A 101,586-nucleotide genomic window follows, 5' to 3' on the forward strand; every position below is an offset into this window, starting at 1 on the left:
TATACCTGTGAATAACGCTCTTTGATGGACTTGGCTCTCTAATCCCGTGGGTCTCCACCAGTTTAGTCTAAGAACCCACATTTTTCCTTGGTCATCAAGTCATGATCCAAGTTCTTAAAATGAAGCAAGATGCATTATGGGAAATAGCGCCACACAGGGCAGTTCTAACCGGCTGTGTACAATGCGTCTCCTCCTAGTTATGGACTTCTGACAACACGGCAGACGAAGGTGACGGCGGTGAAGCCGGTGACAACTGACCGTGCATGTGAGGGTGTCTCCAGACCGAAATGAAAAAGAATAAACCTTTTTACACATCTCCATTCCTTATTGCTCTGCATTAAATTGTTCTAGCAATGAGAACCCATCATTACTGAAGAGCTATATATGGAAATTCAGATCGTATAGTCTTTTCACACTGCAGCTTTTGGGAGGGGGTAAATAAAATTTAAATTAAAAAGTAAACAAAAAAAAAAACACTCCATTTGTTGGTTTGTGTTTTGTCATGGCCTTCGTGTGTGCAGTCTGCCATAGGAAAGTATTAATAGCTTCACTTTGTGTTTAACGTCAAACTTCCGGTTTAAACTGGAAAACAAATTAGCAGTGCTTGGGTGTCTTGATAATTATTTAAGTAAAATTCTAAGAATTACAACCAGAAATCACGTAGCATAGCAATCGGGGGTGCTGTTTTTAAAATGGCTTGATGTTTTTCTACTGACCCCTTGCATCATTATGGTTTCCGCATTTATGAGGCTATTTGATAGTTACAGCTATTTAAGAACCTTAGTGGCCAACACCCCCCTCCCCTCCCCCTCCCCCCCAAGTGAGCAATGTTTCCTTCATTCCCTGAAATCACACTCTTGTTCCATTTACCAGTGTGTTTCTCTAGTGTGTCAGACTTAAGGTGGGACTCTGTAAAAGACCAAAAATAATTTTTAAATGACTACAGGTTAGTGTTGTCATTTTCCCACAGCACCTGAACGGGAATTGGTTCAATACACACAAAGTTAAGTGTTTTGATTTTAGTACTTTTCCATGCGGGTTCGTGCACATGTTAGAAGGTGCTTGGTTAGTTCGGTGATTGTCATTAGAGATTTGGACCACTATTGTGTTTTTGCTAATCATGATTGTAGTCCCCAAAAGCTTTGTGAAAATGTTCAATGCCCTATGTAACAGCTATGTACCATGAATAAAAAACAACATTTTGTAAACCAAAATGTGGATGTGTCAGTCATGTCCTGGGCTTTGCCTTTAAAGCATGTTAGTGACAAAAACAGTGACAGGCATTTTTGTGTGTTCTCTCGTTCCTGGTTTGACATCTGAGCTAAGATTTTAAACTGACAAACATCACATGAGAAGAAAAGACATATGTGGTGTGTTCCCCCCCCCCCCCCCCAACACCTGATCTCTCTGAAATGGAGAAAAATGCACCTGCGGCTTGTGCCTTTTATCACTCGTGCTGACTGTCAAGGAGTTTTGTTCTCTCACAACCAATCACATTGTAGATGAGGTGGATCAAGGCACCTAGAGGAGGCAGGACCAACCAATCAACCTCTTCTACAATCTGATCTTTCTGAACCAATCATTTTTCTTTCTGCCCTCAATACATTTTTGTGTAAGTAAAACTCCCACAAGCTTTCCTTTGGTGCAAGCCTGAAATGATATGAAAACAAGGATAATGGATGGGTGTATTACTAGAAAGTTTAAGTTGCTAATTCAATTAGACTAAAACGAATCTCTGATGCAAGTCAGGTAGGTACCAGCGATATGGGCTTTTGCTTTGGATTTGTCTGTTTTTGTGCCTGGGAAGGGTGTGACTGACCTGCTTTGTGATTTCAAAACTCTCCATTAGAATTTAAGGGTTGCACAATGAGTGTTTGAATATTTGCTAAGATGTAAAGTGAATGTTGACCAAATTGTACCTGTGAGTAAATCTTCGATGGGTGTGGCTCACTAATCCAGTGGTTAACTGCTTTATCCTCAGAACCCACAGGGTAAGCCTCCTTTGAGCTTCACACTAACTTTCCCAAAAGTGGGATAGGCGGTGCAGGTGGACTCATCAGAGAACAAACCGTTTCTCATCGTCCCCCAGCCCAAGGTTTACACTGCTGGCACCATTGAAACCAATGTCTTGCATTAACATGAGTGACCAAAGGTTTGACTATAGCAGCCTGACCATGAATGTTGACCCTGTGGAGCTCTTGATGGACAGTTTTGGTAGAAACAGGAGAGTTGAGTGAGTTGAAAAGCTGTTTTTTTTTTTTTAAATACAATCTGGGTTAGTACCCAGAAATCCTCTTGTGTCCATGTGTGGTATGCCGACTTCACCCTGGATATCACCAGCCTTACAAGCTGCCGATTACATCTGTTCCAAACATAAGTAACAAACACCGATATTTTTGCAGAACCTTTGCAGTCAATTCTGTATGTTTTTTCCTTCATATCTGCAGTGGACCATAACTTTGTTCTATTTAAAGGAAACAATGAATGACAGCTATCCTGAATGTCTCAGCAATATATTTTGAAAAGTGTTTTTATTTTATACAGACTCCAGATCCCCGCAACCCTGCATAGGACAAGTGGGTTTGGAAGATGGATGCTTGGAGTTTGTCTGAAACAAAGTAATTCAAACATTCAGTGAACAATGTCACATTGTCTCTCCACGTATTGCACGTCTTGTGTTTAGCAGCCGGAGAACCGAAAGGAGCTGATGGGCCAAGATACTAAACTCTGAGGTTTTCGGATCTGATGCAGGAGGACGGTCCAGATTGTTTGCGAGCCAGTGGCAGCTGCAGCCGGTTTGAGGTCGTCCACCACGTTTCGGTACAAAGTTGGCGAGAGTCCAAAGCCAACCTTTTTTCATAAGTCCATGACCCTGAACGGCCTTGTGAGGGGCACCTATGCCAGCGTATGGCAGGCGGCAGGCGATACTGATTGAGTCATCCCAGCACGATGCTCCCGGTGTGACTGGTTTTTAAGTTTCCACTGAAGTACTTTTTTCCCCCATAAATGTCGGCAGGCTGGTTTTAGCTAAAGGACGCATGCAGCCCAGCAGTCGTTCACACCTCAGTATGATCTCATCCTTCATTTGATTCATTGGGCAGATTCTCTTGAAGGATTTGACAAAAAAAAAATTGTAACCTTTCTAGAAGGACTCAATGAGCATTACATCTATATGGCGCCCAAAGCACCACTTCAACCACCACCAGTGTAACACCCACCTGGATGATGGGATGGTAGCCTTTCTGCACCAGAACTCTCACCACACAGTAGCTAAGGTGAAGGGGCAGGAGAGAATTCACCAGTTAGATATAGGGGATGAGTAGGAGGCCAGATATGAAAGAGCCACAGTGGGTAGTTACAGGACATCAGGGTATCAGCCCTGCTCTTTCAGAAGATGCCCAAGGATCTTTGGTGACCTCAGAGAGCATCTAAAGCTCTCAGCGTCACTATAGCTGCACTGGGTTCCCCACTGACCACAGCACAGGCTGCGGTTCTGTGGCCCAGCAGAAACTTGACTTTCTCACTTGGTCTCCCATCCAAGTATTGGCCAGGGCCAAACCTGCTTAGCTTCAGATGGGTTACTGAATCTGACCAGCAGAAGCAGAAGCTGTCTGATTTTCACTACAGAAAATGCCCTTGACTCTGCTTCCATTTCACGTTCTATCACACTTCATGCACAAATATGCTGCCTTCTAAGATCCCGGCAAATTGTCTCCTCACTCCTGCTGCTCCTGGAGCCATGGATCTAGAAGATCAATTCTGAAAGGCCCATTCTTGATCCTCCTTCAGACAAACTCTTCCAACAGCACAGAGCACATCATTGTATCATTAGATCATATGCCCATTTCTTATCTCTGCTATTGAAATAATTGTTCACTTCACATTCACATCTTTTCTTTGTTTGACTAAATTAATTGGTTTGACCCTGTACTGGATCATGGAAGATTCATGTCTAATGTAAGTGTTTAATCTTCATTTGTCAGTCACAAAAACGGTTTTCATATTATGTTTTAAATATTGAAACCTATTTCCTGATAACCCTTATTAAACAGTATGTCGATTTGGGTGAATGGCTGCCCCATTAGTAGGTATCAGGCTTAGATACAGATAGATACAAAGTTGCCACAAGACAGTTGTCACACAATTTGGTTGTTATATATGATGCACATGTTGATAAGTGTTTAAAAAGTTCAGCAGTGCATGTCAGTGCAAGGACTGATGCAATAAATACAACATGTACAATGAGTTATTCAAAACCCTGAGGCATCGCTTGTTAAGAGCTGGAACGACACATGTTAAAAGCCAGAAAATCAGAATCGGCTTCATTGGCCAAATATTCTCAGACGCGTGGAATTTGACCCTGGCTGTTAATGGCTCTCCAGTGTATTCATATGGCATATATACTTGACACAAATACACAGTTAAGACAGGACAATGATATATGCAGTCCAGCTGATATATACAGTTACCGCTCACTGAATACTGAAATTTCCCCATTGATGAGGAGGCATTTCCTCACGTCTGCTGTGGTTATATGATCTGGGACCAACCCTTTGCCCTGAAGGCCTGCAGACTCTTTCAGGAGCTGTTCCTATGTAGCAGGACGCGCCCATGAAGATGGCCAGCCCACTGTGGGGATTCTGACGTGCCGATGCCCTACGTTAGCACGGGTCCTGCTACTTCAAAATGGAAAATTTTGTCTGAAGTCTAATTTTTGAGACTCACATTTCCCACATTGAGTTATATCAAGCATTTAGTTTTTAAGCACAATTTTATATAATAAAATTTATTAAATTTCCTATCACTATGGAAATAGCCTTAGACAGGCTCCAGAACCTAGGACGATCTCACCTGTCTGTTATGACAGTCTGGAAAGGAAACTTTGGATGTACTTGATTATCCTTTTGTATCTGATCACTTTGAAAGTGCTAAGGACAGACATGACAAGCAGGTAAAACGTTAGAAACAATTACGACTCAAGAAATGAGGCGTCTATGAATATCCGGCTTGAAAATGAAAGAAATAATCTCCTGTTTCGTTATACACATGCAATCACACTTTATTGACAGCAAAACCTCAGTTAAAATATTAGACTTAAAGTGGGCCTAACCAGGACAACAGCTGAAAACTCGAAGAATCTGCGGGTCTTTCCGATGGCCCTGGGCCTATAATTATAATACACCACTGTGAATAATCAGAGAAAACGGGTAAAAACATGCTTAAGTTAAACATAAATAAGTAATACAATAAACGTAACCCCCCCCCCCAATTCAGACCATTTCAAATGCAAATTAATACAGATTTGGTGGACACGTGTTAGCTGTCTGTAGTCAGTTTCTGGCAGACAAGATAATGCCAACTGACTATTGCGAAATGTTGCCACACTAAAGCCGAGGAACCCAACGTGAAAGTTTATTACATGAATTCATTTGGTTGGTCGATCGATCGACCGACTGAGAAGGCAAAAAATAAATACAAAATGTAACTTATTTGTCCTTTCCGAGTGGTGTCAGAAACTACACCGCCTGCTTTGCTCTCTAAACAGGGGTCCAAAGCAAAATGCGAGGTGGGGGTATTCCTTATATTTGGAAAGCGGCACATTCATTTTCCATATGAACATACACCTCCCAGAAATCCATTTCTCCCAGTAATAATTATTAGTAACCGATACATGATGACTGATAGACCAACACGATAACTGATACATATTAATGCACCGTTGGCGTTACTTTGTTTCAAAGCAGCGCTACACAAGTGACCAGCGCGTGCGTTACGGTGAATTTCGGGGCGGAGGCGGCCCTCTTTTCTCTCGGGGATGTGTTTCCGGGTGCGGGACACCGCGTCTGGAAGCAGCGGAGCGTCGGCCTGGCGGGTCTTCTTTCGGTGTGGGGGGGTGACAGCTTTATATTACGGGGGGAGACTTTGCAGTCGGGGAGGGCCGCTCTTAATAGTACGGAAGGCCGATTTTGGATACGGTGGGAAGGCGCTGGCTCCATCCTAGCTGTCCGGCTAGCGCCATATCCGCTTTAGCTTAGCCGCCGACCGGGCTAGGCAGCCGCTCGCCCGTGTCTGCAGGCGGCACGACCCACGCTGCTGTAGCGCGGAGGGAGCCGGTCCATTGCCATGGGAGCCTCCGCAGCCACTTTCCTGCTGGTATACCTGTTTCTGTCTCCTGCAGACTGCGCGATAAAAGCCTCGGCGGCGGAAGAGGAGCGGAGCGAAGCGGGGCTCGGTAAGTATCCGGCCGGCGCGATAAAAGCCTCGGCGGCGGAAGCGGGGCTCGGTGAGTTATCGGGCCGACGCGTTCGACAGTCGCTCCACGAAAATACTCCTCTGCTTTGAGCGCCGGAGCACGGCGTATTAACCAGCGACACATGAATCATTATTAGATAATGAAGTAAGAGACCCTCGGTTAGCTGCGCAGATTGTCCAATATTTACGGTTCATAAGTCGCTATCGGGAATGGAATTAGTTCTACTTATGTTATCCGACGTTTTTGAATGGAAATGAAAATTTGGCTTGAAAATTTCAATCAAATCTGACTTTATATCGCACCCCTATGCCGTAGGGGTGTGTTAGATGTTTTGAATTTCGTTCTTCTTTCATTTCAGTCTTGTTTTTGTCCGGATATAACTTTTTAGTATGATATGAATCATGAAAAATGAAACCGGTCCCCCTCGGCGCTGCACTGTAATGTGGAGAATATGACGCTCCCTTTCATTGACACCTCGGCTTCTGCGGAATACACCCAATATTCGTATTCAAACTGGAAGAATTAAGACGCTGTAATGATTTCACTGATAGATTGCTCTGTTTGCGGTGTCTTATGTTTGGGCTGGTGGTAAGGCTGCATTGTTTATATTGTAAACAGCATTAGTGATTATTTATCTCATGCTTTACGATTTGTGTTTTTTAATATATTTTGGATAGTGAAAGTGCTCTGGGTTGGTTTCAGGTTTGATTGCTGCGGTTCTGTGGCTTTCTTCTATTCGTGTGAATCGGTGGCCCTGAATTGGCCTTACTGGTGTGTGTGTGTGTGTGTGTGATGTCTGGACTGTCTTTGCTTCCATGTGATGCCCTTTTATACACTTCCAATGTCCTGTTATTCCTTTTGGCTGTGGATTGTGGGTTTATGTTATGGATTTCCTGAAAACTTGAAAGTTTGTCAAGGTTTATTTGAGTACCTAGCTTAAGGGTTTTCTGTGGGCTTCTATAATAAAACTACAGGTTAAATTGACCACTATTTTTGGTTGAACCGCTGAAATCTTGACTGTAATTTCAGTGCAGTATTCAGGCAAAAGGAGTAAGAAGTATTTAAATGTGACATTTCTTAAAAGAAAAGTAAGTTGAACCAGTTGGGTTTTGAACCTGTTTTTAAAATTTCTTCCAGTCAATGCACATACCTGCCGGTACGAACTATTACCCACTGCTGTGCTTAGTGTCATCGCTCTGCAGATGCGTAAGATTCCAGACAGTGCAGCTGAGCAGTGACAGTGCAGCTGAGCAGTGACAGTGCAGCTGAGCAGTGACAGTGCAGCTGAGCAGTGACAGTGCAGCTGAGCAGTGACAGAGCAGCTCTGTGTTTTTGTCTTCTAAATGTGATTTTAAAGTCAATTTTTAATGCATCCCTATGCCTCTGTAAAGCACTTTGAATTGCTTGCATCATTGTGCTCACTTGATGATACTTGCCTTGACCTCTGACCTCGGCAGACGGCCTCCATGACATGCTGGCGGACTTCGAGGTGCTGCCGGTGTCCAGCCTGCGGCAGCACTCCATCAGAAGGAGGGATGTCACTGTCGATTCCCAGGTGGAGCGCCTCTTCAGCTTCACGGCTCTCAATAGGTGAATTCCGTCTGCCAGGCAACGTCAGCCTCTTCCAGCTTTTCGTAGTTAATGATTCAACCATCCAGTGTGTCTTTTGACACCCTGCAGTAAACAGAACTTTACACACTTCGGATAGTTGTGATGCTTTTCTCCTTCTGTAATTGCAGAGGATTGCTGTTGATATTAACCAGTTGCATTATGTACGTTGAGTAGCTGCTGTTTTTGTTCACTTGCTAACCAGGGGTGTCGTAAAGGGAGGGGGGGGTGGACAAATCCGAGGTCGCTTGAATGACCGAGACTCTAAAAATTTTGGAATGCAGTTGTATTGGTCTGGGTTGGGGGCCCAATATAATGTGCTATCATTGGACTCAAAATCTCCAGTGCCCCCCCCCCCCCCTGGGTGGTATCCATCCCTAATATCAGCCCCCGCTCTCATTTTTGAAGATTTGTTTGGAATAAATAGATTAAAATCTTTTGCGTGAATTTGTGAAAATGAACACTTCCAAATTAAAGCACAAAATCACACTGGCCTGGGTACTGAGCGTATTTCTCCACTGACCGGTGTGTTAAAGGGTGTTACCCTGCTTCACAAAGCACGAACGTGTTGGGGATGAAACTGCATGTAAGCCAACAGCTAAACCAATGGTGTCTTCATTTTGCTGCAGTTAAAGTTCCCTCTTGTTTTATTTTTTCCTTTCTCAAAGGTATTTTAAGCTTTACTTGACGAGCAACAGAAACCTATTTGCTAAAGACTTCAAAGTGGAGTTTCTAGATGGCAGTGGCCAGGGGAAGAGGTACGATGTTCAGATGCAGAACTACTTCAGCGGACATGTCGTGGGTGAGGATCCGCAGCGTGATGGAAATGTCGGTGAAGTTTGCCTGGCACTTTTTCCGTCGTCATGGTAACAGTGTCTCCGCCTCCTTCGAAGGGGAGGAGCATTCTCGTGTGCAGGCACACATAGACGGCAGCGAATTCTCGGCCCACATTCTGACCGACGAAGCAGAGTACAACGTCGAGGTAATGCCATTGTTAGCATCCTTGAGTGCCGTGTGTCTAGTAGCAATTTGGGGAATGTGTAAGATCTAGTGTTATAGTTTTGTTTTTATAATTTAGTGCGTTTTATATTTTCAATCCAGTTTACTTTTCAGTGTGGTTGTATTCCATTTTATACATTTTTAAGTTATACTTAAATTTAGTTTATATATATATACACTGCATGTGTGTCTATATATAAGTATGTGTGTGCTTATGTGTATATATAGTATGTATGTATGTGTGTGTGTATGTGTATATATAGTATGTGTGTGTATGTGTATTTTCTAGCTTCAGTTAGTAATTTTATTCCTAGGGATAGACTGACAGTTGAGCTACTTTATGGGTCTGATCTTTAGATAATCCTACGAGTACACAGTTTGCGTTCAGTACTAATGGGCAAAACGTGTCCCAGGTTATTAATGATATTTAAACATAAATCATTACTTTAAATAGCAGTATTAGTTGTAGTTTTTTTAAATTCTATGTTTGTCTCTTATTTGATTTTAGTTTACGAAGATGCTTTCTTTTAGTTTTTGTAACGATGATAACCCTAGTAAGATCGCAATTAGCAATTGCAATGCATTCTCCATTTACTTGATCTCCGAATTGCGTGTTTTTGATCTTTGTGGTGACGTTAACTTTGAGCCTAGAGTAAAGTAAATATTAGGAATAATCTATTTAAAAATGACAGTTCCATTATGCCAATAAGTTAGTTTTTAACCAAGGCCTGAGAGATCTTTAATGAAATCTTAAAAAATCCATTAAAAAGCCTTCGTGACTGGGTCTCTTACCTCAGCCCCTGTGGAGGTTCACGGAAAAGCCCGATGATGACCGGCTGCTCGTGTATCGCTCTGAGGACATCCGCAATATCAGCCGCATCGCCTCACCCAAGGTGTGCGGCTACGTCCAGGCCGAGGCCAAGGAGCTCATTCCGGAGGGCGCTCAGAACATGGGAGAAGAGGAGGTGGAAGGCCTGGAGCACGGTGAGGAGGGTGGCGCCGTGCTGGCGAAACGGCGGCTTAAAAGCTAACGCGTATCCAAGCTAACAAAATACAGCAGCTAAAGGAAAAGAGAAGCAGGGAGCTGGGTGGCAGGGTGGCCATCTTGGTGTAAACAGGAAGCAGGGAGCTGGAGAGTAGGGTGGCCATCTTGGTGTAAACATGAAGCAGGGAGCTGGATGGCAGGGTGGCCATCTTGGTGTAAGCAGGCAGCTGGATAGTAGGGTGGCCATCTTAGTGTAAACAGGAAGCAGGTGACTCCTGTTCTGACTGAGCCACATGTGCTGCTGCGCAGGGCACCTCCACCGGGAGAAGAGGCAGGCTCACAGCCACAAGAAAAATACCTGTCCCCTGCTACTGGTGGCCGACTATCGCTTCTTTACCTACATGGGCCGCAAAGAGGAGAGCACTACCCTGAACTACCTGGTGAGAGATGGGGCTCTGGAAGCGCGGTACTGGGGTAAAAACAAGGTTCTTCCTGTTCCTGGGCTAACCGTGCTCTTCCAGGCACAAACACTCAGGCAGAACTGGGGTTCAGGGGTTTTTTTTATCACTCAATAATTTATGAGAGATTCCATCTGACAAATGGATTGTTTGACCCATCATGATTTTCACTGCCTCTTTTGTGTTTATTTAATTTATTTTTTTGCCCCCTTCAGATTGAACTGATCGATCGCGTGGACGACATCTACAGAAACACTTCCTGGGATGATGAATTTAAGGGATACGGTGTGCAAATCCAGCAGGTGGCTCCACATTTAACATTAAATGTAGTTTTTCTAAAGCTTCGTTTACCTTTTGGTGGTGTATCGTAAACCTGCGTTTTTCTTGCGCTATCGCTTAGATAATCATCAATAAGGAGCCCACCAAAGTTAACAATGAAGTGCACTATAACATGGAAGGGAGTCCGGACAAGACCAAAGACGTGTGGGACGTCAAGAAGCTGCTGGAGGTGAGCAGGTTCATGATCATTAACGAGAAGTAAAACGATAAGAAGATATTTTCGTAAATTGAAATAAGGCACAAAAATAAAATGGTACAACTAAACGAAAATGTCGCTTTCAAAACTAACAGGAATAAAATGAAAACCAACGTCAAATACTTCCTGTTACTGTTTTTTTAAAAACCATTTAGCTAAAGTAATTATTTATCTTTAATTACCATTAATAATAGCTGGGACATGTCCATTTTGAGGACGTGCAAAATGTGCTCTGTGTGGTCGTGTAGGACTCTAAAGATCAGACACATTGTTTTCAGTGTGTCCAAGGCATACAATTACTAAAACATGAACTAAAATGCATATAAACTAAATATACATGTCTTTAAAATAGAATCAAATGAAACCCACACTGCAGTTTAACTTTAAAATGAACTTAATTTCAAATGAAAATTTGAAATTATTAAATGACTAGTATTTGTATATTTATATTTTTATGTATTTTATACGCATTTAAAGGTCGAAAAAGAGTTTGTGCTGCAAACATTTCCAAAAATTTAAAAATTCTAAAACAGAATTCGGGTGTAAAGATTATTGGATCCATACTTTGTTTCAGCCCAGCCTGACTGACAAAGGGTGGATCTCAGTGCCCCCCCCCCCGGGAAGGGGGTCAGTAGCTATACAGATTCCATGGTCGCCATGGACACGCAAACTCGTTTACTTGATGATAATCTCTCTTTGTCCCCAGCAATTCAGCTTGGACATTGCGGAGAATGCCTCGACTGTGTGCCTCGCTCACCTCTTCACCTACCAGGACTTCGACGAGGGGACGCTGGGCTTGGCGTATGTGGCCCCCTCCAGGTCAATGGACGGATCCTCGCACTCCAAAGCTCCAGGCCTGGGCGGCCTCTGCTCAGGGGGTGTGTACTTTGCAAAAGTCTTGCGCAGCCAAAGAACACGATGTCTGATTGGTTGGTGTAAAACTATGCTCTTAAGCTTGTCAAAATATGTTAGCTTAACCATTTCAAAACCTCTGCTAAAATGACTCCATTACTTCCAGCAAACATATAATACATCCGTGTGTTTTTTGACTCGATCACTAGCACATCTCATATAGCTAATCAATATCACATAGATTTTTTTAGTTAATTTAAGTTAATTGAGCTGGTGGTGAAATTTAATAAATACGTGGATTGGCCTGGGCATCCAATTTAGACACCAGTAAGTTTTTGGAGAACAGAAGAAATTTTTACTAGTTTTTATTATATTACTTTTAATGTGCATGTGTTCTAATGCTTGTGTTTTTGTTTTGAGAAAATGTGCATTTACTATCCAGATAAATAGCTTTAAACATTTCTTTTGACTATCTAAGATTTTTGCACAGTACTGTGATTGGCCATTTTCTTGTAACCGTTCCAGTTAGTGGTGTATCGAAAGGCTTACCCACGGAATAGATTTTAGCCTCTGTGACCACCTGACTTTGTCATGTGACCTCCTGCCATTTTACTTCCTGCTCTAATGATCAGACTGCATGGACAGGAAGTAGCCACAGTCTGAGTATGTGAGACATGTTAGTCATTGTCGTTCGGTTGGACGTTTTCGTTTCAGCATACACTCCTCCTGGAACTAAGAAGCGGACTTACTTAAACACCGGCTTAACCAGCACTAAGAATTACGGGAAAACTATCCTTACGAAGGTAGCTTTAATATACCTTAACATTATTAAATATTTTGACATTTTAAAAAGGACAGTGCGCTGAAGTAACTGAACAGAACTCAACAAACTGACAAAACGTTGAATAGTGAGACGTTTTCCAACAGGAGGCCGACTTGGTCACCACTCATGAGCTGGGCCACAATTTCGGAGCCGAGCATGACCCCGATAACATCGCTCACTGTGCCCCCAGCGACGACAACGGGGGCAAGTATGTCATGTATCCCATAGCAGTGAGCGGGGATCATGTCAACAACAAGGTACCAGTCTATTCGCTTGCCGGAATCTCAGAGGCTCCTTTTGGGGTCTTTGTATTGGGGCTTGTGGCTCTGAATCAAGAGTTTTTTATAGGTAGGTTACTAAGTAACAGAAAGGAATGTTGTGTCAGGCTGAGGTGATGTAGGCTTCCGTTACCCGCCCCAACCTTTATAATCCCCCCGCCCCCCCCCCCCCAGCGCTTTTCCAACTGCAGCAAGATCTCCATCGGGAAAACTCTGAAGCTGAAGGCCCCCGTTTGCTTCCGCGAGAGGAACAGCAAGGTCTGCGGGAACTCGCGGGTGGAGGAGGGAGAGGACTGCGACCCCGGGCTGCTTCACCTGCAGCACGACCCCTGCTGCACCAGCGAATGCAAGTTCAGGCCCCGGGTCCAGTGCAGGTACTGGGAAGGCCGTTTTAACACCCCTTTTTGGGGCCCTAAGCAAAATGTGACTAACCTAGTTATCAGTGGTCATCTCCCTTCACATTCTGATGGGCTGATCAGATGGGGGGGGCACAGGGGGCTGCTTAGTTCACATTGTTTACCCTGAGCCAGTCCTGATCTCAGCATATCGCCTTATTCTAAAGCACGGAAACTTCTCTTCTTGTGAATCCAGTGACCGGAACAGCCCCTGTTGCAGAAACTGCACCTTCGAGAAAGCAGGCAAAGTCTGCCAGGAGTCCATCAGTGCCACCTGTAAGGGGGAATCCAAGTGTACAGGTAGGTGCAGCGGCTGGGCCATTGTGAGGACTGGAGCAGGCCGGGCTGGTCCAAGAGACACCACAAGAAATGTATGAGAACCTTAGTCCTGTTAAAACCGTCCTTCCTAGCCCGGTCCCAGGAAATCCCCATGCTGTCCACATCTTTGCTCCATCCCAGCTTCCAACACGCCTGTATAAGATACTCGATGTCTGTGATTGGTCGATTTGCTATTGATTGTTTGGTTCAGGTGCTGGGACCTGGGAGAGAGCAAACATGTGGACTGTTTGGGGGGAGAGGGTTTAAGGACAAGGACAAAAAAGACGTAACAAAATGACTTTACAGGGCTGCGGTATTTAAGGATAAGCGGATACAGAAAATGGATGGGCGACAGTGTTTTGGCCAGAGATTTGGGTCGATACCACTCGTCGACTTAGTCACTCACCTCTTCCCCCATATGCTGTTGGCGCGTCTCCCAGGTAACAGCAGTCTGTGCCCACCTCCTGTCAACGCCCGCGACGACACCATCTGCGTGGACAGTGGCACATGCCGTGGAGGAGAATGCATCCCGTTCTGTGTGGCCAGCGAGAACCTCCTGCCCTGCGCCTGCAATGGTTAGTGTCACCTGGGCATCACTGCGGAAACGAGACTGCTTCCAGTGCTTTCGTTTTTGTTTTGTGTTTTGTGTTTTGTTTTGTGTTTTGTTTTGTTTTGTTTCGTTTCGTTTCGGCTTTGCAGGTTTAGATGCTGGGCCTGTGATTGGAAGGTCACCGATTGAAATCCCAGGGTCTACACAGCCCCTTACTGCCAGTTGCTCCATGGATTGGCTGACCCTAATTTCTCAGTGGCTTTGGACAAATGCGTCCGCTAAATTAATGTATCTTGATCTATTTTTATAGAGACGAACAACTCATGTAAGGTGTGCTGTCGGGACAAGGACGGCATCTGCGCCCCTTTCGAGAAGAACGGGAAATATCTGTACCTGCGGAAGGGCAAACCTTGCACCGTGGGCTTCTGTGATGAAGGCGTGAGTATCTGCGCTTCATCTCTCGGGCTGGGCTGGGATGGGCTGGGCTGGGGGGGGGGATGGGGGTGGGAGGGGGAGATCCCTGTTCACGTGGCTGCTCTTTGCTGTCACTGCAGGGGAAGTGCATGAAGCAGGTCCAGGATGTCATCGAACGTCTATGGGACTTCATCGACAAGCTGGACATCAACACTTTCGGTGAGCAGCATCACTGCAGAATATCCACTAGTTCATTAAGTACTAGAAGATTGTTTTATATACAGAATATATAGGAAACTTTCTATAGATGATTTTCATGTAGTATTATCACTTCTTACAACTTAAAAACAGCATAATAAGCTGTCTGCACGTTATCGCATTTTGTAGTTGCGATCAGACCTACTGCACAGGTGCAGCCTACAGTCGTGCTGCATGACGACGTGTCAGTCGATGATTGGCCGCATATACAACGGTGGTCCCATAAGATTATAACGGAGCTGAAAAATTCCCATCACCTTGCGACATCTTAGCCGTCGTGAGGTTATAGTGCAGCATGATACTCGCGCATTTGCAGTGATGCTGGTCTGAACAGACCCACTGCACTGCCAGTCGTATGACAGTATAGCACATACAGCACACTATACATGATGAAGATGATAACCATGTTTGTGTATGTACTACATGCAATTTTATCGTTATTTAGGCTACACTATATGGCCTATGTGTGTAGTAGGCTGTACCATCTAGGTTTGTGTAACTACAATCACTAAATGTTGCCCATTGATTTTTTTAGTCCAGTGGTGTGTTTTACTGGAGCCGTTTAGCTTAAGCGCTGTGCATCACAGCTCCCCCGGTCTCCCGCAGGGAAATTCCTGGCGGACAACATCGTGGGCTCGGTTGTGGTGTTCTCCCTCATCTTCTGGATCCCCCTTAGCATCCTAGTCCACTGCGTGGTAGGTGGTCCACAGGGCGCCTGCTCGTGTGTCCATGACAGGGTTGGGGTGGGGGGGGGGGGTGTTATGGGGGCCACATCTGACTGTCATGTGATCTATGTTTCAGGACAAAAGCCTTGACAAGGAGTACGAGGAGAACAACAAGTCGCTCTTCTACCCCAGCGTGAGTATCGTCTCTTTGCCCCCGCTTGCTTAAATCCCCCCTCCTTCATTGTGGTGGGGGGGGGGTCCAGATTGCTCTTCTGTGGACTTAGTGATACCTCTGAGTAGCTCAGATGGGGCGGGGAGGTGGGTTATGATTTTAAGTGCAGCTTAAGGCTCAGAAATGATGACCTGTCCATTACTGTCTACTTTGGCCTCCACGGAGCTGCAGCAGATCCTGGAGGTGTGTAGTAGAACTCTGTCGACAGGTGAGTCGGCCGTGTAGCATCCAGTGTGTAACGCAGCGTGTCGATGGATCGTGGGAGTGCACCGTGGTGAGCTTGTGTGCCTGCTTGTCACGGCCGCTTCTGATTGGCTGTCGTTCACCACCTGCCCGCCCCTCCCCCGCATCTTTACAGAACCCAGAGATGCTGAGCAGCCTGGAGTCGGCCTCCGTACGCATCCTGAAGCCGCCGCCTCCCGTGATCGCCACGTCCCGCCTCCAGCCCGCCCACCAGGCCTCGGCCCCAAGCGCACTGGCCCCAAGCTCGAGCTCGGCCCCGGGCCCCGGCCCTGCCCAGGCCGCCGTCGGGCCACGGCTGGAGCCGCCGCGAATGGCCACCATCCAGGAGGACCCCAGCAGCGACTCGCACCTGGACGAGGACATGCTGGAGGAGGACTTCCAACCCAGCGGGCCCACAAAGTCCTACGAGGACCTGACGGAACAGCAGCCGGCCCCGTCGCGCAGTGACAAGGCTCAGGTGTTCAGGCTCAAGAGGCAGCAGCGTGTCGACAGCAAGGAAACCGAGTGCTGAGCCCCCAGTCCCAGCATTGGGGGTGGGGCAGGGAAAGGGGTGTGGTCAGAAGATGGGTGGGGCTTAGAGGGGCAGGGCGGGACCTGCAAACATGGCAGAATTAAACACCAGTGAGGGTAACTGCCAACCACATTTCATGTGATAATGATTAGTTAATTAGTTAATCTTGTTTTTTTTTTTCCTAAGGAAATGTGTTGTGATGCCAAGGACACAGTCAGGGCCCTAACCCTAAGGTGCCTTTACTCTTCCAGCTGCCGCTTGTCTTGAGTGCGCTCGCATGGTCACCGTGGCAACGTGCCAGTTTTGGCGCTGGTTCCGCAAGGCGGCTTCTGCGGATCGCCCTTCGGTGGAGCCGCTGACAGCCGTGTTCAGGCTTTTAGAGACGCGTTTGGCCTCTTTGTTTATCTTTGCTCTCTAGCCCATGTTCTTAATGTTTCTCTCTCTTTTTTTTTCTGGACAAGTCGGTAGGTTAACGAGTTAGTAGTTACTTGTTTAGAAGATCAGGACTGGAGAGTGAGACCCCGTTTTCCTGAATTATGTTCTATTACATCCCCCACCCCTCCCCCCCGTCAGAAGTCATTTTTAGAATAGTTGCCTAAATGCTCGTGATTCAGTTGTGGTTCCTATCATCCTGTGAACGCTTTTTCGCCTGGTTTTTCCCCCAGTGCGCGTGTGTCTGTTACTGGGCCAAGGTAGCGGGTTGAGCGTTGTATTTGGTGTCATCGACGCAGGTCACACTCTCGTGCTCGTGACATGGTCTGTCGCCAGACAGGAGGTCTGTGCTTTGGTCCCTCATGAAGATGACAGCGGTGACCCGGCTCTGCATTAATGTGGGTCTGGGGGAAGGGTGGAGGATTTCTGCGTGACGTCAGGCCCCCACAGAGAAGCCTTCCACTGCCACTGGAACGAGCCGCTTTTGAAACTGGTTTGAACTGGGATATCTACTAGAATTAGTGGTTTATATAATCTGTGAGGTATTGCTGGAGAAGTGTTACTGCAAGAACATGTGTATGTCTGTCTATCATACTGGCAGTAATCTGCACAATTAAATGAAAAGGAACTTTTTTTGGTAGTCTGATGCTGATAATGACAACAAAATGACAAATTAGCTCGTGTTTAATTTCTCAGTAGCAGCATTTTCTCTGCGTTAATCTTTCCAGCAAAAATTGAATCCATTTTTGGTTTGCCAAGCTACTTTTGTGGTAATGTGAATAACTTATTTATTTAGCCAGACTGCCTTTGTGTAATAATGTCACTGTCTTCCTGTGTTCCCTTTACTACTGTTAATGCTAACGCCGTCTCGCTGGCAGTCTGCAGTAAGTGCCACCTGTCACTCGCTGTCACCTGTGACTCTGTTAATCGTGGCCTTTGTAGAAATGTCTTTAATGGAAACACACGTTTTATCCAGCTGTTCTGGACAATCCTTAATGACTTCGGTCGACTTTCATCAGGATGTCTAGCACTAGAAGTGGGGAAGCCGTGGTTGGGGGCGCTCTGCAGGACAGTGGCTCGAGCAGGACGCCCTCCTGATTCCTGAGTTTGGTGTGTTTGCCTGCGTCCAGCAGAGGCACCACGGTCACAAAGCACTTCAGGGTCTTTCATGTGACTCCTTACCTGTATGGCGCTGTATTGTATTCAAGAAAAGAGCCTCGAGATAAAATGTTTGTATTCAGTCTTTGTCTATTTTCAGTTTTTCACTCGAGTGGCTTTCTTAGTGTTCGCTTTTTGTACTTTTTTAAAAATATACTCCCCTTTCTTCCCATTGCTTCTAGCCTTTTATTCCCCCTGTTTTCTGTGTTGTACATCCTGCTGCATTTTATGGCTGTTTCACTTCTCATTTTAACTCTTTACTGTGTAGCGCATTGCATATGAGAAATGCATGTAAAATAAAAGGTATTCGGACGATACAGAAATATTCTGAAGCTACAGACCACAAGCACTATTACAAGCCTTTATTTATAAAAAAAAAAAAAAAAACCAGTATGTTTAGCAGGGCGGCAATGGACAGCACTGTCGTCTCACACATCTGGGACCAGGGTTCAAATCCCTGGCAGGCTCCAGTGTGTGGAGATTGCATGTTTTCCCCATGTGGTCCAGTTTCTCCTCCCCCACAGTCCAAAAACGTGTGTGGCCCCGTCCACATCCACCACATCTGCCCATAGCCTCTGGAACAGGCTCCAGCGCTAACCAAGACAAGCAGTTACAGAGGACAATGTGGTGGGTGGATTGTGTTCACAGCAGGATGTATTCAGCAATCATTTCAAAACACTGCTGTTTCACAGAATCATTGGCTGGCATTACTCAGGAGGCTGGTTTCTGGGCTGTCAGTGTCCACATCTCCCCAGTAAGGAAGAATCATGGGTAGGTATGCAGTCCGCTTTTCCAGGAGAGGCCAGAGGTGCTCGGCTACAAACTGGTTTCCTTTGGTGGAGAGGTGCAGCCCATCAGAGAGGTAGGAGGAGAAGTCCTGGGGGGGGCAGCACAGGGCTCACAGTAGCTCTATGAAGCAAACGGAGTGCCAGGTGGTGACTGTCAGTCCTGAAGGGGCTTACCTGTCCATCCTTCTGCATGAGCGTCCAGAGGTCCAGCACCTCGGCCCCACTTTGCCAGCCAGCCTGGACACAGGCTTGGGCATACTGCCCGACCACAGAGTTATGCCGGTTCAGGGGAAAGCCTGCAGAGAGATCAGCACAGAGAGATCAGCACAGAGATGGAAGCCCTAAACAACACAACCTTTTTATATGGAGACAAAGGGCCTCGCTCTTATTGTAAAACGAGCGTGAGAGCAGCAAGACGTATAATAACAACGCACAACCCCATGTTTTCCTATGAACCATTAGGGAGGCCAATGCTGGGCTTGAACCCATGACCTTCTGATCACACGCACAGAGACTTAGCCCAGTAAGCCACACAAGCCAGTACTGATACTCCACAGCTCGGTCTCCTAGTTTAGCTGAAACGGCAGCGGTGCATAACTAATGGTGAGGAAGGACTCAGAGATCCCAGGGAGGGAGGGGCTTAGAGGCAGATAGACACAGTAGGAAGGCATGCAGACTAAGGGCGTTTTTCCACCGCACCAGGTACCGTACTTTCGGTACTTTCGGTACTTCCATGAAGTGCCGAAAGTTTGGTACTTCTTTCATGTCGGTTTTCCACTGGCGTAAAAAATGGTACCGGCGCCAAATGACATCATCAGTGACCGCCCCTGACTGACAGCCCAAAATTAAAACTAACAGTTGAGGCTGTTTTTTACGGCAGTGGAAAACCGACAGGAAAAAAGTACCAAACTTTCAGCACTTTATGGAAGTACCGAAAGTACGGTACCTGGTGCGGTGGAAAAACGCCCCTAAAAGATGGGGGAGGAGGGCCAGACTCTATACAAAAGAAGACCTTTTGGGGAGGGGGTGGGACACACACACGGAGGGAGAGGGGGGGGGGTGGGGGACACGGACACTGAGGGAGAGGGGGGGGGGTGGGGGACACGGACACTGAGGGAGAGGGGGGGGTGGGGGACACGGACACTGAGGGAGAGGGGGGGTGGGACACTTTTGACACCCTTCTTAATAGGTTAAGCAGTTACAGAAAATGGATGCTTTTGGACTGAGGGGGGGATAAACCAATGATGCCACAATGACACAGGGAGAACATGCAAATTCCACACACAGAATGCTGATGGGAGCTGGAGCCCAGGTTCTGGAGATGACAGTGCTGACCAGTTATCTGTACTGGCTTGTGTGGCTTACTGGGCTAAGTGTCTGTGCTGGTGATCAGATGGTCATGGGTTCAAACCCAGTGTTGGCTTGCCTGTGGGTTTATAGGAAAAGATGGGGTTGCTTATTATTATAAGTCTTGCTGCTCTCACACTTGTTTAATAATAAGATGGGGGCCCTAACTGTGGCAGTCTGCTTTTTCCTAACTATATATTCTGAGGGGGGATCATCTGTCTTGACCTCCATATGTTTTTGGGGTGGTGGTTGTGCATGATGTCATGGGGGGGGGGGGGGGAAGAAGCTTGAACCCTAGTGCTGGGAGCATGAGGCAACAATGCTAACCACTACCCTACCAAGCCACCCCCAACCCTTTTTTGTTTTTAAAGATAAGCCTGGATGTCCTTTCCTCACCATTCGTTATGCACCGGTGCCATTTCAGGTAAACTATGAGAACGAGTTGTTGAGTATCTGTACTGGCTTGTGTGGATTAGTGGGATAAGTGTCTGTGCTTGTGATCAGAAGGTCAGAGGTTCAAGCCCACCCTTGGCCTGCCTGTCCTTTATTTTGATTTTGCCTGGATGTCCTTTCCTCACCATTAGTTATGCACCGGTGCCGTTTCAGCTAAATTAGGAGACCGAGTTGTTGCAAGTCTGTACTAGTTTGTGTGGCTTAGTGGGCTAAGTGTCTGTGCTTGTGATCAAGAGGTCATGGGTTCAAGCCCAGCCTTGGCTGGCCTTTGGGTTTAGAGGAAAAGATGGGGTTATGGGTTGTGTGTTACTATTATAATTTAAATTATATTTAATATTTCAATTGAGGCCCTTTCCTAATTGGCAGGGGAGGGAGGCTTGAACCCTGGTCCAGGAAGTGTGAAGCAACATTGCTAACCACTACCCTACCAAGCCACCCCCACCTTTCATTGCCTGGATGTTCCTTCCTCACCATTCGTTATGCACCATTGCCGATTCATGTAAACTAGGAGAGCAAGTTGGTGAGTATCTGTACTGGCTTGTGTGGCTTACTGGGCTAAGTGTCTGTGCTTGTGCTTGGAAGGTAATAGGTTCAAGCCCAGCCTTGGCCTGCCTGTCCTTTATTTTGATTTCGCCTGGATGTCCTTTCCTCACCATTAGTTATGCACCGGTGCCATTTAAGGTAAACTAGGAGACCGAGTTGTTAAGTATCTGTACTGGCTTGTGTGGATTAGTAGGATAAGTGTCTGTGCTTGTGATCAGAAAGTCAGGGGTTCAAGCCCAGCCTTGGTCTGGCTGTCCTTTATTTTGATTTCGCCTGGATGTCCTTTCCTCACCATTAGTTATGCACCGGTGCCGTTTCAGCTAAAGTAGGAGACCGAGTTGTTGCAAGTCTGTACTAGCTTGTGTGGCTTAGTGGGCTAAGTGTCTGTGCTTGTGATCAGAAGGTCATGGGTTCAAGCCCACCCTTGGCCTGCCTGTCTTATATTTTGATTTCGCCTGGATGTCCTTTCCTCACCATTAGTTATGCACCGGTGCCGTTTAAGGTAAACTAGGAGACCGAGTTGTTAAGTATCTGTACTGGCTTGTGTGGATTAGTAGGATAAGTGTCTGTGCTTGTGATCAGAAAGTCAGGGGTTCAAGGCCAGCCTTGGTCTGGCTGTCCTTTATTTTGATTTCGCCTGGACGTCCTTTCCTCGCCATTAGTTATGCACCGGGGCCGTTTAACGTAAACTAGGAGACCGAGTTGTTGAGTATGTGTACTGCCTTGTGTGGATTAGTGGGATAAGTGTCTGTGCCTGTGATTGGAAGGTCAGGGGTTCAAGCCCAGCCTTGGTCTGGCTGTCCTTTATTTTGATTTCGCCTGGATGTCCTTTCCTCACCATTTCCTCAGACCATTTCCTCACCTTTCCTCAGACAGAGTGTCTGTGCTTGTGCTCGGAAGGTAATGGGTTCAACCGAGTTGTTGAGAGTCTGTACTAGTTTGTGTGGCTTAGTGGGCTAAGTGTTTGTGCTTGTGATCAGAAGGTCATAGGTTCAAGCCCATGGGTCCTCTATTTTGATTTCGCCTGGATGTCCTTTCCTCACCATTAGTTATACACCGGTGTCATTTCAGCTAAAGTAGGAGACTGAGTTGTGGAATATCTGTACTGGCTTGTGTGGCTTACTGGGCTAAGTGTCTGTGCTTGTGCTTGTGCTTGGAAAGTAGTGGGTTCAAGCCCAGCCTTGGCCTGCCTGTCCTTTATTTTGATTTCGCCTCGATGTCCTTTCCTCACCATTAGTTATGCACCGGTGCCGTTTCAGATAAACTAGGAGACCAAGTTGTTGAGCATCTGTACTGGCTTGTGTGGCTTAGTGGGCTAAGTGTCTGTGCTTGTGATCAGAAGGTCATGGGTTCAAGCCCAGCCCAGCCCAGCCCAGCCTTGGCCTCGCTGTCCTTTAATTTGATTTTGCCTGGATGTTCCTTCCTCACCGTTAGTTATGCACCGGTGCCATTTCAGCTAAAGTAGGAGACCGAGTTGCTGAGTATCTGTACTGGCTTGTGTGGCTTAGTGGGCTAAGTGTCTGTGCTTGTGATCGGAAGTTCATGGGTTCAAGCCCAGCCTTGGCCTGTCTGTTGTGAAACTGAATTTTATAACAATGAAAGTTCTTATCACATGATGTCTAACTGGATTTTTTAAGCCTAAAGTAGGAAAGCATGAGTGTCTTGGTGGTGCAGTGGTGCAGTGGTAGCACTCTGACCTCACACCTCGGGGACCAGGGTTCAAGCCTTGGCCAGGGTGCTGTGTGGAGGTTGCATGTTCTTCCCAAGTCAGTGTGGGGTCCCCCCCCATGAAAAACATGCCCAAGTGTGTGTGTGTCTATCCCCCCCCCTCTCCCAATGTGTGTGTGTGTGTGTGTGTGTGTGTGAGAGAGAGTGAGAGGGGGTGTGTGAGAGAGAGAGGGGTGGGGGTGTGTGTGTGAGAGAGAGAGAGTGTGAGGGGTGGGGGTGTGAGAGGGGTGGAGGTGTGTGAGGGTGTGTGTGTGTGAGAGAGAGGGGTGGAGGTGTGTGTGTGTGAGAGAGAGGGGTGGAGGTGGGTGAGGGTGTGTGTGAAAGAGAAGGGTGAGAGAGAGGTAAAGTCTGTCCACCCCAAAAGAAAACCTTTTAGCTCTCTCACTCACCCCACCCCACCCCACCCCACCCCACCTCTCTCTCTCACCCCCCCCCACCCCTCTCTCTCTCTCTCACCCCCCCCACCCCTCTCTCTCTCTCTCTCACTCTCTCACTCACACCCCCCCACCCCTCTCTCTCACTCACTCACTCACTCCCACCCCTCTCTCTCACTCACTCACTCACTCCCACCCCTCTCTCTCACTCACTCACTCACTCCCACTCACTCTCCCACACCTACCTCCCTCTCTCTTGGAAGGGGTGGGACACACACACACACACTCTGGGAGGGAGGGGTGGGACACACACACACACTCTGGGAGGGAGGGGTGGGACACACATACATTGGGAGAGGGGGGCAGACACACACACACTTGGGCATGTTTTTCAGACTGTGGGGGGACCCCACACTGACTTGGGAAGAACATGCAAACTCCACACAGCACCCTGGCCAAGGCTTGAACCCTGGTCCCCGAGGTGTGAAGTCAGAGTGCTACCACTGCACCACTGCACCACCAAGACACTTCCTACTTTAGGCTTAAAAATCCAGTTAGACATCATGTGATAAGAACTTTCATTGTCATAAAATTCAGATTCACTACAGGCAGACCAAGGCTGGGCTTGAACCCATGACCTTCTGGTCACAAGCACAAACACTTAGCCCACTAAGCCACACAAGACAGCACAGACGCTCAACAACTTGGTCTCCTACTTTAGCTGAAACGGCACCAGTGCATAACTAATGCTGAAGAAAGGACATCCAGGCAAAATCAAAATAAAGGACAGGCAGACCAAGGCTGGGCTTGAACCCATGAACTTCCGATCACAAGCACAGACACTTAGCCCACTAAGCCACACAAGCCAGTACAGATACTTAACAACTCGGTCTCCTACTTTAGCTGAAATGGCTAAGTTATGAAAAAGAAAAAATCAATTCACCGAGTCTTGAAATATAAAACTGAAAAATAGGATCGGTCGGGTTCATTTCACTACATGTTGTACTTGTTATAACTATGTATGTGACGAATAAAGAATCTTGAAATCACAACGAACAAGTCGCTCAATGAGAATGAATGACGCAACCGACTGGCTAAGCTGCTTCTAGCGCCGAGGTGGTTAAAATGGTACGGTCCACACTAGGGGTGTCTGAAATCGTTATCCATAAAATTTTCCTACAAGTTGAGGTTATCTTTCTTTTAAAAAAAACAAAAAAAAAACAAAAGAAAAATGTTAAGACCCCCCCCCCCCCAAACTGCTATTTTTGTCTATTTGGGGGGGGGGTCTTGATCGGGGGGTACTGGGGGGTACAGTACCCCCCGATCAAGACCCCCCCCAAATAGACAAAAATAATTCGAACCATGATTTCACGAGTGATGATTTTGACGAGAGAGATTGCTGCTTCCTCTAAACCTCCCGCAATCGCGCAGCTCATTTCGCTCTGCCCTGCCTACTGAGAAACTGGCTCATTTGCATACTAACAGTGATTGGATGTTTAGCTGGGGGGAGGGCGAGTGGGGGATCTCGGCCGAGTGCTGCGTGAGCCCAAGAGTGTCCAGCTGCAGACTAGAGCTTAGATCGGGCCCAAAAAATTAAACCCGACCCTACCCGAGCCCGTGCACCTTGTGTCCGAGCCCGACCCGGTCCGACACATTAACTGTAATTATGAGCCCGAGCCCGATTTAAACCCGACTATTTTTTAATACGTGAGCCGTTGTAACAGACGTTCTCAACTACAATTCTAAGTTGTTTGAACTACAGAAATTAGTTTAGATTTATCTTAATGAAAAATGCAACAAGGACGAAGCATGTAAACTGCATTGTTTGTTTATTCAGAATGGATTTTTGAGACACGTTTAGAAGAAAAGCACGTTTTCACTTATCCAGTTCGCTTGCTGCTGGAACCAGTTTGTGTGCTCGGCATCGAACTTTAAGTAAAGGGTTAAGAAAAAGGTTAAATCCTTCCGTAAGCAGCCAACGAGGTATGTGTTAATTAAGTTTTAGTTAAGTTTGTTGTATTTAGCCATGTAAATGTAAATGCTAACTGAGGTTCGTGTTAACTGTATATGAATTCTCTAAGCTGTCTTTATTGTTATTTATGTTTATATTTCATTTGAATTTCAATGTTTGTTAGCTAATATTGTAAGTAAATGTGCTTGATTTTGTGTTTCCGTATCTGTATTTAGTTCTCACGTCTGCCATGATGGTGATAATAACGAAGCCACTGTCTTTCGAATAAACCGTCGGCTCAGTTAAATGCAAAGGACTCTTGTGCTCGTGTCTTACGGGAGGGAGCTACATTTATAATTATGGCATAGCTCTCCACCCAATTAGGCTAATTAAGTAATGATTTAAAAAAAAAAAACCACACACAAATGCTTGATCATGGCCCCGCCCGGCCCGGCCCGAAGATAGTGGCAGGAAATATCGGCCCGACCCGGCCCACGGGTCGGGTCGGGTCAGGTCGGGTCTGGGCTCGGGCTCGGGCAGAGAATCTAAACTCTACTGCAGACGCCTGCAGAGTGGAGCTCCACCGGAAATACGTCACCTCCACAGGAAATACGTGTTTTAAGGGGCGTAAAGTGGAGCTCCACAGGAAACACGTGACATGGAATTATTTTTACAGGCCTGTGTTGACCAGCGGGGCCTCCGGGTTAATGCTGTCTGTTATGAGAAAGATTAAATTACTGGCACATGAGTGTGTTGATTGATTTTTTTTTTTATTTAATTCTGTTTGTTGTTGCTGTCTAAATAAATTTAGCAGTTGATTGAATATAATTGTTACATGTTGATCATCATTTATACAACACATACAGGGCTGCATATAACTGGTACGCAAGTACGCATTCACCTTTAAAAGCGATACGTGCGGCAATCGATTGCTGTGACAGTGTAAATGCGTACGTATTTTATGTGCATTTGCGCTGATATGACAAGAAAATACCGTGCATTTCAACCTATATACCGCAAATGAAGTACGAATTAGCATATACAGGTTAAAATGCACAATAATTTCTTGTCATATCAGCGCAAATGCACATAAAATACGTACGCATTCGCGCTGTTCCAGCAATCGTATATAGTATATGTTTATAACAGTTAAGGCAAGACCAATATATATATTAGTAATGTGTATGGAAAGTAACATAATAGCAATTGCGTATGTATGGCATGTTTATAACTGCTCATCTTATGACCAATATATATATTCCACAAACTAGATCAGACCAGATATATATATATATATATATATATGTGTGTATATATATATATATATATATATAATAATTTCTCTAGCGTATAAATGAACAAAAACATACTTTTTGAGAATTTTACAACTGAAATTCCGCTGTAACACACAGTTTGGTCACGTGTTTCCTGTGGAGCTCCACTTTACGCCCCTTAAAATCACGTATTTCCTGTGGAGGTGACGTATTTCCGGTGGAGCTCCACTCTACAGGCGTCTGCAGCTGGACCCTTCTCCGTGAGCCGGCGCACAAACAGAACGCGGAGGGAAAGAGCGAACAAGAAGTGAAACTTATCATCTCGTTTGTGCCTTTTTCAGTGGATTTTTCAGCTACTGTAGTAAATCTTGTCCATATTCAGTTTGTGGGTAATTATTATTTTCTTCCTCAACTTCTAAAAGTTTGATTTAAGGGGGCAGGACATTTGCTTAAGGGGGTGTTGCCGTCTCTTGCCCAGCGTAGAGCCGGCCCCGACATACATGTTGGCTAACAAAAGGCATATGTGCACCAACTAACAGCAGAGATTTACCAGTATACAATAAAAACCACCGTCGTCTCTCGATACAAACCTTTAATTATATTCTCCAACATTGAAAACACAAAGATCGCTCACAAAATCACAAAAAACCTGCGGGGTGTACTGTAGTTCGTTTTTACAAAAAGCTAACCAGTGTCAGAATTAAATTCACGAGTCATTTCGCTCTGACACAGCTCTGACAAGTATCATACACGCGGTTATAGGACGGGACGATATGGCAAACATTTATATCACGATATATTTCTTAATTTTGGTCGATACGATATAATTCCGATATCGATATGGACAATATTAAAAAGCCTCAGGAAAAAACTGCCGAGGACACACACAATGGATGTCTGCAAACTGAATTTTCAAAGTCTATAATACCTCCAGGCTCCTCCTATTAAAATTATATAATTTTTTTTAAAATAAAAACAGTACAAAAAAAAATAAGGTTCACTTTTTATTTGTATTTAGCCTTTACAAACAGGAAATGTGAAATAAACTATCAAATAAATAAAACTCTCAGACTCAGCTTATTAACAATAATATATTTCCATTTAAACTAAGACAGGCTGATTATTCATATACTGTATATTATATGATACAGTATATATGTATATCGAAATATCGGAAATGTGTTTAAAAATCGTATCACCGTTATTGAAAAAAATTATATCGCGATATATATTGATATCGAATTATTGTCCAGCCCTACGCGGTTACTATGGTTTCTTTACAAAGTTTAAAATGCTTTGTTGCTTTTGCCTTTAACAGTCTGCTTGAAAACAAATGCTTCAATATTATTTATGCTGTCTAAAAAAGTTTTACCTGGATCGCGTTTCACAGCTGCGTTGTTCAGCAAATTACCATGCGAATGCGATTTGAATACACGCTGTTTAGCACTTGTGATACATTTTTAAAAGCCGCCGAATCGTCACGGGGATCGAGATAACCGATGTTAAGTGGCGATTTTGGCCCTCTTTTGTGCTCGAGATATTAGGGTTCGGCGACATAAAAGAATCGACATAACCGATGAGAAAATGCTAAGACAAAGAGGGAATTTGCCGGTTCCCTCTATACATTTGGTATATTCAAATGTATATCGAAATATCGGAAATGTGTTTAAAAATCGTATCACCGTTATTGAATAAAATTCTATCGCGATATATATTGATATCGAATTATTGTCCAGCCCTACTTATAACTTAAATAATAACACACAACCCTTAAGCCCATCTTTTCCTCTAAACCCACAGACAAGGCAAGGTAAGACTTGAACTAGGGATGCAAATTATCGAGTAATTCATTAATCAATAGTTGTTTCATCTTATCGATCGATGATCGATTAATTGCTAAGCGGCAATTTTTCTGAGAAGCTGAATTTCCCTCTGAATAGGTTCCATCTACTGCAGGGGGTATTCAACTAAAATTTAAAGAGGTCCAGTTAGAGAAAAATTCTTGAAGCAAAGGTCCGGAAGATTATAATGTCTAACTATTTAATAGTGTGATATATATTTAAGTAGCCTATTAGTTGCATCAACATTCTATGTAATCAGTACCTGACTGTCAAATAAAATTAATTCAGTACAATTCAAAATCGTTTTGACATTTATTGTCACGTGACATAGAACTTATGTCAGCTGGCTGGAGTGAGATTTTCAATTCGAGATGTCTGCACACATGTAACAGCTTCTTACCTTGTAAATAGTCTGCTTTTGTATTTAACCATGTAAATACACTTTTGACGTAATTTTAGGTTTTATAATGGAATAATATAGATTTGCCGTAAGATTTCCAGCATGAGTCTGAAAGCCTGAGTGTCATGCCAGATGCTTGACATTTGGCAACCCTGAAAACGTACATTTTTTGTTTCACATGAGTTTATTTATATAACAGATAACATTACTTTATACATATGTTAAAATGCAGAAACTTCAACGAACATGAAATCAACAATAAACTAGCTACGTCTATTTATCCAACGTGTTATATAATACATATTGTATTTGAAAACTTTTCAGCTTTACAATTTCAGGAGAGCGCAGCCACTCTGTTAGGAACATTACGCTTTTAGTTTGCGGGTGTTAGCTTCGCTGCTGCTAATAACATGAAAGGCACATTAGCGCAGACAAAGGGCTGCATACGCCGAACTATACGTCTTGCTTGGCGGTCAAAGGCGTTTTTACGTTCATTGGCGGTTCTACTGCTAAACCACTACCGAAAAAACTACAAACGCTGCGCCGGTTAAAATAAAAAACCGTCAGGTTTTAAATAATAACTAAATGTTTTGGCTGTCTGTCCGGGTCCGTATGGGACAGTTTCTGGGTCCGGACCCGGACCGCGGTCCGCCTGTTAGTGACCGCTGATCTACTGTATACGTAACATAGAATGCTATCTTCTATATGATATGAAGAAAAAATGCAAATCATATTCCTTAATCAAAGGTTTATTCTGAGCTCACTTGAAGTGGCTCCATACTGCACTCCGTTTTGCCCTCTTCATCCTGTGTACCGTTTCTCTTTTATCTGTTGTTTGCTTGTGTTCCCGCGTGTGCGTCAAGTACGTCTGACGTCAAGTGCGCCCCACGAGGACTGGCAAGGAATTATGGGTTCAAAATACAATTAATTGCAATTAATTAATTTTAATCGAGTAATTTCTTATCGACAATTAATTGATAATCGATTAATTGCTTACATCCCTAGCTTGAACCCATGACCCTCTGATCACAAGCACAGACAATTAGCCCACTAAGCCATACAAGCCAGTACAGACACACAACAACTCGGTCTCCTACTTAGCTGAAACGGCACCGGTGCATAACTAACGGTGAGGAAAGCAGGGGTAGAATTACTTTGTTCGGGGGGCACAGCAATGTTTGCCTTTTATACCCTCAAATATAGGAGGGCACTAAGGCATTTTCCCGTAGGTTCGGAGGGCACCAAGGCAATCAAGAATTACTGGCCAGGGCACTGAGGCAAAAAGGTATATAGCCGGACGCATGAAATATTTAGCAGTCTGACATTTTCAAGGGCAATAAATGCATTAGCACCCTGTGAAATAGTGTTAGACTAGCTATTGAAAAAAAGATGCTGTTGCCTTCATTCACCTACTCAGTAATGACGAAATGTTTTATGAAAAAAAAACAGAACCAGCTATTGTCAGTGATAAAAACTTTAATTTAATGAACATTATTGACACTAACATGACTAACAGAACTTCAAAATAATGCATGAGTGACCATATTCAAGCCAACTAACTAACACTCGCCAACTGTCCCGAGCCACTCAAACACTCTCGCGAGCCACTTGCTAACTGTCCCGCCCAGTGCCGCGAGCCACTACGAACTGTCCCGTGACAGCAGCTGCAGGACAGTACAGTTTATGCTCTAACTCCTTCTCCGTTTTCACTTCAATTCAATGCACATCTGGTATCAATTATTTCAATCTTCTATGAATTATTACAGTCTATTATAAATTATTACAACGTCAAGTAATGACAGATAATTTCCATAACAATAGATGCGGTATGATTGGGAAAGACATGCATAACCAGTGAAATTACCTAAAAAATTTGGTTATTTTCAGGGTCTTAGAAGCAGCGGCCGTCATCTCAGCCTGCTTTCTTTTTTCACCCGATCTTTGGTAGGCATATTAATTGGAACTTTGTGGCCTTATAACAGGTCCTTAACATGTATTTGTCGATGTAAATCGATGATTGTTCACGTGCCAAAAATACCACCAATACAGCCTCACTTTCAAAAGAACTTCTAAACCTTCTCACCCTCCCTATTCTATGATCATGTTGCTATTAGTTTCGGAGGGAGGTAAGCATCGGCTAGAATAGCCGCTCTGAATAATTTAACCATGGAGGCGTGGCTAACGTAAAATTATGGGATGCGCTTATCAACCCAGATATCATGGACATGGCGACAGAGAAGTAAAAAACGGAAGAACTTGTTCTTGATTTCATAAGTTTATTGACTTTATTATGATCTAAACATACACAATAGGGCACAAAGGCAACTGAGGAAGAGGGCACTGCAAGTATCTGCCGGCAAGAACTTGTAAATATTCAGGGCAGCACGGCAAATTGCTAAGGCACGGCGGCTTTTGCCGTAGATGCCGTCGATAAATTCGATCCCTGGGAAAGGACATCCACGCAAAATCAAATAAAGGACAGCCAGGCCAAGGCTGGGCTGGGCTTGAACCCATGACCTTCTGATCACAAGCACAGACACTCAGCCCACTAAGCCACACAAGCCAGTACAGACACTCAACAACTCGGTCTCCTAGTTTACCTGAAACGGCATCGGTGCATAACTAATGACGAGGGAAGGACATCCAGGCGAAATCAAAATAAAGGACAGGGGTGGCTTGGTAGGGTAGTGGTTAGCAGCATTGCCTCACACTCCCAGGACCAGGGTTCAAGCCTTCCCATCATGCACAACCACATGTGGAGGCCAAGACATATGACCTCAGTCCCCCCCAAATATACAGTTAGGATATTATTATTAAGCTTATTATTATTATTATTAAACAAGTGTGAGAGCAGCAAGACTTATAACAATACACAACCCCATCTTTTCCTATAAACCAACAGGCAGGCCACAGCTGGGCTTGAACCCATGACCTTCTGATCACAAGGACAGACACTTAGCCCAGTAAACCACACAAGCCAGTACAGATACTTAACAACTTGGTCTCCTAGTTTGCCTGAAACGGCACTGTTGCATAAATAATGGTGAGGAAAGAACATCCAGGTTTATCTTTAAAAATAAATAAATAAAATAAAATAATAAAAATAAAAAAAAAGGGGTGAGGGTGAGGCTTGGTAGGGTAATGGTTAGCAACATTGCCTCACACTCCCAGGACCAGGGTTCAAGCCTCACCCCCCGCCCATGCATGTCTCCATTTCTCCAAATGCCAACATCACTGTTCTCAATACAGAAGGGAAAAATTCTCTACCAAGCAAGACAAGTTGTTTCTCTACCAAGCAAGACAAAAACCCTTATATAACAGGCCTTTGTCATCTATTGATGCTTTTTCTAAGAAATTTCACTAAACAAGGACAAAAGGCTTTACTGTTGTTGCTTTGCGTTCAAGTAGGTGTAGCCATCAGGCAGTGAGACTTCTATGCTCTTTGTCAGTAGAGCCAAAGGGGCCTGTCATGGCCTACTCATACCAGCAGACAGGGGGCGCTCTGGGCCCTTGCTCTCACACCAGCAGATAGGGGGTGCCCCAGACCCCTCCACTCACCTTTGAAGAGACACTCCTTCTCCCAGGCAGGCTCGTGAAGAGGTGGAGGGGTGATCAATATAACCTTGTCTGCAGATATCTCCACTGAGGACAGGTGTTTCACAATGTCTTTCAGGTTCTCTACATACTCCTGCATTGGGACGTGCTGCTGTGGATTTTTGTCTGAGAACAGGGGACCAGTGTGATCAAATCAAGGAGTCAAAACCACAACGATCTGATAATATCCTAATTTCAGGCAGCACAATACTCAGATCTGTCATACAAGTCATTTATCATTCAACTGACAAGAAGTAGTAATCAGTCAAGAAAAAAAATCTACAGCAGTGTATAAAAGGGAATTGTTCATCCTACCGGCACAAAAATCTCGAGAACTCTCTGTTCTACATGTTTATATCGTGACATTTTAGCACCAACGATCCATGGAAGAACACAGAGCACTTGCCTTGCAAAGAGCAGTCGTTGGCTCCGAAGAAGACGGTAACGGCGGCGACGTTGTTGTTGTTAATGATGCGCGAAAGGATGATCTTGGCCCATCTTGAGTTGTATCCCGAGAATCCTCGGTTCACCACATCGCATTTCCTTCACACATGAACAAGATGCTGAGCAAACAAGGGACTATGCTCGCACTTATCCCTTATAACAACGTTAATGACATTCAGTAGGCGTCGGGTGTTGCGTTTCTGACATCTTTCCAAACAACTAGTAAAGTAAAATAAGAAATTAATATACAACGCGTCTGAAGCCGTCTTTCAGATGTAATACTGACCTGGCTAATTTATTTGCTATTTCGGAGCCCCATCCGTTTGCTTGAAAAGAAAACTGCAAAAAGAAGACAAATCTAGCCAAATGCCAACCTATAAATGATGAAGACGTTCAGTGATAAAACAGTAACAAAACATAAAGTCAGATATTATCATGGTATATATGGGCCGCATAATTCCGGTCATCAGTCCTGCATGTAATCAAAATCCAGTTAAACGGTTAGGAATACACTATACAGCTGCAGTTCGAAATACAAAATCGGATTCAGCTGTGAAGGGGAAAATATAATCAACATTACATACTACATGCATTATAATAATCACTTTCATTTGCACATACCTGTGTGATGGAGTCTCCAAAAAGAACAACTTGAGGCCATGCAATACTCCACAGTTTAGACATACTGCACCTGACTAATTGCCGTTTCTGTCAATAGTACCTTGACCCGGAAGTGAACCCTTGAACCGCGGCGCCTAACATTTAGCGCCCTCTGTCTGGCAGGAGGCTCACTTGTACGCAAAGCCGTCGTGGAGCCTTATCCGTCGGAGCTCCTTGGTTCACTTTTGTCTTCCACCTCTTAACACTTTTAATATAGTATACGGGTCAAATGAAAAATATAACATTTAAAAACATACATCGGTAATTAAGGGTCCAAAGCACGTAGTGCTATTTCCCTTTGTATTTGCTACGTAAATCGTTTAAGCTGGGCGACTTGCATAGCTGACATATCGGAAGAATATTGTGGGACGGGGATTATATGAAACTAAAATAAGGGTATGAAGCTTGTTCTTATGTCTATGGGAAAATTTTTATTTTATTTTTTTGCTTTGCTGTTTTTTATACAAGTTATTCACCATCAGCCACCTCTCCCATCGTATTGCTCTCGCTGCCAGTGTGGTCAGAACACCTGAAGTCATATTGTTACCGCAGTTACTGCCACTGTGCCGCACCTGGGTCGGCACCTCCCTCACCACGCCACGTGACAAAACACTAGGTGCAGAATGTCACGCCGGGCCTGGCCTACACCTCCCTCACCACGTCACATGACCAACCTGCCAAAACACAACGCAGAGAGTCATGCCGGGCCTGGCCTGCACCTCCCTCACCATTCTGCCCTGTCCTCCCTACCTGAGTTATCAAGAGGGAAGCAGCACACAGCCAGGGTTACATTCATATTTAACTATTAGCACAAGACCTATGTCTATATTATTTAGAAATGTGACCAGTACTTTCTGACCAATAATTTGATATTTAGATCTTTCTGCAAGTCTGTCAGCCAAGTGTCGTGTGAGTTGGAGGCATGTCTGGCGATGGTCTGAGCCGTATCGTGTCAAATCCCACTGCATCACAATAGGGGTGAATCGTACCCTATTGCAACAATAGTTGCTTCATATGTACCTTTATTGCGGCCATCTAGATGCGAATCGAATTGCCTCAAAGAAGGAGATGCACATCTCTTTTATATATACCTTCCCCCTAAATAAATGTGTATTTCTTGGCTTAAGTCATGAATCATGAATGGCTTTTTATATAAGTTTGTCATGCCCCCCCCCCCCCCAGTAAAGACTCAGCCCCCTCATCCAGTCATTTCTAACTACGCCCCTGATACATAGTAAGTATGTAGGTATATGTGCAGGTTTTCCATACGCGGCCCCTTTAAGCGAGCTCGGGTGGAGTCGCGGAGGAAGTGAAGTGTCAATGCGAGTCTCTGCAATGCAGACGGGACGGCGGACTGCTGCCTCGCCGGAAAAAGCAGCGCACACACGCCGCGCTTCAGCCGTAATCTGACCGAAGCGAGTCCGTCGCAGAGGTATTCCCCGGGAGGCCGCATAGGAAGCAGCGCTTTCCGCGCTGCTTCTGCGCGATTGTTCGCTGCCGTGGGTTATTTTAAGCAGGAAGATGCAGTGTGGGGATCTCGGGTGGGTGGGGTGGGTCTGTTTATCGTAGCGACGCGTTTCCGTTACTCGCAACATTGAATTATCTAACTAACGCCGGGACAATGGGGCCGATTATTATTATTAATTATTATTATTATTTAACACTGAGTGTTAGGGTGACGGGCGCGCCTCCGCGTCCCACCGGGCAGGACGCGTGAACGCGCCGACTGGCTACACCGGGACTGAGAAACTTCGGGGCGGCTTAAGCTTGCGATGAATGAGAACTCAACATGCTCCATATTTAAGCTAAAATACCCAGTTCGGCGAAATTTCTGGTTCGCTGGTGAAATAGATAACTTGCTTTCTTTATGGGAGCGTTAAAATAACCAGTAGTTTAAAGCAATAGGAAGATGCGCTTACAATAAGATGGATATGGACGCCCTCTACCGTAATAAAAGCGGCCCGTGTGCTGTCTAACCCCCCGCCTGCCTCTGCATTTCCTGTCTGGTTGCAGATACAATTACGAAGGTGAAACCGAATCAAGGATGAAACTGAAAGAGGTGCATTAAGACGGCTGCGGTCTGTATTTATTACCAAGTCAAGGCTTATAATTATGGCGTATAATTATAATTAATTCCCTGGCACCAGAGGTCAAGTCGTAAAACGGTTAATACTGTAGTTATATTAAGTGGGTAATAAGATATAAAATAATATTTTTAATTAATTTTAATAAAAACACTGAGAGAAAGAATAATAAAAAAAAACACAATTAAAAAATTAAGACCACGAAGTAATGAAAACTGCTAGCGGATCGCCGGCCTGGAGGAATCTGACCTCCTTCTGGTGCATCTCAAGGTTTTAGGGTCGGAGCTCTCGAGGGCTGACGTCATGCCGAAGAATGTTCCGGAAGGGGAAGAAGCGTCACAGCAGCAGCAGCTCCCAGAGCAGTGAGATCAGCACGAAGAGCAAGGTGCCAGGCGCCTTCAGACACCGTACAGCTCGTTTAACCAGCTCTGAGCATACATTTGCCAGAGCAGGGGCTACTGTGGTCACCATACGAGTGCATACTTTGGCAAAGAGACTTGTGCAATACAAACTTTCATTGGATTGTTGTTTAATAAAACAAGATTGATTGGTTGCAAATCATTAAACCATTAACCATTCTATCATACCAGGTACCATAAGGTGCCCCCCCCTACTCTGGCAGCTTTCACTACCAATGCCCCCCATACCCCCAGTTTCATGTTTTCTTCTTATGGTGTATAATGGGGGGGGGGGGGGGGGGGGGGGTCAGTGATGATTGCCTAGGTCAGTGTTTCGCAGCCACAGTTCTCCAGGGGCCCCCAGACAGCCCATGTTTCTTGCTGGCACGGAGCAGAAACATGAACTGTCTGGGGGGTTCTGAGGACCGGGTTGAAAAACATTGACCTGGGACACTGACTATGTCATCTTCAAACCAAAAATATAAGAACTACTTTTTTAAGGTTAGCACTTTCTGAAAAAAAAAAACAAGATACACTTTGTGGTGATTTGCAAGGACATCATTTACGAAGAGTCTTCATTATGATCCAATGAGGTGCCGATCTTCAAAATAAAATGTTTTAATTACTAGTTGAACCCTTGGCCCCAAGTACTAAACACTCTAGATGAGTCTATTTAATTAAGCCTGTAAACTTGGCCAATGAGAATGTATTTATATACAAGGAGGGGAAGAGAATAGTTAACAGTCACAGGCAGAGTTTGGACACCTCCCCCGAGGGTCTTGCTGGCTTCTTTCATGCCAGCGACATGCTTTTGTTTCTGTATATTTACTCGGCTGTTTTCTCCGTTCCTGCAGTCCGTGGAGTCCAGCCTGGGCGGGCTGTCTCGATCCAGCACAGTCGCCAGCCTTGACACCGATTCCACCAAAAGCTCGGGTGAGTCTGACTGGTGCATCACAGCTCTGATCCTCTTTACTACCATAAACAGGTGTTAGGAGAGCCTGGTGACTAGTTGCCAAAACACTCAGGAACACACACCTCTAGGTATCCTGCTATGATCCAGGGTAAAAAGTTTTTAAAACTTCGATCAAAACTTTGACGTGGAAGTTGGAAAGGTCACACTCCCTCACTTGTGGCATCACCTTAAAGCCCCAACTGTCATCTTCAAGAAACAACAAGACTCAACAGAGTGGCATGTACAGTATAAGAGATATGAGCAAAAACGGTTTGCTTCAGAGGACAAAATGAATTTCTGGATCTGAGGAGGACTTTGGATGTTTGTGATCAGACGTGGTCACTGTTGATGTGCTGAGGTCCTGATTCATTGTGCCCCCCTGCCCAGGTAACAGCACTTCAGATTCCTGTGTGGAGTTCCGGGTTAAGTATGTGGGGGTGATTGAGAATCTGCGGTTTGATATGTACAAGACCCTCCTGGATCCGTTGGACCTGATAAGCTACATCGACGCCGCCCAGGTGAGTACTATAAAGCTGGAACTGCTGCCCAATGGTCTTGCTCCTCACTCCGAACGGTAAACAGACAGTACTGTTAATAAGCAGTCTCATTCATTCGGGGGACGCCACACTTCCTGTCAGGCGACCAGTACAGGTGACTTTAAAAGAATAAAATGAAGTATCTGTCCTGTCCTCTTCAAAGCAAGACGGAAAGCTGCCATTTGTGCCTGGAGATGAAGAGTTGGTCCTGGTCGTCTCCAGACATGGTGTGAAGGTGACCTCTATGAATCAGAGTGTAAGTTCCCCCGTGTGCCCTTCAGCGTCCCCCCTGGCAGGGGATCGAGGCCCGTTTCCCTTCCTGCCTTTTCTGAATCTTGGCTGTGGCCCCACCCCTCTGTGACATCACGTCGCCCCTCCATGCAGGATGTGCTGCATCGCCACCCCCTGTACCTCATCGTCCGCATGCTGTGTTACGACGACGGGCTGGGCGCCGGGAAAAACCTCCTGGCGCTGAAGACCACCGATGCAGGGCAACTGGAGTGCAGCATCTGGGTCTATCAGTGCAGCACCGCGGTGAGCGCAGATACGCCCCCCGGCTGCTTCACAGCAGCGTTGTGACACAGTCCGGTCCTCGGGGACCCACAGTCGGTCCATGTTTCTGCTTCCTCCAAACTCCCTAGCAGACAGTTCACATTTTTGCTCCCTCCCAGCTCCCGGTAGCAAAAATGTAGTCTGGGGGTAGTCTGCTTTAGAGACACTGGTACCACCTACTCACCCATCTGAACCCCTTGTTTGTCCAGGAGCATGCACAGGCGATCTGCAAGGTACTGTCAGCCTCCTTCGACTCTGCCCTGGTGTCAGAGAAGGCTTGAGGGACCCGTTACCTGGCCGGTGACGTCGCCGGCAGCCGTCACTGTTGTTTACTGGCATGTTTTGCACTAATGTCTTTCCCTCACAAAGCATGCAGACATCGCTGCCTATACAGACCATTTGTCTGATATAATTTAATCGAGGTACAAAAAAAAAAAAGAAAAAAAAGTGCTTTGGCATTAACCAGCCAATAGGTGCACAAAGGCACATCACATGATCACAAGGATGCTGTATATCTCCCCTTTGTACTTCCTGCCCCATTGCATTGTGGGTTGTGTTATTTCACGTTTTAACCAGTACTTTTTAATCTGTGGTACGAGTGGAATGGATCACACATACGGTACAATAAAAAGAAAAAATAGTTTTTGATGAAACAAATCCTTTATTGGTGGTGGTGAGTTCTTTATTCTGGCCTTCGATTGCTTTTTTTTTTGTCATCCTGGAGATTAAAAAAGCCTTCAATATCCATGTTTCTGTTTGAAGAGCCGACCAATGTGATGGACATCAGCAGGTCAAGTGCCAGGTGACACTGGACTGTAGGGCCCTTCAGTTCGCTACTCCAGGACCACTGTAGTTAATCATATCAGGCTGATAATGCCGTGTGTCTCCCTTGCTTGTGGTACAGCCGGTACCACTGAGTGCCGCGGGGAGCTGGAAAAAAAAACTGTCCAGCAGGGGGAGCTCGTGTGGCACAATCGCTCTATTTGTGATTATCGCCATAGTATTAGCCTGTGGATTTGATGATCTGTTTATTGCCCACACTAGGATGACCATGCTCAGCTGCATTGGCTCGGGAGTCATCCAGGTGCTGGAACGGGGGTGTGACGCGCAGTATACATGTTTGGATTAATTACAGAAGTCAAAATTAACTGGGGGGGGGCAGAATAGAACAGCCCCCCCCCGAGCTCTTACTTAACAAAACACATAAAGAATAAGGCGGAAGAATGACAGGAGCTTATAGATTCTTTCTTTCCAGTTTCAGTCATTTTATTTGGACGATCTCGTCTCAAAGGCTATGTAGCGATTGACAGTAGATGCAGCGGCGACCCGAATGAGCGCTTGCGGTCCGGCATCGGAATCTCGCAGGGGGGGTGCGCCGTTGTCACGTAAAATCACCACAACGCAGCCAAGTACAGTCAGCTTTCAAAGGGTTAACTCCTTTACATTTAAATACGGACAAATAAGTTGTAAATATATTTACAGTAACAAATTAACTGTCCTATTTCCAGTGAGTTAACATAATAGTAACATGGATAGTACATAGTTATTACACACGCCTCCCCTCTCTGCCTTGGGTTACTGCAATGCATACTCAATAAAGGGTATATTTCATTTAAAAATTAAATGTTATTCTATATATATATATAGAGAGTTGCTCTGCAACCAAAATCAAATTTATTACATTTTTTAACAATATATATTTAAAATATGGACTTATTTCAAAAGTGAACAAACAGGATTTAACACATGGGAGCCAGAACATACAGCCCACGCACCTGTATCCATGATGCAACTCGCAACCGCTTCCTTCTCGGTTATCTGCGGGGGTGGGGGTCACTGAATCACAGACAGAAGTCAGGTGACCTTGGGGACCTTCTGTTTATTGGCCTATTTGTTTGGCCACACCGTCAGATCGACAAGCTTCTATCTCTGACCTGCTCTCTCCTCGCTGCATTAACCTCCCCCCCCCCGCACCAAATGCTTCACCCCAGCACATGACACAAGGAGGTACGTCCCGTCCTACAGAAACAGAATGACAAATTGGTCACTTAGGGGCACCAGGGCAGGTCAGCTAAGGGGTAACATCTGAGTGAAGATCACATGACACCTTTTCTCCTCTAGCAAGAACATCTCAACTACCAGGCAGTAAGGAAAATGGGTTTCATAGCCCGTGTGTGTGCGTGCGTGCGTGTGTGTGTGTCCGCATGTGCGTGCACTCAGGAGAGGGAGGGGCTCACAAGCAAGTACTCCACTCTGGTCTCCTGTAGAGCATTAAGTTAGTGCTGAAACTCTTGGTCCATCATCCATCCAGAGAAACTTTGTTGTCTCCCAGAAGGCATCAGGTCCCATGGTGACACATGCAGCGTCTCTCAGACGCTGCACCCGATAAAAATTAAATAACACAAACAAAAAACACACCTATCTGCCACCTATACTTCTGCTGTAGCTGAACAACACTAAAAAATTAAAAAACAAGCAACTATAGATAGACAAAAAGGAAAGAGTTTAAAACAGAAAGGCCAAAAAAAGAGCAGAAATTAGGGCACATAGCTAATGTACTTCAAATACAGCAGAAAATTTCCTCTCAGGCCACCTGCATAAAATCACAATCCCTCACTTGCGATACGGGTGAGTCAGCGGCTCGTCGCTAAAGCAGACGCGGCTTTCGGTTCCAGTTATATTATTAAAGATCTGCGCACTTTGCTGTGCGACGGGACAAAATGAATGCAGGAATGTTGAACAGACTGCTGCATTAGCAACAGCGATCGGAAAAAAAATCCAAAACTCACACGGGGGTGACTAACATCACGGCTCTGTTTCACATTGTTTTTTAGCACAGTACCATAGTAAAGGCAGTGTGTGTCTCCCTTGGCGACCGCAAACGTAGCCTCTTCGCCCGCTGGGTGAGTCGCTTTCTGCTGAGTAAGATCTCATGGTCATTCTCCGCACGTCGGGTCTCCGATACCCCTGAACTACTTACGAATGACCCCTCCCAGCACCCCTGCTGCTACTGGCCACGTGTGCACGTGAGCGCCCCCCTCTTGGCGAGATGTCTGAGGACAGCAAATTCTCGGGAAAGCACCGGTAGGGGATTATCCGCCCCACGTGCTATCAAATGCTCCGCAGGACTTTTTTCATGGGCTGTTCAGTGGAATTCTGGCTGTCATGCAGAAAGAAAGCTTATTAAAAATGATAACACTTTGCAGGATGGAAATTAAACACACAGACCGTAAGTATCCTCTCCTTCCGTCAAATAACGGCCCAAACTGCCTTCATTTAATGGAAGCTGTGGTCAAACTTCATAACAGATTCTGGGTTTCCACAGTATTCCTTCGAAAATCGCCATCCCACAATAAATAAACTGAATGAAAAGTGCATTTATTGCATGAACTTGCAGCCTAGTCTTTTTTTTTCTCCTGTGGTTTGGCTCAAATGGTATGAACATGTGCCCGTGTTATAGCTTAAATGGTGTGACATCACACAGTGTGGCACTGCTTTAGCCTGAAGCAGCGTCTGCTGCCGGGTCACCTGACCAAGTCACCTGACCAAGTCACCTGACCAAGTCACCTGACCAAGTCACCTGACCAGAGTTTGAGGAACATACAGCACTGCTGCTTTGTCCAGGTGCAGTCTTGCTTGCTTGTGGACAGGTCGATGGGGGGGGGAGGGTGTCAATAAATTGTTGGGGGAACTGAGAATAGTTTCAGTCTCTGTGACCCCCCCCATTCACCCACCCCGACTGCAAAGATGTTTCTCAATCCACGATGAACTGCACAAACGTCACCGGGAAAGCCCCCCTCCTCATTGGCTCCCCCTCAATGTGGCCCAGCTGTAAACACAACGGACAACGTGTCATGTCATCTCCATGGAGACCCTTACCATGGCAACAGGCGACTCATCTTAAGACTGATAAGTCAACATGTCAACAGCCAATGACAGTCTTACTTTTATAAATCTTCTTTCCTAAAGATTTAATCTTAAAAATGTAGCACCATTGGGTGACATGGGTAAGGAGGTGTGAAACCCCGCTTGTTTATTCCGCCACAGGACGTTACTGGGTGTCGGAGAAGCCCGAGGAATAAAACGGAAACAATAAAATTGGTGAGGGATACATTTGTACTTTCGGACACTAGGACAGGGAACAATAAAAAAAAAAATCTATTTTGTACAAAAACAAGCCACAGCTGGGAAGGAAGGAAGGCGGACGGGGGCGGACGGGGGCGGGGGGGGCCTGGGATGACATCATGCCCACTGAAGTTGCTGGCGTGCTGTCAGGGCCGCCCCCCCTTCCGCCTCCCCAAATCCTTATAATGGTACAGCCCTGCCCCTTAAAAACCAGCAGCTGACTCACATGCAACACTGACCTTCATCTTTTCTGTTGATTTACATGGGAATGTAGGCATCCGATTGCGGACATTTTATAAACTTAAGTCTTTGGCTCTTAAACCATCACTGGAAAGGAGGCCGGTCCAGCGAATGTGTACCTACCCACCACTCCTGGTCCTCCTCCCCATCCACCACGATGACCTCTCCCTCGGAGAAGGTCAGCTCGTCCGGGTTATCGGCCACGCAGTTATAAATGGCCTTCACTCGCTTGGGCTTCTGTTTCTGAAAGCGCAGAGAAGTCAGCCGGCCTGTAAGCATCACACAAGTCCTATAATTTGTCTGTTTTTTTTTTTTAGTTGGAACAATCCAAATCCACTTCCAGACTGCGACATGCCCCAGGTGGGTCATCTGCATGATTTATCACAGTCTGACAGCAGGGCGGCGATATGGAGCCGCTCGGCATTCCGCGCCTGTTCCTTCCGGGCCCGGAATTAATTATTCATGAGTGCTTCTGGCACAATGAGCCATTCACGGCACGGCACTGCTGATAAAACCCGCAGGGAGGGCGTCCGGCTAGGGGAAGCTTATCGGCAGCCCTAAATCGGGAGAGAGTACCATGGAAACTGCCCCTGGGGTCCAAGCCAGAGACGAGTTAGTCGGTGAAGCAGAAAAGAACCCCCCCCCCCCCAATATAACATCCTGATCCACAGACTTTGTGGCGGACTCTTGTACAAAGAGAGGGATTAAGAAGATATTGGGAAACAAGGTACCGTGGCCTTATGGTATTTAACGGCATTTTTTTGCTCTTTCTCAAAGGAAATTCCCAGGGCAGGGTTTGTTGTTTCTGGGCCCCCCACCCGCAAAGCGTGAATTTGAGCCCCTCCCCCGCTGCCCTAATGTAGTCACTGTTTGCGGCCAGCAGGCCTCCCGTCCTCAGGGCCTCATGCAAATGTGTGGAGTGAGTTTGTGGTAAATGCTGCCACTGGAAATTCCAGCCCCCCCCTTGCATTTGAATCGTGACACTGAACTGATCCATACACTGGTGACACTGGAAGAGGCAACTTACAGGGTACGTCCTCCTGGGCATGGGGGCAGGGGGTGGGGCCAGACCGAGGGAGTTAGCCAGACATCCGGGGACTTCTTTGGCTTTGTGGAGGATCGAGGGAGACAGACAGACGTGTTGGTGCTTAACACGACGTGAGGAGGGCAGGCCGCGCAGACGGCCATGCAGACTGCTGCGCAGACGGCCCCGTCTGCATGCCTGTCCTCGGCAGACACACAGAGCCAGTCTGCGCTTGACGCGCTCTGTTCCTTACCTGGTTTCTCGGCCGGTGTGGGCTGCAGTGCAGGTCCTTTGAAGCGCTTATCCGTGCTGCGAAAATCACAAGGAGACCTCAGTCACCAGGAGAGAATCTCCGCTCACACAAACCTACGGCTGAAAGCCAAACGACCTTCCCGGGCCCCGGAGGTGTACGAGCCCGCAGTGCGGCAATGCACGGGCGGGCTGCACCTAACGGCCTTGTGGAAGTCAGAGCGTCCGCTGACCAAAACCCACAGCGGAAGCTTCATCTACACACCCAGCGTTTTTTATTCATGCTCAAAAAACTCATTTTAACAGCTCATTCACTGTTACCTCAACAGTGCCGTTGTTTTCCCTCGGCTAACAGCAGAAAACGTAAAAGATAAATCAAATAAAAATCAATTTTGCTCCCTCGGCGCTTGCAAGATAGCATTTTTGAAGGATGACAGGTAGTGACGTCCATCTGATATTGTTGGACGGTGAGGAACAGGTCATGTGGGGCCAGTCATATGACACCAGTGTGATGCAGGAAGTGCTCACCTGGCAGGAGACTTTGGGGGTGCAGTCCTGCCCATTGTCACTAGAGAAGAGGAGGACTTCATGGGGTCCACAGAGGACACAGGACCTGTTTTGGACTGGAGGCTTATGGTCTCCATCATGCCCGCCATCCTGGACACGGGTAGCGGGGGAGTGACTGTCGCAAGAACTGCAGAAAGGGTTCTTATTGTAGACACTTAATGCCGCAAGGTGAGGACTGCAATACTGCCCTCTATAGGCAAAACACCGCAACTGCATATTTAATCAAAATTGAGTTACAAGTATCTCAAAATCTCTTAGGTTAACTGTGGACAGTCAAAAACACATTTCGAAGCCCTTTTTCTCAGCGTCAGTGTCGGCGTAGTTACCGTGTTCTGCCTTTGTGGGGCAGTATATCCCAGTCAGAGGGGAGATGGGGAGACTCACCGGACGTGGAGGTGACACGGATAGGGGGGACGGGAGGGTGCATGTTGGGGGGGTCCGAGGACGACCTCTGCCTTCCGGTGACGTCGATGGAGGCCGACTTCCAGGCGCCGGGGCTGTTGGTCTGGAGGCCCAGAGCGGGAAGCACTGCAGAGACACGCCGTCCTAAAGCCCAACGCTGCAGATCACACGTCTTACTTCACATTTAGCCCCAAAACACGACCAGAAACTTTCCACACCTTATTTGGAGAAGAACTAATTTGGGTCTCTGGCCCACTAGATGAAGATGACAGCAGGTTCGGGGGCTGATTCCTGCCCCACCTCATGACCGTCACTGCGGCCAGAAAAGCTCAAGCGGACTAATGGGTCATGTGACCAGACAGCCACGTGCTAATTAGCGAGTGTCTGAATTAGTTCAGGGGTCGAGACCGTAATCAGGCTTTGGAAATAAGTCTCGAGGACGAGGCCAGAGGGGGAAAAAAAACAGGAAATTTCTGAAGCACCAGTACCAGATGGCCGATGGGGGGTGGGGGGGGCGCTCACCTTTGCCCAGGTTGCGGGGCGGGAGCGGAGGAGCCGCGGTGGTGACGGGCAGTGCCGGCTGGCCGGGAGGAGGCAGGATGGTTCCGTAGGTCTCATTGTTCACCAGGTTCGGGAGGTAGGTCCTCGGCTTCTCCGTGGCCGGGCCGCCCCCCTCCCTGGCCGAGGGGGCCGGGCCAGGCTGTGCCGCGGTACTGCTAGGGGCGTAGCAACTCATGGGACGCTCGTCTCGGCGGTGAGGGCTCGGCTACGGAGGAAAGAAGGCGTACAACCTAGGGTCACGTCCACTTGGATCAGCCTTACAGACTAAGGCCTAATGTCTGACCTTGGCTACTCATACCACTACAATTACACTCACAGTTTATTAATTTAACAGATGCTTACACCAAAAAAAAAAAAAACACAGTGTCAGTTTGCCTTCAGAGCCATTGGAGTTCGGGGCCTTGCTCAGGGGCCCAACTATGAATTCGGCTGACCCTGGGCTTTGAACCAACAACCTTCTGATCCCAGGCACACAGCTCTACTGAGCTACATGCCACCCACAACTAATTACCAAAATGATTATTCGAATCTGTCAAGCACGTTTCATCTCATCTTACTCATCCCTTCTAAACAGGGTTCCATGTCGCTACAACGGAAGGTTCCAGAGAGCCAGGTCCGGCTGTGCCCAGCCGCCCACCTTCTCGTCGAGGTCCTCGTCGCTCTCGTCCAGGTCTTCATGGTGCAGACGCCACTCATACTCCACGTGGACGTGGGCATTGAATTTGCCGCCCAGCGCCTGGCTGAGCTGTCAGGGCAGCGGGAACAAACATCATTTAAAGTGACAGCAGCATAGGGGAGATGATTAACGTGTCACTCGTGCCTGCTGGGGGGGGGGAGGGGGGGACGTGCTCACCAGCTCCTCACACTGCGCATGTTTCAGACGTTTGGCGATGTCCAGCGGCGTCTCCCCTCCCTCGTTGGCTGTGCGGGGTGGGGTGAAGTAAGAAAGAAAATGAAGAAACAGACAGGACAACGCAGCTATAAACTCATCGACATGCAGCCCCCAGGGGTGAGAGGGCTGTGACAGGCACATCCAGTCCGGGGATGATTCTACAATATTTTAAGGTGAAGGGAATAAGAGGGGCCTTAATTCACACAGTGGGGCCAAACTTATCAGCCAATGATATGTTTTGAATCAGTGAGTGACAGGAGAGGGGCCAATCAGCTTTCAGCTGGTGCCAGTGACCCTGTGGCCCCACCCCCCTGTATACACCCTTACTTCTCTCTATCTACTGCCTTCTACTGTTGGCACTCGACCCTGCTGATAGAAAACTGAGCAAATTCGATGTGCAAAGCAGGTATAAAAAGCCAAAGTCGGCGGCCGTCAGGCTTACGGATCTCGATGGAGGCCTTCCCCCGCAGGAGCAGTTTCAGACACTCGCTGTTATCCGTCAGGCAGCAGTAGTGCAGTGCTGTGCTCCCCTTGGCCGTCTGCCTGTCCAGGTTCACACTGGTGGGGGGGGGGGGGGGGGTATGAGATAAGGCACCTATGGGCATTAACAACCACCCCCCCCCCCCATTCACAATCCAGTCAAACATGCCCCAGTGTTACACCCTGAGGGTAAAATGGGCTCACTGCTCCTTGGCTCCTCCCCCCCCAATGGTGACACCCCCATCACCTGTTCTGAGTCAGGAAGTCCACGATGTGCAAAGACGTCCGGTCCACCAATCGCACGGCCAGGTGAAGCGCGGTCTCCCCATGTTCCTGTGGTCAATGGGAGCAGATGGTTAACTGACCTATTTTTGGAATGAATGAATGGAGTGATTGAATGAGGTGAATGAATGAATGACTGAATGAGGAAATTTGCTAAAAATTCTACCCATTCTACGCATCTATCCTTGTGTATAAAATACGTAAATATTGTTACTCATTATATTTTATTTGGCAAATATTTCTGTCTAAACCAACTGACATTTTGTTTTTTTTTCTGAACTAAGGTCAGACAGAGAGCAACTGCGGCTTAAGGGCCCAGCGCTGAAATTACTCCACCATCCTTGGGATTTAAGCCGGTGACCTTCCGATCACAGGCACTGTGCCACACGCCATGCCCATTGGGTCACATGCTCGAACCCGACGCCCACCCCCTCCCCAGACTCACGTGTCCGTTGGCCAGAGGGATTGGCTCCATGAGGTCCACACCCTCGGCGTAGACCTGGATGAGCGAGAAGATGTCGCGGGCCTTGACGGCTTCGCAGAGCGCGTGCAGCCGGGAGCCGGGGTCCGCGTGTCTCTTCCGCGCGAAGCGCCGCTCCGTGTACTTGGCCGTGATGAAGTCCTTCCTCGCCTGCCTGCAGGAAAAGGCGGAAGAATCGCGAATTAAAAAATTAAAGAAGGTCCACTGCAAAATTCACTAACCTACAAAATTCTAAAACCCCATTTCTGAATATTACTTTTGCTTGAATTATTTTAGCGCAATACAGGCCACTGAAGGTGGCAGAAGGAAATTACGAAGTAGGACATTGATGGGAAGGCGAGGCAGGGCGTCCAATGGGGCTCTTACATTCCACTGCTGGGGTTGGGCTTCACGCCGTCATCTGCGGGCAGGCAGGCCTCCATGATCTCATTGAAGCCTGAGTTTCCCACGTTCTTGGCCAGCTGTTTGGCAGACAGACATACTCGGTCACGTCGGCTCCAAAACACCACGCTACTCCTGAGCCTTAAGGAGCAGATCCGGTGGACTGCGACCAAATCCAGCCTGTAGCCTTGAGCGTATGTTAGTCTTCAAGATCTGTATTTATCCTGATTAATTTGCACATCACTTGCACCACATTCCAAGAATAACCTTGTTTTGTCTCGAGATATTTTGGCTTGAACGTAAAGATCCTGAAATTTACCAAGAGTTCAGACGTTCCAAGTACGTCCAATGTAAGGGACTGTATCCGAGAGTAGTGGACACCAAGTTCCCGGTGGATTCCAGAACATTCTATGCAGGTCAGGATGCCTAAGTTAGTGGAAAGCCAGGTGGGACCTTGACGGGATGGATGGTAAGAAGATGTTAATGATCTCACAAGAGATGCTGGAGATGCTTCGGAGTACTGGATGCCCTGACACATTTGTTTAAGAACCAACTATTCAACCTTCAAACGATCAACAAAGCAATATATGATCAGATCATAAACAAGATTACAGGACTACAATCTATCCCACAATGCACCACTCTCCCATAAACTACTTCCTGTTCACTGACCAGGGGCTCCGCAATCGCAGCACGTGTCATTGCCGGGCATCCTCTTCACCTCGCCCAAGATGGCTTTGGTCAGCTCCTGTACAATGTTGTTTTCGCCCACGTGCTGGTCACCCTTAAAGGCGTTATTCAGAGCCTCCTCTTTGCTGTTCTGCAGCACGGAGATCCATCTGCAGCGGCGGGGAGGGGGGATGGGATGAGGTCAGTGTGGGGTCAGCGTTACCCCAACAACCTCCCACGGCGTGATCAACCAACACTCACATCTGACACTCCTGCTCGTCCTCGGCCTGAAAGTGATACGTCCTGTCATCTGCAGAAAGACCGGGAGAGGAAGTTGAGGAAGAAAAGAGAGAAGGAATACAAGGCAAATCATGCCTCAAGCAAGGATGTCATTGATATCGCTCAGAATGAAACACACAATGCATTCTATTGATGGACACGTGAGTGGGTGGGACCACAGTACGATCACAGCTGCTTAACGTCTTCCTGGCTAAATCAGCTTTTTAGCCTGCAATGGCCACAGATGAATGCCAGACCAACAGGCTGCAGACAGTGGCGGAGAGAGGCCTTTGCAAAAAACAATAACATAAATATAAAATGTCCCACATAAAAAAAATGAATTGCTTGATAGCACAGGGCTGGGAAGTGGCCTCGCTTATGTAACAGCGTTTCAACATCAGAGCGTGAGCGCTGGACAATGTCGTCCCTCCCTGTCCTTTGAGAGGGAAATTTCTGGAAACAACGGGAGCCTTAGTTTGGCGCGCTTAGGAAAAGATGACGTCAACTTGAAAGTGAAAAGAAAAAAAAACTACGGGTTTCTGTGAAACGGGACTTATCCTAGTAACGGACCGCTGAGGAACACACCACTGGGATTTTTATAACTTACAGCAGTGTGCGAAAAATGAGATTCACACGTCACCCCGATTAACACCATCAACCAAATCGGCCCTTAACTGAACACGGCCCGTAGGACTCACATGTGCTGCAGGGGAGGCTGGATCAGACCACTTTAAGGCCTCACGGGGGGAGGGAGGAATGCATAGAAACAAACTAAGAACAGTTATTTTTAATTCACACTTTTCATCAGGTAATTTAATAGCTGCGATTTAGTTATTTCATAGATTTGCACAGGGAGGGTACAGACCGCCGTTTCCCATGACAGTGGAGAAGACCAGGAGGAGACCACAATAATCATATTATTTTGGCAGTACAGGACCAGAACTTAGCAGTTGAAATAGCATTAATTGAGCAGCTTCTACAACTCCAGCTGGTTAAAATAAATCCTTCAAATATTACCAGTAAACAAGTAAATAAGAATTCAAGTAAACAATCTCTCTTCAGCTGTTTCTGTTTGATGCAAACAGAAAGCAGAGCTGAGGAAAATGGCAAAAAGCGTTGATGGTGTGCAATATTTATAGACGCCCCTTAAAATTCACCCTGTGACTGCCAGACCTAGCAGGAAGATTGCAGAACTTGCACTCAACTGTTTGGGTACCCGGAGATTAAATCTTGCCGTCTGCCAAGGGAACGGCATCTGATAAACTTCCACGCAAAGCCGGGAATCGTAAATTAATTTTTGCAGAGGATATATCGCAACTCATGAGGCGAGCGGTGGCTAAAACGGCTTTAAGATCACTCAGGCGCAGGATCGGACCGTCTGGTTATTTACTTCAGCCCAGACGAGCAGTTCGTAAGGATGCACGGCTTTGGCTTTGCCAACATGCATTACCCAGACTGCTAAGCAACAGCGGTAAGGAACACAAAGCCCCCTTTACTGCACTATGGAGGGCATGGAAACCTCTCAGAATATTCCAGAAGAAAAATGTTCCAGTCTGTCCATCTCCCATTAATGAGTGTAAACAAGTATAAACACTAGTTTGATAAAGGAGACCTCAGCTCCGTAATTACAGGCCATGGCATACGCCATAAACTCCCCATTTCCACATGAACAGACAGACAGAGACAGACAGACATAGACAGACAGACATAGACAGATACATACACACATTCACACACACACACTTCCCAACACTGATGCACGTCTGTGCATCTCCCCTTCCGGATTCTTCTAAAGGTACTCTCTTTGTAACACAAGACCTGGAAGGCTTTCCCTGATTCAATTTACACCACTACAGGAGATATGAGAGGGATTCGGTCACATGATCTGCACGTGCCGCTCGATCAAAAGTACGGGGAATTGTGGGCAGGTGGGACGGTGGACCAGCGTACGTGATATGAGGTCGAAGCTCTTTTTCTCCTCCGGGTTGTGCTTCACCTGGCAGGTGAGCAGGTTCAGTTTCGCTGGCGGTCTGTTAGCCTGGACGGGAGAAGAAGAAGCCAGGTATGAAGAGACACAAATCCAAGGTATTTATGTTCCTTTTAGAGTGGGGGACACGTCCGTCTCAGCCCCCGCCGGCTCTGAGTTATGAGACGCGCCGTGTTATCTGACGTTCAGGCTGAACCATCCATCTCAGTATCTATCCCAGTGGGGCCTACGGCCATTTCCCTCCATAAACAAACATGGCAGCTAAACGCTGTAGCTCGTAGATCCATATTGTACCCCCACCTTCAAAATATAAAGGTTTGTACAAGGCCTGATATTTCCAGGGCCGTCCCAAGAGCATTTTTCCAGAACATCAGGTCTTCGTTTTGTTTTTTAGCTTTCAGAAACGTGCGTAAACGTGAGAATTAGCTACCATCGGACACATCTGTGGGCACAAAGTGAGACTCGGTGGGTATGATTATGGGCTCCTGCACCTCAGAGCCTGGATGCAGACAGAGTCCACTAAAAGTTGGGGGGGGGGGGGTAGAGCTGCCCCCCACAGCGGGAATGAGCCTTAATGAATCGCGATTCTGAATTTTATGGTTATAATGCATTCAAATGAATTAATGGCCCAATAGAGACGAGGTCGTCATAAAAACCCAGGGCGGCCATTAGCACCATGAGGAGGAATGGGGCTTTTAAACCTCACGGCCGATTGGGGGGACCATTTAGGGCAACCAATCACAGGCAGTGTTAGACCCCCACACACTGGATTACTGGCTCCCATTGGATTAAACTGAGCAGCTGTGTTATTATCATTGAACAGACGCAGCAAAGAGGAGCCTCTCCTGAAAAGACTGATGCTTCGCGTACATGAGGAGGCTGATCCCTCCACCCGAGCGCTGGCCCTGCTGGGGGGGCACTAGGACCCCTCCACCCGAGCGCTGCCCTGCTGGGGGGGCACTAGGACCTGGGGCAGGCGGGTTCTACTCACCGTGCCGTGCGATATTGTCAGGTAGCCGTTCTTCACGGAGCATTTCCGCTTCTGCCACACCTTCCTCAGGCTGGAAATGACAGGGAGACTCCTGGTTAGCGAGCTGGGGGGGGGGGGGGGTGCAGATCATCTCACAAGCCACCAGAACACAGAGCTACGCAGCACTGATCTAATTAGGGATTTGTAAACATGCACATAATAGGGATACAGAAGAGCCTGTCACCGTGGCAACACCCCCCCCCCCGCACAACCTGCCCCCCATACCCGTCACTTTTCTTGTAGAGGTTCCCGCTTCGCTCCGTGCCGTGCTCCTTGTTGCCCTGGGGCTGATGCAGGCTGTAGGTGGCGCTCTGCCGCACCTGGGAATCCTTCGACAGTGGGGTGACAGGAACATAGAATAAGCCCACGGCTGCCGACCAATCAAAGTCAGCCGATCGGAAATCATGTCCGGCGTGAGAAAAGCAGGATGGGAATAAAATGAAGGGCATTATCCAGCAGCCTGTTGGGAAGGGGGAAGACAACAATATCTGGGGGTAAATATGTTGGGGGGGGGGCATAAAATCTTAATAACCACCCTCACCATACCCAGCCCACCCCCATCACCAGTGCAGGGAAGGGGAGGGGGTTAGGAAGTCATACAACACTGACAACAATCATCTAATGCATTTCTGGTTGGGGGGGGGCATTAATTCATCAGAAAGACAGCACGCTAAAGCAAGGCAGATGAAGATGAGTGCCTGCTAGTGGCTGTCGAATGGGGGGGGGGGGGTGGTGGATTACAAGAGTAAATGCACAGGCTCCTGTGTAAATCCAGGTTTATGTTCCTGACCCCCTGGGTGCGACATGGACAGACGGATGGTGCATTGATTTGGGTGACACAATGGGGGAGGGGCACAGGGATTCCCCATGAGTACACTTACTGTCCTAGACTTCGTTCACAAAGGTCGGGGCAGCAGAGAGAGAGAGAGAGAGAAGAGCATACCTCAGACAAGGCTTCAGGGCGGGCATAATACCCACAAACCCCTGCAAAACTAATCATCCTATCAGCTGCGTCGGCTACAAGCACACGGGGCTGTCAAACTCTGCTCCTGAGGGGGCGCAGCAGGCCGTATGTGAGCCAACTCAGATTCTATATGCTCACTGACCGATCTTACGGAGGGTGAAAAATCAGCGCCAGATTTAGGTTTAAATCAGGGACCAGCTGCAGCGTGTTCTGGGGTGAGAGACCTGCAGCGGGCTACAGCGATGGGGATCTTACCTCCTTCTGCTCAACCTGCAGCGACGACTTCAGGATGTCCCGCAGCTGGGTCAGCTGTTTGCGCTCTTCGTCCTGCGCCTGTTTGATCTGCCGGGAAGAGGCCAGGAGGTTGTGGGGATGAGACTTGCCCACAAGATCAAACGATCAAAGAGGTGCTGCAAAAGGACTGACCGTGTGCAGGTCTGTAGCCAGCTTCTCAATGGATGGTTTGAGGTTGTCCACGGCCTTCAGCCCGTCCTGAAAGAAGCTGGGAGACACAGGAGCACCGTGACACTTCTGTCAGAAAAGACTACCGATTCCCAGATCAATTCCCAAACCTACTTGCACTGGGCGTGAAAATACTTGATGAGGTTCTGCAGGAGGTCGACACCCTTCTTGATCTTTATTTCGTTCACTTTGAGGAGATACTGCAAAGCGGAATCCATGTTTCATGGTTAAAACCCCTCAAGGAGTACAGATACACCAATGGTCCTCATGTTCCAAATCATGGGGGAGTAGAATATCTGCTGTAAACTTCTTTCATTAGATCACTGCTCTCAGAAGACCTACTTCACTTGCAAATAGTATCTCAAATATCTTTCTTTCCTAAGGCAAAGGCCCCTGGCTAAATGCAAGGCAAACAAAGCTAAATGGCTCCTTCCAGCACCACCCTGCTTTTGGAAGTGAGCCCTCTAGTGGCAGGAGGTTGGCAACGACCTCGCACATCTGGAGCTGGAAGAACCGCCTCTCCTTCTCCATCTCCTCGGCGATCTCGGCGCCGCTGATCTCGGTGCGGATCATGCCGTGCTGCCGGGCGTGCTCCTTCTTCTCCTTCTCGATCTTCGTGCTGTGGAGGATTCGGGGGTGGTGGGGCGAGAGGTCATGTGATCAAAGGGCTCGGCCCCGATTGGCCCACAGATACACAGACACGGAGGACAATGCACATCTTCTCATGCAACAGGGCATTCTTTTCCATATGCCACGGCAGCATATAACCACAAGGAAGGGATGCAGAGCGCCTCGTTTTCCGGAAAAGACCGTGCCGGCTCCAAGCCTTCCATTCAGGTCTAAGCAATGGAACCGCAATCCCACACCACCATGCGCCAGGGAACCGCTTTTGGGGCCCGTTCGTTAAAACCGGAGCCGGGCTCTGGCGGGACCCGCGGGTCTGAAACCTACTCGGGCCAGAGCGTGGCGGGTTTTAACCAAGGCAGTCAATGCAGCAAGGCTATTTGCAGAGCCAAAAATGGGGAACGAGGGAGGGGGGCAGGGGCGAGAGGAGGGACATGGGCCTCCAACACGAGTGGGGTGTTTTCACTAGGCACTGCCCCCCCCCAGGGAACCTGCCACGTGATTCCACACCACTTGTGTTAAAAAAAAAAAAGATTTAAAAACATTAAGCTGCTTTATGATGCTGCTCAAATTTTGTCCTTTAAGTGAATTTTATGCTTTTTTTTGGCTTCTGTCCATTTACAAAAAAAAAAAGGGGGGGGGGGTTTGTGCCCAAATTAGTGATCACTGAAACCCCCCAGTCTGAAAACTGGTAGGGATTCGTTATAGTGGCGCTGGTTCAAAGTTACTGACCGTGTGCCGGACCTGCTCTCCAAAGCATGTGATTCATCGATACCCAGAAGGTTAAATTAAATCAGGATTCACTTGGGATTGGTAGGGGGTGTGGGGGGGGGGGCAGGGAAGGGCAGCCATGAAGCATCCTCATCTGAATTCACAGCTTGGAGAAAAATATAATCAAACTGCATTTTTCGTATTACCCTTTCAGTAAAGAATGTCCTTTGCAGCTTGGAAAATATATAAAAATGCTATGAAATTTCATACATGACAGCAAGAACAACAGGTCACACTTAACAGCAGAAACACCTAAGGAACCAGACTCAATGCTGCTATATGGGCTAGTGGCAGGTACCGATTGCTATGGCAACCAACAGGAAAACATCACTAAAGTTAGCATATAACGTTAGCTGGTATCGTCTCGTGACTGCAGGGCTGGTTGGTCGAAACTTCATGCTCTGAGGATCAACGGTGCACAAACGAGAGATACAGAGGAATTAATCTGGGTGCAAGAAGTCGAGGTTAATGTCAGGCAGTGGGCGTGGCCCTCAGGTCACATGTCCTGCATATTCAGCTGCAATTTGTTTCGCCTAAGAAAGAAGCTACCAAAATCACCCGGAAGACCACGACAAGACGACATCAAACCATGAACACTGCACCCCCCGAGGTGTTCTGAACACCAGCTCTGACAGTCTATCCAAAACTCTTTTGGAAGACCTCAATATTTGTCCCTGAGCTAAGTGCTGTCCCACCCACTGTCACTCACCCAGTGGTCTACCATGGACTGGTTCCACTGAATCTCTTTCCTTGGCACTACCAGGTGATCCGTTTTCATATACAGCACACAGATGGTCCCACTAGACTTTCGGGCTTCTGGACTGCTGTATGTGTGATGTACTATATGCCACTGCTGTGTGTGTGATGTACTCTACGCCTCTGCTGTGTGTGTGATGTACTCTACGCCTCTGCTGTATGTGTGATGTACTCTACGCCTCTGCTGTGTGTGTGATGTACTCTACGCCTCTGCTGTGTGTGTGATGTAATCTAAGCCTCTGCTGTGTGTGTGATGTACTCTACACCTCTGCTGTATGTGTGATGTACTCTACACCTCTGCTGTATGTGTGATGTACTCTACGCCTCTGCTGTATGTGTGATGTACTCTACGCCTCTGCTGTGTGTGTGATGTACTCTACGCCTCTGCTGTGTGTGTGATGTAATCTAAGCCTCTGCTGTGTGTGTGATGTACTCTACACCTCTGCTGTATGTGTGATGTACTCTACACCTCTGCTGTATGTGTGATGTACTCTACGCCTCTGCTGTATGTGTGATGTACTCTACGCCTCTGCTGTATGTGTGATGTACTCTACACCTCTGCTGTGTGTGTGATGTACTCTACGCCTCTGCTATATGTGTGATGTACTCTACTCCTCTGCTGTATGTGTGATGTACTCTATGCCTCTGCTGTATGTGTGATGTACTCTACACCTCTGCTGTGTGTGTGATGTACTCTACGCCTCTGCTGTATGTGTGATGTACTCTACGCCTCTGCTGTATGTGTGATGTACTCTACACCTCTGCTGTGTGTGTGATGTACTCTACGCCTCTGCTGTATGTGTGATGTACTCTACGCCTCTGCTGTGTGTGTGATGTACTCTACGCCTCTGCTGTGTGTGTGATGTACTCTACGCCTCAGCTGTGTGTGTGATGTACTCTACGCCTCTGCTGTGTGTGTGATGTACTCTACGCCTCTGCTGTATGTGTGATGTACTCTACGCCTCTGCTGTATGTGTGATGTACTCTACGCCTCTGCTGTGTGTGTGATGTACTCTACGCCTCTGCTGTGTGTGTGATGTACTCTACGCCTGTGCTCTATGTGTGATGTACTCTACGCCTCGCTTGTACTTCAATTAGGACAAAAGCGCTTGCTAAATAAGTAACAGCATAATTAAATGTACATGACATCTAGACATTCTTCAGCAGCACTGATCTGAGATCAGACTATGCCAGGTAAAGACATGGACAAGGTGCCTTTAACCAAATTGATTATCGCTACGTCACCCTGCTGGACAGCAACCTGGACGTCAGCACACCATGTGATAAACAATGACCAGACTCATTACTGTTAAGGTCAGACACACACACAAGTTGTACTCTTTAGAAATACCTAATACACACAGACAAAAATAGCACACTTAACCCAAACAGAGAAATGTAAAGAAAGTCAACACTTACACTTTTGTTTCATAATCTTTCCAGGCTTTATCGAAGGGCTTTTTCAGGTCCTGTCAAGACAAAATAAATCAAAACGGAATCAAGAATATTGATTGGCTCCCGCAGTGACCCGTCCCCCGTCAGTCACGAACTGAAAACACTATTGACATGGCTAACACCTCTTTATGGATGGTTGTCGCTCTTTTGCACCCCACGTTAAAAAAAAAATTAAAAATCTTAGAATTGCCCCTGTCCAAGAGGTAAACATTTGGAAAATGGCGGCGTGTCTTGGAACGATGCCGCGAGAGAGACTGGGCCGTCAGAACTTCACCAGTGGCCTCGATCGGCACGAGGCAGGGGCCAAACACACGCTCACAGGACGGAATCATTTGCCGCGTGGCCAACGGGTTTCACCAGTTCCAGGAAAGCGTCCGAGAGCTGTCCCAGCCGCCGGGGAGACTCCACTTAATGGGTTTTCCATAAATCTGGAACATTCAACAGCTGCCTGCCAGTGTGAAATCAGGCGGCGTTTTGGCGGATAAATAATTAACTCCCGATTACCATAAATGGTAATGAGCAAAATAAATTAGCGCGAGTGGCGGTAAGTGGCTTACAGGCACGGGATAGGCTGAAGAGCGTCAGTTTCCCCTAGCGACAGCATAGCGACTTTGATCTCACATTACGGTGCAGTACACGCCTGGTGATTGGTGCATGACTGGACCTTATCTCCAATCAGGCGAAGGCACCCGCCCACCTCCCATTCCGATCAAACCCATGGCTGACTGGGTGTGCAGGCAGGGGCTTCCTGAATCTGCGACTCGGCCTGTTAGGTGATGGAGAGCCCAGGAAGGCAGGAAGGCATTGGTGTGTGTGCACATGTGATGGGGGGGGGAAGCGAATCACAATAGATAATTTAAAAATAATCTAATTATAAATGTGGCAGCCTAACCTGGGGCTGGATAAATGGCGAAAGTGACATGCGCCGTGAAAAATGGACTAGCTAGCGTGGCGGAATGACGAGGTGGGTTTTGGCAACCGGGCGGTGCCGTGGGACGGCAGGTGGGCACTCAGCCGGGCTGCTCGGCTATAACGACATGCTGTTACTGGTGCTTTGCTCTACCTACCCTGGCAGAGCAAAGCGGGCCTCCGTCCCGGGCTGGACACTGACTCTGACGGCCAACGGCTCCACCTGCTTGTAAATACGATGCCGTTTAATCTCCTAGGCGACAGATGTTATCGCCATCAGAGGCAGGTTTCCCGCCAGTTTTGGTGGACTCCACCCCCTCCGGGATACAGCACAATAAAAACACCCAAGCATGCCCCCAGAGAGCAAGCTGATGCTCGCTAACATGAACTTAAAGCTGTTACTGTCTGGAACGGATCCCCAAGCCTCTAATAGGATTCACACCCAAGTCGCCGTTCCTCATTCCCGTTATTCCGCACTGGCAGCCCCCCCGAGGCTACATTCCTTTCCCCATTCCTTACTGGGTCATTTTAGTCCAATAGCATTTGGATACCATTGCAGCCATACATGCGAAAACCACTTAGATGCCATGAGGCATGATGCCTTGACTGATTGGCTAGAAAAAATACACGATGTTCCCCTTGCCCCATGGGATTCTGGGAAAACTGCTTCGATGACATGGCAATGGGAGAGGGGGAAACAAATCTGATCCTTGCAACAGCAAATCAGAGGAGACAGTGGAGTCACATGGGCCACGGCTGAAGCTGGCTGCCGTGGTAACACTGGCCTGGTGGGTCTGAATTCACAACCTGTTCAACCAAACAGCCCCCAGGTGATGGTAACTAATCGGCACGATTCAACCGGAGGAACAAGGCCTTTTTAAATTTCGGATGTGAATTTAAGTAGGAATTACTTAATGTAACAGGGGAAAAAAACACAAAAACAATCAAAACTGTTTCAAAGTAATACTTATTTTTAGAAGTCCAGTTTTAGAAACGCGATCAGGAGAATGGATTTGATTCTGCAGGATATCGTTCAGCCAGACGGCCACAAGGCAAAAAGCTAGTTCCTAAAACCATTTCCAACTCCTAAAGCTTAAAAGAAAAAAAGTAAAACACCACTCAGTCCCGGCCTTTCAGTAACGACTGAACACAGCCACGCCGGAAATCTGCAGCAGAGGCTGAGGGCATGGACTGCGGACCTATCGCTGATGTCATTAACCCAAGCGAGGCCATTTCACAGACGATTCTCTCCTCTTCCTGCTTATTTGTTTTATTTGTCAAAATCGATGAGGGGGTGACAATGGACAGGCTACACAGATAGCCCCCCGGCACCTTAATTATTATTCCGGGAAGGCTAGGAATCTAATTACTGAATGGATGGCGCTGGCCCCTCTATTCAGCGCGAGTGGGGGGGGGGGGGGGGCGTATGTACTATGTAATCACGGCAGATACTTCCTGTGGCCGATTGAATCGTAGAGCACTTACTGTAGGAAGGTCTAGACTCATTCTGCCATGTGCTAGTTAGCGGGTGTCAGAGGTTTTCGCAGAGTGATTATGTCTGTGTGCCGAGGAGAGGCAAGGAGAGGGCGATGAGGAAAGCAGAGATATGCTACCTTGGCGCTAGAGAGCCTGAGGAACCATAATGAGCAGCCTCGGTTCCTTCTGGTAACCTGGATCCCCCCCCCCCTCAGTCAAAACAGCACCTCTTTTCTCCCTCACACGGGACAGACACGCGGTTAGAGAGCGAGCCACATTAAGATTGAATCGCATCATTTTCCTGGCGCGGCCCGACAGCCACGTGCTGCTAATGAATGGGAGAACGGAGCGGGCCTGCAGCAAAGCAGGAGCCGGCAGCCGCATGTCCGCAACCTCACCTGCGCTGTTACATTCTAACCGAAAAGCAGCATTTTGCTGTATCTGACTAGCGCTACTTGCTAACGCATCACACTACCTAAACCATGAAGTGTATTAAAAACAAACAAAAAACACAAAGAGGTCACATGCGGTTACTGTGGACCAGAGCATCAGCTAAATAGGGTATAAATCTATAGATCTCCATATCATATAGTTTGAATGCTATATTGAGCTGTCCGGATGTCTCTGTGTGAAACCGTGAGTAATGTCCAACGCCTGTTGTTTACCGAAGGCTTATTTGGGTTTTAACCGTTCAGCGGAACCAGGTTCAGTGACCGTTGGCTCCACTAAAGCGAGCGTCTCGGTGACGGACCATACGCTGTCACTGCGGAGCGTCTTCTCTTGAGCACAGACTTGCGTCCATGACCAGGATAAATGATTCGAAGATGGATGTATGGAATGGAATTATAAAAAGGCACATTTTTGGACAGACTTACCCCTTTGACCCCTTTCAGGTCCCCTTTCAGCAGGCTGTCCAATGGGAAGGTGATGATGTTGTTCATATTCTGGAACTGGAGCGGGAAAAAAAAAGGTGCCAATTAAATCGGCTTCCCGACGCGATGCATCACCGGTCACTAGTTCACCCTGCCATCCGCCATTTTGGTTTCCCCTGGCGATTAAGGTGCGAGTCTGAATGAGCCGGGGGACGCTATGAAAAACCGCGGTCTGCTACCCCCAGGGTCCCTGGGGTGTAGCGGTCACTAAGAATCACAGGCAAAAGCACAGTATTACCGACCAATCCGCCCCCCAGGCTCGACCATGCAAATCAGCCAATGACACAAGGGTCAGCATGCTGGAGGGCAGGTAAATGCTCCACGGTGAGACACGACTCATTTCACATTTAATTGTGGAAAATTCTTTGTCCAACACTATGCAGCACAAAACAATTTCTCTGAACTAAAAGTGAAAACTCCTCACACACTAAATTATCTGCATTCTGGTAAGCATAGAGTGTAACACTTTAAACATTTCCTGGGGGAAATCACCCCCCCCCCCCCCCCAGGGGCTCAGAGATGGAGGATTATATTTTAGGGATCAACATGTACAATTATTAAAGGACGAGACTGTCAGGCCACCCCCCCCCTCCCCAGGAATCACAGGCTGGGTAGTACGCCTCATTCCATGCTGATAAAACTGGTCATGACCTTAGCCCTTAGCACACACACACAACACCACACACACACACACACACACACAGAAACAAAGGGTTTCTCACCAGGTTTTTAAAAAGGGCCGTGAGCTCTTTGGTGAAGACAGAGAACTTCAGGAAGGCTGATCCCAGGTCAGGGTCGTCCCGGTAGACGCAGTTCTCCCCAAACTTCTCCAGGGCCTGCGTATACTGCTCCTCGTTTTCCACATGAGCTGTGGGGGTGGGGGAAGGGTGGTTACTACAGTCACCATGGAGACAGAGGGAAGTTTTAGCCAACAAACAAACATCCAACGTTTCACCTGCTTCCTAAATACTTCAGTATTTAAAAGAGGAGGACTAGTCGAGGTATGGAGTGTAGCGTCAGCTGAAAGCTGATTGGCTCACAGAGCACCCCCTCCCCTGTCACTCAACAATTTAAAACATATCATTGGCTAATTACAAGCTTGGTCCCTGTGTATGAATTATGGCCTCTCTTACGTGCCCCTCCCCCATCACAAAAATTCTAGGTTTGGGCTCTGTGTCCACATCCAGTAGGTTGTGGGTTCGTGTCCTCATGCCATAATCTAATTACTGTTAGGACCTTGAGCAAGGCCCCTAACTCTAATTCCTCCTGGAACACGGCTGACCCCGTGCTCTGACCCCAAAACCATCTCTCCCTGTATATACAGGTCTGTTTCTGCCTCTCATGAAGAGCATGATGGGATACGTCAGAACTACCAAATTTCACCTCTGGGATCAATAAAGTGGCACTCCTCTATTCATGGTGAAGCTCACATCTCCGTGAAGGCCACACGAGCGGCCAGATCAATCCCGGCAGAGCGAACAGGTCACATGACACGGTCGACGTCCATTTGCGCAGACACAGCCGGTCTCGTGTTTCCCAATGAACGCTCACTGGGGTCGCGAGGGACATCCCTGTAGATGTGACTTCACTTTGCGGTGAGGCATACTGGGTGCTGGGGGGTGGGAGGGGGCCACGATCCTACTTCAGCGTAATTCAACCACGGGCTGATGAATGGCCTGAGATCAGCGATGGTGCCGACCCCCCCTGCCCCATGGTGATGATGATTCTTCAGGGAGGGGGAGCTCTTCATTTGAGTCTTACCCTGATTTTCCACATTTATTTCAAAAGCCCCCCCTACGTACAGCCGGTCTATTCAGCAAAGTGAAGGACATCCAAAGTCCTCGGCATCAGGCATCCTGATGGGGGGAGGGGGGGGGGGTCAAGGTTCTGTCCTCATGGCCTTGAATTTGCTGACAGCGCTGGGTCTCCATCCATCGGGGGGGGGGGGGGGGGGGGGGGGGTGCCAAGTCGGCTGACAGGAGCCACACAGGGAATCCGTCTATCTGGGGTGTATTTAGATAGAGTGCCCCCTCCCCTGTCACTCACAGATTCAAAGCATATCATTGGCTAATAAGGTCGCCCCCCTGTGGGCATTATAGCCCCTCTTATACACCCCAGCTTAAGAGAAAAATCTAAAATCCCCTAATAGACTCTCTCTCGTTGATGTCTGGGTATCAGTATTTCTGATATGTGGCTCACAAAGATCTCGTTCCCATAACCATCTTACTGGTCTTACTGGTCACTTGCTGGAAGCTCAGCTGAGCAGCACTGCAGATGGATGTATGTTTTATTATTAAGGTACCTGTTTAAGTGGGCCAGGATCAGCAGAAGGTAATGGAGGGCGGCCCAGGGGACAGCCTGAATCTGACCCCCCCCCTAAAGAGCAGGGTCATAAACCGCGGTAAATCTTTCAGCAGCTAGGAGGCTAATGAGAGTACGCTAGCAGTTCCCGGGCAATAAGAGCCCTTTAAGGGTGGCCTGCATTAGCGATCACAAAACCGCCAGACTTAATGGGCCGCTAACGGAACAGCGTACAGCAGCAGACCGCTGCTGTTACTGCGGCAACCGCCCCCAAGGGGTTCTGGGATACATCGGCGGGGTAATGGATCCGGGGTCATTAGAGCAAGCTCAGCACCCCCGCCCCCTCCCAAAAAACACACCTTGGGAAAAGGCAACACGCCCAATACCCCCTGCAATAGGCATCACAAAGAATGGGGACGGATGCCAAGGTCGGTCTGAGGGAGTCGGGGGGGTGGAGGAGCGATGAGGTCATCACACAAACCCCATACCAACACACTGGTAAGATGCCCCACGCTCTTCCTCCTCCCTGTACAGTACAAAGCAGCACAGGCTTAACCAGAACCAGGGCAAAAGCTGGCCGGCATCTGGCCTGTGGTTTTAAAGCCTCCATATTAAATCTGCTGGATTTAATTCCCCCTCCCCCCTGTGGCCTTAGACTACACACAGAATTACAGATGCACACACCCTCACCTGCACAAACAAAACACAGAGACACACAGGGACACAGAGATAGACAGTGAAAGACAGACACAGAGAGACACACACAAACAGAGAGACAGTCTGAGAGGCAGAGAGACACACACACAGTCAGAGAGACAGACAGAGACTGAGACACACACACACAGACAGAGAGTCAGAGAAGCAGATAGACAGAGAGAGACACACACAGACAGTCAGAGAGACAGACAGAGACTGAGACACACACACACACAGACAGTCAGTCAGAGAGGCAGAGAGACAGACAGAGACTGAGAGACATATACACACACACACAGATAGTCAGTCAGAGAGACAGACAGAGACTGAGAGACACACACACACAGACAGTCAGTCAGAGAGGCAGATAGACAGAGAGAGACACACACAGACAGTCAGAGAGACAGACAGAGACTGAGACACACACACACACACAGACAGTCAGTCAGAGAGGCAGAGAGACAGGCAGAGACTGAGAGACACATACACACACACACAGATAGTCAGTCAGAGAGGCAGAGAGACAGACAGATGTCCATAATTTTTATGCCCGTTTCACTGACTCTCGGTTTAATGCATCATGCATCCATAAAAAGTTCTGGTGTTTCTAGTTTAAAATAAAGCCGACGCATTCCTTCAAAAATGCACCACAAAGTTAGGAAAACACACACACACCCACGTGCCAAGAACAGCTCTGTGACGGCAGACGGCCCAAAAATGCTGACATACTGGGAGCTTCATCCAGGTCCAGCAGCAGACAAACAAGGGCGAACCGGGCTTAAAAACAGACAGGGTGGAGGTAGGTCTCCTCACCGGAAGGTACTGTCAAGGCAATTCGTGGAGAGGTTTCATCAAAAAGCACTGTAGCGAGGAGAGGGCCTGTACACACATCCACCCTCTACTATCACTATTACCATTACCCGTCCATCTCATTACCATTACCCGTCCATCCTATTACCATTACCATTACCCGTCCATCCCATTACCATTACCCGTCCATTCCATTACCATTACCATTATCCGTCCATCTCATTACCATTACCAGTCCATCCCATTACCATTATCCATCCATCTCATTACCATTACCCGTCAATCTCATTACCACTGCCACTAAGTGTCCATCTAATTACTAAGCATGCACCAATCAATGGGCTAGTGATTGACAATGGCAGATATTTTCCCTGATTGGCCCTAAACCAGTAATATATGTGTGTGTACCAGTAATTAGGGTAAATATGGCAAATTTTATGAGTTAATCAGGTAGTTTACCAACAAACGTTTCTGAGCGGAATAATCTGTCATCTTATGGTGCCATAACTGAAATCAGTCTAAGAAATGGGACAATTGTTATGGCCAAAGTACCGACCCAGACACTGAAATCTCAGGCCCCACACAAAGTTTTAGTCTAACTCCGCACTGAAAAGAGAGCGTACACTGACAGTCCAAGGCAGGTGACTGCCCCCCCACCCCTGCAATCTACCCCCAGAGTCATGGCAACATACAGACCCCTGCCGTCAGGAAAAAGGACCCAAAAGAGAAGACAGCGGTAGCCGGATCTGGAACCAGGAGCCGCGTGGGATGAAGGGCGCGATGGACCGGGCCTCCTGGGCTGAACACGGCTCATATCCCACAGCCGCAAAGCAAACCGTCAGGCTCACCTTGGCGTTTCCGTCTGAGGGAAAGCTGGGCAGCATTTTCCCGCTTATAGACGGGGCGGTACTCACTGAGCCAGGTTTAAACTGGATATTTACAGAAGCAATTCAGACATAGCCCCAGTCAAAGGCACATTACGCTACACTTATTTAGCAGACTTTTCCATCCAAAGCGATATATATGTCTAACAAAGCAACTGGGTGTCATAATCAAGGGCCTCGCTCAAGGGCACAACAGTGCTTTACATTTACCTGGTGGTTTTATCGAAAGCGAGTTATAGCTGAGGGTATAGCAATGCTCTACTTCTTGAGCTACTAAATGTTCCCTGAAATCACTCTGCCGACCATAGGGCTTGAACTGACAACCTATGAGTCACAGATCTCTTAAGCCACTGAGCCACAAACAGGTACCACAGTGAGACCTCTCATATCCGGGCTGAAACCCTAACCACCTGGACACAAACTCAAACTCAGACAGTCATTGAGATTGACTGGTTCTCAATTTCTGTAAATCTCTTCAGCTCACCCTCCAAATGTTTAGCGGCTGGCAAACTTTATCCGTCTGCTACCCAGAAAAATCAGAGTGTCAGGAGGCTTCTGGGTCGATCCCGGACACTGAAAGCGACGCGTGCCAAGCACCCTGGGCACCACGACAATTCCAGCTCTCACCTCCGGAATGCCACACATCACCACTGAAGTTCGGAAAAAATAAATAGTTCATGTCGGGCCTGCCCCCACCTCCATGACGCCCCCATCCCACCGAATCTAGGCCCAGACAAGGCATCGTTGATCCAAGAGGGCACTGGGGCAGATTACGTCAGGGGACCTCAAGCACGGAGGTCATTCCACATTACGTAGTCTATCTGCATTTGGAGGGCATGCTGGGAATATGAACGGTGGTCAAACTGGAAGCTGTTAACCCAACACAAAACAAGACAACACAAGACAAGACAACATAACCCAACCCATTGCAACGCAAGGGAACACAATGCAACCCAACCCAAGGCAACCAGTGAAGGACAAGCCCCTACCAACAGCACACGAGCTGCATCAGTAGCAGCACTCAGCGACTTGTCGTCTCGATTTCACACAATGAGCACTTTTCAGGAACAAAAGGTTAGAAAAAAGCTTCATGGAAAAAACTGCAGTACTGAGGTAGGAGAAGGAGGTCAAAGAGTTCGAGCCACTTCATTGCTCGAAATAGCCACATTCCCACCGGCAGGCCATAAGCCCACGGTGCGACACGGGGGCCAACCGGAGCCCGACCGTGATATGACTGGGTGGGGTCAAAGAGCAACCACGAAAATCATCTCCTGGCTTTGTTTCCCAGCCTAGACATCACCCTGTGGGTTTAGGCTGACCTCAACCAGACACAGGGGCAGGACATGTCAACCAGACCTTTTCACCTCAACGTCACGGCAGGATCTCAGAGCATGACCCAGTGATATGTACCTTCAGTCTAAGAGTGTTTCAGAAAATCTGCAGTTCTCCCAGAGAAGGAGCTTTCGCACCACTCTGTGGGCTTCTCAACCTCATGTGCTCTGTTCTGGAGTTCCAGCGGCGTGAGCCTGCATATCGACATCTTCCTGTTTTCCTCGCACTGGTTCCTGACGTAAGTTGGGAGGCTGGCCAAGCCAAACAAAGCGCTAGCCTTTAGCTGTATGACTTGCATCGTAATTCCATTGACCAAGCGCCAGGGAGTCCATTTGGAAACAAAGTCTGTCCCCGCTTGGCGTAGGGGGCAGTAGGTGGCTGGGGGTCTGGTGCAGGACTCAATGGGTTAGGACGCTGCGTCTGTGATCGTAGGGTCGGCGGTTCAAATCCCAGGGTCGGCAGACTGATTTCACCAATGGGACTCTAAACCCAATTGCTCCAGGGACTGGCTGACCTTGCAGTCCCCATAAATGTACGTCACTAAAAGTGCTAAATATATTAAATGTAAATGCACAGATTCGCCACCACAGGGAAGGAATCATCTGACTTGTGACAGGGCAGGGTCCTATAAAGGGGAGGAGCCACAGAGGCACTAATCAGGCAGAAAGCTGATTGTCACTCTAACACTTAATCAAAACATATAATCACCTAATGGTAAGGTTGGACCCTCTATGAATTATGCGCCCCCTCCCCCACCAACTAGAATCCTAGAGTCTTCAGTGTGGCAGGGTGAAGTTCACTAAGTGTTCAGTCACTAGTGCCCCTTCGTGGGATGATTCATCCCTCTCGTCAAGATGTACAAACGAGGTCTGCCAGCCAGCTGGGCCGGTGTGGATCGGGGGGGGGGGCATTGGGGGAGGCTGCCCCCAGTGCAGCACGCTCTCCAGGCATCTGCTTTGCTGAAGTTTGGGCAAAAGCTGTTGGGGAGGTGGACCTGCTTGCAGCTCCTTCTCCACAGCTAAAAAGCGCTAAACCACGGATCATCACGGCGCCCCAAACTGCATGCTTCTGTAAACAGCCTCCTAAAAATGGATCCCCCTTTTTTAAAATCCAGTCAGCGGTAGCTATGAATGTCAAACTATTCCTGTTCGCCCCCCGTTTAAAGAGGACATTCCATTATAAACAAACCAGTTACAGTTATGGTTATAACCCATATGGAGTCCGTGACCAACAGCTGGACAAAATGGAGGAAGAGACCCGACGATTCCGCGTTTGAAGCTGTGTGCTCACTTCCGTCGGGATATTAAAGGACTGTTTTTTAAATCCCAAAGTGTCACCACTTTAGTTTTCTGAAGCCCCCCCCAAAGCCTAAGGAAGCTAGCTTGAGCCATTTGGATCAGAACTATAGCTAATGTGAGTCAATGATTAATTGCTTAATCATGCCCAGCCTTTGAACAATTAGTACTATAAAGGGCTGATTACTCTCAGACCTGCCAAATAATTTAGTTCTAAGTTTCATGGATGGGCAAACTGAGAGAAAATAAACTATGGAAATAGCAGAAATGGGCACTAACATATTTTCAGGAACAGAAGCTGGGATTAGCATGGCTGAGGAAGTCATCCGGTTTAACGTGACTTGACTCGCTAAGATCTGCAGCTCAGCTGCAGCTCATTCGGAGCTCAGTGGGAAATCGGGGGCAGCGTAAGCTGACGGCTGCCCCTCCCAGGTCTGACATCTGCCGCTTTTGAAATGGTGACAGTCCCCGACCCATCAGAGGGGTTCTGGGCCGAGTGACCCTCTTGACAGAAGTGTGCTGGACACTGGGGACGAGCTTCAGTGCGAAAACGCGGTCCAGACGGGTTTACACTCACATCACTCTCAGATGTCCCCCGCCAGCGCGGACCAGCTGCCGACTTTAAACAAAAGTCACACTGTTCCCTAAAGAAGTGGGGGGCCTCTCCCCCGAACACACTCGCTCTTTTCATTGGACACGACACCATGGAGGACGTTACAGCATTCCACGCGCGTTAGCTGTGTGGGCAGCCACGTGTGCGTGAAGCCAGAGAATGAGGGACGGGCGTGACCCCCAAGCCACAGGCGACATGCTGGGGATGCGGAGTGATGGTATATCTGTTCATCTCCCACCAATCAGCCGCAGCCTCCATCTCCAACCAATCAGCCGCAGTCTCCATCTCCAACCAATCAGCTGCGCCTGCCATCCACCATCTCCCACCAATCAGGTGCACCCTCCATCGAAATACAGAATCAAGAACGGTACAGCCCAACAATTAACCACAGGTCATCAAACACCTCATTTAATGACTAATTAAGCAGCTGACCAATCAAACATCTAGCTTTGTACTTCCGGAGCACACTTTTGGAGGAAGCTCCTGTCAGTTAGCTGGGCTGCAGGGTCGATGTTGTAATGCAGGCACAGTTTGGGGGCTAGAGCAGCAGGACTTACTCAGAGGTTCCTTGTGAATACAGCTCAGCCAGCAGAGGTTCAATGTGCCCTGAGGTCTTTGACCCAAAAACAGAACCATTGGCGCGGAAAATAGGCCGTACCCGATCTCCTCCGTCGTCCTACTTCCCGTCTTCCCTCCCCGATCCTGCTCTCACCTGTGAAGTCACCGCCGCCACCCTAATCCTAGTCCACAGTGGGTCAAGTAAAATGTCCACCTGACGTGTTAGTATCCAACCCCGACCTCTGACCTCTATAGCACCCAATCCTGGGATCCCATTATGCTCAGTTGGGTTGCAGACCATCCCTAACCCTAACCCTAATACCCTCCCACGTCGGCCGAAGGAGTTTCTGCATCGGGCGGCTGCCACTCACCCAGGCCAGAAGCGTAGATGGCCTTCACGGACTTCTTCATCTTGTACAGTACGCTGCGGTCCATATCCAGGGCCTGGGTCAGACACACAAACACAAATCGGTCACCGGAGGCCGGGCGGAATTCTTCACAGACCAGGTGGATTAGCGGGTCGAGTCGCACAAGCCGGGTTTGTTAAATCCAGGGTTTGTTTCTCAGGGTCACTGTAACTCAGTATTATGATTCTGGATTATAATCCAGTTTAAAGGTATTAATACGGTCACCATCCGAAGAGCATTCTAAGAACAGTCATGATTCTGTCGAGAAGAAGATAAAGAAGAACACCAGTATACAATGACAACAACAAAGTACCGACGTATGGTATTCAGGTGGTTAAAAGCAGCCACGCTTCCAGATAAAGAATGTTTGTGACAGTAGGTTCCAGTACACCGCTCACTTCAGCAAAAACCTAATTGATGACTAACCCATGAGGCAAGCGCATCCAAAAGATGGACACACCAGCAGACACACCCCACTCGCTCCAGGGGCAAACTTCAGTTTTACCCGAGAGCCCCTCCTGACCCAAGCTGACCCAACTTACATCTTAATTAGGAGAGCATGACTGGGTCAGCTGGGCTACATTACAGGGGTCCTGTGAGGGACGGTGATGGATCCCTACCTCTTGGCCGTCTGCAGCCTCATGCAGACCTTCGCTGGCTCATTACGTCATACCGTCCTGCCGGGATGTTTAAGGTCAGCCATTTCTCAATCTCCCGCCTGCACTCGGCTGGTAGGTTTTAGGGAGGTCACTGGGGTCCCGCTCCGTCAGCCCCGTCTGGGGCAGAACCCGCTTACCCCGTGTGAACCGTGACACCACGGAGAATGTGGTCCCGCTGCATCTGCAGGTGATGCATTATTCAGGGCCCGTCTAAAAATAGGCACACAATCCCCATCCCGCTGGAGGGCGGGCAGGCGGGCGGCGCCGGTGCAGAACGGTTTAGGGAGGGGGGGGGGGCGGCAGCCAGAGAGGCCAGGATGGTCACTACTGTGTGGAGAGCCCCCTGTCTCACACACACACAGATCACAGATACCCAGATATAGACAGATACAGACATACACAGACAAAGTCAGACAGACAGATAGATAAATTTTATTGTCGTATAAGGATATTTGTCTTCACAGTCTGTTCCAAAAAACACAAGTACATTACAGGCCTCTAACATGTTAGGCACACATAGACATATACACACAATATACACACAATTAGTAGCGGAGATTTGATGGGTACAAGATTAATGTGGCAAGTTAAGTGCAGCTACAGCAGTGGGGATGAAACTCTCGCCAAAGTGAGTCCTGTATCTGCGACCTGATGGCAGTAGATAAACTGCGTCTTAAGAGGGTGACTAGAGTCATTAGTTATGGTTCTTGAGAGGTGAATAACAGCTCTTTGGTTTTCGTCAGATAGATTTGGAATGGGAAGGCTTCTTCCTGCGTACATTCTTACATTGATGTATCCATAAAAGCAGCCACATCTAACTTTTGCTACATCTCAGTTTTACGCAATCTGTACTCATCCCCTTAAACCACATCAGGACCCCCCCCCCCTCCATCACTGCCTGTCTCTGTCTGACATTTATCCTCATGGTCATTCAGACCGATTTGTGTCAGCCGTCATGACGCCGTTTTACGGGGGAAAAGGAATAAAATCAGCCAGCAAGTATCTATTTAAAACCCTAACCCCTACATCCCTACAGGGTAAACACACAAATGTGTCGCCAGTCACATGGGTAAGTGGGCGGGGCTTAACCTGACCCGCCTCAAAACTTCGTCCGCGTCCAGCACAGCTGCCAGCTGCCCTGAGTTACCGCTCGAACATCGCCTTGCGTGCTGAATTTTCACAGTTTACACCACGCTAGGAGTGTCACGTTAAACACACCATTACAAACTGTGTGGGGGTGTGGACACACATACACACACACGCACACGTTTGGCATCAGCAAGAGGACCACCTACCACTTCAAAGCCCACTTTGTAGCCGGTTTCAGTCCATTTTTAGCGACTGGGTCGACCCTCCCGGGGGAAGAGAGCGTGGAGCGTGCTTTCATCCTGGGGGGGGGGTGGCGTGAGAGCGTGCCGCGTATCACGACAGCTTTCAGTGTGCTGCAGCTTCGTGGACACCCCCAGTAACAATGACAGGAAGCGACGCTGTATTTCACGTGTGTCTGCCTTACAATTCAATGCGATATACGGTTAGTGACCAAGGTGACTCTTCTGTCCCCATCTGAACAATCACACGATAACAGGGAGGCCCGCAGGAGGCGACCAAAGTCCCCCTGCCCCCAACAAAAACAATCCTCCCCTTTGTTGAGACGGTAGAGCGTGGGGTCAGAACTGTGCATAGCGGCCGAAGAATGATTTACAGAAGACGAAAGACAGATTCCAGACGTCCACCACACCCGGGATAAAACAAAATAACTAAAAGAAGGAATTCATTCATAACATTTACGCGAATCTGGAGCTTAAGACAAAAAAAAGCAAAAGCAGCGTGCACTAGTGAATACACACTGTTCACCAGAGGCCCCAGCTCTCTGGCAGGTGAATGCCCGTGAAATTCCCACCCGCTTGTGCGATCACAATTTGCTCTAAACCTCAAGTCTCTCCAGCTTTGTCCTTTTAAGCTGGATTGTCTCTTCGTCTCCATGGGCGCCGTCATTTTCCAGGCAGGGGTCACGGAAATCCGGGCCCCACGCTTTCTCACCTGACGGATCACCGCTCTGCGTCTGGCGAGACGAGTCGTGGTGGGCAGCCTGGCATCCCTTTAACGCATTTTGTTCTAATGCCGCATGCCTCATCCATTCCGTTAGAGGGGGGCTTATTGTGTATCTGAGTGGGTTGAGGATGGCATGCTAAGAGACTGTTGGACAGTGAAAACCACGGCAACTACAACCAAACATAATCAAATCACAACCAAAGATAGCCCCCCCCAAAAAACCCAACAAAACAACAAAAGTCACAACCAGCATCAGTAACACACCTAATGTTTTTATCTTCATCATCATCATCCTTGGGGACAGTACTTAAGTGCAATTTGTACTAAAATAACACAACATTAATAAGCTGTTTATAATTAATTTTAAAGTCAGTCACGGTTAGTGAGCGGTTCATTTGTTCCCTATTAATGTGTCTGAATAGCAGAATGTGGAGAACAGCAGGACGCGGAGAACAGCGGGAGGACACGGAGCGCGGGATCGCCGAGGGGCGCCGCGGGAATGTTATCGGCACGCCGCAGTGTTAGGAGACCTCACCGGAAATCCATCTGGCAGGGCCAAAAGACGGAAAATCGGGAGAACTGACTCACATCGAGAGTGGCTCGATTTCTCTGACAGGATCAGCCTCCACCTGAGGCTATGGTCCCCATCGGGGTGGGCATGTGGGATCCGGTGTCGCTGCGGCAACCGCACAAGCTTGGTGGGGCAGACGTCCACTTGTTCATCGAGCTAATGGAAATCTTCTGGCAAACCGGTAATGCAGCATGACAGGGAGGTCTATGATTGGCTGCCCTCGCCGCCAATCAAACCGGTGCCACGCCCCTTAGCACCACCCACTTAGAAACATACATAGGACTGCATCAGTGCTGAGATAGATACGTGGGCTACTTACCCACTTTCACGCCCCAGCCAAATTGATGGGGGTGTATTGGGGGTGGGGGGGGGGGTGGTACGCAGCTTGGCCGTATTATAAAAGTGCAATATCCAAGTAAATCACTCAGTACATTAGCACAGGAGTGCTATACACAAATACCAATGGGTGATAAAACAAACAAGGATTTGCGGCGTGTGTGAAATTATATTTAGTGTGAAGCACAATGCTTTTAATAATTTACTGAACAAAAGTGTGATTTTTTCTTCTTCAGTAAACATCACACTGAGTCAAATAACGTTCGTGAGCAGCTCCTTGCGTTCCCAGGATTGTGGGCCGACGAACAAGGGGGTTAATTAGCGTCACCATCTGCTGCTTTGCAATCTGGGTATCAAGCAGCACAAGGCCATCGTCAGGGCGACGGCGTCGCTGTATCCTCCCCTGGACAGAGGGTGGGGGGCGGGGGGGGGTCCGGCTGGAAACACACAGCACCATGGGAGACAAACACCAGACGGTGGAGGGGATCTGCACAGGAAATCTCAATTTTTATTTTTTATTTTTGAAGTTGGACGTGTGAGGAATTGTGGGGTATCTTTCTGCCTCATTCGCTCTGCAGAAGTGAAAGGGAAATGCAACAGGGTGGGGGGGAGAAGGGAGACTCTCATCACTGGTGTTTTAATCAGACATTAATGAGGAGATTGGTGTGGGGGTGGGGGAATAAAGACCAGGCTGGGGGTCGGGGTCTGTTTGCTGTTGACAAGCTGCCCCTTTTACGAATGCGCCCCCTCCCCCTCAGGTACACAAACATGATGAACTGCACGATTAGCCACAAGCGCTATCAGAACAACTAACATGAGGGTCTTTGAGCCACTGTCGCTGGCCCACGTTAGCAGTTAGCATGATGACGAACACACAGGATATGTTGTGTATGTAAACAGACTGTAATGGAAATCAGCTGCCACAGCGAATTTCCTGCCGGCCCCCGACACGCTCCCACTTCCTGGAGGGTCAGGAGCCACCATCAGGCCCCCTACTGCTCCTCCCCCCCCCCGTCCGTCCCGCCCGCCCCAGTGACACTCAAACATCTGCCGTCTGGGACCGTCTTAGCGCTGCCGTGGCCGGTTGCCATGCCCGGGCGCACTTGACCTACATCGTCCGCCAGACCTGAAGAGACGCCAGTGGAGAGGAGGTGCCGGTGGAGAGGAGGTGCCGGTGGAGAAAGCTCTTCCAGATTCAGAAGCTCCGCAAAGGTCCAGAACCTAACCTGCCCGGGATTCACGACGTCTCAGACGCCAACCAGAGCAGCTCCCGGGAGACACACCGGTTCATGGTTTTTAAAAACAGAAAATGATTGCGTTCTGAAGTGGAACCGGACAAAGGAGGCGAGAGCGAAGATCAGAGGGATGTTGCGTAATGCTGCAGGAAACCAGGGTGACAATCTAGCTGCTGAAGCACGCCACGGTCTCTGTTATCGAAGATACGGGCCAGCATGCCCATCAATGGTGACCCCCAACCTTGTGGCTCTAGTCGCAATTTACCACCCTGCAATCCCACCCCTACCACTGCCACTCCCTATGACACGCCCATGTTGCGAAACTTGCAGAATCCTTGAGGCACCCCCACAGAGCCCTGAATACGCCAGACACACCCGTCTGGTCTCCTTTATCTCTAAACACCGCCCCCCCCCCCGACTCCGCCCTCCACTCTAGCCTAACGGATCCCCGAAACGACGATGCTGTAATTTGGGACAGAGCCACCCTGGTTCTTTCCTGGAGGGAGAGAAGAAAAAAAAAACCACAGGGCTGATTACAAGCCCGACGCATGTTTCAATGCGACACCAGATGTTGCGCCAGATTGAAGCTGAAAGAAAACTAGATTAAAAAAAATCTAATAAAATAACCCAACAGAAGCAAAAACGCCGGTGTGGTTGGGATGGCATGTCTGCCACACATCTTATAGCTTTAAAGGAGACAAGACCACCCTGGGAGGGGGTCGACTCCCCATCCTAAACCCACCGGCGAGATATAATTGGAAAGTATTGCAGTGAGGGTGACCCTAAGGCCGGCCTGCTCCTCTCAAGGCCGCAAGCTGGCAGCCGTCTGTGGCTGTAGACCATATGTCCCGCAAATCAAGGCGGGGGAATAAGTTAATATCTAAAACATCCCCAAATTCACGGCAGGCTCCCCTGCAAAGGATCGAGGCTGGCAGTACGATCAGTGATGTGCGCGGTGGTAGCGCTGGTCGACAAGACCGCATTTTCTTGATCTGTTTGTTTATTTTTGGCTGCTATTAATAAAAGAGCCAGTAACAAGACTATGGTTTGTTTAGAAACACAGAGGACTTTATAGCGAGGTTCTAGGTTATGGCGGGAAGCACCTTAAGTAGCAATTAAACTCCTGTTAAGTAGCTACTGGAAGCAGAGGCGATTCTAGGATTTTAAGGCGGGAGGACATAAGAGGGGCCATAATTCATATAGAGGGGTCAACCTTATCAGGAGCCAATGAGATGTTTTGAATCAGTGAGTAACAGGGAAATGGGCAGTCTAGGGGCCAATCAGCTTTCAGCTTTGGTCAGTACCCTTGTGACCCCACCCCTGGTGGGAGGAGTTAGCCGCTCACACGCACGGCGCCCGACTGCCGACCACGCCCCACAGCACCCCGGTTCCAGGTGCCCTCCCTAACTACCCACCAAAAGGAATGTTCTGAACAGAGCCTCTGACGTCATCCATGGCGCGGAGAAACCCTCCACCAGGATCGGGAGGCACCAAGACCCGCGATGACTGTATAACGCCCAGGGGCAGGAACAGGCCCTGCAGCTCCCACATTAAGGCCTGAAATTTAATTCCGACTCCAGCAGATGCCATAAACCCCCCCCCCCCCCCCCAAAAAAAAGACACTCCTGACCTGACGCTAGCAGACAATCTGAGCAACTCCATGGCAATCAAAATCTTTTTTTTTTTAAACACCCCCCTCCCAGCTGCCCCTACGACCCCAGCAAAAAAGATGCAGCAGCTGGTGCAGAAGGGCAAAGGTTCCCATTTTCCGCCAATTTTTTTAAAAAAATGGGAGCGTGATACGGGGGGGGGGGGGGGGGGGGTACGGGGGGTGGGTTTTAGTCACTTTAAAATACACAGCGTCAGGCGTGTGGCCCAGCACTCTGTGCCGAACTCCACATTTGTTACATCACCCTGAGTTCCTGACTCCTTACACACTGCAGAAGTTATCTATGTACCGGAAGCCAAGCAGCATAAGATAAGAACAATATTAATTTTGGCTCTTCTGATGAATAAGTACTGGGCTGGCGGAAAGCCCCGCCCTCCGGGACTCACCCTCCACCTCCTGCAAGACGCCGCTCACAGGCAGTAGACAATAAACAAACTTCTGCTCCGCCACGATCTGGACGCCGGCCTCAAAACAAGGAGGCCCTAATTGTTCCCATGATGCCATGGGGGGGGCAACACCCACTGGAGGATCTCATGCATTCCAGGACGGCTCGAACATCTGTGTGTGAGCTGGTGGGTGAGAGACAGCAACAAGCGCTGGCCGTCTTCATTAGCATGACAGAGAAACCATATGGAACAAGGTCGGTGGCCACCTGTCAATCCTTAGGATGGGGGGGGGCAAGGAAAACAAATAAAAAAACACTTTGGTGCAAATTTTACAAGGGCAATAAAGGCACTAAGGCCAAAGACTCGCACTGGAAAACAGAAGCAAGGGACACCCCCTCCCCCGGAACACCCCTGCTGATGTGCCTGCAATGGCTGCTCGTGGGCAGATAGGACAGAAAGGAACACCCCCCCCCCCCCACCCACACGTTCTTAGACTGCCCCCAGGACGGCCCAACATGTAAAAAAAAACACCCTGTCACATATCTCCTCTCTGAGGCCAGCAAAAACAAGGCGAACATCACAATCCCATTTCAAGATACCCAACCAATGTGGTCCAACACAGCTTCAAGCAACAGGTCGAATCACCCAGCATCCAGTGTGCTGCTGATCACACTGGTAAAGCCACCAGAGCTGACTCGGATACTAAATGAAGAACCATTACCCATGGATCGCAGGTAAGGGGGAAACTAAGAGCACAGTGGAGAACCACAATGTGTCATTTCTGAGTGTATAAGACGGCTGTCTCTCATTAGAGCCGGGGCCTGTTTAATGAAGTCTGCAAACAGCAGGGGGCTGATAAAAAACAGAATCGAGAGACATGGCCAGGAATAGGGAGAGGAAATGCGTCTGGTCCTCCTATGTAGGACAGCGAGGAGAAGCATCAGAAGTCATAGTGAAGACCACGTAGGCTTCATTACAGGAGGAGGATTCAAAACCCCATGGTGCAGAACAGCTTGAAGGATGTGGGTTTCCTCAACTGCCACCCCGCCTCTCATTACTACACGCCAACCGATGAGCACTGAGAAAACACAGAGAAAACAAAAAAAAAAAACATATTTTTTTTAATTATGAAACCCACCCAAAAATAATCTAAGAAACTGGCACTTTAAAATTTCAGAAAAGAAAATTACAAGGAGGGGAGATAGGTAGGGATCACAGAGCTCAGAAAACTGAATACAAAGCTTCAATATATCAATCAGCAGCACAAAACTGGGAACCTCAAAGGTCGATGGTCAAGGCACCATGAAAGATGAGGTGTCCGCCAAAATCCCCCCAGCAAAAGATTAGAGGCATGTAATTAAGAAAAACAAACGGACACTTCTTCAGAAGACTCAAAGACTCGCGTGACGTTGCTGTTACCAGGCGACCTGGGAATCCCTTTCATCCTTAAGGCGCCAACAGATCAATGGGGTTGGGTGGAGGGGCCTCCCTTGACAGTGAAGAGCGTTATTAAGGGCACAAGCTGTCCTGGGTGATTCGACACGACGTGACCCGGGGCTGATCTGTTGCTCTCCAACAAAAGCTTGACCTCCCGCCAATCAATGCGGAACAGTCCAGCCCACTTAAGGGGGTTTTCCCATCACTACACTCAATAGACTCCCAACAGTCCATCGAGGTCGCAACCCCCCCCATTGCCTGTGCCTTCAGAGAGGCACATCGCCAGATGACCCCCGCCAGCTCATAGAATCAATATCCGTGGGAACACTTGACCTTCTCCGGATCTGGCGTGAGGTTGATGGACCGCCCCTGTGCCCCATGGAGATCCCATTCCCCATCTGAACTCCAACACTCTTCCTGCCAGTCAGGGAGAAGGACGTTTTCACGCTTGGCTGCCCTGATCCAAAAATGCCACACCGGGACTGTGAGGTCAAGCGGTTTTGTTTCCTGCCTGTGGTGAAAGGGGCTATTTAAGGATCCAGGGGAGTCGGTACCATGGGAGTTCCTTAGCCACATTTATGGGCCTTTTTATAAGGTGGCCTTAGAACAGACATTGACTGAAACAAAAAACAAGAGGTGAAAAACAAAAAAACCTTGGCACGAGTGACCACTTCCTGTAGTCGGGCATGGCGCAATTCCAGCGATCGCCATCATTCCAGGCAAATCCGGCTTCTACTCACATCCACCCACTTCCACACACCTTCCCAGAGCACAGGCAACTGACGACCAAAGAAAAGACACTAAGATGCAAGGACACAATTGGGGAAGATAAATAAATCTGGTAAAGGCTTCTGCAAACCAAATGGACCAGAACCACACCCTTCCTCACAAGTCTGGCCATGTTTTGGGAACATAAAGGTAGGGGAAATCAAGCCCTCAATGCATCCACATCGTTTATGATGCTCAGGGAAGAGGAAGAATCCTACAGGGTTGGCAGAGATCCCGTCTGCGATACCAATTAGAGTAAGGAGGGATAAGCTCCTTACCGGAAAAGGGAGGGAGGACGAGGCGGCTCCCAGCTGAGGCAACTCATACGGGGCAAATATCCAAACGCAGCACAAGGGTAATTAATGCAGGATAGTCTCCGAATCCATAATCTGAATCCCCCCTCTCTTAACGGGCACCTCTTAAAACGTTCCTCCCCTGCAAGCTCCCCCATCTGTCGGGCTGAAAATTTTTGAGATGGGGAGGGGGGAGATTTTCTGAAGCCTAAGAGGTCACTACCTCCATAAAAGGAGTGGTGAGATTTCACCAGAGCTGGAAAGCAATATCTTTGCAGGACGGGAATGTGGGTTCCTCTGTAGGGTAACCGCTTGGGTGGGGCGGGGTTCAGAGGGATTCGTCATGTGCTCACATTTGCTTTCCTCGAAAACCTCAGCCGCTGTCCAGAAGATTGTCACCATAGCTCCGCCAAGGAGGGAAGGGGAACCAGCAGCCCCCATCTGTATAAAAACTGCAGATGTCAGGCACGAACCTCCCCCCATCCCATCAGCCAAAACGTGACTGAATCACAAGGAGTCGGATCGCCTCTCTACCAGCAGTGGGCGGGGGTGCCCCGTGGAACGCGGCAGGGCCAACAGTTGCTGGACACTCCAGGAATGCCAAGGAGATTCCCCGGCACATTCCGGTAACTGCCAAGGCAAGGGAAAGCTGCCAACACCAGAGGTTTCAGTCTCAACTGGATTAAATACCGTAACAGACATAGAAGCATCACATGGGCAGCCTGAGGTCACTAGAAAAGAGCCGATAGCCCACCTTTAGGTGACCTTTTAGGTTGATGGAGCAGCAAGCTAGATTTTACACAGCCCCACCTTAAACGCCTACCACCCCCCCTTTCTGAGATCCACATGACAGCTTGTGGTCAATCATCATGACTGCAGACAATCGGAAGAATTCCTTTGTCTATGGGCTGGAGGATGAAACAACCACCATTATAAAGGACAACATGGACATATGGGTATAAGGTTGGGTGATTTCTCTATCGGGGAGTGCAGAAGATCGATACCAAGGCCACTTAGCTTCCACTTTGCCATCCCAAGCTGTATACCTCTAAACATTAATAAAACATTACACGGTCAGCCTTTTAGGATACTGAGAAAGCAACGTCCAATCGAAAATCATAAAGGGACGACTTAAAGGAGACGGGACTGGATTGCAAATTCCTCCACTTGACCCACAAGTTCATTGCCCCCCACTGAGTCTCAAAAATGTAATTCTCTTGCTAGTACCGGCAATCCGGCATATCCTCTGGATGCAGAAACGACAGCCCATCACCTGGGATCGTGAGAGTATTAACAGCACTCAAGCGGGGATGGCGATGTGGAGAGAGGCGGCTGCCCATTTTCACTCAGACCAATCATTTCAGGGATCAAACAGCCACTTGGGCACCAGCGTTAATGAGCGAGGACACGGACACGGACGTCGTTGGGCAAAGAGACTGCCAAGGCAACAGCAAAGGACAGATAATCTGGACAGTCCCCAGCAGTGGCAGAAGATGGGGAGCAAATCTGGGGACTCCTCAATCATTTTAGGTTGTCTTCCAATGTGCTCTTCCTATATAACAGGTTCACTCAATCTACACTAATCAGAACTAACTTCTCCTGTAGACATGACCCAAACCAACGGAACCACAAGCAGTCTGAATGCGTTAATAAACAGGGTCTTAAAATGAGCCACATTCGCAAACATCTCGCATCTCTGTCACCACGCAAATGCTACAGAACTGATCTAGAGCATCTTGACAATAATCACCCAGCCTGGATGCTGTAAGAATCTTTTCAAACAGCAATTATTTTAGCCAACTTGTTTCAGACAAAAGGGTGAGACACATGCAGGCACCCACTGCCACAATAATATTAGTCCAGAATTCCACCGAATGAAATTCTAATCCAAAGCACACAGCAGAAATAATGATCTTGCTGGTGAACATGTTAACAATGTGTCCACACAAGCCCTTGTCTAACTCAAATGTTTGCACTGCTCATTCACCTCCACTGATACCAAGACTGGCCATTTGCTAAAAACAACACAGAATACATATTTTCAGGGATAATTTAGAAATTGTTGTAAAATTCCAAGCTCAGAAAGCATTTTTATTCTGTGTGTGCAGCTTCTGTGATCACCACCTGTCACCCATGGAGGGTAAAGATGCCTCATCACCCCCACAAATATGACTCAAAACATTGATAGAAGACATGCCAACACCCCACTGAGCATGGAGTTGAGGTAAGCTTGTGATCGAGGCAGGCTTGTGATCGAGGCAGGCTTGGGATAGAGGCAGGCTTGGGATAGAGGCAGGCTTGGGATAGAGGCAGGCTTGGGATAGAGGCAGGTTTGAGTCCAGTTCAGGTGTTCATCCAATTCCCACTAACAGAATTTCAGCAGCTCAGAGCCACATTAGGAAGGCTGTGCTAGATGTCCAAGGCATAAACAGTTAAAAAAGCTCAGCAGACTTGTCTTCATGCTGACCTTTATTATTGTATCATGGGTCGTAGACAGAACACACAAGTGGCAAAAACAAACCTGGATGCAAATTTCTAGGAGATACTAGGAAAGCAGCAAGATCATACCGGTGAGTCTAAATAAAGGCAAAAAAAGAGAGAGAAACAAATGAACATGCAGTTCACTCATCTCATACATAGGGGGGAGAAACACCCAACTGGGGGTTTCCTGAATGAAAATGAATATCTATTTAAAACAGATTTTAGTGGAGAACAAATCCTCAGGTCCTGGCTTGCAACTGTCTGAGGGAACTTTCAGTCCAAGCTGTCTTCCCCACAGAGGTGTGAGGACATGAATGGCACACTGAAGTGACCAAAGGAGCCATGGGCTTCGAGGCCCCAGACACCTTCTCTTCAGCACCCCGATGTCGCTGATTGACAGGACCCACTGGCCACGTGAGAAACGGCAACGACTTGGCCTCTCCTCCTCTTCTCCCCTCACCGCCCATCCCCCAATCAACATCTCCCAGTAGACACTCACTTCTGATGAAGATCTGCAGCTGTGACTAGGGAACCCCCCCCCCCCCCGCAGCAGCCACCAAATCCTCAAAAACAGGAGCCACCAGGGTTCCCCAGGGAATCGATCGCACGGCAGGACAGTCAGTCGGGTTGACCGCTAGCCGAACATCCAAACATCCAGAAACAATGAATGAATAAAATATTGAACACTTGGTGAACAGGAAGACCGCACAAGACAGGTCCCGTCTGTCAGTTAGTCAGTGATCTTATTCTGTGGTATCGTTAGTCACATCTGCTGACCCGAAACCTTGTTTTTAAATGACTAAAATCCCAAACGCGGAGGACGGAGGACATGGCGCGCAGAGACGCAGCCTGGGCCCAGCGTAAGCCTGCTTCCCAGTCCAAGCGGCTGTCCCTCAGCGAGCTCTTGGTTCAGGTTGCTCTGTGTCAGCCTATTCAGGCACATTTTTGCAAGCGACAATCATTTGTGTGTGTTTTCTGTGTTCCTTCAGAGACATCACGCACCAAGAAAACCAGTTGGGCTGCATTTTTCTCATACCCTCCCCAGCCAGTCAAAAGCCCCTCCCAACCTGCCCAGTGACCTTAGAGGGCTTTGAATCAGTGGATGACCTGGGAGGATGGAGCTCCGGGTCCTACGGAGGTGACATGGGACATGTTTCCCTCCATTTCAGCCCCGTTTCCCTCCATTTCAGCCCTAATGGATGTGACTGTCGTCACAAACTGCCGTCACATCCATTAGGAGAACCCCAAACAAGTGTGCAAATAATACTCGTTTAATGATGTCCTATTTTGCTATAGGGACGCTTCAGTAAGTTTCATAACATGCAACGAAATTTGTGAGACAGATACAGGTAACAATTCAGAAGTTACCAAAAATATCCATCTTCCATTAAACAGCAAATAAATAAAAATGTGTCTTATTCAGACCAATATCCTGTTTTATTTAAATACAACGAGGACATTTATTTTCATTGTGTATGACAAATTCCTGTAAAAAGGGGGAGAGGATTTTAATATCTCTTTGGATCACCAAACACCCTTATGGATGCAAACGACCGAAAGGGATCCTTGAATACCCAGGTCACTTTTATACCTCTTCATAATGGAACGTCTAGGACACCCCCCCAATTTGAAATAAAGAATTTCATTAACAGCCTAACTTAATGGTTGATGTGATCCGGTATGGAGGAGCGCGCGCAGCAAAGAGGAGGGGGTGTATGCAGTTTTACGAGGACACCTGTCATACCTACAAAGACCACCGCACCAGAGACATCGGCGAGCTGGGATATTTGATTGCATTATTACAGTGACAAAAGGTCACTAATTAAGCCCTAATTATGGACATCTATCAGCGCCTTTAGGGCATACATACTACATTAATTATATGACCTAGACGCATACAGCACAAGTATATAAAGGCATGTGTACTGCTTCATAGGGCGAGGCTCTTCGGTTGCGATGGACACAGAAATGAATGAAAGGATCCCGAACAAAGCGGGAAAGGTGCCTCGTCCGCGGACCGGGGCGAGCCCATTGCACTTCGGTGAGGAAGTCACTGCGGATGCAACAACGGGGGGAAAGGATCACACCGCAATGATCCAGCAACCCCCCCTTCCCTCCCCTCCCCACCATGAGTCACTTAACACCGGTCACTCATATATCTCCTCTAAGATCAACAACGCTGCACATCATCCTGGCACTTGATGCGGTTGGGAGGGAAAGGAAGAAAAAAACAGGTTTCGACAGAAGCGGGTGTCCAGTTACTGATCAAAAGCGATGTCTAAGTTTATGGAAACATAGTATCCACCTCAATCCCTGGTGCATAGCTGCAATACCGGAACGGCGAGGCGCCACAATGGCATTAACAAAGGGCAGTTTTCTTTTTCCCCCCCGACTGCTTTGCAGTAATTTTAGGGTTGGGCAAACACTGCGTATAAACCCTTTAGGTAAAAGTAACCAGAAATCTGCCCCCCAGCCCCATCGCCCGTCAAGAACAAACAATCACACGGGGGGCAAGTGCTGCAATCCCAAAGCTGTCAGCATCGATCCGGACGTTTGTTTCGACAAACCGACGGCGGGATCCGATATAAAGGGAAACAGGACTACAGCATGCGGTATGAAGCGGGAGAAAAAGCAGCGGTGCGCCTTGGATCACAGGCGATAACGAGCGGGACTGACCTCCTCCAAGGCGGCCACGGTGTTCCTGCAATGAGACATCCGAGTGGTGAAGTTGGAAGCGGTCGGGGACTTATAATCTTCATTTGTCTCGGCCACGAATTCCGCCACCGTGATCTGGTCCGGCATATTAAAGTTATTATTGTTAAACTCCTTTATTTTTTTTTATAAGTTAGAGTGCTGATCCCCGAAATAAAGACGATAAAACAAGCCGACACCAGGGACGAACAAAAGTTTAGCATAAGAAAGTCCGACGGATTGATTTGGGGGAGTCCATCGCTGGATGTGCGCGGTTCCCACTCCCACTACGCCGGGAGATACTGGACGAGCCAAACCCAGCGGCGCTGCAACGGGCAGCTGGTCCCTGAATCTCTTTCCCAGCTTCTGCTGCAAAGGGGGTTTTAATCGGGTTGTTCGCAGCCGAAACTAGTCGGGGAGATTAAAAGCTATATTATTCATTTCTTGTATCCTTTTAAAAAAATGGATAAAAAGCCAGAAGGCTGACTTTCCGCAGGCTTCCGTGCAGCCACGGAGATCAGCAAACTTCCCGGCGTGGGAAACTGAGGTCTTTCAATGAAAGCGCAGAAAATTGACAAAGTAAAAGGTGGAGGAACGGAGGGAAGGGGCCGAGCGTTCAATGGACGAGGTCCGACCAATGGGAAGAAGCACCAGTCCTCCTTACAGCCAATGGTAACCCGCGGAAGGCGTGGCCAATACCAGTGTACCGCCGCGGCCCAATTCCTTTTAAGGTGGAATACGGGAGTTGCCCACAAAACTATTTCAGGTGTCTTAAAGCACAGAAACCTCCCCTGCAGCAAAATGATGATTTTTCTTGCCCCAAGCAAGAATCAAGTCAAGTCCAGTTTATAGCACATTTAAAAACAACTGGAGTTGACCCGAACTGCTTTCCAGTCGAGGAAATGAAGGAGTAACAAATACTACATACATAATATAATATATAAATAAAAATAACATGGAAACTCACATACAAGAAATAAGAATTAGGTAGTAAAAATAATAATTAAAAGAAATATATTAAAACAAACAATCGATGAAAAGCAATTAAAAATAAATTGAGTGTTATTAAAACGAATTAGAAGTAAATTAGGAGTAGAACCTCAAACTGTGCTGAAAGCAAGAAGGGAAAAATGTGGCTCTTTAATTCTGATTTAAACCCGTCAATAGTGGAGCAGGACCTAATGTTGGATGGGAGACTGCTCCACAGTTTGGGGGCAGCTAGAGAGAGAGCCCAGTCACCTTTTGTTTTGAGAGGTGAGTGGGGGAATGAGAAGAGCTGTTGTGGGGATGACCTAAGTGACCTGGGGGCAGAATACAGAATTAGCAGATCTGAAATGTATTGTGGGGCTAATCTGTCAAGTGCTTTCAAAACAAATAGCAAAATCTTCAAACAAATTCTGTATTTCACAGGCAACCAATGCAACTGAGCCAGAACAGGAGTGAGTGTTAATAGGCTAGCAACTACATTTTGAGTTATTTGTAGTCAAGAACATATGGAATGGGGCAATCCCATGTACAGGGAATAACAGTAGTCAAGCAGACAGGTGATAAAAGCATGGATAACTATTTCCAGGTCCTTAAGAGATAAAATCAGCTTTAACTTGGCTATAGTTTTAAGACAATAAAAGTTGCCCTTTACAACACGGCTGACGTTTTTTGAAATTCAGAGAAGCATCCAAAAACAAGCCAAGGCTTTTACTTCATTATGCTAATTTGCTGACAGATAACCAAGCCTGCTGCTAAGTCTAGTGACAGAGTTTAGGGGGACAAATACGACTACTTCGTTTTTGTTTTCATGCATTTGGAGGCAGTTCCTCGCCATCTAGCATTTAATATCATCTAAGCAGCTGAGCAGGTTCTTCAGAGAACCGGCGTTATCAGGTGTAACTGGAAGGTAGAACCGTGTGTCGTGTGCAAAAGAATTATACAAAAAAAAATATTTTTCAAAGATAGAAACAAAGAGAGCATGTATAGTGAGAATAAAAGAGGCCCATAATGGAACCTTGGGGAACGCCACATTTAATGGGGGTGGACTATGGAAGCAGTTATCTGTTCTGATTGAGAAGCTTCTTTCTCTTAAGTAGGAGATAAACCATTACAGCACTGGGCCTGGCAGACCAACTTCCATCGCCAAGCATTTTAAAAGTATGTCATGGTCAATTGTGTCAAACGCTGCAATGAGATCAAGTAGGATTAAGCTGTAGAATCAACATAAAGAAGGGTGACACTCTATACCTTCAGAGGGCAGATTCTGTACTATACAAAACTCTATAGCCAGACTGGAAATTGTCAAAGATGTTAAACTTGTTTAAGTAGGATGTGACCTGGGAGAATACAACATTCCAATATCTTGGAAAGAAATGGTAGCTTGGAGATGGGCCTGTAGTTTGTATGAACATTGGGGTCTATACTAGGTTTCTTTAATAGAGGTTTTACAATTGCATGTTTAAAATTGGAAGGGATGACTGCACTAGTCAACAGCTATTCATTATAACAAGAATAAGGGAGAGTGATTGTAATAAAAACATCTTTAGATAGATGTGATGATGTAATGTCTAAATAAGTGGCAGTAGGTGGCATTCAGTTGTGAGACCACCTCCGAGAGCTGGGCAGACGAAAAAGGTGAAATTGGTAGATGTAGCTGATTGGATGATGCATCTCTGAGGCATCCATATCTGCAGGTGAGATGTTAGGTCTTATGGTGTTAACTTTATCGATGAAGAAACAAGAAGTAGCAACAGCAGTTAGCAGGAATATTTAAGATTTAATTTTGCCGAATAATGTTTTGGGTCTGTGGGCATTTTTATTGATTCGTTCAGCGTAATATTGTGCCTAATATTAGCATAGCTTTGGTAGAGCTTTAAACAATCTCCTAAAATTCTGTAAGAGACCTGAAGTTTGTCTTTTTTCCACTGATGCTCTGCCCTTCTGCAGTCTCGTGTAAGAGCGTGGGTGAAACCATTCTTATTTCTTTATTTTTTTTATTATTATTACTTTATTCTGATTTTTTTATTTTTATTTATTTGTTTTATTTAATGTCTGGTTCTGTGTCTGTGCAACACTGCTCTATGTGCCTCAAATTGCCCCTCCGGGACAAATAAAGTTTTTTTATTTGATTTGATTCAGCCAGGGGGTGCCAGCATTGTTTGCCTGTGGTCTCTAGTTTTATGGGAGCTATACAATGCAGGGTATCAGTGCATGGAAGAAGGGCATCTGAGATACGAGGTGAGTGAGCATGAATTTATTGGCAAAACAAGTGGCTGCAGGATTTATATATTGGGCATGGGGTTGGGAAGACGGCCCATGGGGGTTTTACTTAAACAAAATGTTCTGAGGGCAGAACGAAAAATGATTAGTTCAGAGAGAAAACCAATCAGTTTGTAGAGGAGGTGGGTTCAAGCAACTGGAGGAAATGGGACCAACCAATCAGATGTCTTGGTCCCACCTTTTCTAGTTGCTTGCGCCCACCTTCTCTATAACCTGACTGGTTATCTCTCTGAACCAATCATTTTCCATTGTGTTCCGACATATTGGAACCGATACTGATTGGATACGATTAGAAGAATCCACAAGGCATGAAAACTCACTGACAAAGCTTTCGATCGAGTGGAAATATGGATGTTAAAATCCCCTACAATCAACAGAATTATCATCAAGAGGCCATAAATGACAGAAGGTCAGACAACTCTTTGTTCTGTTGATATATGCTGCCTTGTCGAAAAATGCTACCGTAGTGCTAATCAATAGCCGTAACCCTAACTCTTACCCTAACCCCCCAAAACCCCTAAAACCCTTACCTTAACCCTAACCCCTAAAACCTAACCCTAATCCCAAAACGGTGGAACTGCACATGCGCAGAAAGGCTCGATAGCACGTCTCGATAGGTACAGTAGCATTTTATGACAGAACACCAGCATGAAACGTCGGTCTCCTCTTAACGTACCACAGGCAAGACAAATAATAAAAAAGAAAATAGCGATATTCTTCTGGAAGTAAAAAAGCGCATGTAATCCCCCGAAGATATAGTTTATTGCTGCTTTCTGTATGTCAGTGCCTCTAATAATTAGTGACAGTTGTTAACGATTTCTCGTTATCAGGTCATCAAGGGACAACAAAGTACCAAACCCAGAACTGATGTCTGTAACTGAGCCTTCAAGTGACAATTTATTCTGGTTCCATTGTCTTTGAAACAATGAGTCAAATAAGAGTGTTTTATGTGGACAAGTGTCTTGCTCTTTTAGTGAAGATTAATCGGTGTTTAATCGTTTGTATAAGTAACCCACAGATAACTCCAAGTGACTCAGGGTTTTTTCTCTATCCCAGCCAAACCACATTACCCGTAGGTTATTATGCAGAAAATTGATTCTAAACCGGATCATGTCAAATTATCTTTAATGTTGTGCTTCTAGTTACGTTTTTAAACCAATGTTTTTGTCAGTACAAGCATGTTAATGTATTCAATCACTGGTTATATAGACCACACGGTAAATATTGATTTTACACATTAAGATTGATATAATACATCATTCAATTGCATGCATTGTATACCCGCACCTCTTAATTAGCATTTTTAAATATATTTTTAGAGATCCCCGTAACAGGGCATTTGAACAATGGACTCAAATCACCATTGTTCTGTGCATCCAGTCCCAGTCACTTATCCAGAAAAGGCTCGTGGTGAACTGCCATATTAAGCGTCTTTTTATGTGCACCTGTCAACGGGTCATAAATCCCCATAATTTACATAAGTGCATCACATAAGTGATTCATTTGACGCCGGCATTATCGAAGACTGTGCTGTGTTCGGCGGGACATATTAACAAAGCCTGTTACATTGTAATGCACAGAAACAGTTAATCAAACCATATGCTGTAGACAGTGACGCCTTTGAAAAAGATGCTGCTCTGTCGCTCTTCTTCATCAGTCATTCTGCAGCAGACTTGGGGGGGGGCAGGAATGGCGTGCTTGGGCAAGTCTGTGATGATAAAGGAGACCCTGTAAGCGGGGGGGGGGGGCTTCGCGCAGTCGATCGCGAGCCCTTTTCCCCGGGTACGGGGTGCTGGTGTGATCACCGTCCAGGTGATGATCCTATTCCGGAGAGGCTGGATCTCGGAAGCAGGACTGCTGGATGCCTGCATGTAGACCCATCCCACGAGTGCCGTATTCCCCGTGGGGATGCTGGCACGGCCGGTTTGGGTGGGGTTCATGATTCATTCAAGGCACTCAGCTTGGGGGGGATGAATGAATCTAAATTAAATTTCCCGCCTACATCTAAGTGTCACTAAAGAAGGGTTATATATAATATAAAGGGTTTATAAACTTATTTCGCATCCAAACACCTGTGTGAAGTCAGGGGAGGAAAAGAGCCGCATTGTGCCGTTGCTGCTGGCCGCCCCTCCCCCTGCGAGCCTGCTTCCCGGAGGGCTGCTGTTTTGCCTGCGCTTTTTTAGTGCGGCCGGGGGAGCGGAGCAGAGCTGCTGACGCTGCGCGAATCCGCCGAGCCTCGGCGGGACGGACATTGTTGTAAATATAGAGGCGGCAGCGCCAGCCGGACCTCGGGCTGTAAATCGCAGCGTCTGTGTGAAGTTCACTCCGCCCGCACCCCCCTTGCATTCTTGTCGCCGGGCAACGTTTCTCCGTGGAGCCCCCAGAATAGAGAGTTTAATTATTTAAAAAAAAAAAAACAGTTTTGTGCTGAGTCTTGGGTTCATGATGAGTTCATCTGTTTCACTGACTTAGCTCCGGCCCACACTGTTCAGGTTCGGCTCCCAAGTTTGAGAAATGTTTAATACCCACATACAGTATGGCAGTAGCGGCATTTGGAGCTTTTTGACAATAGCGGTATGGCCTGTTTTCCGAGAATGCGGAGCGTATGTGTGCCCGCAGCTACCAGACGGTATTGCCGTTACCTGGGAAAGTGGGCAGAGGCGAATATTTTTAGGATAAAAAAATGAACCATTTCAGCAAGTTGGGAGAGAGAGCGGTGGATAAATGGCTCTGAGGTGACATCGTTCGGGGATATAAAAGGCTCTCTCATGCAGGAATAAGTCGAAATTGCGGAATGGTTCCTTACAGCAGCATCCGGAAAAGGAGCTCATTTCTGTGCGTTTTGTTCCGTTAGATCTAATCGAACCGAAGCGTACGTCCCCTATAATTAACTAAATAAGTGGTGGTGAAACATTTGCATGTTGTACTTTGCATCAATATTTAAACATTTAATCTAAAAAAGATTAATTTCTCTCCTGGCATACCTTATGATATGATGCGTCTGTATCTGTAGCTAAGGAAGTGCCTGCCTTTGCTGGCTGGGAGACAGGCCTGCCACATCCGTGTTAAGCCCTCCGCAGGCCTGGTGACACCCTGCTAAAGACGCTGCTCTGCTTTGTTTTGTGTGGCCTGGACAATAGGAAGCATTTGCCACCCCCCCCATTCTGAAAGGCCAGCGGGCTCTGTGATTACAGGGATCACTGGAGCTTTCGACGCAGGCCAGCTGCCGTAGGCTGTTACTGTTCTTGGAGGGAAAAATCCATTCACAGGCTCAATTTGACCACTTTCATTCCCGGCCGACGGAATAAAAGGGAGATTCTCGTTTGAGAAGCTGGTGTTTTGGCTCCCATCTATTCTGTCTAAAGCCCAAAGCACTCGTTCAGGTAGAATGGGGTTTTTTGAGAAGTTAAAGAAGACACACACACACACACACATCGAAACACACATATATTCTTTTTTTAACTGAAGTTTAGATGAAAGATGTTACAGTCTGACGTTGCAGTTTTCCGGAGCTGATACATACTGTCATTACACTAAGTGGTATGATAGTATATGATAGTATACACTGTGTTATTACTATTATTAGTAAGTAGTAAGTGAACTTTATTGTCATTCACACCAACAACAGCGGATGCACAGCTGAATAAAATTGCGTATCTCCGGCTCAATGTGCCGACATAAAAAGACAAGAGCACTTAGACAACATACGGAGATTACAAACAAAATTTCACTTCTTACACAGAAGTAAGACAACATAAGGCAGCACAGGACAGACACTAAATATACAAAACAATAGACATATACAGAAATGTAAAACCAGCCAGTGGGTGACTATGATGAAAAGAAAAAACAGAATATTAAAATAGGATATTAAATAAAAAGGCTAGTAATTCATTACATGAAAGTTAATGAGTAGCACTAGTACCGTTGTATGTGTTTTGTCCATCCATCCATCCTCCTAACCGCTTATCTGGATCAGCACAGATGTCAGTATTATCTGTGATGAACCCAGTTATTTTTCATTGCACTCGGTCAAAAGTGCCGGTTATGCTGTAGGTAAGAAGAGACCAGATCTATGAATGTGGCTCTAATGACCTGGAAGCGATCGCTGCCATCCATGCTGATGCTAACGGCCAGACTGCCATGAACATTAGCAGACGTGAGAGCCAGGTGTCACCAGGAAGACACCTGTCGGGCCGACGCGACATGAATGTGAGCTTCCTTTGTGGCGGGACGGCAGGGAGACGTGTGGGTCAGGGAAAGGGCACGCTGGCCTGGCTCTGTTTACATTGCAGCTCCCAGGTTTCACATTCTTCTTCTGATCCCCTTTTTGAGAACCTTGAGCTACAAACGTTTTCCCTCTAACCCCCCATGCCACAGGGCAAACAGCGCAAACCTGTTCATCTGGACCTGCCGGCGAAACGGCCATCTGACAGACGCCCTCCATGATTCAGTGCTTCCTCTGAAGAGATAAATGTTTGTGATTGAAGGCGGGGATTCAGTTGATGCGTAACAGCGAATTCCCTTCACCATAACCCCCCCCCCCCCCCCCCATCAAGTGAACGCGGTGGGCATGACCTCATCGCATTAGTTCACGGTGAATATCCTTATTGTAGGTAATGCAACATCTCTTAAAGAAAGAAAAAATGTAACTATCCTAAAAAAAAGGGCCCTTTTTTCACGGTTTACGTAAATTTTCCTAAAAGGTAATCCTTACATTTGGCTTGTTTGCTTATTGTATCCCTCCAGTTTCCTGCATTTCTAATAAAACATTATCTGGAACAATTGGGTTGGAGTTAAGGATCTGATCCAAGAGCCTGATGGTGGGATCGCGCCGCCGAGCCCGGAATTTGAACCGGCGTCCCTCCAATCACAGACACAGAGTCCTATCCTGCTGAGTGTCACACTGCCCCCCATCAATAACCACGTTTGATCTGGAAGCCATTTTGATTTAGTTCTACAGGAGCTCTGAGCAGGTGTGTGGAAATGCCATCACCAAGAGTGGTGAATTCTCCAAGATGACTGGACCACTTGCAGTTTGTCCCTGTAGCGATGTCTGACCCATCTTCGCTTTTCATCCGGTGCCATATTAGCAGGCTGGCAGCAATTGTGCTTTTAGACTGGCTGGGCACTGCCATCGCCAGCCTCCACCTCTGGTACCTAATTAAAGGACCCCCCCCCCAGGCAGCCACAGCGCGAGGCTCATTAAGGTGAAATCAGTCCCCGCTGAACAGGTCGCCAGTCTTGTCCAGTTCACTTATCTGGCAGCCAATTACTGAAGTTAATAGTTTTATTTAATTTTTTTTTTTACCAAAGGGCAAAGGGGGCACTCTGTCTGTGATGTGGTGATGGCCGATTATGACAGGGACAGGGGAAACAGTCTGCATTCCATCAGCAGGACCGACTCGCCCCTGTTAAATATAGTCTGAGCTGGCCGCCCGCAACATTTGCATCAGTCCCATTGTCTGTGTCCGGTCACAATGGGCTATTCTCAGAGGGGGGGTTTAGTATGTAGATTAATTCAATCAGCATCTGCATGTGGTGAGGGGGGGTTGAGGTCAGATACAAGGCAAGCATTTCCTCAGGCCGTCTTATCCCTGTGTAAAACGGCAAGCTTTTATTCGTTTGTTTAATTACCGGAGCTACTGGCTACATGAGGCACGTCTAGCACGTTAATGACCGTCTGAGGCTCTTCGGTCGACCTCTGGTCACATTGCCCATCTTTAGCACAGAAGAGCTGCTTTGGTTCATCAGAGGTGATTTCCAGGTTGTCATGGTGACATGATGTGGTGTTTTTGGTGCCAGTGTGGGCTTAAGGGATGTGGGTTTTGCTGTCGATCTCCATTCGCTTGCCCAGCCGGGTCTCTATAAATGGACACCACAAATTCATCAGCCGTCGTTTTTTGCTCAATCCGCTGCACTCGTCATGCGCTGGCGGGTTCTGGGGAACATTTTGGGGGGGCGCAGCTAATATGGCGGCTCTTGGAGCTCCGGTTGGTGCTTGGGGAAACTAGTGGGCCTGGGGGGGGGGGCGGTGGGTGATTTTGGTGGAGGGGAGAAGTGCCGATCTCACACTTGTCGTTGCGTCCTGGAAACAGAACAAACCGCAAGGCTTACAGAAACAGGCACTTAGGGGCAGCAGGGGGGTGGCAGGGGGGGGGGTCGCTGAATGGTGCAGCTTTATTTCCCACAGATGGCAGCCAATTACAATGGTCCTCCTTAAATTTTGGGTCGGCATCCCGGTGCCCACTTTCCTGGCGCCTTTGTCTCGGCGTCTACGATCTTTTCAGGCCTGGCTCTTGGAGGGAGGGGTCAGAGTGAACACGCAGCTCTGTGAGGGGTAGGGAGGTTGTACTCATGGGGTGGGGGGGGGAGCTCCTGTTTGAGGGTGTGTCAGCTATCGTGCCATGTCTAAGCCAGTGGTGTGTGTAAGTGCGTGTGTGTGTAAGTGCGTGTGTGTGTAAGTGCGTGTGTGTGTGTGTGTGGGGGGGGGCTTCATGCAATACACTTCCTCCTCCGTCGGAAAATGTGACCATTTCCTCTGTTTCTCTCTATTCACTAGAAAAGTGACAGATCAAAAGAAAAAGAAATAACATATCAGGCCTGGCCGGGGTCAGACATGAGCAATCAATCGGAAGTGATGACACTCACATGGCTTGGCCCCCCAGGCACCGTGCAAACATAGACCTGAAAGTGGGTAACAGGAATGGATGGCTCACCGGTATTACTCAGATCAGATGCGGAGCCGGTCCTGGAATCAATCGATGCCTGATGGTTTTGGCGCCTTAGCAGGGCTAGTGACTGGCAGTGAGTGATTTACGGGTTCATCTACCGCCCCCCCCCCCCCCCCCCCCCCTTAACCTCAAGTCGATTCCTGCAGCCATAGGTCCCAAAGGACGGAAAAATTCTCCGGTGAATCCATGCTCTTCCAACATCCCGATTTTATTGGTTACATCCTCCGAAGCCGACTTTTCTCTGTCTCCTGCTCCGTGTGACATTTCTTGCGTGAAAGATGACATACCATGTTGGGGGGGAGGGGGCAAATCTGTAGTCCACAAGGACCAACAACCTTCCACACGCTGAACTGACGGCAATAATGGCAATCTGTCCTTGGACAGCAGTGCTAAAAGCATCAAGGCGATCGTTCTCCGCCTGCTGACGCCCAGCTTTGCTAGAATCCATGCTGTCTGCCGCCTCACTGTTACTTTTACAGGCAATTTACTCTGAAGATGATCCTCGTCGGTTAAGACAAAGTGTTTTGTGCCTCTTGTTAAGAATTGTCTGTTTGTTGTATGGTTTGTATGTTTTAATAGTGTACCATCTTTTGTCAAAAATCACCAATTTTTCCAGCTATAATCCTCGATTATCCTCTGACAACAGATCAGGGAGATTTCTCCGCATCCGCACTGTGTGATGTTATTTTCAGATTTTTCCCTCCATTATGGGGATATACTTGAACAACTTTGCAAAACCGTTAGGCTGAAATGTGGCAAATAGAAAAGGCCTGGCCGATTATCGGGGCGGAGCTGCCGTCGCCCCAAAAGCAGTAACGCATCCTCCGTACGGCAATTTTCGGCTCACGTACGGTGGACAGACTGCGTGCGGCCATTCCAGACAAAAAGACTTCCCATGACATCTTAAAAAAAAAACAAGGAATTTCCCAAAGGGGCCCAGACAAAAAGCGTCTCTTTGCTATAAAGGACGGTGGGGGTGGAGTGTGTGTGTGTGTGGGGGGGGGGGTTGTAGGGCTATCCGCTTTCAGCATGGACCTGTCACTGCTAGAACCGCGACAGACAGTGAGGCAGAAGGTTCCGGTGGCAGCAGTGTGGGTGGTGCCCCCTTCAGCTCTGTGTGAGAATGCTTTGGATTCGTCTGCATGCACCGAGAACCTAGTGCCATGTGTTGTCTTTTTACGTTTTTAACGGCTCCTGTATTTCGCCCGAGTTGGTGATTTGCTCCCCCCAAGTGCCGGTCCTGCAGTCAGCCGTCGTCCAACCCAATTAGCACAATAGGATTCATCTCTTTTTTTTTGCGTAGCGCCATCCGCAGGTCGGCTGCCTCGGAGATCGCCGCCGCAGGGAAATTATTAAGTGGCAGATGAGCAACGCAGCGAGAACATGCAGAAGTAATTAGGGCTTCATGGTTGGTGATACCGGCATGAGATGCTGCAAAGAAAAGGAGAAAAGGAACCAAAAGGAAAGACTCGTTCCAGAGAGGGATCCGATTTCGGAAGTAGCATAAGGACACACATATGTATACGTGCATCCCAGCACCCCAGTCAGACAGGGAGGCAAGGATACGTCGCCTTGGGGATAGGATACGTCGAACTCAGGGCTCGATTAACGGCCCGCTGCAGCTGGAAGCTGACTTTGCAGTGGTCTCCATGTTTATCCTCTCCTCTTTTGCTCTTCGTCTCTTTTACTTTCACACACTCATTTTTCTTTTCTTTTTTTACTTGGGCGTTGGGCGGGGCTCTGAAACAGTGAGCTGCATTGATGGAGTTTGCAGTGGCTTGGGGTGTGTGTGTGTGGGGGGGGAGGGGGATTTGGGGGGGGTATGTGTGTTGCCATGGAAACAAAAAAGTAAACTGGCCCCGAGTTTTAATTGGTCACTTCTACTGCGACAAAAAATCCTGCATGGTGGAACCATGGAAATTTCATAATGCGTCCCCCCCCCCCCCCCACCCCTCACTTTTTTTAAGAACACGGTTTGTTGGATAATTCACGGCAGCATCTCAGTATGAACGTTTAATGGTGGATGTTAAACATAAACCTCTTGCTTATGCATCAAAAATGATTAGAAGGCCCCAAGCTGGGTCCCCCATGACATACGCTCCAGCGCCTAATCTTAAAGGGACAGGCTCTGTCTTTCACTGCGTCACAGATCATTCACAGCGCAGTAGACCTGAACGCCAAGAGATTGGCCAATCAGTCCAGCCAATCAGTGGTTTGGCGATCTTGACCACTTGATCACTCCTTTCTTGCGTGAGCATAACCCCAAACCGATGTCACCCCTGTTTCAGTCTTCTCCTGCTAGGTGTAAGAACCGGCCTTTTTCATTCATAAAAATAGCTCGGGAAAAAGAGCCCAGCTCTGAAGAAAGATCTAGAAAAACAGCATGACAGCAAGAAGCAGCTCACAATTTTTACATTCATCTGATGCTTTTTATTCAAAGTGACTTACAGAAGAGGGAAGGGTTACAATTTATGTGCGCCCTCCGGGATGCTAAGCCATAACCTGCGCCCTCCAGGATGTGAACCCATAACCTGCACAATCCAGGATGCGAACCCGTAACCTATGCCCTCCGGGATGCAAACCCATAACCTTTGCATTGTTAGCACAATGCTCTACTTGCAGAGCTAAAGGAGCCAACAAATAAACTAACGTCAAATCAGGCCTTTTTAAATTTAAAGCCTCCCGTCTTCATCTTGTGCTCCTTATCAGAGAGACCCCTTCAGAAAGATTTCTATAGAGGGGGTGGGGAGGGGGTTGAACCTACACCGGAATTCGTCACATTGGCATTGCTGCTGTACCCAAGCTGTTCTTGGCAGGATAAATATTTTAGCCCCCCCCATCCCCCACATTGCTGTCCATTCCAACAGAGAATGTGGTCATTCCTTCCATCTGCCCCCCCCCCCCTCCCCCCAGCACTCCTGCTTGGGGTCTAAGCACCACCAGGGTAAGGCAGCCTGGAACCATCTCACCATAACTGTTGCAGATTTGCATAAACGTCAGACTCCTCCATATCTCATTTGCATGGTTATTCAATTTACGGCCAAGAGACTCAAATTGCTCACAATAGGTGTCTCGTTTTGAAGGGAACAAGTCTTTCTTTTTTGGGGGGGGAGTTGATTTCAGACCAGTCGTTGCCGGTTGTTTTTCTGCACCCCTATCTGTGTGCTTTGGCTCCACCTGGACAATGTCAATAGTGAGTTAGCTGCACCTGGGCGTTTAACGTTTCAGTCGTTGCCTGGTGAGCAGCTGTCATGAGCAGCCATCGTGAGCAGCCTGTGATGCACTCACAAGCCTACAAAGGCGTGAATCAACTGGCAACATCTGCGACTGCTGGAACGGTCATAGAATTAGGGATTAATTACCGTGATCGCTGCTATTCTGCAACAGTGCAGCATTACCTAGTGCCAAGGAACACAGGTGCAGAGACAGCGCCTCCTGTGGGGCAGGCAGAGAGGCACAGAAGTCGTCAAAGATCCAGTACTGGTCGCCTAATGGGTTGACCGACATTGCAAAGATAATATCATAAAGGCTGCTGGCCTGGTAGGTTTTTCGATCAGCGCTTCATTTCATGGGAGTAAATTATCCAGCTGTGAAAAAGGCACCATGTAAGCAGCGGAAGATCCAGCTGTGGATGAAGCCCTTGACCGGGGGGGCGGGGGGCTGCCAGAAGTCTTGCGGTTTTTCCTACAGATGTCAGGAAAAAGCAGCTGGTTTGGTTTCCACCAGGCAGCTGTTTCAGGCCAGCTCACACGTTCCTGCCCCAGGAAAGGTGCAAAGCCTCATGCCTCTGGGCTGCCCGTCAGACTCAAGGGATATGAATCAGCTTGGGGGGGGGGGGGGGGCATGTTTGCTAAAGACAACTATATATACAGACACACACAAACCCCAATGGGAGTCTGTTTTCCATGGGCAATGATAAAATGATAATGACAATTTTACAAGACAGTAACTGTAAGCCCATGGGTATAATATAGACAGTGAGATAAGGCTTTGGCTGTTACAAACCTTACGTCACTGGCAGTAATTGTGTCTAGCGGGGTTTTCTTAGCGATCACAGAACTCCGACAAGCTCTTATCGCCATGGAGACGAGACGAGTGACAAAACGCATCCGTGATCGACAATCCAGCTGCGAACGCACTGCATCGATAATACCGTGGGCAGTTCATTTTAACCTCATTTAGCTGTTACAGATCTGCAATGGGAGCCTTAAAAAGAGTTTACCGAAATACTTAATTTTGAATCTTTACCATACTTTTTCAGTTATGTGAAACTATCTGCTCGGAAACAAACTTTGTTGTGAAGTCCCATTTCCTGCCTCACACGGAGGTCTAACTTTGAAGTTCACGATCGGTCGTTCCAGCAATGCCTAGCTGTTCATTCATTTGGCGCCCCCTGCCGTTTGTAAACAAGACGAAAAAAAAATCATTTTCACCGAAGATGCAGACGTACACAAACATGGTATACACGAGTTTGCATGTATGACATTTGCGGACCAAAAGGTTTTCAAAGTGTAGTAAAACCTGATACTTCCTTACAATTTGGGACATTTATGAATGAAATCAAAAAAGTAAAAATGCCAAAATCTTGTATTGGACCAATTGTCCCCCACAATGTAATAGAAACCTGCTATTTTGATGTGACGGGGACCATTTTTCAGGTCCCCACAAAGATCTGTGAATGCAATCAAAAAACTATAATGTCAAAATATTTTGTATGATTACTTATGGTAAAGTTAGGGCTGTGTGGATGTTAGGGCAGGTTTCCCATTAATGAATGGATAGATAAGCGGTTACAGAAGATGGATGGATGGATAGATGATGGAAATGAATTTTGATATGAACTGTGAAAGGAACCTTTAAAAAGTTTCAACATGTTGCATATGTGGGTAAAACCAGTAAGAAAAGGTTTCATTTAATAAGGAACAATTATTATAATCTTAATATCACATTGAAACGAAAAGTATTTCCAGTTATCTGGACAAATCATCCTACTGAGAGCAAAAATGTGGAAAGTATTCCTCTAGTTTCGTAAAGGACTCCTTTTAACCTTGGAACAAAGCGATTTGAGAGCTTAGATGTATGAAATAACAGAAAAATCAGTTTGTTCAAGCTTGGAACTGAAATTATTCGCCCCCTTGTGGATGAAATGTTTCAGACATCATAGATCAGATGTACTGGGACACGCCTCTTGATTGTTGGATTAAGGTGTATCATTCAGACGAATTGCCACAGGTGAATAAAATCAAGCACCTAACCATGCAGGTTTATAAACAATTGTGAAAGAATGGGTTGTTCTGAAGAGCTCAGTGAATTCAATGTGGTACTGTCATAGGAGTCAATGAGTCAGTCCATGAAATTTCTCCCCTGCTAGATATTCCACAGTAAACTGTAAGTGGTGTTATTGCAAAGTGGAAGCATTTAGGAACAACAGAAACTCAGCCATCAACTGGCAGACCAAGTAAAGAAGCACAGCAAGGTTGCCGGGTCCAGCGGTGCAAAATGTGTACAAGTCGCCAACGCTCTATTGACTGAATAACTGCAGAGTTCCAAACTTCCTCTGGCATTGATCCCAACACAAAACCTGTGTGCCGGGAGCTTCATGGAATGGGCTTCCATGGCCTTGCAGCTGCATGCAAGCCTCACATCACCAAGCAAAGTGCCAAGCGTCGGATGGAGTAGTGTAAAGCACACTGCCAATGGACACTGGAGCAGTGGAAACATGTTCTATGGAGTGAAGAATCATGCTTCTCAGTCTGGTGTCTGATGGATGAGTCTGGGTTTGGTAGATGCTGCAGCATACCAAGACATTTTGGACAATTCTGTGCTCCCAACTCCCTTTTCTGTCCCAGTATGACTGTGCCCCAGTGCACAATGCAAGGTCCATACAGACATGTTTGGGTGAGTTTGCAAGCCAGGCCTTAACCTCCAACATCAGTGCCTGACCTCAGTATCATGACCTGCTCATTCAATCCTCCTGTGCCTCTCATCCCCATGTTACCGCATGTTGAATCCCGGTGTTTTCAGCTGTGTCTAGTTGTTGTTAATTGATTCAGTGTATTTAGTGCTTCTGTGTCTGTCTTGCCCCTGTCCAGTCATTGACGTTTCATGCTTGCGTTATGTCCTCGTTTACCCCATCTCACGGTGTTTGTGCTTATTTCCCAGACGCTATCCCTAACACTCACAAATGCTCTTCTGGCTGAATGGGCAAAAATTCCCACAGACACCCTCCAAAATCTTGTGGAAAGCCGTCCCAGAAGAGTGGCAGCTGTTATAGCTGCAAAAGAGGGGGGTCAAACCAACACTATATTGATACCTAAGAGTTAGGATGGGGTGTCATAACAGTCCTCTGGATGTACTGGCCAGGTGTCCCAGTACTTTTGTCCATATGGGGTTTTTCAATATCCTGGCTATGAAAAAATAACCGGTTTGAGAGAAATTTCTATAAGGAGTTATTTTCACGAATGGAAAAACACCAGGCATTATACAGTTGCACTTATTACAATCACAGATAAATGAGATAATAAAACATAGACGCACATTCAGCCCCTTAAATACAATGATTGTACTGTTATAACATAATTGTATAACAGCAAAGTACAGGGGCTTAAAATGAAACATTTAAAACACAATTACAGTAATAAAACATCTCACTTTAACTTTAAGTGATGTAATTTGGAGCAATTAAGAACTTACGAATATATGAATTATTCAAGTAAATAATTAAATCACCATAATTAAATTTAACACTCGTATTCATTTTGTACTAGGGCACTAAAATAAAAACTGAAAATATTTACTGGCTTCTGTTCATATTGTTATTTATTATTCCTGATATTTTTGTTGTTATTGAAACCATAATTTAATACTAACGGCTAAATTGCCTTTTATTAAAGGAGTTTTTCATCTGCTTTAACAATGTCTACGAACCTGTTGATGAACAAAAACATCGGTAATTATGCACTGACTTGGTTGCTATACTTTATACAGTAAAAAATAAATGGAAAGCCCAGAATATACTGTAATTAAGGACTGGGCAATATTGTCATTATCTTTATAGCCTTGTTCATCCGTTTCACCTACCTGCTTATTTTCTTTATGCAGGCCCATTTTTATGACAGCCCATTTTAAATTATTTTTATTTTCAGTTATTTATTAAATGTTCATGTCGCTGAGGCAGGCTCTGTCGTTTATAAGACAGGCTGTCAGTGATCTGCCTTTACTGCACATTTATGCTAGTGCAGAACATAAGCATTACATAAAGTATGATACAAACTGTGCATTGGCTTAGCAAAAACGCATTACGTAACTATTCGGACGTACTTCACCAATTATGGTGACTGAAAGATAAACAGGCACATAGATAAGAATAACTGTAGCATAACTGCGGACAAAATACGAGCTAATGAACAGGTGAACATTGTTAGTATACGACTAGCTATTTCGATTAGGCCTAGTTACTTTCTCTAGCAAAGGAAAAACTGGTAAAGGCAAATTTGATATGGAGTCTGTTTTCCATGGGCAATTTGTGCTGCTTTATTAATTCATTTAAAGTGGTTTAAGTACTGCTTCCGATGATACAGCAGGGGGCAGTGGTGCGCCGTCTCAGGTAAAACACGCGGACTTACACCAAAAAGCCCCCAGAACATTTGCTGCATCGTGAGTTTTTCCTCAGTAACATTACTGAAAGTAACATTTCTTTCGAAAGAAGTGTATTTTAGTCATGTTATTTTAAAATAATGCAGACCCATAATAATACTGATAACTCACTCAGTGTTGGAGTTGAACACAAATACAGTATGGTCGTTTTTGATAGTATTGCCTGATATGCTGTGAAAAAACTAATGCATTGACTAAAGAAACGTGTTCTGTCGCTTTGACTTGGTTTTTTATAAAGGCCTAGTGCAAGTAAGACACATTTAAGGCATTTCTTGAATTTAATCTTCTTTGCAAAATTCAACTTTTTAACATTGTCATAGCTGACGGCCCATACTGTAAGTCTAGGCTGCTGCTTTGGGAGCTTAACCTGTGCTGCTTTTCAAAGGCATCGACTGCCTTATTCTCAATAGGTAATTAACTCTCTGGTTATACCCGAGAAATTAACGAGTATATCGCGACTACAGTGGTGTTTCTTTTTAAATCAAGGAAAGCCTCGTTCTATGGAAAGATAAGTCTATAAAACGTAAAATAAATATTTGCGTGATGTTAACCAATGACATAAAATTAAAAC

The 101,586-nt window shown here is 47.3% G+C and overlaps 5 protein-coding genes across 11 annotated transcripts in view; 3 read left to right on the forward strand and 2 right to left on the reverse strand.

Moving 5' to 3' along the window:
* ywhaqb (tyrosine 3-monooxygenase/tryptophan 5-monooxygenase activation protein, theta polypeptide b) overlaps window positions 1-1,214 on the forward strand; it is a 9,249-nt gene extending 8,035 nt beyond the window's left edge. For all 4 annotated transcript variants that reach the window (XM_023808200.2, XM_072698767.1, XM_023808193.2 and 1 more), the window contains exon 6: window positions 198-1,214. In XM_023808200.2, coding sequence (XP_023663968.1) covers window positions 198-257 — 60 coding nt within the window. In that variant the 3' untranslated portion in view covers window positions 258-1,214. The remainder of the gene's footprint in view (window positions 1-197) is intronic.
* A 4,468-nt stretch (window positions 1,215-5,682) lies between these two features.
* Window positions 5,683-18,142, forward strand: adam17a (ADAM metallopeptidase domain 17a). 3 transcript variants are annotated; one of them, XM_072698769.1, is made up of 20 exons: window positions 5,683-6,283; window positions 7,711-7,843; window positions 8,530-8,663; window positions 8,755-8,843; window positions 9,658-9,844; window positions 10,155-10,285; window positions 10,519-10,605; window positions 10,704-10,811; window positions 11,545-11,716; window positions 12,405-12,493; window positions 12,618-12,770; window positions 12,966-13,165; window positions 13,383-13,486; window positions 13,945-14,079; window positions 14,365-14,492; window positions 14,609-14,687; window positions 15,333-15,421; window positions 15,528-15,584; window positions 15,795-15,831; window positions 15,982-18,142. In XM_072698769.1, exons 1-20 carry the CDS (start codon window positions 6,124-6,126, stop codon window positions 16,311-16,313), a joined length of 2,604 nt encoding a protein of 867 aa, XP_072554870.1. In that variant the 5' UTR covers window positions 5,683-6,123; the 3' UTR covers window positions 16,314-18,142. The 3 variants fall into 3 exon arrangements, with proteins under 3 accessions (XP_072554870.1, XP_072554869.1, XP_072554871.1); XM_072698768.1 differs by lacking the exon at window positions 15,795-15,831 and having other exon boundaries at window positions 5,685-6,283; XM_072698770.1 differs by lacking the exon at window positions 15,795-15,831 and having other exon boundaries at window positions 5,689-6,232.
* A 460-nt stretch (window positions 18,143-18,602) lies between these two features.
* Window positions 18,603-33,443, reverse strand: iah1 (isoamyl acetate hydrolyzing esterase 1 (putative)). The gene is made up of 6 exons (XM_072698771.1): window positions 33,326-33,443; window positions 32,991-33,043; window positions 32,667-32,803; window positions 32,225-32,386; window positions 18,930-19,051; window positions 18,603-18,844 (listed from the first exon to the last, which is right to left on the reverse strand). The coding sequence occupies exons 1-6, from the start codon at window positions 33,386-33,388 to the stop codon at window positions 18,662-18,664; spliced, it is 720 nt and encodes a 239-aa protein (XP_072554872.1). The 5' UTR covers window positions 33,389-33,443; the 3' UTR covers window positions 18,603-18,661.
* Window positions 33,444-34,646: 1,203 nt separating this feature from the next.
* Window positions 34,647-38,543, forward strand: itgb1bp1 (integrin beta 1 binding protein 1). Its single transcript, XM_023839136.2, has 7 exons — window positions 34,647-34,796; window positions 35,719-35,833; window positions 36,701-36,779; window positions 37,186-37,316; window positions 37,498-37,590; window positions 37,719-37,868; window positions 38,096-38,543. Exons 2-7 carry the CDS (start codon window positions 35,762-35,764, stop codon window positions 38,165-38,167), a joined length of 597 nt encoding a protein of 198 aa, XP_023694904.1. The 5' UTR covers window positions 34,647-34,796; window positions 35,719-35,761; the 3' UTR covers window positions 38,168-38,543.
* A 584-nt stretch (window positions 38,544-39,127) lies between these two features.
* On the reverse strand, window positions 39,128-83,929 carry asap2a (ArfGAP with SH3 domain, ankyrin repeat and PH domain 2a). 2 transcript variants are annotated; one of them, XM_072698772.1, is made up of 29 exons: window positions 83,344-83,929; window positions 68,745-68,817; window positions 60,607-60,752; window positions 59,828-59,902; window positions 56,532-56,581; window positions 54,503-54,529; window positions 53,451-53,580; window positions 53,076-53,161; window positions 52,926-53,001; window positions 52,755-52,841; window positions 51,761-51,864; window positions 51,497-51,566; window positions 50,469-50,556; window positions 48,501-48,549; window positions 48,243-48,409; window positions 47,890-48,023; window positions 47,556-47,650; window positions 47,154-47,343; window positions 46,674-46,759; window positions 46,389-46,504; window positions 45,908-45,975; window positions 45,692-45,799; window positions 45,016-45,259; window positions 44,476-44,619; window positions 44,053-44,218; window positions 43,529-43,584; window positions 43,279-43,358; window positions 42,375-42,494; window positions 39,128-41,715 (listed from the first exon to the last, which is right to left on the reverse strand). In XM_072698772.1, the coding sequence occupies exons 1-29, from the start codon at window positions 83,467-83,469 to the stop codon at window positions 41,641-41,643; spliced, it is 3,036 nt and encodes a 1,011-aa protein (XP_072554873.1). In that variant the 5' UTR covers window positions 83,470-83,929; the 3' UTR covers window positions 39,128-41,640. The 2 variants fall into 2 exon arrangements, with proteins under 2 accessions (XP_072554873.1, XP_023695119.2); XM_023839351.2 differs by lacking the exon at window positions 54,503-54,529.
* Window positions 83,930-101,586: the final 17,657 nt, after the last annotated feature.

Source organism: Paramormyrops kingsleyae, chromosome 14 (genome assembly GCF_048594095.1).
Source record: "Paramormyrops kingsleyae isolate MSU_618 chromosome 14, PKINGS_0.4, whole genome shotgun sequence".
Lineage (NCBI taxonomy): Eukaryota > Metazoa > Chordata > Actinopteri > Osteoglossiformes > Mormyridae > Paramormyrops > Paramormyrops kingsleyae.

Excerpts from the sequence above, each read along its gene's own strand:
- iah1 (XM_072698771.1), bottom strand. The coding sequence starts at position 33,388 with ATGTCTAAACTGTGGAGTATTGCATGGCCTCAAGTTGTTCTTTTTGGA. Across the intron at positions 33,044-33,325 it reads TTGGAGACTCCATCACACAG|TTTTCTTTTCAAGCAAACGG; the intron begins GTATGTGCAAAT and ends TTCTTTTTGCAG. Across the intron at positions 19,052-32,224 it reads GAAGGAGTGTCTCTTCAAAG|GCTTTCCCCTGAACCGGCAT; the intron begins GTGAGTGGAGGG and ends ATCTCTCTGCAG.
- adam17a (XM_072698768.1), top strand. The coding sequence starts at position 6,124 with ATGGGAGCCTCCGCAGCCACTTTCCTGCTGGTATACCTGTTTCTGTCT. Across the intron at positions 12,494-12,617 it reads GGAAAACTATCCTTACGAAG|GAGGCCGACTTGGTCACCAC; the intron begins GTAGCTTTAATA and ends GTTTTCCAACAG. Across the intron at positions 15,422-15,527 it reads GCATCCTAGTCCACTGCGTG|GACAAAAGCCTTGACAAGGA; the intron begins GTAGGTGGTCCA and ends TCTATGTTTCAG.
- itgb1bp1 (XM_023839136.2), top strand. The coding sequence starts at position 35,762 with ATGTTCCGGAAGGGGAAGAAGCGTCACAGCAGCAGCAGCTCCCAGAGC. Across the intron at positions 37,317-37,497 it reads GCTACATCGACGCCGCCCAG|CAAGACGGAAAGCTGCCATT; the intron begins GTGAGTACTATA and ends TCCTCTTCAAAG. Across the intron at positions 37,869-38,095 it reads TCTATCAGTGCAGCACCGCG|GAGCATGCACAGGCGATCTG; the intron begins GTGAGCGCAGAT and ends TTGTTTGTCCAG.
- asap2a (XM_072698772.1), bottom strand. The coding sequence starts at position 83,469 with ATGCCGGACCAGATCACGGTGGCGGAATTCGTGGCCGAGACAAATGAA. Across the intron at positions 47,344-47,555 it reads CCCAACCCCAGCAGTGGAAT|GCAGGCGAGGAAGGACTTCA; the intron begins GTAAGAGCCCCA and ends CTTTTCCTGCAG. Across the intron at positions 44,219-44,475 it reads CCGTGTCACCTCCACGTCCG|TTCTTGCGACAGTCACTCCC; the intron begins GTGAGTCTCCCC and ends CCCTTTCTGCAG.